Source organism: Mesoplodon densirostris, chromosome 11 (assembly GCF_025265405.1).
Source record: "Mesoplodon densirostris isolate mMesDen1 chromosome 11, mMesDen1 primary haplotype, whole genome shotgun sequence".
NCBI lineage: Eukaryota > Metazoa > Chordata > Mammalia > Artiodactyla > Ziphiidae > Mesoplodon > Mesoplodon densirostris.
This window is the reverse complement of record NC_082671.1, coordinates 81344377-81488555: the sequence shown is the minus strand read 5'-3', so window position 1 is coordinate 81488555 and position 144179 is coordinate 81344377. Positions and strand designations below refer to the sequence as shown.

The 144179-nt window shown below is 39.0% G+C and overlaps 2 protein-coding genes across 8 annotated transcripts; both read left to right on the top strand.

Annotated features, from left to right (window-relative positions):
- Window positions 1-29542: 29542 nt before the first annotated feature.
- NR1H4 (nuclear receptor subfamily 1 group H member 4) lies at window positions 29543-84913 on the top strand. Of its 5 annotated transcripts, none has more exons than XM_060112736.1 (9): window positions 29543-29621; window positions 44555-44920; window positions 64969-65109; window positions 67275-67408; window positions 68901-68999; window positions 69325-69424; window positions 74642-74788; window positions 82581-82694; window positions 84675-84913. In XM_060112736.1, the coding sequence occupies exons 1-9, from the start codon at window positions 29543-29545 to the stop codon at window positions 84911-84913; spliced, it is 1419 nt and encodes a 472-aa protein (XP_059968719.1). The 5 variants fall into 5 exon arrangements, with proteins under 5 accessions (XP_059968719.1, XP_059968717.1, XP_059968720.1 ...); XM_060112734.1 differs by having other exon boundaries at window positions 64969-65121; XM_060112733.1 differs by lacking the exon at window positions 29543-29621 and adding an exon at window positions 38960-39068.
- A 5971-nt stretch (window positions 84914-90884) lies between these two features.
- On the top strand, window positions 90885-124920 carry GAS2L3 (growth arrest specific 2 like 3). Of its 3 annotated transcripts, none has more exons than XM_060113278.1 (9): window positions 90885-91233; window positions 102244-102291; window positions 107780-107948; window positions 109339-109454; window positions 111705-111846; window positions 115928-115991; window positions 116939-117077; window positions 119592-119699; window positions 121510-124920. In XM_060113278.1, exons 2-9 carry the CDS (start codon window positions 102268-102270, stop codon window positions 122839-122841), a joined length of 2094 nt encoding a protein of 697 aa, XP_059969261.1. In that variant the 5' UTR covers window positions 90885-91233; window positions 102244-102267; the 3' UTR covers window positions 122842-124920. The 3 variants fall into 3 exon arrangements, with proteins under 3 accessions (XP_059969261.1, XP_059969262.1, XP_059969260.1); XM_060113279.1 differs by lacking the exon at window positions 90885-91233 and adding an exon at window positions 101221-101340; XM_060113277.1 differs by lacking the exons at window positions 90885-91233; window positions 102244-102291 and adding an exon at window positions 104830-104896.
- Window positions 124921-144179: the final 19259 nt, after the last annotated feature.

Genomic DNA, 144179 nt, shown 5'->3' with positions numbered 1-144179 from the left:
TTCGGGGTCCTTTGTGTTTCCATACAAATTGTGAAACTTTTTGTTCTAGTTCTGTGAAAAATGCCAGTGGTAGTTTGATAGGGATTGCATTGAATCTGTAGATTGCTTTGGGTAGTAGAGTCATTTTCACAATGTTGATTCTTCCAATCCAAGAACATGGTATATCTCACCATCTATTTGTATCATCTTTAATTTCTTTCATCAGTGTCTTATAATTTTCTGCATACAGGTCTTTTGTCTCCTTAGGTAGGTTTATTCCTAGATATTTTATTATTTTTGTTGCAATGATAAATGGGAGTGTTTTCTTAATTTCACTTTCAGATTGTTCATCATTAGTGTATAGGAATGCCAGAGATTTCTGTGTATTAATTTTGTATCCTGCTACTTTACTAAATTCATTGATTAGCTATAGTAGTTTTCTGGTAGCATCTTTAGGATTCTCTATGTAAAGTATCATGTCATCTGCAAACAGTGACAGCTTTACTTCTTCTTTTCTGATTTGGATTCCTTTTATTTCTTTTTCTTCTCTGATTTCTGTGGCTAAAACTTCCAAAACTAGGTTGAATAATAATGGTGAGAGTGGGCAACCTTGTCTTGTTCCTGATCTTAGTGGACATGGTTTCAGCTTTTCACCATTGACGACGATGTTGGCTGTGGGTTTGTCATACATGACCTTTATTATGTTGAGGATAGCTCCCTCTATGCCTACTTTCTGGAGGGTTTTTATCATAAATGGGTGTTGAATTTTGGCGAAAGCTTTCTCTGCATCTATTGAGATAATCATATGGTTTTTCTCCTTCAATTTGTTAATATGGTGTATTACGTTGATTGATTTATGTGTATTGAAGAATCCTTGCATTCCTGGAATAAATCCCGCTTTATCATGGTGGATGATCCTTTTAATCTGCTGTTGGATTCTGTTTGCTAGTATTTTGTTGAGGATTTTTGCATCTATGTTCATCAGTGATGTTGGACTGTAGTTTTCTTTCTTTGTGACATCCTTGTCTGGTTTTGGTATCAGGGTGATGGTGGCCTCGTAGAATGAGTTTGGGAGTGTTCCTCCCTCTGCTATATATTGGAAGAGTTTGAGAAGGATAGCTGTTAGCTCTTCTCTAAATGTTTGATAGAATTCGCCTGTGAAGCCATCTGGTCTTGGGCTTTTGTTTGTTGGAAGATTTTTAATCACAGTTTCAATTTCAGTGCTTGTGATTGGTCTGTTCATATTTTCTATTTCTTCCTGATTCAGTCTTGGCAGGTTGTGCATTTCTAAGAATTTGTCCATTTCTCCAGGTTGTCCATTTTATTGGCATAGAATTGTTTGTAGTAATCTCTCATGATCTTTTGTATTTCTGCAGTGTCAGTTGTTACTTCTCCTTTTTCAATTCTAATTCTATTGATTTGAGTCTTCTTCCTTTTTTTCTTCATGAGTCTGTCTAATGGTTTATCTATTTTGTTTATCTTCTCAAAGCACCAGCTTTTAGTTTTATTGATCTTTGCTATCGTTTCCTTCATTTCTTTTTCATTTATTTCCGATCTGATCTTTATGATTTCTTTCCTTCTGCTAACTTTGGGGATTTTTTGTTCTTCTTTCTCTAATTGCTTTAGGTGCAAGGTTAGGTTGTTTATTTGAGATTTTTCTTGTTTCTTGAGGTAGGATTGTATTGCTATAAACTTCCCCCTTAGAACTGCTTTTGCTGTATCCCATAGGTTTTGGGTTGTCGTGTTCTCATTGTCATTTGTTTCTAGGTATTTTTTGATTTCCCCTTTGATTTCTTCAGTGATCTCTTGGTTATTTAGTAGTGTATTGTTTAGTCTCCATGTGTTAGTATTTTTTACAGATCTTTTCCTGTAATTGATATCTAGCCTCATAGCATTGTGGTCGGAAAAGATACTTGATACAATTTCAATTTTCTTAAATTTACCGAGGCTTGATTTGTGACCCAAGATATGATCTATCCTGGAGAATGTTCCATGAGCACTTGAGAAGAATGTGTATTCTGTTGTTTTTGGATGGAATGTCCTATAAATATCAATTAAGTCCATCTTGTTTAATATATCATTTAAAGCTTGTGTTTCCTTATTTATTTTCATTTTGGATGATCTGTCCACTGGTCATAGTGGGATGTCAAAGTCCGCTACTATGAATGTGTTACTGTTGATTTCCCCTTTTATGGCTGTTAAAATTTGCCTTATGTATTGAGGTGCTCCTATGTTGGGTGCATAAATATTTACAATTTTATATCTTCTTCTTGGATCGATCCCTTGATCATCATGTAGTGTCCTTCTTTGTCTCTTGTAATAGTCTTTATTTTAAAGTCTATTTTGTCTGATATGAGAATTGCTACTCCTGCTTTCTTTTGATTTCCATTTGCATGGAATATTTTTTTCCATCCCCTCACTTTCAGTCTGTATGTATCCCTAAGTCTGAAGTGGATCTCTTGTAGACAGCATATATATGGGTCTTGTTTTTGTATCCATTCAGCCAGTCTGTGTCTTTTGGAGGGAGCATTTAATCTATTTACATTTAAGGTAATTATCGATATGTATGTTCCTATTCCCATTTGCTTAATTGTTTGGGGGTTGTTATTGTAGGTCTTTTCCTTCTCTTGTGTTTCTTGCCTAGAGCAGTTCCTTTAGCATTTGTTGTAAAGCTGGTTTGGTGGTGCTGAACTCTCTCAGCTTTTGCTTGTCTGTAAAGGTTTTAATTTCTCCATCAAATCTGAATGAGATCCTTGCTGCACAGAGTAATCTTGGTTGTAGGTTTTTCTCCTCATCACTTTAAATATGTCCTGCCACTCCCTTCTGGCTTGCAGAGTTTCTGCTGAAAGATCAGCTGTTAACCTTATGGGGATTCCCTTGTGTGGTATTTGTTGTTTTTCCCTTGCTGCTTTTATTATGTTTTCTTTTTTTTTTTTTTTTTTTTTTTTCTTTTTGCGGTATGCGGGCCTCTCACTGTTGTGGCCTCTCCCGTTGCGGAGCACAGGCTCCGGATGAGCAGGCCCAGCAGCCATGGCTCACGGGCCCAGCCGCTCCGTGGCATATGGGATCCTCCCAGACCGGGGCACGAACCCGTATCCCCTGCATCGGCAGGCAGACTCTCAACCACTGCGCCACCAGGGAGGCCCTATTATGTTTTCTTTGTATTTAATTTTTGATAGTTTGATTAATATGTGTCTTAGTGTGTTTTTTCTTGGATTTGTCCTGTATGGGACTCTCTGTGCTTCCTGGACTTAATTAAGTATTTCCTTTCCCATATTAGGGAAGTTTTCAACTATAATCTCTTCAAATATTTTCTCAGTCCCTTTCTTTTTCTCTTCTTCTTCTGGGACCCCTATAATTTGAATGTTGGTGCGTTTAATGTTGTCCCAGAGGTCTCTGAGACTGTCCTCAGTTCTTTTCATTCTTTTTTCTTTATTCTGCTCTGCAGTAGTTATTTCCACTATTTTATCTTCCAGGTCACTGATCCGTTCTTCTGCCTCAGTTATTCTGCTATTGATCCCTTCTAGAGTATTTTTTATTTCATTTATTTTGTTGTTAATTGTTGCTTGTTTCCTCTTTAGTTCTTCTAGGTCCTTGTTAAAGGTTTCTTGCATTTTCTCTATTCTACTTCCAAGATTTTGGATCATCTTTGCTATCATTATTCTGAATTCTTTTTCATGTAGGCTGCCTATTTCCTCTTCATTTGTTAGGTCTGGTGGGTTTTTATCTTGCTCCTTCATCTGCTGTGTGTTTTTCTGTCTTCTCATTTTGCTTATCTTACTGTGTTTGGGGTCTCCTTTTTGCAGGCTTCAGGTTCGTAGTTCCCGTTGTTTTTGGTGTCTGTCCCCAGTGGCTAAAGTTGGTTCAGTGGGTTGTGTAGGTTTCCTAGTGGAGAGGACTAGTGCCTGTGTTCTGGTAGATGAGGCTGGATCTTGTCTTTCTAGTGGACAGGTCCACATCTGGTGGTGTGTTTTGGGGTGTCTGTGGCCTTAGTATGATTTTCGGCAGCCTCTCTGCTAATAGGTGGGGTTGTGTTCCTGTCTTGCTAGTTGTTTGGCATAGGGTGTCCAGCACTGTAGCTTGCTCATCGTTGAGTGAAGCTTGGTGTTGGTGTTGAGATGGAGATCCCTGGGAGATTTTCGCCATTTGATATTATGTGGAGCTGGGCATTCTCTTGTGGACCAGTGTCCTGAAGTTGGTTCTCCCACATCAGAGGCACAGCACTGACCCCTGGCTGTAGCACCAAGAGACTTTCATCCACACGGCTCAGGATAAAAGTGAGAAAAAGTAGAAAGAAAGAAAGAAAGGGGATAAAATAAAATAAAGTTATTAAAATAAAAAATAAAGAATAATTATTAAGAAAAGAATATTTTTTAAGTTAAAAAAAAAAACGGATGGACAGAACCCTAGGACAAATGGTGAAAGCAAAGCTATACAGACAAAATCTCACATAGAAGCATATACATACACACTCACAAAAAGAGGAAGAGGGGAAAAAATAATATATCTTGCTCTCACACTCCACCTCCTCAATTTGGGATGATTCGTTGTCTATTCAGGTATTCCACCGATGCAGGGTACATCAAGTTGACTGTTGAGATTTAATCCGCTGCTCCTGAGGCTGCTGGGAGAAATTTCCCTTTCTCTTCTTTGTTTGCACAGCTCCCAGGGTTCAGTTTTGGATTTGGCCCCGCCTCTGCGTGTAGGTCGCCGGAGGGCGTCTGTTCTTTGCTCAGACAGGAGGGGGTTAAAGGAGCAGCTGATTCGGGGGCTCCGGCTCACTCAGGCCGGGGTGAGGGAGGGGTATGGATGCGGCATGAGCCTGCGGTGGCAGAGGCCGGCATGACGTTGCACCAGACTGAGGGCGCCGTGCATTCTCCCGGGGAAGTTGTCCCTGGATCCCGGGACCCTGGCAGTGGTGGGCTGCACAGGCTTCCGGAAGGGCAGGTGTGGATAGTGACCTGTGCTCGCACACAGGCTTCTTGGTGGTGGCAGCAGCGGCCTTAGCCTCTCATGCCCATCTCTGGGGTCCGCGCTGTTAGCCACGGCTCGTGCCCGTCTCTTGAGCTCCTTTAAGCAGCGCTCTGAATCCCCTCTCCTCACGCACCAGGAAACAAAGAGGGAAGAAAAAGTCTCTTGCCTCTTCGGCAGCTCCAGACTTTTCCCTGGACTCCCTCCCGGCCAGCTGTGGTGCACTAGCCCCCTTCAGGCTGTGTTCACGCCGCCAACTCCAGTCCTCTCCCTGTGCTCCGACCGATGCCCGAGCCTCAGCTCCCAGCCCCGCCCACCCCGGCGGGTGAGCACACAAACTTCTCGGCTTGGTGAGTGCCGGTCGGCACCGACCCTCTGTGCGGGAATCTCTCCTTTTTGCCCTCCGCATGCCTGTTGCTGCGCTCTCCTCCGAGGCCCTGAAGCTCCCCCCTCCGCCACCTGCAGTCTCCACCTGCGAAGGGGCTCCTAGTATGTGGAAACCTTTCCTCCTTCATGGCTCCCTCCTGCTGGTGCAGGTCCGTCCCTATTCTTTTGTCTCTGTTTTTTCTTTTTCCTTTGGCCCTACCTAGGTATGTGGGGAGTTTGTTGCCTTTTGGGAGGTCTGAATTCTTCTGCCAGAGTTCAGTAGGTGTTCTGTAGGAGTTGTTCCACATGTAGATGTATTTCTGATGTATCTGTGGGGAGGAAGGTGATCTCCACGTCATACTCTTCTGCCATCTTCCTCCTCCAAGAATTCCACTTTCTTATCAGGAAGACTTCATGTTGTCTGAATTAATACACTGGACCAACTATATACTGTGTGGGACTCAGTGGAAAATGAAAATATGGAGACCTTCGTTGAAAAATTAAGAATTTCAAAAGAATGACAGCAGAGTATTAAATCAAACATAGGGTCTTCTAAGTGAGGGACCCTGTGGACTGAACAGGTCACTTGCTCATCAAGCATCCCTGTGAATGGGATGCAGGAAACTACAATGGATCAGCATAGCACAGCTGACCCCCCCATCAGACTCTTGGCACCACAGATGGAAGGAACCTTGACTATCATCTGGTTGAACATCCTCATCTTCCAGGTAGGGAAACTGAGGCTTAGAGAGATTGGGTTGATAAGTTCCAAACACAGCTGGGCAGAGGCAGAGTCAGAGCTATAACCATAGACATAATGTGACTAAAATATATGGAGAAGATAGCTCCAGACTACCTGTCACACCCTGAAATTGATCATATCTCCTATCGTATGACCATGACTTAGGTTATGTGTACCTTTGAGAGTTTTATCACATTTCTATCAACATTTTTCTACCAGAGAAAGTAAATGGGATGTGTGCCCTTTCTCTTTGCCCTTGGCTTCCTTCTCCACCTAAGTATGTCCAGAATTCAAGTCCATGGGCACTGATTCAATGATCTTTTGACTGATCCCCTGCCTTTCAAACTTTCTAAACTTTGACCTTACAACTGTGTTATACTGAAATCTAGGTCGCGTCAACACACACATATATAAGCGAAACAGCTCCATTAAGCAGTACTTACCTTTCTACTTGCAAAGGAAATATTTGCTATGCCATTTAAAAATACTATTTCATTGAAAACAAACAAATGCTGGTCATGACCCCCTAAATTGATTTTGGGAACCACAGTGGGTTATATCACACAGTTCAAAAACCCTGCTTGAATGTCCATGTTGATTCTCTACTGGGAGGGGTAGGTGAGGACTGGAGGCATCTCTTAAGAAAGCTCTTCTGAAGAAAAGAATCGCCAAGGCCCCCACATGCTGGCAAAGGGGCAAGAAATAGACACATTTGGATCCTATGGGGGGATATAAATTGCCACCACCTTTCTAAAGGCAGTTTACTATAGCATCTTAGAAACGTGTTCACTCTGACCAAGTAATTCTACCTCTAGAAAACAAGGCCAAGGTCATAATCACCGATGTAGCCAAAGATTTAGCTACAAAGGATGACCAATGCAATATCATTTATAATAGAGGGAAATTAGAAACAATTAGAAGGTTCAACAGTAGGGAATTGGTCAAATGAGGGCATATCCCTATGAATTCAATAGTATACCTCCATTAAATTATTTTGTATATGTAATGAAATATTTAGTAATATCAAAATAGTTATGATACATTAAATGAGAAAAGCAGATTCAGAGCTGTGTATACCACATGATCCCATTTTCTTATGAAAAGAGAAGACTTGGGTGTATCTATTTTTCCTTAAAAGTCTGGAAGAAAATATATCACAGCTTTGATAGTGTATTCTATGAATATGTGGGTTGTAGGAATATAGGTGAATTTTATTTTCTTTAAGATTATCTATTTTTTCTGCATGACAATAACCACTTGTGTAATTAACAACACAACAACAACAAAGGACTCCTCAAAAAAATAGAGGGGCAGGGAAGATACAGAAAGCAAAGTGCATTTGATCTAGGATGAGTGGAGAAACTCATTTGAATCTTCCTAAGTAAAATATAGTAATGTTTTCTCTTATGGGTTATATATTCCACAAAACAGGTTGTAAGTATTTTCTTTTTAAAAAGTTTGAGCATTAGGACTGGCCATCCAGGTTCAGATGAAGGTTCAGCTGTATTCTTCAACATTTACAGGAGGGTTCTCTCTCCATTGTAGACCCAATGATTTCAATGAGTCACTTAGAGGCTTTTTTTTTTTCTGGGGTGCCATGTGGCATGTGGGATCTTAGTTCCCCAACCAGGGGTCAAACCCATTCCCCCTGCAGTGGAAGCACGGAGTCCTAACTACTGGACCACCAGGGAATCCCCCAGTGAGTCACTTAGAATAGCTGAATACAGAAGTGGGTGGAGTCCCTATAGGGCTTCTAGTTTCTGGAAAATTTCACATCTAATGGGGCCTGCCAGATGCTTCCCTTTGATTTTTGTACCACACATATTCATGTGACATTTCATGTTGATCTTCACAATAACCCTATGAGATAGGCATTCTTTTCTTGTTATTATTAGGGGTGGGGGAGAAAATTAATACCCAGAGACTGGCTTGCTCAAGGTCATATGGCAAGACCAGTCAAGGTCATATGGCAGGACCAGTCAGGACTCAAACCCAAGCCCCTGACACTAACACCCATTCTTTCAGCACTGCCCCTCCCTCGTTGCCCTACGTCTTGAAAATGTTTTCTGTTTCTGAAAGCACAGCTTCTTGAAGGTTGTGGTGCCTTACTAGGGAAAAACGGTTACTCAAAGCTATAGTGTAAGGACCACTGCAGACTCACTGATAGATTCAAAGTTGGGGCAGAGATTTATGCTCACAGCCAGGTCTGAGCCAGTAGGAAAAGAGGCCAGCTTGATTATCCAAGCTCTCCCTCCTTTCCTTCCTCGGTGCATTTCAGTGTCCCCCTGTGGTCACCACCCTGTGAAGTTGAGTGCCCTGGCTCTGTTCTCTGTCTCTGGTGATTACTCAGACTTCCTAGGTGGGGTTGCACCCTCACTACACCAATATCCAAAGTTCACCCATTCTACTTCCCTTTCGCTTCAGGATCTTTTACAGTCCCTGATCTGGGGTGAACTCAATCATTAAGGTTGGGGGGAGAAATTTTCAAAAAAAGGAGGAATCCTGGAGAAGATAAGGAAGCCAACATATTAACCAAGAAATAACATCTATGAACGGAGATCATTTTTTTTGGCAGAATGACTTTTCTACTATATACTCAATACCATTCCAGAGTTGGTCACTAACAATATGTTAATGACTTCCTTCATCTTTATTCTATTCAGCAATTAATTAAAATAAGCCAGTATTGAGAAGCATTTCATAGAATAAATATTTTGATCTCACTTTGCCTAGGTTGATAGTGGAACAAAATATAGAAGAAAATATAGCAGCTTTGGAGAAAACAAACTTAAATTTAAAGCCCAGCTTTCTTGCTTTGATGAGTTGTTGAATGTCTGAGTCTTACTTTCCTCATTTGAAAAATGGAGATAGTACTTGGTAGCTCCTAACTTGTAAGGACAACACGTAAGAAACCCTCATTCCCCCAATGGTGTGCTGAGTCAGCTTGCCCTGGCTCAGAGAGCCAATGGTTAATTTAAATTTTCAGGTTTTTCTGAACTGGTTGTTAAACATAGTCACCATTAAAAGTTAAATTACATAAACTTATAATTAAATACATTTTAAATCAAAGGTAATAAATACTTAAAACCCATCACATTCTAATTATTTTACTATATTTCACAACTGTCTATGCTCTCATAGCTATTCACATCTATTGTATCTGAACAGTGGAAACCCTAAGTAACAGTGCGCCTCTGTATATCTCTTCCCAAGTCTGTTTAGTGACATCACACTAATAGTTTGAAATTGGCCACAATGAGAATATTTACACCATGGATATGAGCAAAATCCACAAGTCAGTACTCCATTTACTGCTTTGGTGATTGTCTAACACAGTGTTTCTCAACCTCAGCACTATCGACATTTGGGGCACAATAATTCCTTGTTCTAGAGGGATGTGCTGTACGTTGTAGGATGTTTAGCAGCATCTCTGGTCTCTACCTACGAGATGCCACTAGCATTCCCTCCAAGTTGTGACAATCACCACTGTCTCCAGATACTGCCAGATATCCCCTGTGGGCAAGATTGCCCCCTCTTTTCCCCATTGAGAGCCACTGGTCTAAAGGGTTGGCAACCTAAGGCCGGTGCACAAAATTTGGCCTGTGGATGTTTTTGTACAGTCTGTAGGCTAAGAAGAGGTTTTAAATTTTTAAAAGGTTGAAAAATATGACAGAGACCAGATGAGGCCACAAAGCCTATAATATTTACTTTTGGCCCTTCAGAGAAAAAGTTTGCTGACCTCTGGTCTAAGTTGTGGAGATGTTAATAATACAGATTATTTACATTGTGAAGAGCACACACAAAAAACTGAAGAAATGTTCTTCCAGTATTTGAAAACTGTTAGTTAATTCAGCAAAGAAGCTGTTTATGTTTCTGATAAATGAGTGAATTTCCAACCTATGTAGTATTGGAGCTGAAAGAGGGTCCGGTTTAATGAATGCAATTTGTGTAAGACTAAGAGTTTAACGGTACATCGCATGTGTGATTTCAGGAAAATAAGTGTATTGGGAAGGAATTAGTGGAATGGAATGCAATTCCATTTGTCAAATCATGCTTGAACGGCAGCCAAAAATTGGCTACCGATACAAGAGTTCAGCAAAACTCAATGAAAGCATGCTGTGAGAATCAGTTGGCCACCTGGAATTTATAATTCACAAAATTGTATATTTTATTATTATTTGTGAAACGTGTGTTAAACATCTGCTATATCAGAAAATGTTTAAATAAGTGAGTGTATGTGTATGTGTGAGTGTGTGTGTGTGTGTGTGTGTGTATCCCCAACTCTGAGAGCTCATTGTTAAACACTTCCCAACACATCACTGCCCCTACCTGTCCTACCCCTATTTCTTCAAGTCTCCTCCATACTCTTAGTTGAGAAACATTGGCCTTCTCTTTGCTTCATGGGATCCTCTAAGCTACCTCCTGCCTCAGAGCCTTTCCTTAGCCTGAAATGCTCCCTTTTCTCCTCCTCAATACCTTTCACTCTAGATCTTTTAGATCTAGTCCAATCATGCAAATATGATTGTGTGAAATGCTCAGAGAAAACAATAGCAGCTAATGCTTATATAGCACTTCTGTGTATCAGATACTCTATATGTACCAGCACTTTGCATATATTCATTCATTTAATCCTTACAGTAACACCACAAAATGGGTAGTATTTATATTACCATTTCACAGATGAGAAAATTGAGAGATGGAAATGTTAAGTGAAAGGTCTAAGGTCACAAAGCTCATAAGTGACAGAGCTAGGATTTGAACCCAGGTGGTAGGCTCCAGAGTCCATGTCCTCGACCCATACCTTCCACTGCTGATGAAGAGAATGAGATCATAACACAGTCTCTCACCATCCAAGAAGAATTTGTCTGGGAGTCTTGCAGGAGCCTCTCGGGCAGCCCAGAGCTGCAGAGCCCAGTGAATGTCATGGCAAAGACTCTTCAAATGGGCAGGGGAGAGTTTACAAGGGCTGGGCTCCCCCTCTTCCTTGTGAGAAAGGGTGTGGGTGGAGTGCTCAGTATAGAGGGAGCCCACGGGGGTAGGGAGTCTGAGCCTGCAGGACCTATACATGCTATTTAATAAGAGAAGTAAAAAACAGCTTTCCTAACAAATTTGACCATAGGCCTTCCACTAACTTTACAATGGGGGACATTGGTGCACACACACACACACCCCAAGTGTGTGCACAGGCTTGCTACTTTGGAAAGTTATCATTTTCTCAGCTCACTCATTGATTCAATTAAAAAATAGTTATACAATACTTTGTCCATGAGAAGCGCTGTGCTAAGACCAAGGATTGATACAGAGACAAGTCTGCTACTGTGCTTGTCCTCCAGAAATTTTGTTCTTGTCAAAGAGCTAAGTAGGTAACTATAATGTACAAAGCCAGAGGAATTAAGGGACAATGAGAGAATTATAAATAAAGGATGAGGGGCGTTTGGTGGGCACCATAGGGGCAGATGAGAAACAGGGTTGGCTTCAGGGGGGACTCAGCATTTGAGATGGGTCTGTGGATATGAAAGGAAGGCTATTAATGTAAAGGGAAGAGCACATGCGAAGGCATGGAGGGAGTAGAGCTTGGCATAGGTGGGCAAGAGGTTGGGGTCTCTGAAGAGACAGGATGTGAGAAAATGCTAGATAGGTAGACTAGGGCTATCAGGGTGGAGGGGGCTCTATACGTCAGGCCATAGCATTTAGAGTATATTTTTTAGACCATGGGAATCCATTGGAGATTTTTGATTAGGAGACCGTCTACCAAGCTGCTGGATACCTAGTGTGCAGACAACCAGTATTTGTTCAATTGATAAACAATAGTGCCTAAAATTTATTCGGTGCTCGCTGTATGCCAGGCACTTTTCTAAACATGTTATGTATTTTAAACTATGCATGTAATTTTCACCACAGCATGTAAGATAGTTACACTATTCCCATCCTATAGACAAAGAAACCAAATCTCAGAGAGGCTGAGTGTCTTTCCCAAGGTTTCAACAAGGTATCTGACCAGAGCCCTACGCTTTACACTGCTGTGCAGTTTGGAAAACAGAAAAAGAAAAGGAGAGACGAGTTATGGGGCCAACCAACAGTGTTCTTTAGAAGGGAAGCTGCAGTAGGCCCAAATTAGCAGAGGAACACAGTGGGCTGGAAATAAGAGACAGTCCAAAGATAGAATCTACACGAATCTGTTATTACTTGTTATAGAAAGCCCGGGAGAGGGAAGGGTCAAGAAGGCTCAGAGTTGCTAACTTCAGTCCCTGGGAGGTGGTGGAGCTATTAAAAGCAATTAGAGAGAGGGAGGGAAGATGACAATTCAGTTTTAGATGATGTGTGCAGAAAACTGGGTACTCAGGACCCTAAAAAGTAGCCTACAGAGAAGTGTTTTAAAAGGCGAGCTTCAGGGCTCCCCTGCTTTGTCACAGTCCTTACCCAGGGGCTCTGGGAGTTCGTCCTGGGAATCTCGAGGCTGTCCCAAGGTTCCTTTCTATGTTTATATCATTTAGCAGGGGAAGGATTGTTAATGACTAATCTCTGTCCATGAGGAACAGAGCCAAGGCAGAGATGCGGCTGCTGGGTGGGAAGGCCGCCTGTGATCGGCCACAGCTCCTGCTGGAACTCCCTCCTCCTCACCCCACTGTCTCCTGGACTCGCCCCAATGCAAAATCAGATTCTGAGCATTTGTAGCAAAATCACTGGGTTTTGGAGAGGAAGACTGGACTCAGAATCCTCCCAGGACTTTGACAGTTCATCGCCAACCTAAGACAATCCGGGTGAGTATCTAATTCCTCTGGGAGTGCGGTATCCATCTCAAGGCAGCAGAGGAGAAACTGTCATTGGAAGTTTCTCTTTAGCATCAGGAAGTTTGGTCGATGAATGAATTCTAAGTTGGTAGAGTTTGATGTAAATCCTGATAATTTTTTAAAAGTAAAAGAAACTCAAAAACAAATAAGCAGATGTTAATGGGTCAAAATAAATTGAAAAATAAGTTGATTTCCTTATTGAAAAATTACTTAGGAATATCTTTTTAACACTGTGGTTGCCCAGGAGAATCACTAGTGTCCGTAAATTTCAGAAATGTCTCTGTTCTGATTCCATAGGCAATTTCACCTGTATAGCGTGCTGTGATTTATCAAATCCTGATGTGAGTTGAGAAATATTACTAATGGCAGATGACTTCAGATCTAGAACTAGGATGACATTTAAGCTATGCTTTATTGGAATGAAATTTTTTCCTAGGAGGAGAGTGGGTTTTAAAAGCTTTCTCTTTTGACTTCTACTGTAAACGTTTCTATTGTTTTCCATTTCTTATGTTAGTATCAGATGGAAATATTAAAATAAGATGGAAAATGTTAGGAAGAACTTTATTATTAAAGTTGTCCAAGGTCTGAATGTCAGATTCAGATAAGGCATCTCTTTGTTTGCTTACTGCCAAGGAAGTAGACAACTATTAGGGAAGCCTGGGTCATTTCTCTTAACTGAGTTTTATTTAGAAGGGAGGGGCTGGGGAAGGGGATGCAAATGACTCATGCTGGATTTTTTTGTCTGAGAAACTCACCTGAGCTTTAAAGAAATCGGATGATGCCACTGATGCTGCCTTAGAACCACTCAGTGGTATCGACAAGAGAGATAGAGAAAGCCAACTCTGGGTTTTTAGCTGTGATTTTATAAAGTGATAGACGTCTTGATCTCCCCCACCCTCCAAATGGTGGACCTGTGCCATTTGCACCGTGAACTTATCTGTTTTGCTGAGAATGTTGCAATATGACTGATGCAACTCCGAGTTAGCTGATAAAGTACTGGCCAGACTCTCGTCCTGAGACCCTTCGTCAGGATTTGCAGCATTGTTTTCCACCACACACCTCTGCCCTCTCCCCCAAGCTGGAGAAGGAAAATAATGTAATCCCTGTCCTTCCTCTTATTTCCACACCTCCAAAATCTGGCCATATGTTCATGGAATACTCAATAGTTGTGCTTGGAAGGAAAAGAAAAGAACTGTGTATGTGCAAGAGTGTGTACCAACATGTCACAGGCTTTGCCTAAATAGCCTGTTTCCTTCTCACAATAACCCTGAATGGACGTTCTTATACTCATTTTACAGATGAGGAAACTGAGGCTCAAAGAGAACAAGTAACCTGTCTGCGGTCACACAGTTAGGAAGTAGCAGGACCTAAATATGAGGACAGGTCTTTCTGAGTCCAAAGTCTTCTCCTTGCTACCCCAATATTGTTGGAGGCTAGGAGAACTTGAAATCTAGAATGATGGGAGAGCAGGTGAACCAGTCCACAAATGTCTCAGCTTGACAGAGGCGATTTGTTAAGACCCAGCACAATTGTGAAGATTCCCAAAAGCTCTTAGGGTATTGTCTAATAACTATACCGGGAGGAGAGGGAGTGGAGAGTTTTCAGCACTAACCCAAAGGTCAGTCTAGGAGAGCTGATTGGAGACTTCAGTTATCAGCATCTTAAAGACTTGGTGAACCCTCCCTGGTTGTTGTGATCTGCTGCTTGTATTTCCCTTTTGGTGAATTTCCTCTTTATATCCTTTGCCAGTTTCTCCCTTGGATTGTTTATCTTTTCTGCTTTTATTTATAGGACTTATTTATATATTGTTTGTACTAATTTTTGGCTGTTATTTATGTTGTAAACATTTTCTCCCAGTTTGTTTCATATATTTAGTTTTGTTTATGGTGTCTTGATTTCTGTCTTCTTGATTTTAGTGTAGTCAAATTGATTCTTTTCCTATTTGTTTCTTGTTTAATGAGTCTTTCTCAGTCTCTAAATTCATAGAGATCATAAAAGTGTTTTCCTATATTTTCTCCCAATAATTTTTTATCATTTTAAAAATCTTTGATCCACTTGAGACTTATTTTTCAAGAATGATACGAGATAGGACCCTTTAATGTTTTTCTCCCAAAGGAATAGTCATTTTTCTTGACATTGTTTCTTGAATAGGCCATCCTTCCTCCACTGATTTGAGCTGAATCCACTCACTACAGCACAGAGGACAATGTATGGTTGCTCAGAACACAGCATGTTATTTTCCTCCCATAACCATCCCCACTGCATGCCTTTTGCTTAGTCTAATGCCTACTCCTTTGAGATTAAATTCAAGAACCAGCCCTCCACCCTCAGGAAGACTTCCCTTATTCTCCTAGTCACATCCGTGCTTAACACCCACCAGTGATTCCCACTGAGAACACACCAGAACTCCTTGCCATGGTTGACAGGCCCTAAGGAGCCGCTTACTCTCATACCTCATCTCCTACGCTGCCTCTGTGCTCGCTCAGCTGCAGCCTCATTGGGCTCTGGCTGTTCCTCCCGTGCCCCAAGCCCAGACCCTTAGCGCTTACTGACCACTCTGCCTGGACTTATTTCCCCCTTGTATGGCTCACTCCTCCTTCTCCTCCACATCTCCGGTCAAATGTCCACTCTTTAGAGAGCTCTTCTAGGATCACCCTGTCTGAAAGAGTGTCCAGCCACATCACTTTATCCCTTATCTCCTTTATTTTCTTATTAGCACCCCTGGAAGTCTTATTACTTGTTTACTTGCAAATTATCCATCTCTCTCATTAGAATGTAATCCCCATGAAGACAGGATCTTTTTTTTTTCTGTCTCATCCATCCCTCTATTTCCAAGACCTAGATCAAAGCCTGATACATAGTGAAGAATTAATGCACGTTCAATGAATGAATGCCCTTGCTCGTGCTCCTGAAGGGACTTGTGCTTACCTCTATCATAGCAATCCCCATACCATTTTTTTAAAACATCTTTACTGGAGTATAATTGCTTTACATTATTGTGTTAGTTTCTGCCAAAATGAATCAGCTGTACGTATACTTATATCCCCATATCCCCTCCCTCTTGCGTCTCCCTCCCACCCTCCCTATCCCACCCTTCTAGGTGGTCAGAAAGCACCGAGTTGATCTCCCTGTGCTATGCGGCTGCTTCCCACTAACTATCTATTTTACATTTGGTAGTGTATATATGTCCATGCCAATCTCTCACTTCCCATACCATTTTAATTGGGTTGCCCTTACCTGACTTTTCTACTAAGCTTCTTGAAGGGTCATGATTTTTTTTTTGCCTTTATCTGTCCAGTACCTGACAGAGTCAATAAATGTATATTGACTGAATAAATAGGTGAGTGAATGAATTTACTTGGCATTGATATTGGAAATTGACATTGAAATGCCATTTTTTAAAGAGTAAATGTAGTATTTTTTTTTTCCGGTACGCGGGCCTCTCACCGCTGTGGCCTCTCCCGCTGCGGAGCACAGGCCCTGGACGCACAGGCTCAGCGGCCATGGCTCACGGGCCCAGCTGCTCCGCGGCACATGGGATCTTCCCGGACCGGGGCATGAACCCGCGTCCCCTGCATCGGCGGGCGGACTCAACCACTGCGCCACCAGGGAAGCCCTAAATGTAGTATTTTTAAGCAAGTGCTCTCTTTTTGAGACCCAGTAGGACAAAAGACCACATGCCATACTGTTCATTTTGGGAGATGGTATCAGTTATCTAGTACTATGTAACAAGCCACCCCAAAAGTTAATGGCTTAAAATATAATGATTTATTATTTCTTATAATTCTGTGGGTTGGCTAGGTGGCTCTTTACTGGTTTTTCCTGGGCTCATTCACATAACTGATGCCAAATGGAGGGTCAAGTAGGTCTCACTCTCATGACTGGGGCCTTGATGCTGGCTGTCAGTGGGGCTAATGGGAACGGCCCAGTCTCTTTCTCCTAGAGTACTTCATTCCTGGCTTCTTCCTGGCATGGTGGTCTCAAGACATCATTCCAAGAGGGTGAAAGCAGAAGTCACAAGGTTCTCTTAAGGTTTACCCTCGGAAGTAGCACAATTCTATTGGTCAAAGCAAGTCATCATAACAGCTCATTCGAGGGTGGGAAAATAGACTTTACTTACTTATGAGAGGGATTGCAAACTCAGCTTTTATTTTGAGATGGCATTGCTGTCACTAAAGCAATTTGCTCAAACACTTTGTGGATTTTTTATGAGTCCTTCTGGGACTCACTCCATGCCTGGAAACTTATATCCATAATTTTTGTTTGTTTGTTTGAGACAGACTTTCTACTCTGGACATGTTAAACTACTGCGAAATAATGCTGTGAGATAATGCCCCGACATTCTTAGAAGTTCTTTTACCTGGATGAGAGGGTCTCCTAGGTACCTCCTTACTTTTTGTGAGCTCTTAGCAAAGGATCTTACAGCTGCACCCATGATTTGATATTTACCATGGAGTCATTTCTGACTTTGAGACTCTTATGCCAGATGGCGAGACCAAAAATGCAAAACAGTCTTATTTTTTGACCCAGCACATCCTGAACCTTTCATATTTACTCCAAATTCTGCTTTCAAAATGAACAGCTCCTTCCATAATCCATCTCTCTCTTCATTACCTTATCATGAACAGCTAAAAATACCACCTGACACATTCACCATACTACTTGGAAATCCCCTTAATCTCAAACTGAGCCACAGAGTTACCTGGAGTTCAGTCGGAAAGAGGCTCTGCCACTCCTGAAACCAAACCAAACCAGAGAGAAACAAACAAACAAAAACCCACAGGTACGTTAGGAAATTTTGTATCTTCCAAGTTACCACATGTTGGACAGTTGTGCCAATTGTTTTGTGACTGCAAAATATGACCCATTCCTTTTCCAGCTTCCTATAGTGATTTCCTCACTGCTCTTCCAATTCTCACTATCAGTGTCCTCACTGCCCTTCCAGGCTCTGCCCACCTCCCAATCCCCAAGCCAAAGCCATATGTTTTAGTTTCCTTTTTTTTTTTTTTTAAACAGCATCCCCCTTCTAAGTGCCAATTTCTGTAGCAATTATTTATTTCTTTATAATAGCTACCACAAAGCTTAGTGAGTTAAAAGGGTAATGATTCATTAATTCTCATATTTCTGTGAGTCAGCAGATCAGTTCCTCTGCTGGTTTTGCCTGGGCTCACTCATGGGACTCTTTCTGATGGACGATCAAATGGAACAGATGGTCCAAGGTGGACTCACTCATGTCTGGAGTCTTGGTGTGGCTGTCAACTGGGACAGTTTGGGTAGCTGACTTCTCTCTCCATTAGGTTTTATATCTGGGGCATCTAGTTGTATTGATTTTTTTCCCTAAATGTGTTATTTTAATAGCTATCTCATGAATGAGTTTGAAGTTTCAAAAAAAAAAAAATGTTGCCCTGAGACTGTCATTGTAGCATGACAGTCTCAGGGCAGCATTCCTAGACTGAGAGAACAGAAGCTGCAAGGCCTCTTAAGGCCTAGCTGAGAAATCTCACAACATCACTTCCACCATTCTATTGGTCAAGGAAGTCACCAGACCAGTTCAAGGGCTGGGGAAATAGCCTTCACCTATCGATGGGTAGTGGCAAACTCTCATTGCAAAAGGGCACGTGGAATGGAAGAAGTTGTGGTGGCCGCTTTTGCAAATAACAAATAATTTATGTAAATAATAGTCATAGAATTTCAGAAGATCTAATGAATTATTTGAAAAAAGATGACAGGTCAGTCATGGAGAAAGTATAACTTTTTCCAAATTCTTGACCATTTTGACTACAGCAGATAATGGGGAAAAACTTTCCTGACTATGAAGAGGGAATGTTAAGAAGATAAAAAAACTATTCCTGGTAGTTCTCAAGGAAGAGAAATTAACAAAAGGAGATTTGGGAGGATTATTAAAACTATTTCCTGGGTGGTCAATTCACTTATAAAATGTGCAGGGCTTACTGCTTAAGAGATTTCCAACAAGAATAAATTCAGTTCACTAATTAGGGCTACATTGTGGGGAAGCAGCCTTAGTTGTCAGGTTTTTTGTGTGATTAAAAAAAAAAAAGAGTCCTTCTTCAGCTCTTATGTGCGCTGTCCTTCTACATCTCTATTTACTATTTATCCTATGGCTAAACAAGACTGATTCTAAAAATGGGTATCTAGTAAGGTATATTATTCATTCATTCATTCATTTATGTATTTAGTTATTCATTCATCCATTTATTCATTCAATCAATAAGTATTAACTCTGTATCTAATATGTACTTGGCAGTGGACTAGGAACTGGAGATCCAGAGTGAGCTCTCCTGGAGCTGATGGTCCAATGGGGAGACAGACAGCCAAATCACCAAAAAAACAAAGGGAGAGTTACAACCGGACACACACTCAAAGAGGTACCCAGTGCTATGAAAGTCTTGCTGGAGTCTTGACTGCTAGTGCTGGTCAAGAAGGCTGAGAAGCAAGGGGACTTGAGTGAGACAAATGAGTTGCCTAGGGTACAAAATGTAAGGAGCCCTTACTTTCAGGTTCATGGCCCTGGGGGCCTCTACTGCAAGTGCTTCTTTTACATCGAGTTAAAAAATAAAGGTCAGCCACTCTTTGTGCCCCATTGCATAACCTCCAGAGCACAGAAGTGCAAAAAGCTGTAGAGGTCTGTTGGGTTAAAAGCATTTTTATTGTACATCACCTGAAGGAAGTATACCTTTAAATGGAGACTTCAGAAACAGCAAAAGAAGTTTGAAAAGAAACAAAATAATGTAACAGGCAAACGCTGGAGAGTCTTACTTAATTGTGCATGCGATCAGCTAATGTTGAAATGCTTTAGACGTGACCTTGCAGAAATGCCAATTCACCCTCACTAGGCATTGGTGAGCAGTGAGTGACAGTCTCAGTGGGAGCATTGTGTGAGAAAGCATGAATTTAGAGTCAGCTGGTGGGTTTACATCCCTACTCTGCTTCTTACTAGTGGCGTGACCTTGGAAAATTTGCTTAATCTCTTTGAGCCTCAGTTTTCTCATTTATAATGTGTGTATATGAATACCTGCTTAGTTTATTATAGATTAAATGAGATAACATAGCATGAAAGCTGCCACATAGTAAGCACTCATAAAATGGTAGATCTTATTTTAATCTATCCACATAGTACGCACTCATAAAATGGTAGATATTATTTTAATCTATCTCCACAAAAAATGTAAAGTTTACTATGATAGCAGTAAAGGTCATCTAGTTCCTATAGGGTACCACCCTCAGAATAATGCAATCAAAATGACCATATTATTTGGAGGACATCACGTCTGACATGTGGTCACTACTGGCCACACGTTGTCCTTTAAATCTCTCTGCACATCAGAAAGGATCTATTTTCTTAAATCTGTATTTTTGCCCTGTAAAGAATTATTGGGTTGGCCAAAAATTTCATAACAGCGTACAGAAAACCCGAATGAACTTTTTGGCCACCCCGATACTTCAGTTTGATTGCTTCTGGGAAGACCAAATCCCTGGAAATGTGAAACTGTTTTTTCTGGCGCTCCTTTCTCTTTTCCCTTAGGAACATTCTTCCAGCCTTGGGCTGGATCCAGGGCTTCCCCTGGGCATGAAATTATGATGGCTAGCAAAAGTTTACTTTTTTCCTGCCCTATATGAATGGACTACATAGATATCCAACAAAATGTATGCTTTGCCACCAACAACTGGGTTCATCTGAGAAAAATGTCACCAAGAATGGTGACTTTGGGCGTGGAGAGTTCATAGGGTACCAGTGCAAGTAACTGGTTTTTATCTTCATCTTCTGAGAGCTGAGATTCTTCAAAATCAGAGTCAAGGCTATTTAATTGGAGCAGGGTCTTTCCAAGGTCTCTTGCAAATGGTTTGTGCTAAATCAGAGGAACTCCATACACCATGAACTCCCTGTGACACACAGTATCTAAACAAGTACAAATTGATAACCAGAGAGTAGGAGTCCAAGCTACCAGTCACTCTGTGTCTTATCACATTAAAAACAAACAGTGCTTACCACTTCTGAAATTAATCCTGGGTCTTAAGTTATGGCTTACATTACACCATAGTACAAATAAACAAAAGTAAAATAAACATTTTGTCCCTGCTTCCACCCATACTCAAGGCTTAAACTTCATATCATCAGCCTGCTTTCTCCCCTTCCTCCTCCTCTTTGTACACTGTACTCAGGTCTCTTCCTTTCCATCTCTACAGAAACCACCCTGCTATGTACCTAATCATCTCACTTCCTGAATGAGAATTTCCTGAATCTTCCTCCTCTTTCACTGCTTGCCCTCCTCATCCTGCCTTCTCGTAATAGTAATCTTCCTGAACATAGATTTCATTGTGCCACTCAAAATTTCCAACAGCACCTCACTGACCACAGTTTGAGTCCCCAGACATTTTATGGGAAGGAATTACTTCCTCTTCAAAGCCTCAAGAGAGAGTGTGTGTGTGTGTGTGTGTGTAAGAGTATGGAAGAAACAGAGAATCCCTGTAGGAGTTTGCATATCTTTATAGATGAGGAACATTTTCACATATAGAATTTCATTCAATCTTTTTTATTATGAAATATTTCCAACACGCAAAACTGAGTAATATCATTAGCTTCGTTGTAATTACCCCTAGTTTAAGGATAGCATTACAGATGCTATGGAAATTCCCTGTGTACCTGCCCAGTCATTCTGGACCACTGTTCTGAATGTGGGTTCAACACATCCATGCATGTCTCTATAGGTTAGACAGGGATCACAAGATTTTATTTTTATTTTTATTTTTATTTATTTATTTTTGGCTGTGTCGGGATTTAGTTGCTGCATGCGGGATCTAGGTTGAGGCATGCGGGATCTTTCGTTGTGGTGCGTGGGCTTCTCTCTAGTTGTGGCGCACAGGTTTTCTTTAGTTGTGGCGCACAGGCTCCAGGGTGCATGGGCTCTGTAGCTGTGGTGCGTGGGCTTAGTTGCCCCGTGGCATGTGGGATCTTAGTTCCCTGGCCAGGAACCGAACCCCCGTCCCCTGCATTGGAAGGTGGATTTTTTACCACTGGACCACCAGGGAAGTCCCACGAGCTTTTTCTATAAAGGCCACAGAGTGAACATTTTAGGCTTTGCAGACCACGTGGACTGTGTTGCAACTACCTAACTCTGCCATTGTTGAGTGAAAACAGCCATAGACAATATGTAAACAAAAGGGCAAATTTGGTCCTGGGTGGGCTGGATTTGGCCTGTGGATCATAGTTTGCTGACCCTTGCATTAGGATATCAGTAGTAATATGTAGCATTGTTTTGCATATCTTTAAATTTATATACATTTTATCAAACTGTCTGTATTATTCTGCAACCTAATTCTTTTGCTCAATATGAAGTTTCTCAGTTTATCCATATGAATACTTAGTTCATTCATTTTAAGTGCTGTATAACACTTATGAATATAATATACTTACAGCATAATGCATATATTATTTCTTTATTGTACCCAACCTCTTGTTGATTGACATTTATGATGTTTCCAGCTTTTTACTATTGGAAACAATGCAGTAAAAATTTTGTACATGTCACCCTATATATATGAACATTTATGAAGTGTTACCTTTTAATCTTTACAGCAGTCCTATTATTTAGATTTTTAAACATGCAGCTGAGGCTCAGGGTGTAGTATGGGGGCAGGGTGTTAAGTGAATAGTTGCAGGTCATATGTGAAGCTATGAAATGTCAGCACTTGTTCTCCATTCTAATGTTCCTTTTTTAAAAAAAATTTTATTGAAGTATAGTTGATTTACAATGTTGTGTTAATTTCTTCTGTACAGCAAAGTGACTCAGTTACACACACACAAACACACACACATATTCTTTTTCATATTCTTTTCCATTATGGTTTGTCACAGGATATTGAATATAGTTCCCTGTGCTGTACAGTAGGACCTTGTTGTTAACCCATTCTATATAAATAGTTTGCCTCTGCTAATCCCAAATTCCCATTCTTTCCCTCTCCTTTCTAATCTTCTCATGCCTCATTGCCTCCCCACCCCGAATTTTTTTTGGCCGTGCCATGTGACATGTGGGATCTTAGTTCCCCGATCAGGGATTGAACCTGCACCTCCTGCATTGGAAATGCAGAGTCTTAACCACTGGACCACCAGGGAAGTCCCATGCTTCATCCCCCTTGACATCTGTACTAGATCACAGCTATTATTTCTGCATATGCATAACACTGCTAGCTGCGATGGGGGGGATACAAAAGTAATGTAAGCTATGATTCCTGCCTTCTAGGAATTTACAATATAGTGGAGAAGACAACAGTTGAAGTTAAATCATTAATGACCACATGAGGAGGGGGAAGATAAATGACAGGGGATGCATCCATGGAGAAGTTGGGAAATAAATGGAAAAAAATCTACAAAATTGAGAGTTATAAAAATATATTTGAATAAATGGAGACATACCTTGCCCCTGAAAGGCAAAACTGAATGTTATAAAGATATAAATCTTCCTACCTAAATATATAGGGGTTTGGTACCATATCAAACTCCCAAAGAAACCTTTTTTTTAAAAATGTGATACAAGATGTGATAGTTTATCACAGAGAATGAGAAGGTGAGAATACCTTAGAAAATGTTGAAAAAGAATGAACAATAACAGGAAAACATGATGTTGAAACAGATGTAACTGTATGATCAATGGAAAACTAAATTCAGTCTCAATAAAAGAAAAATTATAAATCAATGGGAAAGGGGGAAAGTATTCAACAAGCAATTCTGACAAAATTCACCCTGTACTAAAAACTAAAAATAAAAAACAATAAAAGTAAGCTTTAAAAAAAATCTAATATATTTAACTATATACAATGCAAATCTTTTCAAGTAAAGATAATTAAAAGACAAATGAAAATGTTGTAGTAAATATACCAGAATGCTAATACATTCAATATACAAAGAACTCCTCTAAGTCAATTAAAAAAAAAGAACAGTTCCATAGAAAAATGGCAAAGGACATAAAAAATGGAAAGAAACTATCACATATAGACAATATAAAATTTTTTTTTCAATTTCACTCATATTCAAGGAAATGCAATTTAATACAGTGAGATAGGATTTGTCACTGGCAAATTAGAAAAGATTGTTGAAAGTGGGAGTAGGTAACGCCAATGAAGTTGTGGTGAGACAGGCACTCTTATCCACTGCTGGTGGGAGTGTAAATTGGAACAAAATTACAGAATGCCATCTGGCATTTTGTAAATGTTTTTCTGTATTGTCTGAATTTTCTGCAATGACCCTTTTATTTTAAAAATACTTTCATTTGGAAAATAAATTTTAACAAATTTTCAGGAAAACAGTGCATGAAGTTAGAGAAGGTATTTTTCTTTATCTGCTCTGATTCCAAACTTAATACTTTGTGTGTTAACACATACATGAATTCACCTGAATAGAAATGATGGCTTCCTGCTAGCTAGGCTTTTATTACTAACTCCAGAGAATTTTTAGGCTCTCTGTCTGCAGTTGCTCAAAGTTCATTATTTAATCAGAACCTTTACCTGTATTTCTAAGAAGGTGTTCTTCACCTAGTGTGTGTGCTCTGCCAGTGCTGGCTAGGGCTGTTGCCCAACAACCCTGTCTTCTGTCTGCACGCTCTTTCCTCCATACCAAACTGCTTTCTTCACTCGTGCTGTGGCGTGGGAGAGAGTGAACCACCCTATATGTAGAGAAAGTCTAATAAGCATTAATAATAATAGCTAATAATAAACTTAATCCAGAAAAATTTTTATCTAAACACTTAAAATCTTAAAGTCATTAGAAAATTTTAAAATCCAAATTTATATACAAAATTTAGTCATAGAAAAGTATGATAGAATGATCAATAATAGACATTCAACCATTAAAATGTGCTACATTAGGGTAAAATTCTGCAGTGAAGTGGAATAAAATGGGAACTCAAAAAAGGGCAGGAATGGTTAAAAATTTTTCCAAATTTTAAAGGACATTTTCTTGTATTTCTTAGAAGGATGAAAAAGGATATTAAGTTGCTGTGGTATTTAGATTTAATTGAATAGATCTGAGTAATGTAATGACATGTAAAAATGCCAATTTTTGCAATATGTCAGAAATTACATTTTTTGCAACTATTTTATTTTTCAGTGAAATACTTTTAGATGTCAACCCAAAAATGTGTTGAGGGAGCATAGTGTTTTTTAAAACTTTGTTTAGAGGGGAAACGAAAAAAATTCAAAGGCCACTAGAGTAGAGAATACCCATTGCTTATTCTGAACCTATAAAATGACTCCTTATATGAAAGGGAGGATTCAAAGGGGAAAAAAAGACTCCAGAGCTAAGATCTTCCTTAGAACTTGCAGGGAGTTATTCTCCTATTGCATTTCTTCCCCTAAACAGAGGGTGAAGAGTATTAGAGAAAGGACACAGAAGTAACCCTCATGAAAGAAATAACATAAGTGGAAACACTTGCCAAATGCTTGGGACATAGTAGGTGCTCATTTAAATCACTTACGGCAATTAAGGCTAAAGCTGCCAAACCCAGGAAGGAGCTGTTAAGAGGTAAAGAAGACCCTACTATCATGGGATGTATATAATTAAGTTAATTTATATCTCCAAGGTACTCATTACAGTTATTCATAGTTTACCTATGATGTTACTTTGTTTTGTTTTGTTTTTGAATTTCTTCTGTTATTTGTTTAAGGCAGGAATTAAACTTTTTCTGCAAAGGCTAGATGGTATATCTTGGCTTTGTGGGTCATACAGTGTGTGTTGCAACTACTCAACTCTGCCACTGAGAAAGAAGCCATAGATAGTCCAGAGACAAATGGATGTGGCTGTGGGCCAATAAAACTTTATTTATAAACACTTAAATATGAATTTCATGTAATTTTCACATGTCATGAAATATTTTTCTTCTGATTTTTTCCCAACTATTTGAAAATGTAAAACCATTCTTAGCTCACTGGCTTTACAAAACCAGGTGGCGGGCCAGCTTTGGCCTGCAGGCAATAGTGTGCCAGACTCCAGTTTAAGGTATGGGGCCCTTTATGCTAAGAGAGGGCATAGTATCAGAAGGATACACAAGAAACCAGCTATGGCGGTTGGTAAGGGAAATGCATGACAGAGCTAAAAGGAAGACTTATTTTTCAGTGTACTGTTTGAATTGCTTACCATGTGCTTGTGTTACCATTTCAAAAACGAAAGAGTTTCCTTTTTACTAAACCCCTTCAGCAATCATAAACCAACAGACCTGATTTGAGCAGACTCGGTCAACTGTCTGAGTTCTGGAGGGCTTTTTGTTATTGGCTAATCAGGGACACCCACATAGGGGATCTCCAGCCAGGGGTAATAACCCAAATGATGCAGAATTGGGAGAATTGGACTTTCATTCAGGCGAGAAACTGGTACATTTTGTCCCTTTTGCCAATAGGAGAATGAAATCCTAGTCTTGTGCCATTTCTCCAGGAAGAGCATGCCGAGTGTCAGAGAGTTTGCCAGAACTAAGCAGTAGAAACAATTAATACAGATCATTTGATTGAGCCAACGTTTCTTAGGGGCCTATTGTGTGCCAGTTACTTGAATTAAAGATGCCAAGTTTATATGAATATATAGAGGAAAATATAAGAATCCAGAATGAAAATGAGCATACATGGAAAATATTAGAGAGTTGTAATGTGCTGTGGAAGTGTGGGGGAGCTTGGTGACCAGGATGGAAAGTTAAAAAAGACAAATGTGAGAAAAAGCACAGAGGGAAACCCGAAGTAAGAGTCACAGAGCTGAAATCTCCTATTGTTTTTTAAAGACCAGAGCAAATATGTCTTAAATGACAGAGGGTAACTTTGGATTGAATATTAGGAAAAATTCCTGACTTTGCTCATTTGTGGATTCCTGGAAATTATTATTATGGGAAACTGTTGAATTTTATACTCCAAAGATAAGGGTAACTATTTAAAACAATAATTGCCTAAGTTTGGGGGAGCCTTTCAACCTACTTATTATATGATATGCAGACACATATACACAATTGTTATACATAATTCATATATATATTAAAATATACACATTGAATAGATACCTATACAATTCATATGCACATTGTGAAAGTTGAATTTCCCTAGTTCTCAGCTAGCTTATAAGTATGAATGAGGTCCCATCAATAGTGACAACTGAACTTTTACTGGCTTGTTCCTCAGGACCTCCAGTTCCCTATCAGAGGCCTCCTCCCCCTGCAGGTATTTCAGGAATGCCCTGGGGTCTCTTTATATTTTTTCATAATCAAATCTACTCTGGCCACTTCTTCCACTACTTTTTTTTTTTTTTTTTTTTTTTCCTTTTGCGGTATGCGGGCCTCTCACTGCTGTGGCCTCCCCCGTCGCGGAGCACAGGCTCCGGACGCGCAGGCTCAGCGGCCATGGCTCACGGGCCCAGCCGCTCCGCGGCATATGGGATCCTCCCAGACCGGGGCACGAACCCGCATCCCCTGCATCGGCAGGCGGACTCTCAACCACTTGCGCCACCAGGGAGGCCCCTTCCACTACTTTTTGTGTCCATGGGGGAGAGCAGTGCCCAAACAGTGGTCACGGTTCCTCTGCTGGGCACATCTCCACAGGTTATGGTGATACCTGGAGTGGTACTGCTGTTTCACAATTGCCCCAGAAAGGCCTGGAGTCCTCTTGGAATCAAAGCTCCACTGTGATACATGGCAGAGTTGTTTGAGGGTGAGGGTGGAGTTGAAATGAGCTCTCTCCCACTTGTTGCATTCTTTTGGGAGATCTATCTTACACTTCAGTACTTCCAGACTCATATTTATTTATAGCCCTTTCCCTCCTCACCTCAGGGTAGCAAGAAGGCCTCTTGAATCTCGTTTGGGTCAGTCAAACACTGTGCCACATTGAGAATTACACATTCCTCTAAGGACTGAGGCTTTACTTCGAGGTGAAGATCATGGTTCCTGGTTCCTTCTGACTTTAGGATGGGTTTTCTCCTAAAAAGCCCCTTGGCTTACTGGACAGTAGACTTTGGTAGGGCCAGGCCATTGGTTCCCAGATGGACCCAGATATGTTTGCATTCCCACAGTGGACACAGCTTGTATCATTTCACAGGAGCTGCTCTCTCTCTCATTTCTTCAACTTCTCTGGTGTATTCTAGATGTGACCTAGTATTGCCTATCTTTAAAAATTGCCCTCAAAACCACATTTTCCTCCAGCTACTTCTCTACCTCAACTCCTTTTCACACCCAGCCTCTCCCCATTAGAGCATCCTCATCTTTGCCTTCATCAACAGCTTTTAAGTTAATATGTAATCATCTATGTATTCCTGTGATTGTTTTTTAATGTCTTTATTCCTCATTAAGCTTGATGTCATAGATTTTGGATGATTTTTTTTCCTTTAACCATTTTATTTCCAAAGATCCAACACAGAGGTTAGTTCAGAGTAAGTCCTCAATAAATATTTGTTGAAAACATGAATAAATGAATGAACACAGCAAATGTAGTCTGGTGTATTACCTTACCATCAGCCAGATGTCTGCTTGAGCTGTCACTTCTGCTTGAGCTGGAACATTTTGCTGAGTGAGGGAGAAAGAAATAGAGACATGAATAGTAGGGAAGTTCTAATGAAATAAATATTTGTCCAAAAAAAACCCTGTATTCTTTTTCTGAGTAGCAAGTATAAGTAGGCATTTGTAAACGAAATGATTTCTTGGTGGAGATAGGATGAAAGGTTTAAAAAATCATCCTCAGAAAACAGCCTTGGAAAAAGGTTCTGATAGCATACATTTTCATTATTCAACTTTTCTCATTACTTTTTCAGGGAGGTAGGAGACATTGGAAGGAAGGAAGAAAGGAAGGAAGGAAGGAGGGAGGGAAGGAAGGAAAGAAAGAAGGAAGGAAGGAAGGAAAGAAGAAAACAAGACCTAGAGATATAGCTAGAAGTGAACACTGCATCTCTTGGATTTTTGGATGCATTCTGGACATCTCCTCAGGATGAAACTTCAGACATTTTGGTGAGATTTACCACATTTTTTTTACCACAATTTCTTTTACCCTAGTTAAATATATGACCAAGGTAGACCATGAGAGTGAAAATGCAAGCCCCTGAAATTTTCTCTAAAAGGCGAAATTAAAGATGATCTTGGGTGAACACTTTTTGAATTTTTTATCTGCTAATATGATGCCTACTCGACTTAAGAAAGAAGGAAGGAAGGAAGTTGTCTTGAACCACTGTTGTGTCTTTGCAAAGACCTGTTCAACTTTAGAATAAAATTTAAGATAATAAATCATCAATTCATCCCATTTTAATCAAGGCTTTTATATCTGTTTCTGTTTTTTCTACATGTAAAAGAATTAAAGACATAACTAAAATATCATCATATCTTGCCCAAATCTCCCAAGTGCTGAAACAAATGAAAACATATGGTGTTTTCCCAGATAAATTAGAGAGTATCTATTCTGAAAGCATATATCTTAGATATTTGTAAGTCCAAATGAGGTATAAAAATGGTAAATGTTGAGGAAAGATATGTACAGAAAAGCTATGATAAAATGTCTACAAAGGGAGCCATATGTGCTTTTTAAAATTAGCTTGCTCTCTCTCTCTCCCTCTCTTTCATAATCACCTCCCTACCCTCCCCAAACACTCTATGTATTTATTTACCTTTCAGGGGATTTTTTTGAAGACCACCATAACGAAGATACATTCTCAAACAGAAAAGTTTGGATGGGATCAAAAATGAATCTCATTGAACACTCCCACTTACCTGCCACAGATGAATTTTCTCTTTCTGACAATTTATTTGGTAAGTTGTCAAGTTCATTTGAATATTAGCAAAAACAAACTGCAGTTTGGACATACATAAGAAAAAAAAACCTGACTAAGTCCAACAGAGAGTCCAGAAAATTTTTTTGTTCCTTCTAAGTACTCAATAGATGTTAACTACTATGCAGGGTTAGAGGTAAATCGGACCTTGGATTCATTGAACCTAATGGTTTTTTTTTTTATAGATGAGGACTGCAAGACTCAGGGAGCTTTGTGACTTGTCCAAGGCCATGAGGCTAGATAATTAACAGAGCTGGGAGTAGAAATGCATTCCTGTTCTAGGGCTAATTCTCATATTATTATAGCCTGTACTAAATTATGAAATCAAGATTCTTATGGTTTAATATTATACCTATTAAAGTCTGAGCTTACTTAGGTTATAGCTCTGCAATAGGTTTCCTTTCCACCATTCTTCTGGTGCTGGGGGAAATATGGCACAGTGTCAGGATTAGTCATTTAAGCTGGATTGAGGACAAATTGTACTAAGTTGTTTTCAGTAGATCTGTAACTAGATGATACCATAAAATGATCTATTGCTCCACTTTATGCATTTATAAAATAACATCTCATTATAAAGAGTCTGAAGTGAGAACATCAGCAAAATGCCAGCAGGGGCAATATTTTGGGTGGGGCAGGGCAGCTCTCTGCCGCGCTTAAAATAATTCCCTTCTGCCTTATAACTCTGCTGGGAGCCTTGGATGCTCCCAGTTTTTCACTCTATATTAATATATCAACCATGATTGATGATGATAGTGAAAATGCAAACACTTGAAATTCACAAAATTCAATGTGTTAAGGCACGATCCCCTATTTGCTTGCAGAAATCCCTGGGAGACATTAATCAATAGGATAAATGATTACCTACTAGTCATTAGCATTAGTGTGCAATGGTTTATCAGGTCATTTCCAAGGAGGGGTCATTATTTTATTATCTATTTACATGTCTACCAGCCGCCATTCAGTATAAGAGTATCTAAGGACAGTGACTGTATTTCATTAATCCTAGTATGTACTTGATAAATAAGAATCAAATAATAAATAATAGAGGGAAGGAGAAAAGAGGTTTAGGGGAAAAAGAGATGTTTATCAGTAACTCTCAGAGAGATCAAAGGCAGCAGTTATTATTTTTGCAATGCTAGTTCTCAGACATACTTGCTACATCTTATTCCTTCCAGTTGGCTTCTCTTCATCCTGAGGATACAGTCAGGGGCAGTGGGACACCTACCTCCATGTCTGGACACTTGACCATTTGCTCCTGGCCTACCCTTCTATGGGTCCTTAAAAAAATCAATGTATGGACATCTTTATAATTTGTGATCTACTCATCAGAATTCATAGGATGATTAGGACTGTAGGTGCATATCACAGACTAAAGAAAATTACACTTGAGATGATTTTTTTCACATATAAACTCCATTTCCTGCTCTGAAATTTTACGACTGCATCTTAAGATCTCCAAATCTAAACTCTGGTGTCATCATTATTAAACAAATCCATTCAGCTCTAATTTGTATATACATCAAGAGCAAAGGGTAAGATCTTTCTTACAAACTAGCCCACTTTAAGCAAGCCCATCAGGTTGAAAGTTGACCTCAGTTGTCATGAGGTGAAATAGATGTAAGTAGATAGAGAAAAAATTGTGAAGGAGCTGTCAAGTTAGAAGCATCTGAAAATGATTGCTAAGGAAGCACCGTGGTCCATGCTTTCTTTCAGTGGTGCTGTTCCCTCATCCCTCCTTTGCTGGACCACATTCTTATACAGTTTCCTAACACTTCTTTTAAGGTTTCTTAGAATATATAGCACAAGATGCATAAGCTGCAATGCATAGCTGTTATTCCCAGCTGGAGCGGTTTCCTCAAATCTTCATCTGGTCCACCTCTCTTGGGAAACTAATCAGAGCCATGTGACCATTGGGACTCCTTTTCTTCTTCCCCATTAAGTTCTAGAGCCAGGTCTAAGCACTTTTTTCCCCATGCCTCTTTCCCCCAGGGGAAAACATACCTGCACTAAAGGTCCACCAAAGGGGAGGACAAAGAGTATTTTGACCCCTTTATTCCTCCTGCCCACCTTCTTTTATGTCCTGATGACACTGATGGATTCTATGGACCTCCCACCCTGAGCTTCGGGCACAGAGCCCCAGGGAAAGGACTGTGGCTCATGGATGAGCAGCCCACGGTGCCTAACTCACCACTCCTAGATCCTGAGATGTGCCCGAGAGTCAGAAGTGTTAACCCATGGACTCAATTAGCCAGAGAGCTGTACTCTTTTCCAGTGGTCTAACTGTAATCAAAAATAGCCATCATGTTGTTATAACAAGGGCAAGTGAGGTTTACTGTATTGCATATGGATGGCTATAATTTCTTCCAACCAAACATTGAACACTAACCATATGCTGGATGTTGGAATAAAGCAGGGAAGAAGACAGGAAAAGAAACAGGCAAAGCAATGAGTAAATGAAATAATATCAGGTAGTGGTAAGTGCTATGGAAACAACAAAACAGGGTGATGTCATAGTGACTGGAAGAATGAGGCTGTTCTAACTGGTGTGGTCAGGGGAGGCCTCTGGGGAGTTGACAACTGAGCGGAGAAAGACAGAGCCAAAGAGAACATTCTAGGTGGAAGAAATAGCAAATGCAAAGGCCCAAAGTCTAGAATGACTTGGAAGGGGCTTGTCTTCTCATTTTTATTTAGGCAAGTTGAAAGAGTCTAGAGAACTGGCTCTGGACCCCATATTTCCATTAATCAGCGCTGGTAAAAGGAGATTATTAGGCTGGGAATTCTAGAACCAACCTAGAATTAGCATTTGAGTCCACAAATTGCTACAGTTTTCGTGTCAGGAGGTGGTGACTTGGACCCAGTGGTACTCACCTGACATGACATGACTTTCAAGGTGGTCCTGGGCATGGTCCCCCTTCCTGCAGGTTACTCTAAAGGCCATAATTAAATCCCAAGACACTGGGATTTAATTTAAGACATGGAGAAGGTGACATAAAGATTACTCAACAAATACTGATGTGCACTCACTAATGGGCTGTGGAGACATTAATGACCTCTTGAGTGAGGCCTTTCAGCTGCTTCTAGAGAGGGCTGTGGACCCCTCACTCTCTAAAGGCTTTGCTCAAGAAGGGGAAGCAGCTCCACCCATATAATGGTTACCCTGAAAAGCAGAGTCTGAGGCAATGACTTGTGTGCAGGCAGTTTATGTGAGAGGTCATCCCAGGGAGCAGAAGCAAAGGACTGGGGTGATGAGACAGGGAAGGAGGGAAAACCAAGACGAGATGAATTATGAAGATCACTGCTGTGGGCAAGGGGAGCTTGATTCCACTGGGAGAAGCTGAAAGAAGTGTCCACTGAGGCACCGGGCATGGGGGCAGTTATTAACCGACCTCTGGCTCCCATTGGTTGAGGGTCGCCCTTGGGGGCATTAACTTCCCTGCACTTCTGGGCTGTGCTTCTGCTGCTCCCAATGGAATCAAGCCAAGTGGTCTCCTGTGGCATTGGAGAAGCTCTGGGGAGAAAGCAAAGAGATGTGCAGCAGAGTGCCAATGGAAAGTGAGTCTGAGCTTGCACGTGATTATCTGCTACAGCTGCAGCTGACATGAGAGGTGGGTCCAAGGATGTGCATCATCACCAGAGGGGCTGCCACACAGTATTAATGTGATTTCCCCCCAAAATCAATTGGAATGTTTAAAGGAAAGCTAAGATGGGTGGGGTGGTAGGTGAGGGGAAAAGGTGGAGATTTGCTCTATAGCTCTGTTTTCTTAGGCTGGCCCTTGTAGAAAAGAAGGAAAGAAACTTAGAATAGAATTACAGAGATGATGGGCTTCTCTGGTGGTGCAGTGGTTGGGAGTCCGCCTGCCGATGCAGGGGACACGGGTTCCTGCCCCAGTCCGGGAAGATCCCACATGCCGCGGAGCCGCTAGGCCCGTGAGCCATGGCCGCTGAGCCTGCGCGTCCGGAGCCTGTGCTCCGCAACGGGAGAGGCCACAGCAGTGAGAGGCCCACGTACTGCCAAAAAAAAAAAAAAAAAGAAAGAAAGAAAGAATCCCAGAGATGGGGCTGGAGTCACCTTGTGAGGTCCTTTTAACTTATTCTGCTGCCACATCCCTAACAAATCCAGATGGGAATCTAGCTCATTGGTAACTCAATCCACATGCAGAACGCAGGATGGAAGGACGTGGTGACCTAAGAGAGACAAGTCTGCTTTCCTTTGGGAGATCCTGAAAGCCGGGAAACTTGGTCAAAGATTAATTTAGTGGGTTAATAAAGGCTTCTCTGATGAATGAAGAAGGCAGGTTCTTATGCAATTAGTGCATAATAAAAGGTAATAATGACAAAGTCCACAGCTTCCCATGGTTTAACATAGTGAATAGGTAGAATGTGGCATGTTAATTAAAATCTATGTATCCTTTAAGCAAACTGTGGTTTAAGAACTAAAGAAAAAAAATCACAGAATTTTAAAGACTCAGTAAATAGAAAAGTATTCTAATAATAGCACAGAATAAGCAAGAAAAGGTACAATCTTATGTTCCCGTACCAAATGTTTCCAGTACAATGGGTCCAGTTCCTTTAGCTTGGTGATACTGGGAAACGTTCAATGAATGTGAGTGGAAATAAGCAATGAAATTGAAAGAAATAAAGTCTCAGAGGCAGCTGAGACTCTCTGAACTTCAGTTTTCTCCCCTGTAAAATGGGAATAATAATGACATTCACTTCACAGTTTGTTGGAGGATTGAATGGCTGTGTGGAAAGTGTTCTGTAAATCTCAAGGCATCATAAAGTAGTATCGCTACTCCAGGGTTTGAAATGTAGTTGTTATTATTTAAATTGTTAGAATGATAAACACCACTCTACTTATTAAAGGGAGGAAGTTCTGTTAATCTTATCATTGTTGAGTGCTAAGAATTTTCAAGGAGCCAACAAAACCCAACAATATGGAACTAAATTTCTGGGTGCTCTAAGAAAAAAACACATGTTCTATCTCACCTTGGCATTACAGCATTGCTAACAACAGCTATGGAATCCACATTTTTGTATAATTTTTATTATTGTTTCTAGTAGTCTTTCCAAAGCCCCATTCTGAATGAGGCCTAGCAAGGGGCAGGAGGGCAGATTCTATATAATCCTATTCACTCCCACTTCATTTCCTTTAGCTACTTCTCATAACGTTATGCTTTTCTCAGCTGTTGATGCTCATTTTCTCTGGGTAGCTTTATTTTTATTGGAATCTGGTTCTTGCCTATGTCTTTTGCTTAAATTAAAAGAATCTTTCAGATGGTACAGAATCAGCTGGATGTTTTAAAATACAATTAAAGGTCTTGAGCTGCAGTGTTGTGTAATATTTCTGACATTTGATTTCAAGTCTTTTCCCATCTCACTGAGTTTAACACAAGTGAATGTAGTTCTGACTTGATGGGTCAATCAAAGCCAAAAGTTTCCAGAAGGTGGAAAGATACCACTGTCTCAGACAAAATGGAAGGTTGCTTTAGCATAATTTAAATATTTTGTCATGGGCTTCCCTGGTGGCGCAGTGGTTGAGAGTCCGCCTGCCGATGCAGGGGACACGGGTTCGTGCCCCGGTCCGGGAAGATCCCACATGCCGCGGAGCAGCTGGGCCCATGAGCCATGGCTGCTGAGCCTGCGTGTCCGGAGTCTGTGCTCCGTAACGGGAGAGGCCACAGCAGTGAGAGGCCTGCAAAAAAAAAAAATAATAATAATAATATATTTTGTCACTACCATTTCTTATCCATATCTTTTCCACAGATTGAAGCAGTCTCTAAGATTTTTTACCAATTACCTGTGGCTTTGGTTTTTGATCTCCCAGGATTCTCAGATCTGGTGCTCTTGTTAGTGAGGTTAAGAAATGGGAGAAGGAAAAGAAATATCAGAAGAGCCTTTCCTTATGACAACATAAATTACTGCTTCTTTTAGATAGGGCATGCATAGTTTGGAAAATGCATGCAATGAGATGCATGTTGGCCAGCTAGTGGGCAAATCCATTGCCATCCAGAGCCTGGTTCTCAACCTTGCAGGTTAAGAAACAGGTCTCAGGGGCTCTCAGAATAACCAAAACTGAGAAAGGTTGACTATGAAAACAGACTGCAAATTTATACATTTACAGTGATAAAAAATATTTGTGATCATAACAGCTACCATTTCTTGAGTGCTTTCTATATGTCAGGCATCATGCTAAGCACATTTTACATTTGTTAGTGGACTCTCATTCAATCCCATCTCTGCCATTTACTGGTATATGATCTTAGGCAAATTCTTTAACTTTGTGCAAGTTACTTGTCTTATTTAATAGAATTCTCAGAAGAATGCCTGGCACATTGTAAGTACTCTGTAACTATTTGCCATTAATATTAATTCTCATAACAGTCCTATAAGGTAGATACCATTACTATTCCCCTTTTACTGCTGAGAAAATGGAGATTTAAAAATGTTAAAGAATCTGCTGAATTTCCATAGATAGTAAATAGACAACCAAAATATAGTCAGGACAAGGAATCGGAATTGGATGATTATGGATTCAGGTTAAGAGAACACTCCTGTTCACCTTCTCAGTGGAGAAGGTCTTTCCAGTGAGATTATTTCACTCAAAATCTGTTAGCCAAGTCTATTCTCAGGGATAGTTCTCAGAACAGCATTGCCAGCATTTGCGCTGGGACTTCCCTATTTTTTATACTAACATATCTAATGCCCCTCCTTGCTGTGACTGGCATTTTATTCACATTGCCCCAAGTACCGTCTACAACAGTGCTGTCCAATAGAACTTTCTGTGGTGATAAAAATGTTCTAGATTTCCTTTGTCTAATGCAGTAACCACTAATCACACATGGCTACTGATGCTTAAAATGGGACTAGTGTAACTGAGGAACTGATTCTAATTTTACATAATTTAAATTAACTTAAATTTAAGTAGCCATATATGGTTAGTGGCTACTGTTTCAAATAGCACAGACCTGTAGGGGAAAAATGTACCTTGGGAAAAAAAAAAAATAGCACAAAGCAGTTGGTCCTCACTGCAAAAGAAGCAAAGGGATTCAATCAGTCTTGTTATGAGAACATCCTGTGTGAATTTCACTCAGCAACAAGGGTTTCCTGGATCAGCTAAATGATCCTGCTCATTTCATTTTTAGTATTGTAGTTTCTGAGGGCAACAGACAGGCTCATCTGTTTGACCAGTGAAAACCTCAGTAGAGAATTCTTGACATATAAAATTCAGAGGTAGTTTGTCCTGGTTCTTAGCCTTTGGGTAGCTCTTCCAGCTTAGAGTCCCTCAAGGCAAGTCTAGCTCTTGGGTTGTGAGGAGCGGAGAATGAGGTCAGAAGTAAACTGAGGACTGAGAACAGCTTTGCAAAGGCTGATTCTTGGTTGAGCAATCAAAGCTGAAATACACCTAGGAACCAGCACTCTTTCCTTTTTCTTGACCATTAGGGCAAGTGTACTTCAGTTTTTCCACCACAAGGTTTTGAGTGAGAAGACCTTGGTTAAAGCCTTTGCTTCATCCCTTAATAGCTGGGTGACTTTAGACAAATCATTTAACTTCACTGAGTTGACCTTCCATGTCTGTAAAATAGGGTAAAAGATAGTGGGCATCATAAATTATACCTTCCTCAAAGGGTGCAAGTAAGGATCAGATGAGATCATGCATGTAGAACCACCTTGTAAACCCGTAAAGGCTGTAGAAATGGCTTAGCAGTGATGATCACGTTTATATAGATCACATTTGCCTTTTAAAACTGCTTTCACACTTATTATGTTATTTTATCTTCACAACGGGTTCATGAGGGGAGTGGAGCAGGAATTATGATCTCCGTTTTACCATCTGTTGATGTAGACAAATGAAGTCCGCAGAAGCTGAGAGACGGTCCTAAGGTGACACAGTGTGTCTGGTTGCATTATCCCTAAGCTCAACCCTGGACCTCCTGAGTCCTATTCTGAAGCCCTCCCTTCCAAAAAATACCCAACAGTCACAAGCTTGGTATCCACAAGTTATGCTGCAGAAATTATTCCTGCTCAGGAAGCAAGCCACCCTACAACAAGAGTCCAAGGCTAAATAATTATAATATCAGTATAATGATGATGGGTAGCCACACACTCTGCTAAGCATTTAATAAATATTATTTTATTTAATCCTCATAATAACTCTGAGGTTGTATGATTATCAGTCCCATTTTACAGATGAGGAAATTGAGGCAGAAAATGGTTCAGCTAGGGGCAGGACAGCAATAAAGCGCAGACATAGAGAATGGACTTGAGGACATGGGGAGGGGGAAGGGTAAGCTGAGATGAAGTGAGAGTGGCACGGACATATATACACTACCAGATGTAAAATAGACAGCTTGTGGGAAGCAGCCGCATAGCACAGGGAGATCAGCTTGTGCTCTGTGACCACCTAGAGGGGTGGGATAAGAAGGGTGGGAGGGAGACACAAGAGGAAGGGGTTATGCGGATATATGTATATGTATAGCTGATTCACTTTGTTATATAGCAGCAACTAACACAACAGTGTAAAGCAATTACACTCCAATAAAGATGTTAAAAAAAGAAAAGAAAATGGTTCAGGAATTTGTCCATGGTCCACAGAGCTAGTGAGTGACAAGGGAACTTACATGTATTAGTTTGCTAAGGCTGCTGTAATAAAATACCACAGACTGGGTGGCTTAAATGACAGAAATGTATTGTTTTACCATTCTGGAGGCTAGAAGTCCAAAATCAAGGTGTTAGCTGGGCGGGTTCTTTCTGAAGGCTGAGAGGGAAGGATCTGTTCCTGGCCTCTCTTCCTGGCTTGTAGATGACTTTTTCCTTGTGTATCTTCACATTGTCTTTTCTCTATGAGTTTCTGTCTCTGAAATACAAATTTCCCATTTGTATAACGACACCCGTCCTATGGGATTAGGAGGGGACACATTTCCACCCATAACACTGGATATAAACCCAAATTAGTTTACCTCACGCTGTTAAGTATTATGCTTTAATGCTTCCTGACATTACAAAATTATACCAATCTGTATCCTTTTGAGAGGAACGAATGTCAAGACGTAGAACATGGCATTTGACCCCCAAATCCACTTTTAGAGCCACTGAACAAAAATCTGTCCTCTAAAAATTCCTAAATTGGAACGTGCTCCCCAAAAATGTTATCTAAGAGACTGGTTTCCAGCTTACTAGGCAATTTGGCATCGAGGACTTTTCTCATAAACATTTACAAATATTCTGCTCGGTAATGAAGTTAATCAGTAAACCCCACAACCTCTGGCCTCTGTCACTCCTTACCTAGTCTCATTTTCAGTTGCTGTGAGTAAGCTAAGAATGGTAATGCAGTTTCTGGAGTTAGAAAATCCAGGTCAAATTAGTCCTTGTCACAGCTGCACGTCGTTGGGATTTGCCATGGAAATTATGAGCATGAAGCCTGCTAAAGGTAGGCGGAGGTTCGCAGATGCTGGCGGTGGGGCTTCTGTAACTGGACTGAGGAAACATGGGGCACTTTTGCTTGAGATTCCAGTAACTTGAGATTCCAGTAACAGATCTCTGTCAAAGATGACTCAGTCAGAACCAGAAGACTGGGATGAGAAGCTGGGGTGGTGTGATTTCTGTAGGGTTCCAGGCAGGTGTGTATCTCACTGAGTCTAAATCTAAGTGTGTTTTCCCTATAATTCTTCACTGGATAGTGTGTAAAATTAGCACCATTCTTCCAAGTTAAACAGTAGGCAGTTCTAGCATTAATGCCTTGGACACTTGAAAAAACCTTTTAAAGTACATGATTTCATACAGTGTTTTTAAAATGGCAAGTCTCAGATCCCAGTGGGTCATGATATCTATTTTGTGACTTGTGACCAGCATTAAAAATTTAGAATAGAATAGAAAAGGAATACAATAGAAATGTCAGAGTGCCCGTCAAGAGGTAAGGATAAGTGTTATTTCACGGAAATTTTGTTTCAATTATTTATACATATGTATAAGTGTATATGGGGTAATGATATAAGATTTATTTCATACTATGCATTATGATGAGAAAAATAAAAAGAGATCAAAAAACATTAATTTACTGCACTAATTTCACAGTAGATTTCTCCCAATAGTCAATGGAAAATCAGATAAGTAAAGAGTTTACCTTTAAGCCCGCTTTGTTTTCTCTGAAGTAAAATATAGATTATAATTAAAACATAAACAGTATAATATAATGTTGTCTGTTTTAATATTTTTTTCAGAATAGAATCTTACCTTTTGAATTTCCAGCTAAAAGAGAAACTCAAATCATTTTTATAATAATTACAATTTTGAACATATTTCTGGTTGTAGACTTGGCAGCATGTTATTTTGTTTAAATGTGTTGTTTAAAAATGACTGACACTGTATTTTTTTTAATAAATTTATTTATTTTGGCTGCATTGGGTCTTTGTTGCTGCATGCGGGCTTTCTCTAGTTGTGGCGGGCGGGGGCTACTCTTCCTTATGGTGCGTGGGCTTCTCATTTTCTCATTGCAGTGGTTTCTCTTGTTGCAGAGCACGGGCTCTAGGCGAGCGGGCTTCAGAAGTTGTGGCATGCAGGCTCAGTAGTTGTGGCTCGCGGGCTCTAGAGCGCCGGCTCTGTAGTTGTGGTTCACGGGCTTATTTGCTCTGCGGCATGTGGTATCTTCCCGGACCGGGGTTCGAACCTGTGTCCCTTGCATTGGCAGGTGGATTCTTAACCACTGTGCCACCAGGGAAGCCCCTGACACTGTATTTAGAGATGGAAATTAGTTGGAAGGCTGCGGAAGTAAATTTTCCATCGTTTCAATTTAATAAACATTTATTAAAGATTTACACTGTGTCAGGCTTTTTGTAAGGTGCCAGGAATGAAGGAGAAAAGGGAATGTAATATATAGTAATCTAATGTATTCCCCAGGAGTTCACAGACTAACCACAACAACAAAAATGTATTGAATGTTTATGCTTAGGCACTATGCAGTTTACATTCTTTGTCTTAGTTTATCTTTATTGCAACCTTTCATCTAGATACTATATTTTGTTTCAATTACTATATTATCCCAGCTTTTCTTTAAAAAATTTTTATTGAAGTATAGCTGATTTACAATGTTGTGTTAGTTTCTGCTGTACAGCAGTGAATCAGGTATAGGTGTGCATATAGCCCCTCTTTTTTGGATTTCCTTTCCATTTAGGTCACCACAGAGCATTGAGTAGAGTTCCCTGTGCTGTACAGTAGGTTCTCATTAGTTATCTATTTTATACATAGTAGTGTATTATATTATCCCGGCTTTATAGAGGAAGGAACAGAAGCTTAAAGAAGTTCAATGTCTTTCCCAAGTTCATACATCTAGCAAGTTGCAGGCGAACTGAGTCCAGATTTGTCTACACAGAAGTGCTCGTGACGAGTATGTCCTACCACGTCAAATGATATAGTATGAAAGAGAAGCCTGGAAACCAACAAAAATGATGGTACATGTTTCTGAGTGCTGCAGTAGAAGTGTGTACAGAGGGTAGGAGGGATTAATTCTACCTAGGAAAACTTGGACAGGCCTCACAGAGGAGGTGATGGGTTGACAAACCAGGTGGGGAGAGGCACCAACATTACAAAGGCCTGGCACCAGGAATGGCACACAACTTCATAAACCAAGTCATATCATCTGTTAAGAAACCATGGATTGGGAAATAAAGGAAGGCCGAGAAGGCAATTTTTCCATTCATGAAACATTTCAACAAACATTCATGAAACATTTACTAGAATCAATGTTGTGCCAGGGCTGAAAAACTGGATATAATCTGAACCCTTTATCGGGCTCATCAGAAACTAACTATGGGTTTATGAAGAAGTGCCATCCTTTGTACATGAAACTGATTCTCCCATTTGGGTACACAGTGGTTCTGGTCACAAACTCCTTAGAGCTGCGCTGTCAGATATGGCAGTCATTAGCCACATGTAGCTATTTAATTTTAAATTTTAATTATTTAAAGTTACATAAAATGAAAAATTCATTTCCTCATTATTACTAGCCGTGTTTCAAATGTTCAATATTCCATTTGGTTAGCGGCTACCATGTTGAAAGGTATAGAATGCTTGCATCTCAGAAATTTCCCTTTGATGGTACTCCTTTAGAGAAACTAATAAATGCTGCCAAATGACCCTCTACCCAGAAAAATGTTGCTTCCCTTTACAGGGGGTCTCAGCCTCTCCTGGAGTCCATTCAAGTGTTCGCATTTAAGAACTCTTCCCTGAACTCCCATGGAGAATTTCTGTTATAAAGAAATCCAAATTCTCCTATTTCTTGATAAACTGATTCTTAAAAAAATCACTCATAAACTGTATTAAAATAGAAATGAATTTACCTTTTCCGAAAGTGCACTCTAAAGTTGACCTACCTTTGCCCTCTCCACATCTTATGCTCTGTCAGAAAATTCTGTATTTGTTTACTTGGTTTTATCCCAGCCCTTGACATACTCCCACCCCTCCTCACCCCAAACACACAAACAAGAGAAAGTCTGGGGCCTCTTCTATCTGTTTTCTATCTGTCTTGTTCACTGTTGTGTCCTCGGAACCTAGGACAGTGTCAGGAAAATTGTAAGTGTTCAATATATTTATAAGTGAAAGTAGTATCCTATAACTTATAGCATCAAGACTGATGTGTATTAATATTTACTAATTAACTAATTAACTATCATTACAATCAAGATTTTGCTAGGTTCTTTAGGAAACAAACATGTCTTTTTATGGCACTCCACTTATCAAAACTTTTTCTCAGAAGCTGTATCTTATACTCAGAATTACCTTATGAGATAGCAAAGCTGGGTGTTAGTATCCCCATTTTACAGAAGAAACAGAAAAATGTTAGGCAGTTGTTCAAGGTCTCACAGTCAGTTCATGGAAGTTATTCTTGTCCCACCATTTTGGAGGATGTTGTCCATGCTGGGGCTTTTTATTGTAAGTTGCCTGTATATTTATTGCCTCTACTCTGTGGAAATTTGGTGGGAACACTGTGAAATACTAGAAGTGGATGTGCTTTGGGAATAGAGGCATTATTTGATAATATTGTGTACTGATCTCATATTCTTACCCTGTTTTGTGTTGTTTTCATATAGTAGAATTGATGTCTTTGTGAAAGCGTTCCATTTTAATTGAGATGATTCCAGATATTGATAACATGATTTGACTTGAGTTGGGACTCCATTGTGTCTCTTGATTGTTAAAAGATTTGTTAAAATAATGCTCAGAGATCTTGGAATTGTCTTGTGAGGAGAAAACAACTACACATTTCCTTAGATTCTACAGAATCCAGATTCTGTCTTTAATTGATTATGTGACTTCAGGCAAGTTGCTTAACTTTACTAGACCTGTAGACGGAGAGAAACTGGGGCTGGGGGTGGGGATGGGAAATTGAGTGAGGGTAAGATGGGTTGGAGGATAAAATCTAGATGAAACTAATGATTTTAACGCTTTTAGCTCTTTTCAGTTGTATTCACTCCAGACATTTTAACCATATTTAGTTATTAAATAGATCAAGATTTTGCTCATATTTTAGCTTCTGTTTTTTCTGTAATAATTCCATATTTTTATATTTTTCTATTTTGCAGTCATAAGACAAAGCCCCATTGCCAAAATTTTTGACTGTCAAATATACTGACTCAGTGCTGGTTTTATATGGATAAGTTGGGCATGAAAGAAACAAAATTGATTTTGCAGATATTGTATCCTTTATGTTCCATCAGTGATTTCCCGTATCAATGCAGAAAGCATTTTATTTTAAACAAACATTTAACATACATATTTTCCACTTTGCGTTGTAGAAAGGCCCTGAATTCTAATGCCCATAAACTGTTGGTCATACACTTATAGAGGTTTTAGACATAAAGAAGCACTATAACATCATGCAGCATGGAGTCTTCTCTTTACAGATTAGTAAAGGGAGGCCCATGAAGGGTAGGTAAGTACTATACAACTGGGTACAGACACCCAGGGACCTAGGTTTAGGAAAGACTTCCCAAGAGAAGCTAGACTTAAAGGGAAATTTAGAGATAAGTGGAGAATAGTGAGATAATGTTCTTGGAGGGGATGGCTGTTGAGGAAAGTTCCAGGCTCAGGAAGCAGCATGTGGGAAAGGTCCTGAGTCTGGAAGCAGCAAGGCATATTTAAGGAATATGGAAGTCGGAACATGGGAAATGGCTGGAAAAGAAAGAAAGGGTAAGATCACGCAGAGTCTTGCAGGCCTAGCTATAGGTTACCTGAAAGCGTAGGCATTGAAGGAACTAACAAACTCAAGTACAGAGGGAGGAAGAGGAAAGCTTTAAAGCATCACACATTTGAAATTATCGCAGAGAGGAGCAATTCAGCACATGGGCTTTGAAGTCAGACTCAAAGTCCAAATCTCAGTTACTTAGGTGTGTAGGAATAAAGTTGCCTAATTACTCTGTGCCTCTGACTACTCAATTTTAAGTGGGGATAATACAGTTACCCACTTTATAGGATTTTGTAAGACAGAAATGACAAAAGATAGCATTTGTATATATGCCTGTCCTTTATCTTTGTTTTCTGTGGATTGTTGAATGTTTTCCATGTTGAATAGTTTTTTTAACTTTCCTTTTTTTCTTTTCCTTTTAAACATTCTTGTTTGTTTTCCTTTTCTCCATGTTGAATGTTTTTTATTGGTTTGCGAAAGCTCTTTACATATGAATGATATGAGTGTTTTGTCTGTCCTCTATGTTGCAGATATCTTTCTGAGCATTTAATTTTGTCATTTAATCTGTTAATAGTTCTTTTACTGTAAAAAAGTTAATTTTATATTAAAATTTTAATGTAAATATTCAAATATTTCAATCTTTCCCTAGAGCCTGTACTCCTAACCATATGCTAAACTGCCTCTCTTATTTATAGAATGATGACATTAATTCCAGTTTTGTTATCACTTTTGTTCAGGTGTACTAACAGAACAAGCAGCAGGTCCTCTGGGACAGAATCTAGAAGTGGAACCATACTCACAATACAACAACATTCAGTTTCCCCAAGTTCAACCACAGATTTCCTCATCTTCCTATTATTCCAACCTGGGTTTCTATCCCCAGCAGCCTGAAGAGTGGTACTCTCCTGGAATATATGAACTCAGGCGAATGCCTGCTGAGACTCTCTACCAGGGGGAGACTGAGGTAGTGGAGATTCCTGTGACAAAGAAGGCCCGACTGGGTGCATCAGCAGGGAGAATAAAAGGGGATGAGCTATGTGTTGTTTGTGGAGACAGAGCATCCGGTTACCACTATAATGCACTGACCTGTGAGGGGTGCAAAGGTAAGCCTCTTTTGGTTGGCAATTTTCTCCTTATTAAAGTTTTTCTCTACTGGTTGTTGAAATCCCTCAAACTGGATTCTTCCCTTTTCCCAAATAACTTCCCATTTTCTCCTCCTCTGCTCTTACTTCTTCCTACATCTTCTCCTTCATTGGGATGTCATAGATTTCTAGGGAAAGCTTATTAGAGTATTTAGCTTGGATATAAGTAAACTTTTTCCTATTCACAACCTCACACATAGTTAGAAGGAATTTATGATTGTGGGTTTTGTTTGTTTGTGTTGTTTTTTAAAAGAAAGAGAAATTGCTGAACTCATCTCTTTTAAAATTAAGGTCAAGGAGAATAAGATTTTATTCAATAAATATTTTAATATACACTTTCATGTACTCTAGTTAATTGAGAAAGAGACAGAGGAAGAAAAACAAACAAAAGAAAACAAAAAGGAAGTAATGATAGCCTATATTCAACAAATATTTCACTTAGCAGGAAAATAGATCTGTGAGCAATTCTGTAGGGGAAATCAATGAAATTGTAATCCATTTAGGATGGATAAGGTATAACACATGAAACATGAAAATGACTCAATATAAAGCCCTATGTGATCATTCTCCCGATAAGGACACAGATTATAAGTTTGTAAAATTTCAGGGGAAAGAACATAATGGACTAGTAGGTTCATCTATTTATTTTTGCATTTGTTCTTTCAACAAATATTGATGGGATGCCTACCATGTATTAGGCACTCTGTTAGCTTCCAGGACTTTGAAAGCTGATAAAGAACTGTCCCCGGAGCAGAATCTGTTGAATGGCGAGCCAGTTTGGTGTTCTCAGATGCCAATGATTGCCATAAAAATAAACAGAGGACCCAGCCACATAAGAATGGCTCTAGGACATTTCAAACCTTTGAAAGTTCAAGTGATCAGATTGTCTAAAATTATATTAGTCAGCTCTTTAAAACTTGGTGTAATTTTATTAGATTTTTAAAAAACAAAGTAGTATTTATGCCGCAAATTTAAAAATTAAAACAGATCTATAAAGAAAATTTCAAAGATCTCGTTTATGGCCTTTAAAATACTCTTATCCTTTTTGTGGAGAGCCAAGTCCATATGGGTAAAAGTTAACCTATAAATTCTTTGAAGACATAGATTGTGTCTTCTTCAGCTCTCTTAATCCTCATAGCATCTAACACAGTGTCTGGTACGTAGTAAATGTGTAAATAAATAAAAGCATAGTAAATTTGGAATGCCATAATGAAAATCCATGCTCATTGCTTCCTAGCTAAGAAGGGGTGTAGCTTCAAATCTCCTGCTTCTAAATCTAACCCCAGAGACTCTATTATTAACCACCAAGTGATCATTCTGCTCTCTGAGCTATTTGTTCAAGGCTAATATTGACTGACTTGGTGGCCAAAGGAAGAGAATCAAGTGCTCCATTTAGATGTCAAGGTATCGGTATTATCCAAGCCAAGGGGATAAAACCTTAAAGTTAGTAACCTGGGCCAGCTCACCTCCTTACAGGCGAACGCTGGAGTGAAACCTGGTCCTCCTGAGAATTCCAGGGCGTGGCCAGTTGAGTAGAGGGAGACCAGAGTGCCATGGACAATGCTAAGAAACGGCAACCCGAAGACAGGCAGAGGATGAGAAGCCCATAAAGGATAGAAAATAGAAGTCAAAGCTAGGAAGCTACTAGGCAAGTGCAGGGTCAGGAGACCAGGGGATAGAAAACTGGTCTAAGGAGAACTGGTCCTCTGGGGAGCTCAGGGAGGAAAAGCTGGATCTGAACGTAAGTATATTTTTAAGAGCAGAGAAAGGCAGAGCTTTTTCTTTGATTTTGATTTGAGACTTTGCTCCCATGATGACAGCAGAAGGACAAGAGTGCAAGAGCAGATGAGATAGAGCCAGGCAGGTCCCATGTTCTACATCAGGGTTTGGCAATTTTTTTCTGTAAAGAGACGGATAGTAAATACTGTAGGCTTTGCACCATAGCGGCCTTGTTGCGATTACGCAACTCTGCAAACTCAGCCACGTAAGAGTGGCTTTACTTAGCCTACAAAACTAGGCAGGACAATAAAAAACAGGCAGTGGGCCGAATTTGGCCCAGGGCCTAGCTGTAATTTGCTGACCCCTGTTCTAGACCAATAACTCTCAATGGTCAGTATCAGAATTAACTGGAAACTATGCAGTGAGAGAGCACAGCACTCAGGGTATATATGCAAGAAAAATAACCTTTTTTGTATAAATGGATTTAATCCAATTTCAAGCCCTGGTGGAAACTTTATTTCATCAATTCAGGATGAATCTACTGAGTTTTTTGGGCCCTGGAGGTGGGGCTCTGGTTCTTGGTGCTGTTAACATAGTCCAGCATCTGTTGAGGGCTGTTCTCTCTGGTCTTCGCTCACCAGTGGGAAAGGTCTCTGAGGTGCTATCCTGGCATCCTGAGCACACTCCTGCTTCCCATCTGGCCCCACCTGCTTCCCTGCTGCTCAGATGCGAGGGCTCCTGATGCTCCTGCATTGTCACCTGGAATGCCTGGCTGCCCAGGGAAACCACATGGCCACGTCATCCGTTCCTGTGCCTTGTGGGATGCAGGGAACCCCAAGGGCCTCCTCTGTGCTCCAGGAAAGAGCACAAGAATCCCTCTGTTCTAGGATTTCCCAATGATGTGGAGTTCCCATAAACTTTCTGCAAACCCAATCCCAGGACTCAGTCTGAGGATTAGTGGGTGGGAGAGACAGAGTTCAGGACCTTCTCATGTACTTAACAAACTTAACTCTTTGGTTGTCTGCCTCTCCCAATTTGGGGAAATTTTGTTAGTGTCTGGGATCTTGGGGCTTAGGCTTTGGTGACTGAAAAGCCAATAATTGGCTCCTTTGTGCTTTTTAGATGTTCTCTCGAGAAAACAAATGAAAATCATTCTGGCTTAGTAAATGGGGAGGAAGTGCACAGAATAGGGTAGAGTTCAAGCCAAAGAACCAGTGCCTCTGGGCCAGGCAGGCCTAAAAGCTTGGCCAACTTCATCCCCCCCACCCACCACACCCCTTGGGTATCTACGCTTACCAGATACAAAATGAATTTCACGCCATAACTTTCCATCAGAGGGAGTATGAGCTCTGGGATTTGACAGGCATGAATTGAATCTAGGCTCTATACCTCTTGGCTGACTAAGCAAGTTCCTTAATATATTGATTAGTCAAAGTTCAACAAAGTAAAGCAGAAACCAAATTTCAAGCAGAGAAGAATCAGTACAGGAGAACTTGGAAGGGCAGAGGAACAGGTTCTATGCTGAGTCTCCAAGACGATGCTCCAAGCCACACTGCAGAACTCGTTTGCCGGGGCAGTTGTTATTCAAGAAGATGGGGGATCAGGAAGCTAACATAAGAGTTATTGACTCCAGGAAGACGGCACCTTAGTCGACCTTTAGGGATCAGGAAGTTGCCTTCACTGCAATTACTGGCTCCAGAGCCATGGTGTACCTGCTAAATCTGTACATACAGAAGATGAATACCCTGTGTCTAGTCTCTCAGTGCCCTGGAAACTAACAACTGGAAAACAAGATGCTGCCACAGCAAAACCATGATCCTGCTTGCCAGCAGAAACAACAGAAACAACAGAAGCACAGCTCTTTCTTCACTTCCACTTTTCAAATATCTTACAAGGGCATCTGTTTGGCAGAGCTTAAATTGTATCCACATTTAGCGGCAAGGGAGTCTGGGAAAGATTGTGTTCAACTGTCCTGCCTTCACAGTAGAGGACGCACGAATCCAACTAGCCAACCTCAGTTGACAGAATATGTAACTTCTCTAAGCCTCCAATCTGTGAATTAGGAATAATATCTATTTTTTACAGGGTTCTTGTGAGGATTAAATTAGATTTTTTTATGTAAAGATCCTGGTAGTTCTCTTACCTTAGGACTTCACTGCAGATCTTTCATGAATGTAATACTTTAAACACACACAGACACACTCATACATACCCACGAGAAATTTTTTTTTTTTTTGGTTGCTCTGTGTCTTAGTTGTGACAGGCAGGCTCCTAGTTGCAGCTGGCAGTTTCCTTAGTTGTGGCATGCGAACTCTTACTTGAGGCATGCATGTGGTATCTAGTTCCCTGACCAGGAATTGAACCCGTGTCCCCTGCTTTGGGAGGAAGATTCTTAACCACTGCGGCACCAGGGAAGTCCCAATTTTTTTAAACTTAAAAATAAAACAAAGATCACGGTTAAACTTCCTGATTTCACTGGTGTTATATATGTTTCTGTTAGAAATACTTTAATTTTTCTTAAGGTTTTATTTGATATAGGTATTTATGGCATCAATGAAATAAATTTTGATTTAAAAAAAAATAACAACTGCCAAACACAAGCATAATGCCAAGTGACAAATGATAACCATTTGCTCGGTACTAGATTAAATCGAGAGCTGTCCCTCCCCCTCAGTTATCAGTGTGGAGCATATGGAAATATGCTAAGGTCCGGATGAATTTTGATTCAAACCTCAAAGCTCAGCTGACAAAACTGATCTGCATCTGACTGGATATTTCAAATGGCTGCATTCCCAAATAGGTCAATGTCAATGCCACTCACAACCGTCTCCATGCCAGGAGAGAATGGTGGAACGTTTAAAAGGCATTTTATGAGCAAATGGGGGACTTTTCATCCTTTGGAACATATTTTTATATAAGATAGTGAACCAGCATTAGACTTAGTTCTGAAGTTTTAGAAAAGATTCTAGAATTATTGAAACAATTGTGACATGTAGGATAGATGTAGAGAGTTTCCAACGGGCCTTTGGTTTATGGGTTAGAGCTGAGGTGCCCTGACTTACTTAGAAACTTACTGAAATCCTATTTGATTTTGAGGTCCGATTTTATAAAATTTAATAATGATCCCAATGAACTCTATAGGTCAAATTATCTTAGAGTGTGATTCAAGGGGTGGGTATTAAACGATTTCACTGCATTGGAAGACTTTTGTTATAAAAGTCTTGGGAAGAGTAGGACTCTGAAGGCAGATAACCTAGATTCCAACCCCAGCTGATTCTCTTCCAAGTTACTTAATGTCTCTGGACTTCAGACTTCTTACCTGTAAAATGAAGATAATAATAATAAAGATGAGGAGGAGGAGGATGAGATGATGGCAATGTGATGATGATAGACAGATAGATAGCATACATCAAGTGATTATTTTGTGCAGGCTTTATAAGGAGACTTTACATGTACTAACTCATTTCATCTTCAAGAAAACCCTTTGAGGTAGATTTAAATAAGGTAATGTGTGTAAAGCGATTAACATAGTCTTTGCCAATAGGAAGACCTCAATAAATGTCTGCTATTATTACTATTATGACTGGGTTGTCATGAAGAAAAAATGAGACATTGGTGTGTTTTTTTGTTGTTCTTTTATTTTTTTTGTTTCCTTTTTTTTCACAACTCACACACATACACACTGTATTTTATTTTTACAAGAGATAAATAAACTGACTCCAAGCATTGTAAATGAACAATGATTGCAACTACCAAACACGAAACACACTCATACAATGTCATAATATTGACATTCATTCCAATAATCCTCCACTGTAACAGCTCCTTTACTTTGCAGTGAAAATTGAGTTGTATATTTTTTGCCTCTGAGTCCTTGTGAGATTTTTTTTTATTTATTCAAACAGAAAGTCACAAAAATTATAATCATCCTCATCAGTTCACTCAGTCCCATGTAATTAATTTTTTTATCTTGATCTTTTGTTAGCACTTTTATGAATTCATCAGTTTTCCATTAGAGTTCTGAAAATGCTTATTCATTCAGTTCAGCAGTATAGTCAGTTACCAGAAACCTGTAGTTGTCAGAGTCTTTTCCATGAATTCCTTGAAGATGAAACCCTTTTATAGGAATATTTTTGTGAAAGCATCAGAGTACACCCAGAACTGTCTCTAAATGACAAAAGACTTAAAAATGACCACGGTTAAAGATTTGATGAAAGTTCATAATAATGCAATTGACAAGGAAATTTAGTTATTTCTGAGATATACATTTTAAAGTAATAACTAGAATTATGACTTATAATATTATACCAGAACATATAAGATTTTTAGAAATTTCATGTAATGTCTGAAACATTTATATTAACATATTTCCATACAAATAACCCAAAGAAAGTTTAGTATTAGTTGTTTTTTTGTTTGGTTGTTTGTTTTTTTATACTGCAGGTTCTTATTAGTCATCAATTTTATACACATCAGTGTATACATGTCAATCCCAATCGCCCAATTCAGCATACCACCATCCCCACCCCACCGTGGTTTTCCTCCCTTGGTGTCCATATGTTTATTCTCTACATCTGTGTCTCAACTTCTGCCCTGCAAACCGGTTCATCTGTACCATTTTTCTAGGTTCCACATACATGCGTTAATATACGATATTTGTTTTTCTCTTTCTGACTTACTTCACTCTGTATGACAGTCACTAGATCCATCCACATCTCAACAAATGACTCAATTTCATTCCTTTTTATGGCTGAGTAATATTCCATTGTATATATGTACCACCTCTTCTTTATCCATTCATCTGTCAATGGGCATTTAGGTTGCTTCCATGACCTGGCTTATTATAAATAGTGCCGCAATGAACATGGGGTGCATGTGTCTTTTTGAATTATGGTTTTCTCAGGGTATATGCCCAGGAGTGGGATTGCTGGATCATATGGTAATTCTATTTTTAGTTTTTTAAGGAACCTCCATACTGTTCTCCATAGTGGCTGTATCAATTTACATTCCCACCAACAGTGCAAGAGGGTTCCCTTTTCTCCACACCCTCTCCAGCATTTGTTGTTTGTAGATTTTCTGCTGATGCCCATTCTAACTGGTGTGAGTGATAACTCATTGTAGTTTTGACTTGCATTTCTCTAATAATTAGTGATGTTGAGCAGCTTTTCATGTGCTTCTTGGCCATCTGTATGTCTTCTTTGGAGAAATCTCTATTTAGGTCTTCTGCCCATTTTTGGATTGTGTTGTTTGTTTCTTTACTATTGAGCTGCATGAGCTGTTTATATATTTTGGAGATTAATCCTTTGTCCGTTGATTCGTTTGTGAATAGAGACATTGTTTTTAAAACCTCCAGCTCTGTACCTGGCACACCTTGAGTGCTCATAAAACATTTGCTATTGTTGTTTTGTTGATGAATTCCTATTATTTTATCATTGTTATTGTTCTCTTCATCCAGCCCCCTTAATTTGGATCATACACTATTTTCAAAACTATCTCTCTTCCTATTAGTTAACTAATTAAGCCTCTAGCTGCTGGGAGTTTGAATTAATTAATTCAATTTTTTCCAGTAAATATTATTAAGTACCAACTATATGCCAGCCACTATTCTAAGCCTACGCGATACAGTGGTGAACAAAACAAAATTCCTGCTCTCACTTTCACCATTTTAAAGCAAAGTAGGAAAACAGTTTACATAATTGAGCTAAAATAGACAAAAAGAGAAACCAGTAAAACAAACAAACAAAAAAGATTAAAAATACAAAAGCAATAAAATGGTATCTAAAAGAACATACAGAAAAAGGAAGCAATAGAAGGGTGATTTCCAATGAATGAAAGTTGATATTTCAAATAAATATAGAGCAATGATATAAGACAAACTGAAGACAATAGAAATTAGATTTAAATAAGAAAAAATGTTTAAACTAAATATATAAGCAATATATAAATAGGAAAGTAGTGACTAGAGGCCACTAGTCAGTATAAGCCTCCAGCTCCTGGGAGTTTGCCTACCTGGGAGTTTAAACAGCTGTTAAAGGCCTGAAAAGCCCAACCCCTGCAGATGTTACCCTTGCCCTCAATCTCCCAAGGATACCCAGTAGGGGTGAGGGTGTCCACAGATTTTTGCTTTCAACTCCTTTAGACGACTTCGTCACTTGAATATTTTGTCAAAGTAATGAGTACATGTCATTCAAAAGTCAAATGGTATGGACATATATACAGTACCAAACGTAAGGTAGATAGATAGTGGGAAGCAGCCGCATAGCACAGGGAGATCAGCTGGGTGCTTTGTGACTGCCTGGAGGGGTGGGATAGGGAGGGTGGGAGGGAGGGAGATGCAAGAGGGAAGGGATGTGGGAACAGATGTATATGTATGACTGATTCACTTTGTTATAAAGCAGAAACTAAAAAAAAAAAAAATGTCAAATGGTAGAAAAGCCCCTGCCCAACCATTTCTGCCCCAAGTCCTGCTCCCCAGAGGCAACCACTGATAACCACTAGTGGTTTTGTGTTTCTGTGTTTTGCATTTTGTTTTTTGATCATTTGGATAAGCTTTATTTCTACAGAACCATCTCCCCTCCTTACAAACACAGAATTAAAGATATAGAGAAGGCATACAATTTTTAAAATAATATTCCTTTATTATGCTTTTCATATCCATGGAATTAGTAGTAATGGCTCTCTTTTAGTTCTGTTACTAGTAATTTGTGTCTTCTCTCTTTTTATTGGTTAGCCTTGTTAGATATTTTTCAATTTTATTGATCTTTTTGGAGAACCAGCTTTGGTTTCATTGATTTTCTCTTTTGTATTCCTATTTTCAATTTCATTGATCCTGCTCTAACTTTTATTATTTCTCTTCTTCAGCTTACTTTAGATTTAATTTGCTCTCTTTTCTATTTTCCTAAGGTGGAAGTTTAGATTATTGGATTTTATGTATTTCTTTTCTAATGTATTCAGTTAATGCTATGAATTTTTCCTTTGAGTACTGCTTTTGCTATATCCCACAAATTTTGATGAGTTGTATTTTCATTTTCATTTAGTTCATTTCTACATTTTTCCTTTGATAGCCACCTCTGTATTTTAGATGTACTTTATGTGTAGCATTTCAGAAACACTTTGTTACTGAAACAGGTAGGACTAAGTGTAAGACATATCATATTTCTATATTTCTGTAATCAAATTTAATCTTTCCCAGGCTCATAATCCCCCTGGCTGATGAGAAATTCCACTGGGGATATATTTGGGGATGCTCTTTTCCCCAGGAACATGCACAAATCTCAGGGGTCTTACACAGGGTAGAATATTTTGGTATTAGTTGATATGCTCCTTGTTCACCTTTGAATTGATCCCTTGAGAGTGGACAACTCAGCCACCTTTTGATATGGTTATTTTATCTCAGGGTTTCCAAGGTCATGGTTATTAGTACCTTCCTGTCCTCAGCTCAGAGCTATCCCATTAGAGATTTGTCACCTCTCTAGAAGCTCTTTATGGGTACTGGTCCAATACTCAGAGAACCTGTGAGACTCATCCCATCCTCAGGCTCTGGTGAAGTTCCCCAAACCTCTTTCCAGCTAATCTCCCTCTGCTCCCCCAACTCTAAAAGCATTGACCTCCACCTCCATCATCTTTGATATGATGCAGTATAACCGTTTCAATGAGGGGTTGAAAACAAAAGCCCTATCCTAGAGTTATCTTTATCTAGAGGTGAAGAACTTCAGCTTTTGTCTTAGCAAGTGAGCATAAAAAGATGGCTACCCTCTTGGGGTGGGATAGAAAAGCAAAAGACAACAAAACAACACCCCCAAACCCCAAAACAATAGGACCAAGTATAAATCACACATGAATCACTTGATAAATCATCCTTTACATTAAAATTCCTAAAATTGTTGAAAAAATACACATTTATGGACTCAGACAAACTGGGGAAAATAATGATTCTCAGTTATGGGCTGGACAGTTTCCACTGGAGACTCTTTATTTCATTTATCCTTATAGTGGCTCCTTGAGATAGTATTATCATCTCCTTTTTCCAAATAAAAATACCAACACTCAGAAATTCACCCAGATCTCACAGCTATGAAAGAATGCATTAGAACTGGTACTCAAATCTGCAGGACTCTTGAACTACACTTTTTCCTCTGTACCATCCTGCCCTTTATCCTGCTGTCAGTGGCTTTCCAAAGACAGTCAGCACTAAAGTACATACAAGGAAAGTCAGTGTTTTAAAAGTCAGTTCTGTTGGGAAAAACACTAACACAGAAAAAACAAACAAAGCTTAGATGATGGCAAATCCAAACCCATTGGTTGTTTGACAGAATGGTCTCCTGGTGTTTTCCACCAACATACTTTCCAAAAGCAGTCATAACTATAAATTAGTGAACAACATTCACCATGTACAAAATAAAACATCGTCTAATAACTAAGGTTATCAGTTCCTTCCACACATAGAAATGAGAAACATCTGTCATATTTTTAAAAATAAAGAACAGCATCAAATATAGAAATTTATACATTTACAGACAAGATCTTGTTTGTTCATTATCACACATTTTAACAAAATATGAATAAACATGGAAAAAATTTTAAACCTCAAATATGAAATAAAGTCAGTCTATTATACTGACTTTTAATTTTGCTCAGGCTTAGATGAACTGTGTCTATAACCATTCTGGGAAATATAGGATACACATTGTCAACTAATATAATATTTTTTTATTATAAAATGTCAGGTAAGTGTAAAGGAGAATGTAGGTTCTGGATTTTTATTTGCAAAATACAAACCATTAAACATTGGATACCTCAAATCATATAGTTAATCAGAGAGAAAAACAAGGCATCTAGATATCTTCATTTCTAATTGTGTTACATATGAGATTTAAAAGATATACTTTGAGAACCTCATTTGAAAGATGCAGGGAGAGGCTAAGAAGCAGTTATGGTTTTTTTGTTTGTTTGTTTTTAACTTCTTTATTGAAATATAATTGCTTTATAATGGTGTGTTCATTTCTGCTTTATAACAAAGTGAGTCAGTTATACATATACATATGTTCCCATATCTCCTCCCTCTTGCGTCTCCCTCCCATCCTCCCTATCCCACCCCTCTAGGTGGACACAAAGCACCGAGCTGATCTCCCTGTGCTATGCGGCTGCTTCCCACTAGCTATCTATTTTACATTTGGTAGTGTATATATGTCCGTGCCACTCTCTCACTTCGTCCCAGCCAAAGGTATGTTTTGATTGGTGATCTATTTGAAGTTTAGAAAACTGTTCACCTCAGAGGTACACCATACAATCATGTATTATTATTGAACATTTAATTTTTAACCTACTTAAGCTAATGAGATAACTGTTAATAGTGTGTAGACTCTCTCCCTTCATTCATTCAACAACTATTCATTGGGTGCCTGGTAGGTACAGGACCACTCTTGGCCTAAGTGTATAACAGTGAATAAAACAAAGTTTGACAGAAGAAAATAAAATGTGAGTTGCTGATGGTTTGGATGTGGAATGGGAGAGAAAGAGAAGATACAAAAATGACTCCAAGAATTTTGGTCCTAGCAACAGGGAGATGGGTGTGAGATCTACTGAAAGGGGAAAACTGGGGAGGAGCAGGATTGGGGATGTAAAAGGAGAAGATCCATTCTAGACAGGTTAAGGTTAAGGTGCCTGTGAGATATCCAAGCAGAGAAGATGAGTAGGTGGTTAGGTTTGTGCATCAGAGTTCATTAAAGAGACCTGGGCTAGAGATATAAATTTGAGAGGTCTCAGTATATCAATGTGTTTAAGCTACATTTAAAGCCAAAGGGGTTGATGAGATCACATAAGGATTCAATTTAGTTAGAGGACTGAGGACTTAGCCCTGGAGTGCTGGAATATTTAGAGGTTGGGAAGATGAAGATGACCTAAAAAGGAGAATGAGAAAGAGGGACCAGTGAGGAAGAAGGAGAACCAAGAGAGTGGACTCATGGAGGCCAGTGAAAGAGATTGACTCAAGAGGGGAGAAGCACATAACTGTGTCAAACACTGATGGTGGTTCAATGAAGGGAAGCACTGAGAATTGAAGCAAAGTGGAGGATCCTTTTCAGTGGCATGGTGGGGGTAGAGCCTGATCAGCATGGGTTTAAGAGAAAAGGGAGGAGATCAAGTAGAGACAGCCAATATGGACTACTCTTTCAAGAAGTCTTATCATGAAGAGGAGCAGAGAAGCAGGGCAATGGATGGAAGGGTGGGGGTCAAGGGAGAGCTTTATTTTAAGGTGGGGTTTGTTTAGAAGGGGACCAGTCCATCTTTAGTAAAAGGAAGGAAGGCAGATTATGTGGTGCAGATACAGATAGACTGATGGAGTTCATGGTGGTGCACGTGGGAATTCTCTTCTGATATGTTCGATTTTCTCAGTCAAATAAAAAGCTCAGTTGCTAGCTGAGAGTCAGAGGTGGAGAAGTGGTGTTGAGAGGTTGAGACGGAAAAGTTGTAACAAAGTCCAGGACGGGAGAGGGTGCTGACTAGGGACATGACATGATTGCCTGCAGTATGGAAACCCCACCCCAGATTTGCTGTCAGGAACACATAAAACTATTAGTATGGTTGTGTGTTTCTTCCTGGCACATTGAGGCTACTCAAGTGTAGGCCTGGAGTAGGTGAAGTGTTGGGTTTAATCAAATTCAACAGAATCAAAAGAATTAAAGGAGATAGATGTGATACATATACACAATGAAATATTACTCAGTCATTAAAAGGAACAAAATTGTGCCATTTGCAGAGACGTCAATGGACCTAGAGACTGTCATACAGAGTGAAGTAAGTCAAAAAGAGAGAAAAATATATCGTATAATATTGCTTATATGTGCAATCTAGAAAAATGATTCAGATAAACTTATTTTCAAAGCAGAAATAGAGACACAGATGTAGAGAACAAACGTATGGATACCAAGGGGGGAAGTGGGGGTGGGATGAACTGGGAGATTGGGATTGACATATATGCACTACTATATATAAAATAGATAACTAATGAGAACCTACTGTATAGCACAGGGAACTCTACTCAGTGCCCTGTGGTGACCTAAATGGGAAGGAAACCCAAAAAAGATGGGATATATGTATATGTATAGCTGATTCACTTTGCTGCACAGCAGAAACTAACACAACATTGTAAAGCAGCTATACTCCAATAAAAAGTAACAACAACAAAAAAGAATTAAAGGAGATAATTTTAAAGTTAAAAAGCAAATAAGATTGGTTGTCAGTGGGAAGGATGACTGGGTGTCCTGGGGACAAATGTGGGAAGGAGATATTTTACTCTCTATTCTTTTATATCTATTGAATTTTGATCCATAGAAAAGAATGAACTCTTCAATAAGTTATAAGACAATTTTAGATACAGGTAAGTGATGTGAAGAATGTAAAACAGAATGGAAGAAACATGGCTGGAGCACATGAAGGGTATGCTATAGATAAAGTGGTGATACTTGAGCTGACATAGAGGATGAGAGGGGTTCTGTCTTCTTTATTACTATCATCATCATTATGATTAATTACAGCTAACTACAATGCCTTTAATTCTGAGCTTGAGTGGGAGGTGATTTATTTTTTGGTTATTCAAAATCATTAGGCCAAATAATCAAACTGACCTTTTAAAAATTGTTAAAAGTTTATTTATGTTTATTTATGTTTATTTATGTTGCTAAAATGAGGTAGATTTGTTTTCTTTCCCAGTTCAGTTATGTGGTTGAGCTGATAAATAATTTTTTATCTTTGTAAGAAAGATGTTAAAAACCATTAACCTGTAGCTTGTACCAATCAACTTATCCACATGGTACCCGGCAATGTCTTACACCTTGATCCTGTACTTTCTGTTAATAGGTTAAGGCAAAAGGAGAAACAGACTCAGAGCTGCCTCCAGGGCACATGCCTGCAAAGGCAATTCCCAAATGAGTCTAGAAAGAGTAATCTCATTGAGTAGACAAGGAGATTCCTTGCCCACCTCTCTAAGGATGCTCTTTGTGTTTCTGAAGCCTGCTTTTACCCAGCAGGAGGGAGGACAAGATGTGTTGTTAGACAGAATGTTCTGGTCCGTGTCTTCTGGGCTTGGGGACTTCCTGTTCCTCCTGGGCATTTCCCTCCCTCACTGGCTCATATTCATTGTTTGAGACTGCATGCTATCCCTGGCTTAGCACAGGGGTTGGCAAACTTTTCCTGTAAAGGACCAGAGAGTCAATATTTCAGGCTTTGCAAGTATTAATGTCTCTGTCTCAGCTCTCTGACTCTGCCATTGTAGTGCAAAAGCAGATATGTAAATGAAGATCTTGGTTTTGTTTCAATAAAACTTTATTTATGGATGCTGACATTTAAATGTCATGTAATTTTTACATCTCACAAATATTCTTTTGATTTTTTGAAACCATTAAAATATGTAAAACCCACTCTCAGGTTGTGGGCCATACAGAAATATGCAGGGAGCCAAATTTGTCCTTAGGCTGTAGTTAGCCAACTCCTGGCTTAACAGGATGCTCCCTCTCAGCGCTTCAGGGCCACCTGCATCTCCTTGTATCTGAACTTGGAACTTCCCCATTGCTCCTACTCCTGCATTCTTCTGCACCTGTCTTGGGCCATGTTTCTTCATAAATTTACTCTGATATCTGTCTCTCTGAGATTCATCAACATTTTTTTTTTTTTTTTTTTGCGGTATGCGGGCCTCTCACTGTTGTGGCCTCTCCCGTTGCGGAGTACAGGCTCCGGATGCTTAGGCCCAGCGGCCATGGCTCACGGGCCCAGCCGCTCCGCGGCATATGGGATCCTCCCAGACCGGGGCACGAACCCGTATCCCCTGCATCGGCAGGCGGACTCTTAACCACTGCGCCACCAGGGAGGCCCCATCAACATTTTTGATACGCTGACAGAGTAGCATTCAAACATTTTTATAGACTATGTTTTGTTTTGTTTTGTTTTGTTTTGCGGTATGCAGGCCTCTCACTGTTGTGGCCTCTCCCGTTGCGGAGCACAGGCTCCGGACGCACAGGCTCAGCGGCCATGGCTCACGGGCCCAGCTGCTCCGCGGCACGTGGGATCCTCCCGGACTGGGGCACGAACCAGTGTCCCCTGCACTGGCAGGCGGACGCTCAACCACTGCGCCACCAGGGAAACCCAGACTATGTTATTTTAATGAAGTTTTATTTCACAGTATTTTTTTTTTTTCCAGAGGGAGGATAGAAGTTTGATGAATGCCCTTTGACTACTAAGTTGTTTGTTGATTTGCCTACTTTGGAGTGACATTAGGCAACTTCCAAAAATAATTCAAAGTCAGTTCTTTTTAAACTTATTTAAGAAAAAAAAAATTAGAAATTATAGTGATAAAAGTAAGTGTTGGAAAATCAGGTAGACATTTTTTTGTGGCTCCCTAACAGATAAAGGGGGAAAAAACCTTAAAAGCAACATTAACAAGAACTAAATAGTCAAGAATAATTTTTATCAACAGCATCTCAAAAGTTTGAGAGTTTGCTTTTTCAAAAACAACGATCTAAAACAGCTCCTGCCAGGTGATCAGGAGTCTATTATTGAGTTCTAAAAATTTCAGCAAGCAACTCAAAGAGAGGAATTGAGATCCTAAAGTCTAAGAAATTGTGTGATGGAGACCAAAGCTTACCTGGTTTAGTATTGGCAGCTGTTCTTTCTAGTTTGTGCTACTTTGCAGTTTTCTACCAGTGAGACAGAGGTGGAGCAGACATCTGGAGTGGGGAGGGAGAACAGGATGTTTCTGAAGAAGTTTTGGAGATAGGGATGAAACTGTGGAGCACTTCACATGCAAAATGGGATTTGAGGAGATTAATGTCAAAAGACAATTTTTAGGAATGTAATCTCCTAACTAGAAGGACAGCATAATATAGTGGTTAAGAGCATAGAGTATGGAACTGAGCCTATCAGCGTTCAAATCTGAGCTCTACCATTTACTATCTGTAGGACCTTGAGCAAATTACTTAATTTCTGTGTAACTCATTCTCCTTTCCTATAAGAGAGAGATAAGAATAGGTCTACCTCGGGCTTCCCTGGTGGCGCAGTGGTTGGGAGTCCGCCTGCCGATGCACGGGACGCGGGTTCATGCCCCGGTCTGGGAAGATCCCACATGCCGCGGAGCGGCTGGGCCCGTGAGCCATGGCCGCTGAGCCTGCACCTCTGGAGCCTGTGCTCCGCAACGGAAGAGGCCGCAACAGTGAGAGGCCCGCGTACCGCAAAAAAAAAAAAGAATAGGTCTACCTCATAGGATTGTTATTAGTGTTAAGTGAAACGCCATATGCCAAGTGTTTAAAAGTGCCTGCTACAAAATAAGTCCTGTAAAAGTGGGTGGTGGAGTCCTTCTTATTCTGTGGTCTGCTGAGGCAGAACTAAAAGCTGACTTTCTTTAGGCCATGTTGGATGTTAAGATAACTAATTCCTCAGTCCTATGTATTTGTTGCTGTTTAAAAAGTCAGGAGACACTCAGAGGTTTAAACATCAACCAACATTTTATTGATTTTGAAGTAATGTGTGGCCTACTGTCAGTCCCTGGAGTCCAGTATGTGCATGTGTGTCTGTGTGGGCATGTATGTATGTATGAGTTGGGAGTAGGGTATGGTATGGGTTCTATCTGTATAAAGAAGCAGAAAAGCAGGATGTCCAATATTCTGCATAACTGAGGGATCCATTTTACCATCCTATAGTTTATTCACCTGCCACCCCAGGAAGCCCCCTAGCGCTACACAGTCCCCTGAGTGCAATGCCAGCCCTGTCTATTCATCTTCAGTTACCAGGGAGCCTCTGTTCCTCAGTGAATTTCCTTTCCATTCATTTTCAAATGACTTTTCTGATATGGGCATTGTTGAATATGCACAAGATAGAGGCAGAGGTATGTGTATGGATTGATTTGCATAAATATAAATACAGTATATGTAGCCTTATTTAAATGATAGAATGATAATATTGTGTTGCCACCTCACAGTGAAAGCTAATTAATTCAGCTATTGAGATGATAACGATTCCTTTCTCAGTTAATACCAGAGCAAAAAAACCTGCAGAATTGTCCTAACACTGTTCCTTTGACTCATCCTGGAATAAGGAATTTTATTTCAGTTCATTATTGAGCTGTCAATATCTATCATGGTTTTAGAGGGAATTGTTCCTGGGAGGGGCTGAAATTAGTGGGAAGATTGACTCAAGTAAGCTAAAGTGGTCATTGAGATCAATCATTTGGTATCAGGAAAAAATTCTTTTTTCTTTTCTTTTCTTTCTTTCTTTTTTTGTCTGTAGTTTCTTTTGAATTGCATGATGTGGTGTTTGCACTCCCAATATCAACACTGATCTGAAGCACAGTCTTTTTATAGACTTTATGTGGTTGGATTTGACATTTAGGAAAATGGTAATACCATTCCTACTGAAAGTTATACCAGCTCACAAATTCAAAAGCAAGTCTATGACTTTTTTAACCTTGACATCTCTAACTTTTTCTTCAGCCTGTTTTTTTATTGAGTTAGTTATCAAGTCCTGAATGTTCCTCTGTTTCCTCCCCCCCCCACCCCCCATATAGGTCAGGCATCAGTCACCCTCTGGCCATAACAGCCTCTTGCCTCCAGTCTCTGGTCTCCCTGTCCCACCTTTCTTGACCTTGCCCCAAGGAGTCTTCCCAACATGCAGGTTAGGTTAGACCCTCCCCTGCCAAAACCCTTTAAAGGCTTCTCTCTCTCTCTACTTGATATAAAGATTCAACTTCTTTGCTTGGAGTTCAGGGGCATTTAACTATATTCTGTCCCACTGCATGCCCTCATCAAGCTCCCACTAATTCTCCCCACGCTCTACCCTCCCATCAAGATGGATTATCTACCCTTCCTTGGAATTTCCATAACTTCGTGCAGTTGCTCATTTCCCAGACTGTCCTTCCTCCCTCAAAGTCCATGTTTCAAAATCCTACTTATTCTCTGAGGTCCAGCTCAAATTCTACTTCCTTCATGAGTTCTTCTGTGATTCCCCCTACTTGGAATTAATCAGGGCCATTCCCAGCCCATATAATGCCTTTTCCTCGAGACACTAGACTTTTAGCTGATGGGAAATTGTCATATTATACTTATTTTACTAGGACAATTTTTATTGCCTTCTGCTTGGAAAATTGTCATAACAAATGTGCAAATCTCCAAGTCTATGATGGAATTGCTGTCTCCCTTTAATGTGGCACATCCTTCACAAGCATTTAGTGTGGCCATGAAATGATCACTTTTTCATCTACATTCCAATAATTTATTACTTAATTAGCTATCCTATCACTCTACATTTTTATTGTGTTGTGATTTTACTTCTTTGTCTTCCCCCTAAGTTGGAAGCTCTGAGGGACAAGGAATGTTTTCTTCATCTTGGTATCTCCCTTGCATTCTCTGATGCAGCTTTCAGATAGTAGGTATTTAAGATTAACTTATTCTACTCTCTTGTGATGCAAGGGGGGCACTTATAGCATAGTGGTTAAGAGCGTGGGCTTTGGTGCATGACTGCCTGGATCTGAATCTTTTTAGTCCAATTATTAACCATGTTATCATGGCCAAAATACTTAACCTCTCTGTACCTTTTTTTTTCATCTGTAACATGGGGACACATTATCTTCATCATAAAATTGATATGGAGATTAAATAACTAAATGCAGGTGAAGTGGTTAGAACAACAGGGAGTGGGTGCTTAGTAAATGTCAGCTATTATTCCAACAGGCTGTTAAAATAGGAAGGACACTGCTGTCTTGATTTTGGCAAAGGCATGAAGACAATAGATGCTACATTCCAAAGTGAGTTCATCTTGCAGTGGGTAGTTAAGAACTAGTTAAATACCTCGCTTACTTTGAGGGTATGAAGTGAGTAGGAGGTGGAAATTAGAGAGTGATCTTTAAAGCTTTTGGAACATGTGATTAGTGTGCTAGGAATCCCACATTCCCATTGCAAAGGGGTGGGGTGGGGTGGGGCTGTCTGCCCCTGGGGGCCACCGCTGGAAAGTATGGGACTTTTGTGAGGATTAGAAAAAGGTGTCCCCCTTCCCCAGATAAAATCTGTACACTAAGGAGGCCCTGCTTCCCCAGGCCCAATGGAAGGGTCTTCAATAGGATCACTCAAGGAGATTGACATGTATTCCCTGCAGCTGAGGGACACTGAAGATTGGCGTCTGACTTTCACCTGAGAAGTTGAAAGGGCAAGAGGGTGGGTGGCTGACTGCTCATAGGTAGGTGGGAGCAATTTTCTCTGAGTTTGTTGGAGCAGAGAAAACTAGCATGGAGTTGAGTCCATGGAGTGGAGGGACCTCAGAAGAAAGAGGATGCAGGTGAATTGCCAAATTCCAAGATGCTGAAGGAGATGCAAGCCATGGGCTAGAAGAGAGACATGTTTGCCCTCAACAAGGAACTGCAGAGGAAAGTATCCCAGTGATGGGAGGAGTTCTCAAAAGAACCCAAACCAAGGGAGAAAGAGTCAGTTTCCAAAACTTGCTACATACAAACCAGCTTCTAACAACACCAGGCAAGTAAGCTCTTTCCTGTCACTTCTTCCCCTGCCTCCCCCAGCCCAATCCTTATTCACCACTCCACCTCGACTCCGGAAGTGTCAGGAACCATGGTCATCCAGGTCTATGGGTGGAGGAGGAAGAGAAGCAGAAAGGAGGCCAGTCAGTCCCCTCCCCACCTCCAGGCAGCTGAACTGTAGCGGCTGTAGCTGTGGCTGCATCCTCTCTGGGGAGATGTTTATTTTAAAGCAAGGTTGGCATGTTTATTATTATACTAAGCTGCGTATATTAAGTACTGAATTGAAACCTCAATGCTCACTTCCGAGTCTGACCTCTGCATCCAGAACTGATCATTCAGTCAGCCTCTCTGCCTCAGCACAGCCCAGGAACACGGAATTTCACTAGTTTGGTTGTTTGCCTCTCTTTGTTCTCAACCAACGTGTAAACTGTAAGAGGGCAGTGATAACTTATTCACCCCTGTAACACCAGCACCTAGAGCTCATTAGTACATAATGGTCTCCCAGCAAAGATACACTAATGAAAGTAATCTATCTTTTAAAACAAACCAAGATTTTTCCAAAGAGAGGCTATAATTCAAATGTGTCTTTATTTTTGAGAAATAAATAATTAACCACAGCAGCCATCTGGACCGTGCAGCACAGCCAAAAGTACATTTGTCACCAATATGGTCAAGGATGGCCTGGGTGCCCCGCAGGGGTTCATGAGAAAAATGCTCTGGAATCTCTCAATCCAAGTGTGTTGTTAGGAGCCTCTTACTTCTTTCTGTGTTTCTTCCCCAGGTTTCTTCAGGAGAAGCATTACCAAAAATGCTGTGTACAAGTGTAAAAACGGGGGCAACTGTGTGATGGACATGTACATGCGAAGGAAGTGCCAGGAGTGTCGACTAAGGAAATGCAAAGAGATGGGAATGTTGGCTGAATGTATGTATACAGGTATTCGCAACAAGCAAGTAAATTCCACTAAAAATCTCTTAAGGAGGCAGATGTCAGGTAACTCACATGATTAGAGTTGTACGTCACATATTAAAGAAGAGACTTACTAAGCCGTCTAAGTTCTTGAAAAGGGTAATGAACCACTGAAATTGTAGAAACTGTCGGCTAAAGAGCATCTTATGCACCTGAAAGAAACAGCTGTGCTTTGGTGTCCATTGTTGCCCTGAATTATACGTGAAGTGAAATGGCGTTAACATACAGTCAAAATAACATGTTTTAATAAGCTACAAAGAATGACAGTCTAAATGTTTCCTCCAAATATGATTTAATATCCTTCTTATTTATTGTTTAATCAGCATAAAAATTCAGTTGTGGGGAAAATTAAGAATGTTCTATAAGGTGTAACTGCCTGTGAATTGTCTAAATAGAGTTTTAAACCTAATCATTTTATTAAGACTCCTTTTTCTCTTAGTGCGGCTTTGAACCAATTTGTATAGGTTTACACAGGAAATTAACTTCTCCGAGTTTTAATATAATTCGGTCCTTCAATCAGATAAAGAGACACTGTATTAACTGCTGGCTTTGTGAGAAACCATAATCTTCATCAAAATTCGGAATGCATGTTCGTACATAACATATTAATTTTTCATTCTGCAAATTCTACAGACCACTCAGATTCTTAGATATGTCCTATTCCTGCTCAAAACACAAATAGACAAGCGAACGTCACCAAGGGGATGATAACATTCAGAGAGGGAATGCCACATGAAATAAAAGCCTTTGGAAGGTGACTCCAGTTCTATTGTTCCCCAACTGCAGGCAACTGGGATGGACCCAAAGAAAAAACGCGTGCAGGAGGGGGGGAAAAATAGGTCAGTGTAAATAATCCAGCTCTGGATGGATGAAAATTTTATAGTGCCGGATCACAATCTCTTCTTAGCGTATATGAAACAAGAGACTGCGGTAGGGGCTGTGGCTGGAATCCAATCTTGCAGTGGAAACACTTACTTCGATCCTGGGTGGTTCATGTTCTCATCACTTAAATATGAACCTGTTCCAGCAAAGTCCTGAGGACATTTTTCATGACTCCACCTACAAGAGTCTATAATGTTATTTATGAAAACACAAACTTATCTAGTAACAGATATAAGAGCTTTTGTATGATCCTATAAAATAAATGCCCTGGACAAAGAAACTCTTGGAACTTCGTTTCATTAACATTGAGAGAATAAGGAAGTTAAATAGGAGCATGGGAGATTGTTCTTCATTATTTTAGTAGTTCTGTTTAAGTGTAAATTTATGATGATATTGTATGATTAGTCAAAAGAAAATTTCAAAGTCCCCTGGAGTTATTTTCATCTGTAACTATATTCTTAATAATTTATACAGTTCTGAAAATTAACAGGACTTTAAAATTTTTCCCTAAAGGATGTTGACATCATTTTACTCAACACATTTACATTTGTGTTTAATGTGAAATTGGATCTACTTCTTACAGTACAGTTATGTAAACATCGATGGAAAACAATATTAATCCTATGTTTTGAAACACTAGCTTTCAAGGCCCCCTAGGCCAGGAAGAGGGTGAGTGTCATTCACCTTTTTTTTTTTTTTTTTTTTTTCGGTATGCGGGCCTCTCACTGCTGTGGCCTCCCCTGTCGCGGAGCACAGGCTCCGGACGCGCAGGCTCAGCGGCCATGGCTCACGGGCCCAGCCGCTCCGCGGCATATGGGATCCTCCCAGACCGGGGCACGAACCCGTATCCCCTGCATCGGCAGGCGGACTCTCAACCACTTGCGCCACCAGGGAGGCCCCATTCACCTTTTTTATTGAATACTTTACATTTGTACAATGCTCTGGTGTTACAAATTCTTTGCAGAAAGCTCATTTTAAAAAATGACCTAATGATATTTAATCTACAGATAACTCTGTGGGTTAAATATTATTCTCATTTTACCAAGGAAGAAACTGAGGCTCACAGGAGATACATTTCTTGTTCAAGACCAAGTCTTAAAGTGTCAGTGGGGCTAGAATTAGCTCTGTGCTAAATGGCAAAGGAGACCTTTTAAGCCGACCACACCTCAGCTGCCTTGGGACCACAAACCCAACAGGACTTTCCTTGGATGGCGAAGACTCTCTGTTTATGTTTTCAGGCTTGTTAACTGACATTCAGTGTAAATCTAAAAGACTGAGGAAAAACGTGAAGCAGCACGCAGATCAGACCATTAATGAAGACAGTGAAGGACGTGACTTGCGACAAGTGACCTCGACAACTAAGTCATGCAGGGTAATGACGGGCCAGCGCGTCCACCATAGCCGGCGGCCACTGAGCTTCTAGGATGTTGTGACTTGGGCGGGGAGCTTTCACATCAGGGCCACAGCCACAAGCAGAATTTCATTTCAAGTGTGCATCAAGTGCTTTTTAGTCAAGAGAGTAGTACATGCTTCCATGTAAAAATTCAAAGGATAGCAGTTACGTAAACATGGATGAAGTAAAGTAAGTGAAAGTTCTCCATCTCCCTGATCCCATTCTCCTCCTGCTTCCCAGAGGTAACCAGTGGGAATGGTTTGGGCTTTAAAATGAGTGTCAATGACATTTTTTTCCCTGTCAGTGAGAAGGAAGGCTCAGACTCAATGTGGACTCAATAGGGGTTTGTGGATTAGTCCTTATCAAGGGGTAAAACAGGGTGAATACACATCTGTGGGTCAATAGAGAAAGGCCCTTCTCCCTGAGGTCACAAATTACTCAAGAAATCCTTTGAGTGACTCAGGACAAAATAGAGGAACAGCATCTTGGATGATTAGCCAAACATGTTGTGATAATTCACAGAACATTTGGAGGAATTTTAATTTGCCATTAGTTGAAAAACCAATAATCCATGATTGATTGTCACACCCTTCTCAATATTTATTATACTACTGACAAAGAAAATTTCATCCATGTTTAGTTTTGCAAATATGTTATTTTGTGTTCATTTCAGAAAAAAATAATTTTATGTAAAAAGTACAGTTGACCTTTGAACAACTTGGGGGTGTAGTTAGGGATGTCCACCCTCAGGCAGTCGAAAATCCACATATAATTTCACAGTCTGGCCCTCCCATAACCTCAGTTCTGCCCCTGTGAATTCAACCAACCACAGATTCTGTAGTGCCGTAGAACATGTTTAGTAAAAGAAATCTGTGTATAAGTGGACCCATGCAGTTCAAACCTTGTGTTGTTCAAGGGTCAGCTGTATTACTTTGTCATAGTGCTTCATCAATAACACTTTGGTAAAGGAAGCAACAAGTCGACACTATTATTCACACTCACCAAAAGATGCTAATCAGGGGGAAAGAGGTGTTTGTGGTCTGAATTGTCCAGATTGATGACTCACTACTTTGGGGTTGGCAACATTTCTGTAAAGGGCCAGATATTTTAGGCCTTGGCCACATGGTCTCTATGAGAACTACTCAACTCTGCTATGGTAGTAGGCCTGATAGGCTTCATATCCTGATTATTATTTATTTGCAAGAAATACATGAAAGGAATATTTTGTTATCCCTGTTTTATAGATAGGAAAATTACCCACTTGGGACAAATTTAGTGAAATGTGATGTGGCTTGCCCAAGGAACTAGAGAAAGCAATTACACATTATAACAGAGTGCATGCACAGTTTCTGCCATATTTAGGGCTTTTTTCAACAATTTCTGCTAGTGGTTTACTCCAGATGAGAGTACACATGGGAAACATGCCTTATAACCAGCTTCCCTGACACCTTTCATTTTTTTGCCAGTGTAGGAGAAAACTGAACTCACCCCAGATCAACAGAATCTTCTTCATTATATTATGGATTCATACAGCAAGCAGAGGATGCCTCAGGAAATAACAAATAAAATTGTATGTACAATATCTGAAAATACATGGGTTTAAAGTTAATATTTTCTGGAGCTTTTACTACCTTGGGGGTCAAATTTATATATGAATATGTTATTTAAAATGATTAGGGCTTATAATTTAAGTTGTACATTTAAACTTTTTGCAGCATTAAACAAAGAGTAAGGAGTCTCATACCTAGCTTGGTAATAGTAATTGTTCTCCAAGGATCTGAAAAATTTGAGCTGGGTCTTAAAAGTTATTATCTAAATATGGTTCTATAGTATAACAATATTATATTGATTTCTCCTTCTATCTACTTATCGTTTGCTTTTTTCTTAAAATTCAGTTAAAAGAAGAATTCAGTGCAGAAGAAAATTTTCTCATTTTAACTGAAATGGCTACCAGTCATGTACAGATTCTCGTAGAATTCACAAAAAAACTTCCAGGTATTTTTAAATGTAGTTACTTTTCTACTACACTGTACAATATTCTTGTGACATTGAGAGGCAGGTCTGTTCATTGTAAAAAGGGAATAATGCCACATCTGCTTTATAGCTTTTTATTTATTTACTTATTTTTTAAATTTTATTTATTTATTTATTTATTTTTGGCTGTGTTGGGTCTTCGTTACCGTGCATGGGCTTTCTCTAGCTGTGGCAGTCCTGGGCTACTCTTCTGTGTGGTTCACGGGCTTCTCATTGTGGTGGCTTCTCTTGTTGCGGAGCACGGGCTCTAGGCATGTGGGCTTCAGTAGTTGTGGTACGTGGGCTCAGTAGTTGTGGTGCACAGGTTTAGTTGCTCTGTGGCATGTGGGATCTTCCCAGGCCAGGGCTTGAACCCATTTTCCCTGCATTGGCAGGAGGATTCTTAACCACTGCACCACCAGGGAAGTCCCCCACATCTGCTTTAAATTAATGTGTCTAATTACTATAGACACGAAATATTAGAGCCAGATAGGATATTTTAAATTATAATAATTCTCCAAATTGATAGATTAAAAAATTGAGACTTTCCAAAGTTGTCATTCATCCATTTATTCATTTAATAAGCATTTTTTGAAATGTACTCTATGCTAAGTACCTAGCAATTACCATCAGGGAGAGTGATTAAAGGTTAAAATTTAAAAAAAAACCCAAAAAACCATGTATACAAAGTGCTGTTGGACAGAGAGAAAATGATTCCTAATTGTATCTGAGAAAGACAGGGAGGCTTCAGAAAGAATCATATTAGAGTGTAAAAGAAAAAATGATTTTTCCCAGTGGTATGAAAGAGAAGGGGCATTCCAAGTCGAGAGATCTGCTTGTGAAAAGGTAATGAGGCATGAACAAGAATAGGATTATTAGAAATGGAAGAGAAGATTCAGTGTAGCTATAGAATAATGTCTGTGGTGGGCTCCTTGGCTAGACATAAGGCAAGTTGGTACCAGACTGATAAGGATGCCCTGGATTGTAAGAAGTTTTTGGTGGCTTTTTTTTTTTCTTTTTGAGAGGAACATAATGAGATTTATGTTATAGATATATGGCTTTATTGTGTTTGTATAAGATGGATTTGAATGAGGAGGGACTGCAGGCGGGGAGGATCAGTTAGTATGCTACTGCACCAGTCCAGGTAGAGGGCTTGAAATAAAGCAATAGCAGTGGGAGAGAGAAGAGGAAACAAAATGAAGAGACATTCAAAGGTTGGTAGGGCTTGATGAACAAGTGTATGTATGGGATCGGGGAGAGGGACTTATCCATAGTCATTTAGATGGTGCCAGTACAGAAAGTAGAATTCAAGGTTCTTGTCTCCCAGTGCCACTCCTCCCCCATTCTTTCAGCCACATTATCATTGCTCTATAAGCCAATAGGTTTAAGTTGTTTCAGTGTTTTTAAAATATTTTAGTACATTAGAATCCATGATCTAGTAGAGTTTAATAAATATCTTGTATAGCAGCATAACACTGTAATATTAAATTACAGAAGGTGACTTCTGATGTAGGATTTTAATTAGACAGTTTAATTTGCTTTCTTTTGTCAGCATTATGCTATTATTTTATTAAATGTGTCATGGATAGACATAAGCTTATATAAAAGTCATAAGATGTGTGGAGAAAGTTCTTATTATCATTGAAACATTAATATTCTCTCATTTATTTATTAACAATGGAAGAGAAACTTAATTTGTTATATGCTAATTTGGCTGAAGACAATCATGATTAAAAAAAGATTACACAAGAGTGATAACTGTGGGGGGAGAACTGGGAAAGGGAGAATATCATGTTCTTGGTTGTTTATGGGAAAAGGTTTTTCAGTTCAAATGGTCAGTTGGTATTGAATCAGGAAATAATTGAAGGTGAAAAAGTATCTTATTCATAAGAAGATAACTTATCTGAAAGCAATGGCAATATCTTACACACTTCTTCATTTCCAGTGTCTAACCTATTTCCTGAGGGAGAGAAAGAGTACAATGAATGCATGTTTAACGAGTAAAGTAGAAGGAAAAAAATTTTAATGCAACAGGAAATAAAAGGCAAGAAAACCTTGAGAAAGAAAAAAATGTCTTTTAACAATAATTATAGAAATGACAACATTATTATATATAGTAATAATAGTGATATATAATACCAATATGAAAGGGTGTTTTGTGAAAGACCCAGCTGAGTCACTCCTTTCAGCAGTTCATTGAGCATAACCTGTGCCAGGCACTGTCCAGGGTGCTGGAGACTCAGCATGGCTCCTGCCCTCAAAGGAGCTCTTAGGTTCTCTAAGGTAGTGACTTTTTGAAGAGTCATAAAAAAAGGCTCAAGTTCTCAGAACAGGGGAAGGTTATTCATTATCAACAGGAAAAGAGATGGTCAATGCAGAGCTGCTACTTAGAGAAGATGTTCTGCTGCTCTCATTAATCAGGCATTTGTGACACTGAGGTGAAAATGAGACTAGGACTGATTTAAGTTTCTAGGTTATATTTTAGGAAGAGAAACAAAGGGGCATACCTTCTAAGAGAGCGATTCAGAATCTTGGGTAGAGGGAGACAGGGAGTATAGATTGAAAAAGCCTGTTCTTTACTCTCACGATCTGATTTTATACTTGGGGAAAAATGCAAATTATAGAAAGGGACTTAAATATTTGCTTATCAACATAGGGGTTGAATTTAGAAGATCAATGGACTTTGATAAAAAGTCCTACCAGATACTGCTGAACTGAATGAATAAGCATTTTCAGAACTCTAATGGAAAACTGATGAATTCATAAAAGTGCTAACAAAAGATCAAGATAAAAAATTAATTACATGGGACTGAGTGAACTGATGAGGATGATTATAATTTTGGTGACTTTCTGTTTGAATAAAAAAAAAAAAAGTCCCACCAGAGGCCTTTCCAAACATCCTTAAAATCATGCCTCAGAGAGCTGGACCATCTCGGAAGGCAGGCTCAGCAGGAAGGAAAAGAAGGAAATTTTCACCCCATTTTTAAAGTTTTGTATACAAAAACTCCAAATAAATTGGTACCCACTGTAAGTAATTCAGTCATGCAATTCAAACAATGCAGAAATTTATGGACCAGAAAGTTAAAGTCCCCTTCACAGCCATCCGTATCATCTTTATTATAGGCAACTATTGACAGAAGTCTGGTTTGATTTCTTTCATATATTTTGATCTATACACACATACACATACATAGATTGTTTTTAAACATGTAAGTGAGATTATATAGTACATATTTGTTTTGGGGTATCTTTTTTTCTTTAACACCTTCCCATATATGTAAATCAGCCTCATGCTTTTAACAGTTGCATAGTATTACATTGTAATAATAATAGTTAACATTATTTAAGTATTTGCTGTATGTCAAGAACTGTATAAGCATTTAATATGATTGCCTCATTAATATTTCTGCCAATCCTAAGGGGTGGGTGCTCTTATAATCCCTATTTTGGAGATGAGGAAACTGAGACACTAAGAGATTGAGTACGTTTCCCAAGACCACAAAGATAGTAAGTGTCAGAGACAGAATTTTATTCTAGGCAATCTGATTTTAGAGACCTTATTTTATACTGCCCTCCTATGGATCTACCATAATTTATTTAAGTAATCACCATTAATGGACTCTTGCTATGTCTTCAGTTCTTCAATTCATTCATTTATTCATTGAGCAAGTATTTTTGAATGCCTACCATCAAGGTAGTGACTTTTAATCCTTAGCATTGCTCTCTTCTCTGAACTCCATTGTTATTTAATGTTTTTCTAGGGCATTTAGACCCTGATGGCATTAGTTTATCTCTATTTGTGTTTTGTGTGTCTGTGTGTACATATATGCATGTAAATTTGTGTTTGTTTCCCATTCATTCATTTAGTTATTATTAACTTGCTGAATAGTCATTATTCAACAAATAATTCTTGGATACCTATTATATGTCAGGCACTTGGGATACAAAAGTGAAAAACAGGCAACGTCTCTGTCCCCAAGAAGTTTATACTCCAGGAGAAGTGACAGATAATTAACAAATAAGCAACTAAACTTATAATATCATGTCAGGCAGTAGTAAGTTGTTTTTTTTTTTTTTTTGCGGTTCGCGGGCCTCTCACTGTTGTGGCCTCTCCCGTTGCGGAGCATAGGCTCCGGACGCGCAGGCTCAGCGGCCATGGCTCACGGGCCCAGCCGCTCCGTGGCATGTGGGATCTTCCCGGACCGGGGCACGAACCTGTGTCCCCTGGATTGGCAGGCAGACTCTCAACCACTGAGCCACCAGGGAAGCCCAGTAGTAAGTTTTATGAATGAAAATAAAACAGGTAGGGACTAGTGAGTGCTGGGGAGTGCTATTTTAGGTAGGGTCACCTTGAAGCAGAGGCCTGCATACACTGAGGGAGTGGGGCATGGGGATAGCTGGGGAAGAGAATACACCCTGAGGCAAAATCAGACTTGTGTGTTCACCACAGAACCAGAGGTCTGTGTGGCTGGAGCACAATAACTGAGGAGGAGGTGATGAAGGAGAAAGTGAGGTCAGAGAGGCCGCTGGGGACTATAGCATATAAGCCTGAATAAGGACTTTGGATCTTCTGGGCAGTGTTATATTTCTTCAGGTCATCAGTTTTTCCCCATATGTCTCTGATTTTCCCTACCCCACATGCACAGCGCTGAGCTCAGAGCAGATACCTCAGCATGACCCTGATTGGTTTTTTGGCGGGCAGGGTGGAATGCTACCCATTCTTCACATTGATTAAAGACTCACGAGTTGGCCAAATATTCATTTAAACCTCTGAATACATGTAAAATGTTTTCTGGCTTGTGGATGCTTCCATTGTGCAGAGTTGACCCTCTCTGACCCTCTCTGATGTGACAAGATATGACTAAAATAATGGCTCAAAGAGAATCTACTTTATCTCCAATATTTCATCTGAATCAGCCTGTCTCTTCCATAGTATATAAGTATACATATTCAGTATGGACTTGATATCCTCTTTAGTCTGGACTTGTTAAATAAATCCTGCTCAATGAAGATAAAAGTCAGCTTCTATTCGGGGGAGTACAGTAGATACTTATTGACTCAGTTTAACTGCTCAATCTTAAAACAATTACAAAATCACTTTATGGAAAGGTTTTATCAATGGGGATGATGGTGATGATGAAATATTGTTATACAACATCCACAATTTTTGATACTGATTTGATTATCATCTTCACTCAGGGTTTCAGACATTGGACCATGAAGATCAGATTGCTTTGCTGAAAGGGTCTGCAGTTGAAGCTATGTTTCTCCGTTCAGCTGAGATTTTCAGTAAGAAACTTCCAGCTGGACATGCTGACCTATTGGAAGAGAGAATTCGAAAGAGCGGTAAGTAATTTGGCTAATGGTAAAAAGTTTGTTCCTGCAAGTAAGAATTTGTACATCCCATGAAGGCAGGCCTCTTGCCTATCTTATGCAGTTATATGCCCACTGTGACTAGAAATGGCACTAAAAATGACACTGTCTAATGCAGTTATATGCCCATTGTGACTAGCATAGAGAATGACACTAAAAAGAATAGATGAGAATCTAGTGACTTGGTTCAAAAATTCTTGTTGTAATAGCAAAATACCAAAAATACTCTTTTCACTGCATTAAGATAAAGGACCAAGGGAGAAATTTTTTAAAGATTGGAATATTAGTCTGATTTTTAAAATAGCATAAAGGAGCTGGGATTATTCAGTCTAGAAAAAGATTCATTTCTTCAAAATCTTCAGGTATGAATGACTATGTATCAAACTATTATCCATCTCGATGCAAAGCAAAATAAGAAATAATACTAATAGCAACATTTATACATAATTTATTAGGTTTCAGACACTGTTCTGAATACTTTATATGTATTAGTTCATCAAATCCTCACAAAAATCCTATAAGTTCTGGTATTATTCCCATTTTATAGATGAGAAAACTGAGACAGAGAGTGGTTAAATAACTTTTCCAGAGACAGACATGAAGCCTGACTTCAGAAGCCATATACATTAACCACTATACTCTACTGCCTCTCAAGAGATAAAAATGAAATAATGAATGAATAACACAATTTAACTTACTATGGAGGAATACAGTGACAGGGAGGGTATGGAGATGACAATGTGTGGTCTTTGTCCTCCAGGAACTCACAGACTAGTGGGGAAGGTGTACAAGCAAGTGATTCTAAATCAATGTGCAGTGTAATAGGGACTATAAGGAATGTGTATATAAAATGAAACTGAAGCATAAAGATGTGCCTGCCTTCCTGTGAATCTACTTGGTGAGTCACAAAAGGCATACAAAGTTGACAATCGAACCATGGAACTTGTCAAGAACAAGTTAAGAACTTGTCAAGCCACAAAACTCTGAGAAAGGCATTCCAAGAGATGTAGCCATTATAACATAATAATATAGAAATTGCAGGTGCAAAGATGTGGAGAAATGAGAGAGCATCTGTGTATAGGACTCACAGATACCTTGATATTGCTGGAAAATAATATTTGTGGAGCTGAAAATGTAGTGAGTACTAGATTATTAAAGATGGCAAATGCCACAAAAGTAGCTTTAGTTCTTATATAATGGGGATTCTTGGTAATATTCTGAGCAAATATGATATGACCATAGCCGTACTGTGGAAGATCTTTCTAGCAGTAATGTGAAGGAAGGTTTGGAGGAATTGAGACAAGAGGCACGTCTCTATAAAGAGACCAATGCAATAACTAGGTGAGAAAATATGAGGGTCTTGCAGGTTAAAAATATGTAGTGATCAAAAAGAAAAAACCTTGCTTGAGAACATAAGTTTCAGAACTTGTGATACTGCAAGTTTCAGAAGAGTTCAAGAATGAAGTTTTCCAGAACACAATCTGTATGAATAAAATGCATGCCTCCAGCTCATAATAAGATACTTTACCCAAACATCAACCACATATTGTGACAATAAAAACCATCCAAACTCACATGCTGCTTCGTATTTTATTATCTATAATGATGCTTCCATTTATTAATATTTACTAATTTGCTTCTCCCAGTGGATTTTCAGAACATTGCCTCTTCCCCACACCACAGAAAAACCTGACCTTGCAAGATGACCCTTCAGAATAACTTTTTATTTTTATATAAATATAACACATTCTTATTTCTACTGTACATTTAATTCCAGAATAACATAACATTTCAAAGTTACCCTGTTTAAGCCTACAGAACTCTTTAAAGAAAATCATGTGAAATTTCTTTCTTGTTCTTCAAATTCATACTCTTTTGTTTGCTTTTATCAAATCCCATCGTATATACAAAGATACTGTCTCCTGAGACACATTTACTTAGTGAGGGTTACAGGGTTTATTTATATTAATTGAGGCTTCAGAACACATATCTGATACAACCTGTGGCTGAGTTGTCTCTACATAATTCTAGTGCATCAATTTTTTTATTCCTAATGTGGTATTATGCAAAATTCATTTATAAGCTGGAATTTTTAATAAATATAGGAATAATCATACGATACCATAAAATATGATAGAACTGAAAAGGGCTTGCTAACACTGAATGAGTTTACATTTTAGCATTAAGGAAATTAGCAATAACTTCTCACAGACTTAACAGAACAACTTGTTCTATGTTCACTTCAAATACAAATAACCTCTGAAATTTATAGTATTTTTCGGCCTTTTTTGATTCCCCACAACAGACATGAGTGACATATTCAATTCAGTAAGTGTTTATCAGGATGAAAGTACACCTTGTGATTTCACAATGGTTTGCTTTTACATGCATCATCTCCTCAGTATTTCCAATGGCCCCTAAGTGAGAGCGCTCTGCTCCTATCTTATAGATGGGGAAACAGGCTTAGATAGGCTAGGTGACCTGCCCAAGGCCATACAGCTAATCAGTAGACTGCCAGGAGGTGAACACAGGTGTTCCACTCAAAGCCCAGTACTATTTCTACACATTGCACCTGTCACTCGCTAAGATATACTATTTGTCCAACTGTCAGCTGGTAGGGAATATTAAGACCCAGTAAGACATGGTTCCTGCCTTTTGGTTGAGTGAGAAAGCATAAGCAGCAGCTAGCAATTTGAAATTGCTTTTAAGCAAATGATAAAATGAATAAAGACAATGAGGTCAGAGGAAGGAGAGATGCTTATTAGAGTGATGAAGTTGTAGTAGATAGTAAAATATACTGTACATAGTACATTGGGCTTATTTTTTCTGCTCTTTAAATATATATGATTTTGCTGCTTTAACCTTGGCAACCTGCTTATTAGAGTGATGAAGTTGTAGTAGATAGTAAAATATACTGTACATAGTATATTGGGCTTATTTTTTCTGCTCTTTAAATATATATGATTTTGCTGCTTTAACCTTGGCAACTTGTGCAAAATGAAAATAAGAACTAAATTCTCTAATGAAGCCCATATAAGCTGATTATCAGTTCATAGACAGTCTTTGAAAGAAAGGTTGGAAATGTACAGAAACAAATGACAATATTTATGAGAAAGTTTAATTTAAGAATTAGAATTCTTACCAACTCTCATGTTGCTTTACTAAAGTTGTCACACAGTAATTTTGGCATGGACAAATTTGGGAGTCAAATTATAGGAAGAAACCTCTTCAAAGTAAAAGAGATTATTAAAGTAATAAAAGCGACAGTATGTCCATTGCCCCTCAGCAGTATTCCCCAAGGCTTCTGTACTTGTCCAGTTTAGGGCATTATGTATTTATTTATGTATCTGCCTTATCCATTAATCTGTAAACTGTTTGAGGACTATTCCCAGCACCATCACAGTGCCTGGCACAGATGAGGCACACAAAAATTGGTGAATTTGGGGGCTTCTCTGGTGACGCAGTGGTTGGGAGTCCGCCTGCCGATGCAGGGGACACGGGTTTGCGCCCCGGTCCGGGAGGATCCCACATGCCACGGAGTGGCTGGGCCCGTGAGCCATGGCCGCTGGGCCTGCGCGTCCGGAGCCTATGCTCCGCAATGGGAGAGGCCACAACAGTGAGAGGCCCGCGTACAGAAAAAAAAAAAAAAAAAAAAAAAAAAAATTGGTGAATTTGGTTGAGATGAATCTGAAACTTGACAGTCCAAATCCTGGCAACTCTTAAGCATCATTATCCTAAGATAAATTTTAGCCAGTAGGACTACTGGAAAGTATGTTATTTATTAAATATCTTAAATATTTTACATTGAAAGCAGTTATTTTCTGAATTGCTAATGTGATGGCAGCTTTTTACTCAAGGCCAACAGTATGGTACAAATGACTCACTGAGTGGAGGTTAGCAATTGAAACAGAGGCCAAGGTCCAATCTCTTAGCACCAAGAGAATGTGTCCATTGTCTGAATGGCATCCTTTCCCCTAGCACATCTCACAGCTATGTAACCTTCATCACTAGGAACAAACAAAACATAACATTGCCTAATTTAACAAGCATTTATTAATCTCCTACTCTGTCTCCAGCAGGACGCTAGTTACTAAGGATACAGAGAGGAATAAGAAACATCTTTATTGGTCAGGCAGTCTGCCAGGCATTGGGAATACTGCAGTTGACTCCTGCTCTCATAAACTGTATGTGGTATTTCACACTCTAATGGGAGGGAGAGATATGAATTGTGAGACGTGCAATAGAATTGAACATAGAGAAGGGAGCAACTAATTCTGCTTCACCGTGACAGGTAAAGCTCCACAGAGATAGCAAAATTTGAACTTGGCCTTGAAACATGGGTAGGGTATCCTAGCCGAACAAGGATGCCTTGTATATGTGCACTTGTGTATAATACACACACATACACACCTTGGCTTTATTTTTGTCCCCAATTAAAATAACGTAAAAGAGCATAGTGTTAATTCTATCACTTGGTTATTCTCTCAGAGAATATTTCTTATCACTGGACAATTAATTTATCAATCACAGACCTCTTTTTTTTTTTTAAGGCAAACAAGAAACAGAGGGGCAGAAACAATGGTTTTTTACAACTGAACATTTCCATGGTAGTCTTTGTGATTAAGTTAGAAAATAGCCCCCTCTTGTGACCAAAAATCAACTAACTGGACTTAAGAGTAAGTTTCAGAAAGGAGGAGTAAACAGGAAAACAGGAAAAGACTGCCCCTTCAGGATGATACTATTGTTAACATTTCTTATGTTAGAAATTGCTGGCTCATAAACACTTAAAACACCCTTTGTTTATGTTGGTGTGATTAATTCTGATTATTGACTCTAATTCCAAAGCAGGTTTATATTTTATCTATCCTGTAGGAAAATTTTTTTTAACTCTTCTATTACTTATTTTCTACATTTTCTCTATATTCACTGTTGTTCTTTACAATGTGCACAAGACAAACAGTTGTAATAAACATTTTAACCTGTTTTTTTTTTTTCCAAAAATTATCAATTGCAGTTAGATAGCTAATGGAGGTACCATCTTTGGAGGGTGAGAGAGGATTTAGAAAAACAAATAAAATAGAAAATTAGGTAGTCAAGATAATTTCATAAATATTTTCAAATCTGTTGCCTTTAATCTTATCTCCAAACCCTTATATACTATTTAAAATAATGACACAGTCGTGAATTATTATTTTAGGTAACCACAATTAATGGGTGTAATACCCAACTATTGAAGACTGCCATTTTCTGAAGATGAAAAAGAATAGCTTTATTAACAAATACAGATCTTAGCTTAGCTTTAATACTTAGAAAAATACTGAGGCAAATCACTGATCAGCCAATTTGTATTCATCCCTAGCAAACTGCAGAATGCAAAAACAAAACAAAACAAAAATGTAGCTTTGTAAACACAAAAGTACATGAGCTTAATCGAAGGTTAAGATGGAACTAATGTGTTGACCCAATTCTCCTGAATAACAACATTAATAGTTCTTTTTATGATTATTTGCTCTAACATTTATTGAGGGTTTACTATGAGCCAGGAATGGTGCTAAGAACTCTACATATATTGTCTCATATTATACTATTGATATAACTCACATTTCACAGATGAGGAAACTGAGGCTTAAAGAATTTAAGTAATGTGCCCGAGATCAAGTCATAGGTCAGCTTTTAAACTCAGGCTTACTACCTCTTAACCACTATGTTTGTTGGAAACCGGGACTAGTAGTCCCAGCCTCACATACTCCAACCCTCTGCATTTTAAGTTGTATCTAGTTTGGTCATGGGTATTCAGTTCAGTCTGTAACAGTTGGATAGAGGGCAATCTTCCACATGGTGTCATCCCCAAGTTGCTCAACAAAGACACTGTCGTTAAGAGAGCCAACTGGGGTTGATTAAACATCAAAGGAGAAGAAAGTGTGCTACTTTGACTAAAGAGAGAAAGGCCAAGGATTCTGTTTGAGAAGATTCTTTAGATTCATCTAAAGGTGAGGATTCAGGCTTTCTGATCCTGTGAAGTATAATATTAGATGATAATTATACTCTTTAGCATCTGGAATCCAACTTTATTCTGGTGTGTTTCAACTGAAGCTCTAAGGCTTTTAGGTCGGGTTTGGGATGGAATAGAGTAGTCTATTCTAGTGTGGACCAATTCTGGTAAATTCATTCTCATCTTAATTCATCCATAAGTCACAACACACCTTTTTTTTTTTTTTTTCTGTCTGCACAATTTCCCAGTCAAAGCTTTGCTGGAGTGGAGCCATGCACAGAACAGGCACCAAACTAATAGCTGTTGAATGATTGGAGGAAGTGGCACAAAGGAATCTTAAATTATGAAGAGGAGTAAGTTATAAAGGAGAAGGAAGATATTCCAAGTAGAGAGAACATGTACAAAACTGGGCAAAAAGAATTGTTTAGGGAAGTCCAAGTGCCTGAACATGGCTGGAGTGTAGGCTGTGTGATAGAAAGATAGTACCCCTTAGTCACAACTAAAAGCCAGGACCCTGGAGCCTACTAGCTTTGGTTTGAATCCTGGTTCCACTTCTCACCAGCAGTGTGTCTTTGGTCAAGTTACATAACCTCTCTGTACCTATCTCATGGGGCGTTAGAAAGATTAAATGAGTTCTAGCATAAGAAGTGCTTAGAACAGTGCCTAGTACATAATGAGTACTCAGTAAATGTGAACTCCTATTGCTATCATGTGGGTGAGTATTGGGTGGTGGGAGAGGCAGGGGACGGGTCCAGGAGTTTCCTATGTAAAAAGGAAGAACATTTATGCCAAAAGCCATGGAGAGTTTTTGAAGGTTTGTAAGAATTGGGGAGACAGGGTGTGGTTTGAATTTTAGAAAGGTGATTCTAGAATGGTTTAAAGAGGACCGCACTGAAGACAGGAAGACCAGTAAGGAGGCAATTGGAGTTATCCAGATGAAAAGAAAGAAAGACTTAAACTATGTCAACCAGATGCAGTGAAGAGGGGAGGGAGCACCAAGTGAGAGTTAGCTGGTCAAATACGCAGGACTTGACTCAATCCAGGCACTGGACTGAGTTAGAGGAAGGCTGAATCTTGGTTGTCAGGTGGCGACAATTGGATGGGTGAGGATACCAATCACTGAAAATGGGAACATCAGGAAAGGAGTGGATTTGGAGGAAGATGGGGAATTTAGTTCTATACATGGTGTCTTTGACTTTGGACACACTGAGTTTGAAGAGAAGGGCCAAGTACCATTGCCTAATAGGCAATGGATAAACAGGTTTGGTACTTCAGAGAGAGATCAGAACTCTGATAAGAATTCTAGCCAATGTATTAAGTAGAGTTTATATTTCTGGACTGAAGAACAATAATTTTTTGTTGGTTAAGATGCTGTCTTTGTCTTGATTATAGATAGTAATGTTAAAAAGATTAACTAAAGCCCATCTAGAACATGGTGAAGTTCAGAGATTCTTTTGGCAATTCGAGAACATTATCATTTATTGTTACACAGTAGTGACTAAAACAAAGGCACTGCCAAAATCAAAGACATACAAATCACTGATTAGGTTATATTTTGAGGATTTTAACTGATCTTCTTTGCAATGCCTCACCTTTGGCTGGGACATTTAATATATAGTCATTATTTAAGTGTGGCTGGGACGTTTATCAAATGTCTGCATATGGGTATAAATATTAACATGTATGTAAATATATATAATGTTGTAATTTTACACTTTTCAGTCATTCAAAAATTTTACTATGCCTCTGCAATTTTTCAACTTTCCCCCATAGGTATCTCTGATGAATATATAACACCTATGTTTAGTTTTTATAAAAGTGTTGCAGAATTGAAAATGACTCAAGAAGAGTATGCTCTGCTCACAGCAATTGTTATTCTCTCTCCAGGTAATTTCAATGTTACATTTTTATTTTTATGCCATTTGTTGGTTTTCCCCTCAAGTATAGTAGTAATATTAAGGAAAATCTTGGATAAAAAACATAAAGAGAAAGTAAAATGGCATATAATTCCACCAGTCAAATTGAACCATTGTTAACATTTCAGTGTAGTTGTTCTCAGCCTTTTTCTAAACATCATATTCATTCAGTGATTTCATTTTGAACACCTTATATGCACTAAACATGTCTCTAGACATTGTGGGATATAGCAGCAAAGAAACAGGCAGGATACAGCTACATGGAGCTTACATTCTAGTAGGGTGAGAAAGACAGTAAATAAAGAAATGAATACAAATAATTTTCAGGAGGTGGTAATACTACAAAAAATATAAAGATATGGGTATAAGGAAAGAAAGTGGCAGCAAAATGCTGTTATAATCAGTGGTCAGGGAAGGATTTTTTAAGGGGTTGAAGTTTGAGCAAGGACATAAATTATATACTTTTAACATAATAAAGAACATACTGTCTTTAAGTGTACTTTTCCCATGTCATTAAATAATTATATTGGTAAAAGTTTGTTGTAATATGTACATCATATTCTATTGTTTGATGTACAGTTACATCAAAACATGTTACCATGTTTTGATATTCAGGATGTTTCCAGATTTGTTGTTGCTGTTGTTTTAAACAACGTTGAAATGAATACCTTTGTACATAAAATTTGTCTATATTTTTGATTAATTATTTGGGAGTAAGTGATGCCATGTTCATGATTTGTAAAGCTTAATTACAATGAGAGCCTTAAACCACTTTTTTTTTTTTTTTTTTTTTTTTTTTTGCGGTACGCGGGCCTCTCACTGTTGTGGCCTCTCCCGTTGCGGAGCACAGGCTGTGGACACACAGGCTCAGCGGCCATGGTTCACGGGCCCAGCCGCTCCGCGGCATGTGGGATCTTCCCGGACCGGGGCACGAACCCGTGTCCCCTGCATCGGCAGGCGGACTCTCAACCACTGCGCCACCAGGGAAGCCCAGCCTTACACCACTTTTATACATGATATTGAGGCAGAAGCTAGGTGTTAGTTTGTTTTACCATAAGAAATTATAATTTAAAAAAGAAAAACTTTTCAGTGGTACATACTAAAGTTACACACATTTATACCCTATAAGCCAGCAATTCCAGAATATACCCACCAGAAATGATACTTATGCCCATCATAGAGTTTACCTTGAGTGCGTTCATTACCTAGTCCGACCTCGTACTGCTCCCTGCATGATGGGCCAATAAATCAAGAGATGAGGTGTTGGCACAAGGAATAGCAACTTTATTTGGAAAGCCAGCAGACTAAGAAGATGGTGGACTAGTGTCCCAAAGAACCATCTTACCCGAGTTAGAATTCAGGCTTCTTTTCTACTAAAAGGGGAGAGGGTATGGCTGGTTGCTGCAAACTTCTTGATGCTGGAATCCTTCGTTCTTGCAGCTGTCCATGTATGTGTGGTCACAATGTTCCTATAAACCTCCAACGAGATAAATGTTATTCTCTGTTCTGCAACTTTTTATCTCTATATGAATGGAAAAGTGTTATACCTTTAAAGGTCAGAACCTTGAGAATGGGATATCTTGTACATTTCAGGCTCTAGGCAACATTCTTTCACAAAAGGCACAGAGCCAGCATGACTAAGCACAAGCAACAGAACACAAGGGTTAGAGCTAAAGGAATAGATTCAGTATGGAGTCTTTCTGGTACACATTGATTGGAAGGAGAATTTAGGGAGGCCTCTGGGGGGCAGTAAAGGTCTTATAGCTTGATCTAGTTGTGATTACATGAGTCTAAATACGTGTGTGTAAAAATTCATCAATTTGAATACTTAATTTGTACATTTTAAGTGTACATTTATAACTTACACTTCAAAAACGTTAACATAACTGCAATTATGCCAAATTATTACTTTTCCACTTTTTTTGTCATTTTATTTTAAACTTCTAAACAGACAGACAATACATAAAGGACAGAGAGGCAGTAGAGAAGCTTCAGGAACCACTGCTTGATGTGCTACAAAAGTTGTGTAAGATTCATCAGCCTGAAAATCCTCAACATTTTGCCTGTCTTCTGGGTCGCCTGACTGAGTTGCGGACATTCAACCATCACCACGCAGAGATGCTTATGTCATGGAGAGTGAATGACCACAAGTTTACCCCGCTTCTCTGTGAGATCTGGGATGTGCAGTGATGGGCATTGCAGGGGCAGGGTCTAGCTCTTCATTCTCCTCATAATATAAATCCTATATATAACTTTCCTTTATTTCATTTGTACCTGGTTTTATGCAAGAATTCTCATCAATATTTATGTGGTAGTTATATAACCTCCACAATTGTAAATGTGGGGCTAGGTTGAAATACTTTCTCTACATTGTATTCTACAAGGCTTCAGGGAATCTTTCATTCAAATTGGTATGCCCTGTTTGCCTAATTAAATTAATCATTACTTCAAGTCTATCTGTTGAAATAGGGAAAATCTCATTTTGCTCTTCATCTTAGCTTACTGCATATATTTTATTAAAAGGTTGTGTTCAATTTGGGCAATAAACTGAACATAATGGCAACAGGCTTTTCTTTGGGAACAAAATTTGAAAAATATACAACTTTTTTCTTTAAATGATGAATAGCATCCTATTGAATCTGAGGGGGTAATTTCCAAAAAGGTAAACTCTTAGGACATAAATTGTGCTTTTCTCATCCCTGGAAGCCCTGGTGAATATTCATTCATTTTCCATAGCTCCCTGATCATTTCATATTCTTTGAAGTTCAAAGAGAATAGCATACAGAAAAGTTAATTATTCTCACATAAAACATTCCCTCAAGCAATCTCTTTCCTTAGTTAGGGTCTTGTGGCAGCATTTACAAATTCAGAGTACGCAGATAACTCCAGTGATGAGACATTCCATTTAGTCTCTTAAAAGTGCTCACTATTGGCTTTAGTGCATATAATTAATCATTTTTTGTTTGTTTTGTTTTTGGAAAACACTCCTTCAGCTGGGTGCACAGCTGTTGTATACTTCCCCCAAGGCAGGAATTAGTTCATTTCCTTCCTTCATTGTTATACTGTTGCATTCTTCTCCCTATTTTCCTTTGGTGAATACAATAAAACACCTATAAGTAATGGGCTTATATGTCCCTTTCTCCTGAAATCAGCCAAAATGGAGCTTGCTTAGCAAGCAAAGAGGTTTTCGTATTAAAATATTAGGGCAACTCTGAAGTCCTAAAAAAGGCTAGTCAGTAGAAAATGGAGTGAGTTGGGGCTAACATTAGCTGGATTCCATTTGCTACAACAAAAAAGACTTGAGTCCCCACTGGGTAAGATATTGTTGCTAATCTCCATAGGAGATACAAAGATGATTAAGACACAGTAACTGCCTGGAGGGGCTTACAAAGAAGAGCAAAGTGCTGTGGGCTCACCTGGGAAAATCTCAAGGAGGAGGTGGCATTTCCCCTGGGCTTGGAAGGATAGTCAGGACTCCATGGGTCAGGGTAAGAGGGGAGGGGATTCAAGGTGAAAGGGGTGGCAGGAGCAAAAGAAGGGAGAAAAGGGAGTTGTGCAGATGTTAAAAGACCACAAGTAACCTGGGCAAAAGAGGGAGGGTGCACATACCTTTGTAAGCCACAGTTTCACCACTGCAAAATGAAGATCTCAGTACCCACCAATTAAAGGGATTTAGCTGATGAATGAAGAGCAAATGGGAAATTGCAGACCCACCAGGGAAGAGGGTGGTAAGGAAAGGACATTTAAGACATAGAAGTAAATTTCTGAATGCCTGAGGAAGTAGGTCCAGTTTGGGGAACTGAGTGTAGTTTGGGGTTTCCAGGTCATAAGACATCTGTGGGGAAGGTGGTGGGAAATGAGCGGGAACAAAGGGGGCACTGTAGACAGAGCTAGGAGTTAATCCTCTAGGTCTGGATTTATGCAAGTGGTTAAGACCTTATAATAGCAAGTAATAATGCTTCTTATGTGGAAAATGAATTGTGATATAATGAGAAATATATATTTGGTCTTTGTCCCCAGTTTCTGACAGAGAGCTTCTAAATCGCTTGGCATTTCCTGAGCAATAGGAGCATCTTTCATTATTCATAACAAGACCCTTTCAACCACACCTGAGTTTATGCTAATAAGGTGACTCTTGGGAATTCCCTGGTGGTCCAGTGGTTAGGGCTCTGTGTTTCCACTGCAGGGGGCATGGGTTTGATCTCTGTTTGGGGAACTAAGATACCACATGCCACTTAGCGTGGCCACAAAAAAAAAAGTGACTCTTGGTGGGCCCCTAGATGCTTCAGGATGGGGGATGGCTGCCAGAAGAACCAACCATGTGATTAGAGGGTTAGAACTCTCAGTCCCATTCCTCAACCTCCAGAGAGGGGAGAGGAACCCAGAGATCGAGGTCAATTAGCAATGGCCGATGATTTAATCATTCATGTCTATGTAATGGAACTTCCAATTAAAAAAAAAAAACCCTAAATGATGAGATTTGGAGAGCTTCTGGGTTGGTGAACACATCAGGGTACTAGGAGGGTGATGTGCCAGAGTGTGGAAGCTCCGTGCCCTCCTCTCTATGTCCTATGTCTCTTTCATTTGACTGTTCCTGAGATGTAACCTTTATAATAAACTGGTAATGGTAAGTGAACTGCTTTCCTGAGTCCTGTGAGCCATACTAGGAAATTAACAAACCTGAAGAGAGAATCATCTGCAAATATCTTATTTCCAAATAAGGGCACATTCTGAGGTTCCAGGTGGACATGAATTTTGGAGGGAACACTATTCAACTCACTATATAGATATCATATTTTAGTATTGATCACAACTGTTATCATACAATTTTATATCATTGAATTACAGATATTTGTTAATGTAAATCAATAACATTCCTTTATAATAGAACTTAATCTTGTTTTAAATGTAGTTGGCTCTCAGATCATCTGCTTAATGAGTAGTTTAATTGTGAATGAATCAAGATCTCTATTGTCCCAAAATTTCATCCAGCAGTTCATACAAGGCACAATCCATAGATAGATAGTCAATAATGTCAAAGCATTAAAAACAACAGCAGTAACTACAAAATGCAGGACAAAACAACTAATAAACCAATCAAAAGAAAAAAAATTCTCCAACAACTACAGTAAACTTCAAGCAATAGAGAATTCTTGAAGAGCTGTGGGGAAAAAAATCATATTTCAATATTCAAAGGTTATATAAGAGACTCTTTTGTATTCGGTAGAGATGTTTAGGCCGATGAACGAATAGCCCTAATGTAATAGCTTGAAAAATTTAGATCTCCATGCATGGTGCTTTCTTAAAGAGGGCACATAATCACAATCTCAGGAAAGTCAGAACTAAAATACTTTATTATCTGACGGAAGCAAACTGGTGAGTCTTGCTTTGCATGTTACAATCATGCCAATTTCAAGTGAGAACATCTAAAACATTGCTATTAACCTAACCAATTAGAAAATGTACACATGAAAGTAGATTGCAGCTCATTAGGTGAAACCTCAATTACTAATTGCAGTGTTAAAATAAAGGTAGGTAAGATGGTGAGTGTGCTTAGGGGGCAGGGTACTAACTGGGAATTCATGTAAAAGTGAGGTTGAGGGAGCAACAAGGGGAACTTTTCTCTTTTTCACACATAAGGGAAAAGCAACAAGAATCAAAGAATCTAGAAGGGAGCTCCTTACCCAATCCCCACATTTAACCAGTGAGGAAGATGGGCTTAGAGAAGAGAAGTGATTTGCACAGATTTCCTGACTTCGGATTCACTTTCCATCACAATGTCTTGTATCTTTTAGAGGAGTTACCAAGACAAACCGAACAGACAATGAAAATAAAAAGAAAGCAACCATAAAAATACCCTGCTGCCAAAGTTTCAGCAAATGGCTTAGAGAAATATTAAGTGGTGTGTGTGTGTATTTGAATGAGAATGTGTACATACTTCAAATAGCATAGTTTCCATTTTTAATAAGTGGTATTCAAATGTTTAGTTACACAGTATGCATGTAAGAAAAAATAAAAGAAATGTTAACTACAGGCTCATCAAACAAGATCCGTGTGACACAATATACTTATTCTTAAGGTTCTGTAGAGAAGTGTACATATTTTGATATCAGGGCTCAACAAATCCAATTTAAAACCAGAACTCCGCTTGAAATTTGGCTAAATGAAATGGTATGGAAAATTGTCCTTTAGTTTTTTTTTTTTTTTAAATAATTTTTGCTGCGTTGGGTCTTTGTTGCTGTGCTGGCTTTCTCTAGTTGCGGCGAGTGGGGCCTACTCTTCATTGCGGTGCATGGGCTTCTCATTGTGGTGGCTTCTCTTGTTGCGGAGCACGGGCTCTAGGCGTGTGGGTTCAGTAGTTGCGGCACGTGGGCTTAGTGGCTCCACGGCATGTGGGATCTTCCCGGACCAGGGCTTGAACCCATGTCCCCTGCAATGGCAGGCGGATTCTTAACCACTGCACCACCAGGGAAGTCCTGCCCTTTAGTTTTAAATAGAAACACTATAAAACATAGGTTGATTTGAACAACAGGTCCTGTGAAAATGAATCTATAGCAGTCATGGGCAGCAAAGTGTTCTGGGGTAGACGTCAGTAAAAAAATGGAGCAACCACTCTTGGGCATCAGGTTCAATGACCACTTAAATGTCAACTTTTGGATGACCATCTTCACCTGCTTAACCCAGAAGGTAAGCTCTGTGAGAGCAGGACCCCAGTGCTTAGGATGGAGTCTGGTGCAGAGAAAGTGCTTAACAGTATTTGTCGAATTGACTTCTCAAATCTGTATCTTTCACAAACTAATTTAACCAGCTTCAGACCTAGCTTTCCAACCATCTTCTGAACACCTCAACCTGCACGTTCCTCTCACATTTCAAAGTGAACACAACCCCACACCAAAATGCATTATTCTTCCCCCACAGTTGTTTTCCCTGTGTTCCTTAGAGCGGCATCGCTGTCACATGATACCAAGTCCAGATAAATCAGCCTCTTGAATATCTCCAGACACCTCTTTCTCACCCTCCCTTCTGAGCTAGTTTATGTAATTATCATCTTTTAATTTTTAGAATTGCTGCCAGTCTTACTCCTTTCTTCAAAAATCCTCAAAAATGAATTCTTTTTCTTTTCCTGAAACACAAATCAATCACAATTGCCTGCAAGAAAGAATCTAAATTCCTTAGTACCTATGAGGGTTTTCATCTGTGCTTACTCCTCCAGCCTGATCTATCTCTGAATCCCTAAACTTTAATCATTCAGAACTACTATTCCCAGAACAACTGCTCTCACATCCCTGGAAGCTTGTTGTTCTCTCTGCCTAGAAAGCACTCCTTACTCCAAATTATCCTCTCTCTTGGCAGATTCTTATTCTTCCTTCAAAATTCAAGTCCTTTCAAACCTCTGACCATCACCCTCCAAGACTGTTAGGTGTTCCCTCTTTTCACAGACTTCCACTGGTTTCCACTGAGTCTTTACCACGCTTCTGGGCACTTGAAGGCAGGGGCTGTCGTCTTCACTTTTGTCTCTTCAGCGAGCAACAGTACCTCCTCATTGTTTTTGATAGGTGAATGAAGGAATAAATGCTGGGGAACATCATTCCAGGCAATTCCACTGTACAGATGGGAAACTGAGGCCCACAGAGGCAACACGATGTGACAAAATAAAACTAAGAAGAGGGGAAAGGCCTGGCCTTCCAGGCTTTCGGCACCAATTTTGCCCCCCATAATAAGCCACAATTAGTGATCACAGACCTACCTCTTGTTACATTCAAGACCAGTCTCCATACTTCAACTCTGGGAGCTAGTCCGCAGCTCTCATTGCGTTGAGGTTACGCCTTCTCCTCCCCTCCCCCAGACCCTGCTCCGGAGTTTCCTCAAGGAAAAGCCAACATCCTCTTTCCGCTTTCAGTTGTGGCCTGCAGCTACAGGATTTCTCTCCATCCCTCTCCCCACACCCCTCACAGGACTCCCATTCCTGCAGGGTGACAGTTTGTATCCGGAAACCGTAGCGCCCTCAGTACAGCCATATCGCGGGTGGATTTAGAATTGGGAGGGGCTCTTAACAGAACAGGATAAAACTCAGAGCAACTCTACCGCGCACTGTTCCGGGATGCTTGGAGAAGTTGATTCACCTCTCCTGCTAATCGGGACAAAAAGGGTTTGTTGCTGTCGCTGAGGGGCCAGATGAGAGGACGTACTCTGTGACCAAGCCATTTTCTGTGAGAAAAGGAGCTTGGCCCCCCAGAGTTGTGAGACGCCAGGCGGAGAAAGGCGAGGCGCCCCACGACCGAGAGGCGCGCGGGTCTCCTGCTCCCCGGCGGCCTGGGGGCGGGGCCTCCAGCCACGCCCCCTATCCGCCTTCTGATTGGTTCCTTCGAAACAGGCGGCGGCGAACCGCTGCGAAAGCTGGAGGCAGAGGCGGCGGCTGCGGCGGCGGTTGGGCAGGGGCGTGCAGGCCAGGCACAGATTGAGCGAGATGTTGCCCCACAGGGAGTGGTGAGCCTCCTGCGCCTGGGCGGGTGAGTACTTCCCTGTTTGCCTCCTCTTTGCTCGCGAACTCTTACTTGCCTTCTCGGGGCTGCCGCGCCTCAGCTTGCGCTTGAGGAGCCCCGAGCGCTCCGCGGAGGGGAAGCGGTGGTTCGGTTGGGGCCCCGAGCTGCGGGATCCAAGACGCTGTGCGATTGGCCCGCTGCGGGAGTCTCGTGCTCTGATTGGTCCCCGGGGCCGTCAAGGTGAAGTTATGCCTGCCTTCCCATGGCCACCCGGGTGCGGTGCGAGGGGCCACAGGTGTGCTGGGGCCGGGGACGGCAGGTGTGGGTGTGCTAGGTTAGGGGAGAGGTAGCGACCCGCTGCCGCTCTGCTTTAGACTCCAAGGAGGGATCAGAGCCTGGGGCTAGTTTAGGCTCTCAAGGGGCACCTTCATTTCCAAGCACCTAGCACATATAGGTTCACTTGATTCCTTAGTGTCTCCCTCAGGAAGAAGTGATGAAGTCACTGACCTTGGAAGGAGAGTGACACTTAGTCATTTTGCACTCTGGCACAGTTTACAGTTTCTTCCCTATTTGTTCCCTCCAGTCGTTGCAAGGCCCATGTCCCGAATAACTGGAGGCTCTGTTTGATGCTTTCCCCACCCACACGTCTCGGTTTGAAAGGCTGCGTAACGGGGAGGTTTGTAGATTGCCTTGGAAGTCGGAGGAAAGTTTTGGAGAGAGTGCTTGACCATGCAGTCATTCCTGGTTCCTAGCTAATCTTTTCGAACCACGGGATTGAGTCTTATGGATTTAGAGTGCTTTGTGGTACGTCTGGTGAAGTTGAGTCGTTATTAAGTGAAGAGATTTTTTTTTTTTTTTGCAGGCCCAGTCTAGGTCAGAGTTTGGGTTTTGCTTCATTTGTGTGGAGAGTGCTCATACCTACTCTCTCAGAAGATAAGCAGTTTGTGAACTGCTGTCTGATTACCTCATTGGGACTTAATTAGAAATTAGAATTCTCACCACCTCAGATTCCCTTTGGGAGGAGATTGGAATGGATTTGAATGAAAAAGTGGAAACTGGTGATAGTCGTCTGGTGTAGAATCCTGATACATGTTGCCTGTCTGACTCATCTCTTTCAAAAATTCATTAAAAACCCACAGATTTTGAATAGTGGGGGTCTCTTCTATTTTGATATTAATGAATTATAAGTAATATTTCTTTTAATGTAGCAGAATTTCTAAACATGGGGGCTCTGAAGTCACACTTTACTATGTGTGTGACCTTAGGCAAGTTACTTAATCTTTCTAAGCCTAATTTTCATACTGTGCAAACGAAGGTTAATAATAAATAGTTCCTACCTTATTGATGTGAAGGTCGTTGTGAAGATCAAGTGAAATAATCCATAGTACAGTGCCTGACACATGGCTTGTATTACTTCTATGCTGTTTAATTTGGATTAAAAGTTTCAAGCTATCCCCAAAGGGCAGAGAGGAGCAGAAGGTGAAGGCAGTGCCAGAGGTCATGGTAACAATCATTCGTTGATTAGGTTAGTCCATGTAAAGCACTTAAAATTATTTCTGGCACATACTAAACACTCACTACTGTTTATAACGCATTATTACCTAGAATGTGTCAGGTACTGTTCTAGGTGCTTTACTTATATTATTGTTAAACCTCTTAATAATCCTGCAGTCTCCTTGGTGTTTTCTCCATATTATAGATTAAACTGAAGCTCAGAGAAAGGAATTAAGCTACTAAGGTCCACCCAGAATTCAGTCTAGACTGTCTCCAGTGTCCAGCCTCTTTTTTTTTTTTTTTTAATCACACTACTCTTGCATTTATATTCCCAGCTATAAGCAATTTTTCTGCAGAGTTGTATGTGTGGCCCAGGTTCATTTCTGCTCTGGGTATCAGTTTATTTTGAATACTTCATTAAAAAATAGTGAGAAGTAACTTGTGATGGTAAATCGAAGTGTGTGATAAGGGAATAATGTCAACAGTATACCTGCTATTATACTAAAAAAACTAAATAAGTCCAGTGATGTTTGGATGATTGGTCAGATCAGAAGTAATGTTTCCTAATTTATATTTTCCCATTTAGTTTTTGCTCATTTACTGTACTTTTTACTAAGCAGCACTCTTTTTTTTTCTTTCCTGTCAATCTCAATTTAAGTTTGGAGATAAGAATGAAAGTTCAGTCATTTCAATAAGTTTTTTCAATCTGGCTATTGATGAGGAAAGTAAAGGATTAAGGTTAATGTGTATTGTTATGTTTTGCTTTCTTACAGTAACATGGCTGTGTATGTATGTCTATGTATGTGTGTTTTACTTTCTTCCTATTATTTGTTGCTTCCTATACTTTGATATCAGATATACCTTTACATCCTTAATGAACCATGCAGTGTACATAGAATTTGAGAGACTAGGAAACTTGAGTCTGTCAGTCTGTTGTCTCACTTTGAATTTCCCTATTTTAGTTGAAATGTAACTGCCATAGAGAAATGCCTAAGGAGTAATGTTTATAAGATGCAGGCAATAATTATAATTGTATCTCTTTAGTGTTTCTCCTTCTAAAAACCCATAAAGTTTTATCATGTTTTTACGTTGTTACAGAGTAGGTGGTTTTAACAGAATGTTACCATGTATTTCATAAGTGAATTACTAATGTACAAAGACCTAGAATGTATGAAATGTACCAGAGACATTAAATGCAGTTTTGTTTTTGCTGCTGAAAGTGTCACGGGGATTTACAGTATTAAAACCATCAGTTATATGTTAGATATTGCTGAAGTGCTGATAGAGACTTCTGCCTACTCTCACAAAACATAAACTTTTTTGTAAGAAAGTATAAGCTATGGTGAAGGACTCACTTTATATGGAATTTTAAACATTATGACTTTTGTTTTCCCTTGATGGATGACTTGTTAATATTTTTGATCCCCAAAATAAAATTTGCTCTTGGGGCTTCCCTGGTGGCGCAGTGCTTGAGAGTCCGCCTGCCGATGCAGGGGACACGGGTTCGTGCCCCGGTCCGGGAAGATCCCACATGCTGCGGAGCGGCTGGGCCCGTGAGCCATGGCCGCTGAGCCTGCGCGTCCGGAGCCTGTTCTCCGCAACGGGAGAGGCCACAACAGTGAGAGGCCCGTGTACCGCAAAAAAAAAAAAAAAAAAAAAAAAAAATGGCTCTTGAAAAAAATTATTTAACTTTGTTCAGGAGTTCTTCTTTTTCACACACACACACACACACACACACAGAGAGAGAGTTTAGAAAACACTGTGATCCCAGTAACATACTTAAATATTGTACTGCAGATTGCTTTTGGTTGCATGACATAATAGACATCTTTTCACATCAGTACATACAGCTCTTATTCTTTTTTTAATGTTGTTTTTACATTTCTTTGTTACTGTATATGTATGTTTTCCAGAGTCTTTTAGTCTATCATATATAAAGGCAAACGGATTTTAAGTTTTTAAAAAAATTTTTGTATCCCACAAAATTTTATGACAAATAATTCTGTCTAATACAAAATAAAATTATTCAGGTTGGATCTCTGCCGAACATTGCAAAAGGAAATTTTAATATAAAAAAGTAAAGACTCCCAACAAATGAAGAGCCTTTATATTTTGCAGATAACATGTGATGTTTTATTACGTAGTAAGAATCTTATTTCTTTCTCTTAAAAATCTTCATCTGCTTTGGAAGCTACCTTTACCTTAAAGGAATATACCACAGATTTATTACATTATTGTTTCATATTTCCTTTAGTAATAAATACAACACTTATTGTTTAGGAGTAATTCCAGGGCTAAATTTAGCACTGAGTTCTCCATACAAGTGGAAGAGATGGAGAAGCTTACCCCCTTACAAATCTTTTTTTTTTTTTAAGTATAGAGTACAGCAAAATAGAAGCCTATATTGCTGTACAACCTAAACAGGGGAGGAGGTTCACGGAGGCTTTTTAGAGCAGTTGAATCTGAAGGGTAGGAGTGAGTCTGAAAGAGAGGAGGAGGGGGAGCGTTCCATGTAGACGGATCACAGAGATGAGAGAGCAGCATACTCCACGGGCCAAAAGAAGTTCAACATGGCTGGAGTGTAAGGGTCAGAGGTGGCCGAGGGGGTCCTGTAAGGCTTTGATGGCTTCCTCAAGGAGTTTAGGCTTCATCCTGAAGGCACTGGAGAGCCATTAAGGGTTTTAAGCAGGGAAGTGGTAACATCCTTAGATGAGAGTTTGTGAAGGCTCACTCTGGCTGCAGTACATGAAGAACAGGTTGGAGGCATGAAAGGGTAGAGAGAGGGCGACTGGTTGGAGGCTGTTTCAGTAAACCTGGAAAAGGATGGTGGTGGCTTGAACTAAAGGAGTGGTCATGGGTATTGAAGAGAAAATGTAAAGGTAGAAACAACGAGATATGGCCACTGATTGCTCCGGCTGAGGTAGGGTAGGAGCCTGGGGCGGAGCTGTGAGAGAGGAAGGAGTCCACATGACCTGGAACTTGGTGAGTGTGGGTGCTGTTCCCTGAGACAGTAAGCGCTAGGAGCCTTTGTAAATATTTAAATGAATGAGTGAATGAATGATCTCAGATGTGCAAAGGCAGGGCCATTGTTGATGACAATAGCACACACACAGCACTCACAATGGCTTTTACCTGTAAATTTTGCATCTTTTTTTTTTTTTAAGTATACTATATACAGCTGGTGTCCTTTACTCGTTGCTTCAATGCATTGGCCTTGCTACGTCTTCTAACCATGTTTGGATACATATCGCTTTCTCTAGGTCAAATGTCTTGACCCTTTGGGAATATCTTCCTTTCTTCACTTAAGATGTGTATTAGTTTCCTATTACTGCTAGAACAAATAACCGCAAAGTTGGTTGTTTAAAACAACATAAATGTATTTTACAGTTGGGAGGTCAAAATTCTGAAATGAGCTAAAAAAAAGAAAAAGACATTAGTAGGGCTGCATCCATTTTAAGGGTTGGGGGGGGGGGGGCTAGCTCTTTTCTTCCCCTTTCCAGCCTCTAGCGGGCACCTGTGTTTCCTGGCTCCTTCCTCTCCAAGCCAGCAGCGTAGCAGCTCCAGCCTCTCTCTTTCTCTGCCTCTTGTGTCATGACATCTCTTTCACTCTCTCTGCTTCTCTTCTCACATCCCCTTCTCTGGCTGTGCCCTTTCTGCATCCCTCTTATAAGGACTCTGGTGATTTCATTGGGCTCACCAGGATAATCTCCCATCTCCTTAGGCCCTTAATTTACTCAATCGGCAAGATCCATTTTGCCCACGAAGGCAGTATATTCACAGGTTTTGGGGTTTAGTAATAGACATCTTTGGGGACCATTATGTGGTCTACCACAGTGGAATTTATTTAAAAGCCGTAATAAAAATGTACCTGTCCAGTAGGGCAACCCTATGAATTCCTGAGTAGCACATTGCTCCCAGAGTCCTTGCGCACTGGCACAGCTCTTCTGTCCCGTTCACTTGGACCCTCTGCCAAATACACCAGTTTTAGTCATTTTTTTCTTAGTGATTCCTCTGGTATATCAGGCAACTCACTTAACCTGCTGGTACCTTGACTAGTAACCACTCCACATATTTCACCTTGGACATTTTTGGTGAGAGGCAAAATTATTTATCGGGTCACATAATAAATAAAAGTGAAAAATAATACCCCAAGAAAGTCTCCTGTAAGACATGTGTCTGCTGTATGGCTATTTCCAAGCTTTGCTGTCACATTTCACCTACCTGGTTTTTCCTAGAGATGTTCACATATCTCCCACCAGAAGTGTTTCCTAAACTTTCAGCTTGAATACTTCTCTCAACACTACTTCCGACAGCAATCCAGGAACTTAAAATATACTTGGTCAAGCAATGTACAGAAACAACGAAAAAATAGTATAAAGCACTGTAAGGACAGGTAGTTGAGAGAAATGCTATGTGAATTCAAAAGCTACAGATATAGGCAGAATTAATTCAGGCCAATCAGGAAGGGCTCCTGGGAGGAGGTAAATCAGAAGAGTTGTAAACCTGGATTAGTCGAGGTGAGGACTCTATCTCCTTTGCTGACTCTTTCTCTCTTGTCTAAATGTTGGTTTTTTCCAGGACTTGTTCCTAGATCCTTGTCACTGCTTTCTCCATTTCTTTCTCGGATGATCTCATTCTTTCCAGTGGTTTTATCCCTCAAGGATTGCTGGCAATTTCTATCTCCTCCTGATCTTTCTTCTTAGCTCTAGGTTAGTATTTCCAACTGCCAACCTGACATTTCCGCTTGAATGTCTTTAAAGGCTTCTCAAATTAGACATGACCAAAACATAGCACTTTTGCCCTGTCTCTGCTGGGTTCCCCGCTTCAGTCTGTTCAGACTCCCATCATCTTCATCGCAGTAAATGCTGCCACTATCCATTTGCTCAACTGCTTAAGCCAGAAACCCAAGAATTGTTCCTGACGCTTCACTCTGCCCTTACCTCCCTCGCCTTCACCCTCCATCTCTAACCATTATCAAGTCTTGATTCTAACTCCAAAATAGATGTCAAAGCCATCCACTTTTCTCCGGTGGATACTTTGTCAGCATCCCTGCCCAGTCACCATCATTGGTCACTGAACTGCTGCAGTGGATCCCCTCCTCTTCCCCTTCCAGGCTACTCTCCATCTCACTTCCTGTGTGCTCAGTTTCCTTTGCTCTCATTGTTTCTACCCCTCTATGCTTCCCCTTCTCTCAGTGTTTCCGCTAATTCTTTTTCCCACATCTCTACCCACTTCTCCTTCTGTTTTCTTCCCCCTTTCTCTGTTAAACCCATCACTATTTCACTCCCATGTTTCTCTCTCCCCCTCAGGGAGCTCTGTTAAACTATGAAATACATTATGTCTCTCCCTTGGTTAAAACTCTTCCATGGCTTCCCACTGCAATTAGAATAAAATCTACTTTCCTCAGTATGGCGTCACGTGGTGGGACTACTGCCTGACTTTCCAACCCTATCCTAAGCCACACCTGCTCCACGCTTCAGCCATACTGGCTTCTTTCAGTTCTCGGAATGCACCAAACTCTCTCCCCTTCTGTACAGAGTCTTTGCAAAAATTATTCTCTATGCATAGAACTCTTCCCTGTCTCTCTCCCTGGCTAATTCCCACCATTCTTCAAGTTCATGTTTTTCCTCCAGCAAAACCACTTGTAAATCACTCAAAGTCTAAAAGTAGGCCCCTGCTGTCTCTCTCTGTTTTTTCTTTCACAACAATTACCATGATTTAACCTTGTGTATTCACTACATACACAAATGAATGTAGTAGCTCCATGAGAGTATCACGTCTGTTATGTTCATCACTGCGTCTGTTGCCTGCGGTGCCCAGTTTAATAAAGGGTGCGAATAAATGATTGTTTAATAAATGAAGGAGTGGACACTGCTTGGACAAACATATAGCTTGAACAGTGATAGAGCCACAGAAATGAGTGAAACCAATAGAGTGGATGGTGAGGAGACAGCCTGAATGGAGCAAAAGGCCTATGTGTGACACAATCTTAAGACTTATTCTAGCAAGAGACTTCTATGTTACAAATTCATATTTGAGTATGGATGTTGGTATTTTAAAGTTTTTATGTTCACTTACAACCGTATTTATTTTTATGTTAGTAAAAGAAGCTTTCCAAATTACATTTAATGATTTCTCAGTATTAGCTTTGTTTTCTTACCTCTTTTTAATTTGATGAATTATGTTAAATGAACTATAATTATGTCCTATCATAGTATCATCATAACAACTCATTTGTTAAGTGCTAGCTATGTGTCAGGTACTTTATTTGTATCACCTCATTTAATTTTTACAACAAGCAGACAAGGGAGGTGGTGGTATCCCATTTTACAAATGAGAACACACGAGGCTCAGAGAAGTGAACTATCCCAAGATCATCTGGAACTCAAAGCAGATGGGTCTGCTACTTTCTACTACCCCAGTGGTGCCTTTATGGTGATTTATCTTAGTATACATTAAAAAATATGAAATATGTTTGGTATGGATACAGCATTTCTATTTTTTCTTCTAGGCAATTAGGAAATATTTAACTCAAAATTTTAAAGCTGAGAAAGTTGTTTTTTATTCCCCTGAACAAATCAGGATATCTTCTTTAACTGCTTTTCTAAATGAAACATTAAAAATGATGAAATGTTTTTTTGACACACAGAAGGGCATACAGACCAGTATAATAGTACCTGTGTTCTCACTGCTTATCTTGAACTAAAATCTTACCGGTTCAGTTGAAAGGCCTCTGTGCATTCCATCCTAATCTCATCTCCTTCCCCTCCTCAGCAGTAACCACTGCGCCAACTGGGGCACTTATCATATCCCTGCAGCGTATGTGTCTTGGCAGTAATCTGTGGGCTGGGTGCTGAATGTATATGTGTTGCATTGGCAGTTAATGTTGTTATTTTTCTGAGGAAACTTACTTTATTTCTTTGCTTTTTTGCCATTCTTTTCCAAGTCGGCCCCCAATTTGTACCAGGACTGAGACATGCCACCTTGTGCTCTCCCCACCACATTTTATAATGTGAGTGAGGAATTAAAATATACTCAGTTTCAGAACCTACAGCTGTGGAACAAAGGAGCAGCTCCACGGGCTGGCATTTTTTTCCCATCATGATCTGAAGTCAAACTGGTATGAAGAGCCTTACCATAAATAATCTTGAGGACCTCATGGCTGAAACTGTTTCTAAGTGGGCTAGGCCCAAATTCTGTTTAAGTTTCAGGTGGATAAGTGCACTCTGTGCTTCTAACATTTTCTCCAGATTTAAAAAATTAAGTATAGTATTCACTTGTGATCTCTGCCTAAGCTGTTTGTCTTGTTAAAGCAGGGTTAGCAAATAGTTTGGACTTGGTCATTTGAGAGCTCTTTTTTTTTCCCAAATCCAAGGGAAAAGACTTCCTCAAGATGGCACAGAATTAAAGTAGTCTTCTCCAAAAAGACAGACAAAAAACAGAAACCAAAAAAAGCCAATAAATTGCTAATCAAGGTGCAGATCCAGAAATGAAGAGTTGCTGATTCAGTATAATTGGTTTATGTGGGAAAAAAAAAATGTAGAGACTGAGACTTTTAGGGAAAGACAGATAAGAGGAAAGCAGGTAATAAACTGAGTAAGAAGCAAGAATTGGGATTGTGATGCAGATTGGGGACTGGGCCAACTGTAGACAAGAAGCTGCTTTTGGGATTCAATGCTTGAGACAAAAATGATTTGGAAAGAGAATAGTGAATGACTAGAAAGTATGAATAACTGGCTCTTAGGATCTGGAACACAGTAAATACTCAGGAGTTAATGATGATTCACTGATACAATCTCATCAGTTTATAAAAGTTTTCCAATAAAAGCATATATTTGTGTACCTGATAGTTTTTCACATATGAAGATATATTATAACTTATCTGAGTACCATTTATTAAATAACTTCTTTTTAAAGGTAATCCAGATGGTTAATATTTTGTTGTCTTTAAGGTAGTTCTTTCTATTACGTAAGAATGATGTGGGGGAAGATATATATATATATATATATATATATATATATATATATATATATATATATATATATAAAATAGACTGCTAAAGTTCAGTGATTGAAGGTTGTGCACAAATTCTTCATTTCTTTCATAAAAGTAATTTTGTTGAATTTTCCATAAAAACTGCAACTAATAAACATTCTTGTGATAGCTTCTTTGTGACTGTGTCACTGTTCTTGATTTGCACACGCCTTATAATTCAGGCCTTCTTTTGTTTGGGGTTGGCAGTTCCAGCTGTTCAAGCTCTTGTCTGATTATGTGAGACTCCTTATTTTAATGGGAACAGCTTCTTTGCTGTATTTTTAAAAAATGGTCTTGGAAGCTTCTTACTGTGGATCTTTGTTGGGGACAAAGGATTATTTATGCTAAAGGAAAACGTATTCCCCACTGAGTTAGCTCGTGGGAAGCATAACAAACTCATTAGTAATGCTCAATTGTGCCTTTTGCTAGGGTAGAGAGAAAGAAAAATGACATCAAGGACATTCTGCTGTCCTTTGCCTTCTTGCGAAGACAATGTGATGTGTAACATCAGACTTTTCAGTTAGGTTTAGCTCCAGTTCAGCTTTGGTACTGGAAGAAATGTTCCTGAGAGGAAAGTGGGATGTGTAGTTGGCACTGTACCTGAGGTATGTTTGGTATAACTTAGGGGAGAAAGTAACTTTTCCTTGGAAATTGATAGCCTTATAAGCCATTTTCTATTTTTTCTTAGAATACTTTAATGGTGGTTTACAATAAAAAATAGACTAGTATATTATGCTGCTATAAGCAATCTAAAATCCTAGGTTTTATATAGTCTATTATTCTGAGTGTTTCAAACTCTTCACTTTCTTTCCTCTGAAAATACATTAAAGAATTGTATTAATCTAACTTAAAGTTGTGGGTTTTTTTCTTGTATGTTTCAAGAATAGTCCTTTAGAGTTCAAATTCCTTTTTTTTTTTTTTGGTCTTTAGCACCTCATGGAGAAAATAACTTATGGAAAATTATTAAGGAAAGGCATTGAGTATTGTTTCATAGTTAAAATTGATATTTTTCTTTATTACCTTGTCATCTGGTGGAAGAAGCTTATGGTTAAACTTGAGAATTTATACGAAGTTCGGATGAACTTATCTCTTTGTAAAGATCAGATGAGAGATACTTGACTTTCAGTATCAGTTGTTGTGATATTTGTATTTACGTTATATTTACAGTGTGTTTACAGGGGAAAATTCTGGGGCACTTTTAAGGTAAGCTAAGTTTTATTGTTAGTTTTATTTTACTAGTCAGATGCTTCAAGAATTACTTTGATATTAGTGCCAGAAACTACATATTAAAGTGTGTTTCAGATTTTCCTCTTTCAAATGAGGAGTACTTTTATGAAGTAAGAAACTAGGAGTATGATTGCCTTCTCCTATGGTCAAGTTATTCCAAATAGAAAAGTATTAGGTTTTCAGTCAGATAGGAGAATAAAGCAGATTCCTTGTAATTTGAGGGTTTGGGGGAGTAGGAAAGCTACCATTGTCTGCATATTAATGTTTTGTTTTATTTTCAGAGCAGCAATATCATTTCAGCATAGATGACCATGCTGCCTGCAATTCAAGTAAGTGGTTTTCTTGGGAAAATATATACTTAAGTTAATGAGATTAATATAATAAGATTACAATAGTTAACTAAAATTATCACAAAAATTTTCTATTTTACTGTTTTTTTAAGCATCAAATTTAATAACAGGAATACTATATTTTCACTTTCTAGTTCTGAAAAGACTTTAATATTAAGCTTTCATTTATACTGCATATTTGTAAGATCAAAAATATCTTAAGATTGGTGGGTTCATCGTATTTGTACTACCCTGGGAAAAGAATTGGAATAGTTTGTGATTTTCTTCTCATTACAATTTAGTATATGTTTATAGTTAAAAGAGCTTTCAATGGAAACAAATATAAATTCTTAATTTTAGATAATTGTACACATGCCTTGTGATGCCTGTAAATAATGTGGCATTAAAACTTAAAATTTAGAGTGGTTTTTTTTGTTAGTATTTTGGTGAGGGGAAGCAAGATGGAGGTAATAAGACAAACCAGAATAATCTTACATTTGAATGATTTCCAGAGTTGGTATTTATTCTTAGATCCTTTAAAAGTTTTCTTTCTTTTGACATAAATAGAACATGACTGAATTTTAACTTAAAGATAAAAATCACCTTGAAGGTCTACCTAGGAAGATGGAAGCAGCTGATAATAAAATTTGCCTTTGAAAGTGAGAATTTTAGAGTCAGTCAGATCTTGTGTCTGATTTTTGTTCTGCCACTCTGCTTGTGAGATCCTGGCAAGTTATTTTACCTCTCTGAGTCCCCGCTCCCTTGCCTCTGAGGTGAGGATAATAGCGTGTATTTTTCAGGGTAGTTGTGAGGAATCAATGAGATAACATGAGCCAAGTGCCTCCTGGAATGTGTTGTTACATAGTAGGCACTTCAGAACTTTGGTTGTATCATTGATACAACAAAATTATCCGGATGTAAAGCTGGAGATTATAACTGTGTCATGAAAGTTTTTTTTTTTAATTAAGAAAGAAGGCTTATCAAGATAGCAGTGTGTGATAGCCTAGAGAAGATAACTTATTTATAAAATGGTTAAGAACAATTCTGAATGGGATGCTGCTTTCTCCCTCCTATGCTGTGCAGCTATATCCTCCTACTCTACTAATAAAGAGTTCTTTTGTACTGTTTTCCTTTGAGGACTTGGGAGTCCATGGCAGTCTCCCAAAAGGTCTTATTCTTCCCCTTTGGGTCCTCTCTAATCCACATTGAGTATGCTCAGAACTCCTTATTTCTCAAAACTATTTTTCATCTGATTACTTCTATTCATCTCTTTTTATCCAAGCCTCAGAAATGTCATCAGTTTCATGTTGATTATATTTTCTCTATTCCTTATAAAGTGCTTTTTAATCATTGCCACATTGACCATGTTTTTCTCATTTCTCTCCTAATGGCCATTAATACTTTCTTAAATTGGTGATTTTTTTTAATAGGGTTGTCTTATAGTTCCACGAACCTGTCTCTGACCTAGATTCCACAGATCTGTCCCTATTGATTCTTCTCCAAGAGTACCCTTGACATCCCTCACAGAAGTTTTTGCTTCTCTCCCTGGTGAATGTGAGAACTTCCTCGGATTTTCACCTCTTTGCTAATAAGGCTTCGTTTTTCATAAGTGCCTTGCAGAGAGGAGACACCCAGTAGATAGCTGGTGTCTTACTCATTTAATCCATGAAGGTCTTCCTTGCCCCTTTTTTATGTCCCTGATTCTGATTAGTAAATAGACTTACAGTCTAAAAATCAATGAACTAGGTAGTTCCTAATCTCTTTTGGGTCACAGACCCTTTCCAGAATCTAACAGAAACTATGAACTCTCTCTCTGAGAAAAGGCCCATTTGTACATAGGCCTAAATTTTTGCCTAAATGTAAGTTAAGTTTATATACTGATTCGAGTTCTTCTGTAGACTGCCTATGGTTAGGAATCTCTGCAATATGACAGCTTTCAGCATGATTGAGAACAATCTTTGTGCATGCAGGTTTTGTTATTAACATCTAGCTTTTAACAACATTAATATGCTACTGACTAGCCCAGGTTTTTGTAGTTTTCTGCTTGCAATAATAGGAAAATCCAAGTACTCTTCTCCCTAATGTGGCAAGAACTTAGAATGACTTTTGTTAATTTTAGCTTCTCCATTTTCATACATGATATTTTCAAAACCACCTTCCTAGATAATGTACATCTTTCCTTGACAAACTTTTTTTTTTTTTTTTTTTTTTTTTGCGGTACGCGGGCCTCTCACTGTTGTGACCTCTCCCGTTGTGGAACAGAGGCTCCGGACACGCAGGCTGCGCAGCCCAGCCTCTCCGCGGCATGTGGGATCTTCCCGGACCGGGGCACGAACCCGTGTCCCCTGCATCGGCAGGCGGACTCTCAACCACTGCGCCACCAGGGAAGCCCCCTTGACAAACATTTGCATCTTCTCTGCCTTTTGTCAGCTCAGCCAAATGGTTAAAGGACAAATAACATTCTGTTGACTGTAAAATACCATTTATTGTAAGATGCATCTTGATTTTTATTGTAAGATGCATCTTGATTTTGATGATTTTAGAGTCATTTGCTAGTATCTGTTCCTCAAGTATTCAACTAATATTTTTGACTGCTTATCATGAGGTAGGTCTTATACTGAGTCCTGGGATTACAGAAGCATGACATGCTTATGAAGGGAAGATTTAGATATTATATCTTTGCTATACTCCCTTTGAAGTAATTCTAAGAGAATTTGGGGAAATAACATCTTGTTTTTTTCCAAAAACTTTATGGGATCCTCATGTATTTAGGAGTTCATTCCCCAATCTCTACCCTCAGTTTCTGAAATAATGCCCCTCAAATAACAATGTTTCTCTTAGTCTTTGGGTATTTTTATTAAGTTTTGCTACTCCAGCTTGCCTCTTGTGGTATATATTCATTGTCTTTCTTTGCCTGTGAGATTTTTAAAAAACGTGTTTATTTCTCATCATAGGAGATTGGAAGCAGCTCTTTTTTTCCCCCTCTATGTTTGTCTGGAATAACAGTGGTGTTGTTATGGCTTTTGATTTGGTATAGTAACACTTGCCTCAAATAAACCTCAATAAGTTTAATATATTTCAGGGGGGGAAATTATCTACATTGAAAAATCAAGAAAGAACTAGATTCACCTGGTATTACCTATACTTATGCCTCTTTTTAAAAAAACTTTTTAAAATTTTATTTTAAAGCAATCACAAACTTGCAAAGTGGTTGTTAAGTGTAGAGCAGAGATATTTGTTTGCTGAACCATTTGAGAGTAGGTTGCAAATCTAATGTCCCGTTACCTCTGGTACTTTAGTGCATTTATCTTGTGCAAGGACTCCCTCCTATACAGCCACAATGAAATCATCAGAATCAGGATATTAGCGTTGGTACGGAACTACTATCTAATACTCAGACCACATTCAAGTGTTTGTCAGTTGTCCCAATAATATACAGTTCAGAATCACCTGTTGCGTTTAGTTGTCATGCCCCTTAGTCTTTATCAGTATTTGCTTTCTTTAATGACCTTGACACTTTTGAGTATTACAGACCAATTATTTTGTAGAATGTCCCTCAATTTAGATTTGCCTGATGTTTTCTCATGACTAGATTCAGGTTGTGCATCTTGGCAGGACTATCACAGAGGGATGTTGTGTTGTCTCGTTGTATCCTGTCAGGTGCATATGATTTTGATTCATCCCGTTGTTGATCATGTTCACCTGAGTCACTTGGTTAAGTTGCTGCCTGATGAGTTTCTCTACTGTGAAATTACTCTTTTTTTCTCTTTGTAGTAGGTATTTCTGGGGAAGTACTTTGAAAGTATATGGAAATCTCATTCCTCATCAAAATTCCAGTTTATTCATTTATTTATATCTATGTGGACTCAGAGTTGTCCATTTTATTCAGTGTGTTATAATCCACTTATATCATTATTATTTTTTTTTAAATTTCTTTATTATTTATTTTTGGCTGTGTTGGGTCTTCGTTTCTGTGTGAGGGCTTTCTCTAGTTGCGGCAAGCGGGGGCCACTTTTCATCGTGATGCGCGGGCCTCTCACCGTCGCGGCCTCTCTTGTTGCGGAGCACAGGCTCCAGACGCGCAGGCTCAGTAGTTGTGGCTCACGGGCCTAGCCGCTCCGCGGCATGTGGGATCCTCCCAGACCAGGGCTCGAACCCGTGTCCCCTGCATCGGCAGGTGGACTCCCAACCACTGCGCCACCAGGGAAGCCCTATATCATTATTTTGATGCTTAAATTCTTCTTGATTTAGCCAGCAGAAGTCCCTTCGAGCTGACTTCTGTGTCCTTTTGCATGTCCCCATCGTTCTTTGAGCACTTCTTTGCTTTCTGGTAAAACTTACTCGATTCCAGCACCATAGGGTTCATTCTAGTTTTCTCTCAGTCCATGGTTGTACCTCTTTTCTTTGGCAGTGAGAAACCTGGCTCCCATTGGATAAATCCCCGTGTCTGTAACCCGTCTCCCTTTGTTGCTGCCTCCCCTCCCTGAGCTGATGCCCTTCTCAGCTCAGTTGGGCTCTGACACCCTGCACTGGGATGTTCCCCTGTTGTCCCCAGCGGTCACCCTCTTTATCCTGCTCAGGGTCTGATGCTGCACAGGGCCGTTGCCATGCGTGGATGCCCGGTCACCTCACTCAAGCTCTGACCCTCCATTTCAAGCTGCCCTCTTGTGAGAACCCCTTTATCAGTTCACTTGGGCTCTGATACCCCTTCCTGAGTTGAGATTTGATACAGTCTTTTCTCTAACTAATCTTATATTAAAAGTATATCTACTTGTATTTCAAAATTTTGCAAGTGTTGGTTTGATAGCATGTTTCTGTCAGTTTTTATTCTAAACCAGGATTGACCAGGTAGTAAACATTTTTAGCTTAGTGAGTAAGTAGGCAGAATCAAAGCTATTATGTAGGTACTTACATAACTACCATTTTAACATGTAAAAACCATGCTTAGCTTGTGGGCCATGCAAAATCAAGTGACAGACCAGATTATTTAGAATTTTTTTTTTAGATAACACTGTTATTATGATTTAAGGTTTATAAAATGCCAACTATGCATTCATTCATTTATCCATTATTCAACAAATATTGTTAGGCCCAATGCTAGATTCAACAAAGATGTATCTTACAAGGCAGGTATTATTAATTCATTTTACAGCCAAGATGCTGATACTCTGGTCAAGTAACTTGTTAAACTTATGCAGCTAACAAGTGAAAGAAAAAAATTATTTGTTGACTTTCATCCCCTCAGTTTGATGGTAGAATCCATTCATTAATTAGGGATTCACTTACATTTATCACAGAATTGAATACGGAAAGTGTCAAGTATCTAGGCTAATAGTTTGCTTCTAGTTTATTAACTTTCTGTGAGCTGCTGCAGCTCTGTATGTGTGTATATTAAATATGGTCTGTAATTCATTATTTAAATATAAATGTTAGGCATGCTGACTTTTAACAGGGTTGTACGCATTCAGTTGGTTGGTGTTTTCTCTAGGTGTGGTTTGGAGAAGACCTGCCTCTAAGTCCACGGAGTCCTCTGACCCCCAGACACGGGCCAGGTTTGGCTGATGTTTGTCAGTATGATGAGTGGATAGCTGTGAGGCACGAAGCTACCCTGTTGCCCATGCAAGAAGATCTGTCAATCTGGTTATCTGGTTTATTAGGTAAGGCTTGCAAAGATGCTCAAAATTGTAATCTCTTATTCAGTAAATGTTTATTGAGAATCTTACTCTTTGTCAAGGAATGATAGTTCCAGAGGCTGGGGATCCTCTAGTGAAGGAAATATTTGATGTCATTGTTCTCACCAAGCTTACATTCTAGTTGGGAAGATATTCTGATTCACCCTGACCCTCGGGACTTGAATAGTAAAGCAAGTTTGAGGCTTAATGGAAGAGGTCAGTAGTAAGAGCTGTGAATAATCAACATTTTAATTGTTAATGTTAAAAAATTTTTTAAGTGTATAGGTCTAATTTGGGGGTCTGTATTTTTTTGATTTTTTTTTTTTTCCTCCTTAAACTTGTGTAAGGCATGAGATTCTGGGTGGAATATATGCTGTAGTTAAAATGATTCCTGTTTCTGAGGCTTCGAGGGGCAGAGGTATATGAAACCTAGGAGGAAATGTCAGCTTGGAGAATGCACGGCATCATATTTCTTTACTCAGTTAGAGGACATGAGTGCTCTGAACTTTCTCCCTAGAAAAAAATTCTCTTTTAAATAACAGAATTTCAGGGCCTCCCTGGTGGCGCAAGTGGTTGAGAGTCCGCCTGCCGATGCAGGGGATACGGGTTCGTGCCCCGGTCTGGGAGGATCCCATATGCCGCGGAGCGGCTGGGCCCGTGAGCCATGGCCGCTGAGCCTGCGCGTCCGGAGCCTGTGCTCCGCAACGGGGGAGGCCACAACAGTGAGAGGCCCGCATACCGCAAAAAAAAAAAAAAAAAAAAATAACAGAATTTCATGTAGCATTGTAAGGTTTTCGTGAAAAGGAATATATATGTATAAAGCTCATCTATGGTCTTTGAAGAGAATTAAAAACGCACTAAACACTCACTCTTATATCAGTTTGAAGATTTGGATAATTTCTTAAAAGTTTATTATGTAATAATGCTTCCAAATAAGGGATTTTAGAGGTGAAAAGTTGGTATTTTCTGAGTGCTTGTTACATTGTTATCTTTAATTTTTAAATTGCAACAAAGACCAATTTACTTATAGAGAATCTTTCTTGTGCAAGCAGTTGTAATGTGCAGTGAATCAAAACTTAACCTTAATAGTGGATCTTGAAATATAAAACACTTTGCTGTTTTTAAATGAAATAAAGTAGATGTCATTTATTTTTTCTGTGCTTCTACACCACTGATATTTTTGTTTCAGTTGACTTTCTCTTAATTTGATATTATCTGCTGTTTTAACTGTACCTTCTAAGAGTGAATGCTCGGTGTCTGATCTAATATTTGTCTAGTGTTTCAGCTATAATCCGATTACATTTAATTAAACTTTAACCATATTGTTTGAATTTACTGTTTCTAGAAGGCTCTTAGCTTTGAAATATGTTTTTAGGTATTGAAGTTAAGGCAGAAAGGTTATTGGAAGAACTTGATAATGGAGTACTGTTATGCCAACTGATTGATGTTCTTCAAAACACGGTGAAAACATGCAACTCTGAAGAACCAGTGGTAAGAAAATGTTTGACAGTAGTGATTTAATACCTTGGTACATATGGATTTGCTTATGTACATTTCTTATCATCTCTACAAGGTTGTAAACTTCCAACGCAACTATATGTAAAATCTTGGATAATTTACTTAATCTTTTTGAGCATCTGAAAAAATATTCTCACTTGTAAAATGGAGATATTAACATTTACCTTGTAGGATATATTTTTGAGGATTCAGCAACATTAAATGAGATAATATATAGATAGTGGTTAGCTTATATAGATAATGCCTGGTGTATAGTAAATATCTAAATAGCTAGTTCTTCTTGAGAACAATAATAGTACCTTCCTTATAGGATTCCTGTGAGAGTTAAATGAAAAAAGAAAAAAGAGGTTGTGATGGTTCCTGGCACACAGTTAAGAGCTATTATCATCATCTTTTTATTCTTTATATATTGTCTTCATGGTAAATTCATAAATATTGGTTGAATGAATAATACTTTTTTTAGACTCTTTTCTACCGTTGACCCTGAAGTTGGGATTTGAGGTAGATAAGGTTTCCTCTCTTTTCATCAAATATGGGTATTTTCACTCATGGGATCTGGTGTCTGTGAGTGTGTATTCTAGATATTAACATAGTGCTGGTGGAAATATAAAGTAGTACCATCTTTCTTGGGGGATAATGGATAACATATATCACATTGAAAATAAAGCACATCCTTTGATACGTAATATAATTCTAATTCCAGGAATTTATTCTAAGAAAATAACCACAAATTCACAAAAACAACTATGCAAAAAAAATTAAGAACAACCTAAATGCTCATCAGTAGAGAAGTTGTTTAAAATTAATTATGGTACCTAAACAGAGTAGAATATTATTTATTCATTAGAAATGACTATTTTAATTTTTTTTAACCTCAAAAGATGCCTGCAACCTATCATTAAGTGTGCATGCACACATACACAAATCAGATTGCAGAATAGCCTGTTTATGTAGCATTCTGTAGGTACAGATATACTTGTATATGGAGATGTCTTACTGAAATGTGGATGAGAAGATTTCAGTTGATACTAACCATCTTTGTATTTGACTGTGTTGATTTTTTTTTCCTATATACAACTAGAAAAACTCACAAGGTTATTGTAATCCTAGAAAATAATAGCAACAGTAAGGAAACATAAGGAACTGGTAATAGTGTGGTTCTCTCCAGGGAGAGAGAGGAACTGAGGGGTAGTGGTAGGAGAAAGACTTATACTCTACTGTGCCCCTTGCATTTTAAAAAACCATATGTGTGAATTTCTTATTCAAGTAAAAATTTGAAACAAAACTGAAAACCCCTCAGCCGGGTTAAGAATGTGCCTGCCAGTGCAGGGGATGCAGGTTTGAGCCCTGGTCCGGGAAGATCCCACATGCCGCAGAGCAACTAGGCCTGTGTGCCACAACTACTGAGCCTGTGCTCTAGAGCCCGCAAGCCACAACTGCTGAGCCCACGTGCCACAAGTACTGAAGCCTGCACGCCTAGAGCCCGTGCTCCACAAGAGAAGCCACTGCAATGAGAAGCCTGCGCACCACAACGAAGAGTAGCCCCCGCTGGCCACAACTAGAGAAAGCCCGTGCACAGCAATGAAGACCCAATGCAGCCAAAAAAAGAGAGATGAATAATTTCTAAAAAAAAAAAAAAAAAAAAACCCTCAGCCTCAGCAGGATTATCTGAATACTTTTGGTCCAGGAAATAAAAAATTAGGATTCTTTAAAACTTAGCTTGTCAATTTTCAAAGAACTTTAATTAAGAATGGGCTACTACTTCCTTGTTTGAAAGTCTCCTCAAGAAACTCAGAACCGTATTTATGAATATGCAAATAAGGAAGTTAGCAAAATTGAGACTGTGTAAACCTTTAACATAGCAATAATTTTGTGTTTGTATTGAACTGTGTTTGGAGAGATATACTATAAAGATGTGCTTTGGAATTATTAGACTGTCATTTTTTATCTTAACTAAGACTCTCATGTCATTTTAAAAAGAAAAGTTAGAGTTGCGTGATCTTACTGCTAATTTTGACCTGACTGTTTTCCTAGGAATCATTTTCTAGAATATGCTTAATGAAAAGCAAAATAAAATGATTTTTGAAGATGCCTTTTTCCTCTAGTGCTATGCACTTTTTAGTTACATTCAATGCACTGAACATTTATTTAGTAATATTGAAATGGATATTTAATGAAAATATCCTTGATGCATGTTTGAAATTATTCTTTTGTCTTTTCCAGAATTTTCCAATGAGGAAAGTGCCCTGTAAGAAGGATGCTGCATCAGGTTCGTTCTTTGCTAGAGACAATACTGCGAACTTCCTTCACTGGTGCAGGCACATCGGGGTTGATGAGACTTACCTCTTTGAATCTGAAGGTTTAGGTAAGTGTTGTTGTTGTGTTTAATGTTTATTAGGATATTTTTGTATGCCTCACTTCTAATTTTTCTTTCCAAATAAGGACTCAAATGCCACATCTCATTTTACTAGAAACATTTATACTCTAAATATATGTAAACAATTGGAGAATCAGATTCCAGATCAAATGTGTGATAAAAGCTTTTCATTTATGTTTTAGATTCTATATATCTAGAATGGCCTGGACATATTTTACTTCCTAAATGAGTTGGCTATGGGAAGGTTTTGGACTGATGCTTAACTAATTAATGTTTTCATCAAGAATTACTCTATCAAGTCTAAGTTACTAGTAATTTCTCTTTAACTAGATAATTACAGAAATAACAGAAGGCCAAATGATGTATGTTCATGGTGTTTAGATTTACCTCGTAAACAGTAGCTGCCAATTTGGTTATCTAAATGGGCTAATGCTTTTTAAAAGTCATGCTCTATTGAAGAATTATTGATGTATTTTCTCATTTCATTTAAGTCAACAGAAACATCTGTGCAGTGACCAAAGTGAAAGCTATCTAAGTTTTAGACTATATATTTCCTCAAAGTATTTATGCACACACACACACACACAGAATTTATAATGTTTTGATAAGAGCAGTAGCATACCAAGGGCGGGGGTCATGGGAATAGTATTCGGCCCTGGTAGAGAGAAATATTTTGTCACTGACATTGCTTAGAATTGCCGGTTCATGGTGATAATAAAAAGCAAACCAACTTTTTAGTTGGTTTCATTATTGTTTTAGGTTATTAATATTGTAAATATTTCTATTGACCATGCACACCCTGTTGCCTGCAGACAGGTAGCTGTTCCCCACTGTTACCTGTTTAGTATGCCTCTGGATATTCTTATCCAGTGTAGAATTAAAACTAATGGATTGCTGTTTTACCCCCCAGTTTGCACCCTGTTTTAATCCAGGTGTGCTGATCATTAAGCATATTAGGTTTCTTTTTATTCATAGCATTTAAAAAAATTGAGTTATGTTCACGTAACATAAAATTTATCATTTCAAAATGTAGATTTCAGTGGTTTTTAGTATACTCACGATTTGTGCAGATATCACCACTTATTAATTCCAGAACATTTCCATCACTCCAAAAAGAAACCCCATACCTGTTAGCAGTTGGACCCAGTTACTCCCTATCTCCATCCTTTGGCAACCACCAGTCTACTTTCTTTCTCTATAGATTGGCATACTCTGGACTTTTCATATAAATAAAATCATGCAATATGTAGCTTTTGTGTCTGGCTATTTTCAGTTAGCATTATGGGTCATTTATGTTGTAGCATCTAACAGTACTTCATTCCTTTTTATGGCTGAATGATATTTCGTTGTATGGATATACCACATTTTTAAAATCTACTATCAGCTGATGGACATTTTGATTGTTTCTGTTTTGGGGTTATTATTAATAATGCTGCTATGAACATTTGTATGCAAGTTTTTGAGTGAACATATGTTTTAAATTCAGGGATATACCTAGGAGTGGAATTATTGGGTCATATGGTAATTCTGTGTTTATCTGTTTGAGGAACTACCAAACTGTTTTCACAGTGGCCACACCATTTTACATTCCCAGTAGCAATGCACAAAGGTTCCAATTTCTTCACATAGTTGTCAACACTTGTTATTGTTTTTTAAAATTACAGCTGACCCTTGAACAATCCAGGAGCTAGGGGCAGCGGTCCCCTAACCCTGCAGTCAAAAATCTGGATATAACTTTACAGTCAGCCCTTTGTATCCATGGTTCTGAATCCACAGATTCAACCAACCACAGATCTTATAGTACTATAGTATGTATTTATTGAAAAAAATCCATGTGTAAGTGGACCCACACAGTTCAAACCATGTTGTTCAAGGGTCAACTGTATAACCATCCTAGTGGGTGTGAAGTGGTATCTCATTGTGGTTTTGATTTGCATTTCCCTAACGACTAATGATGTTGAGCATCTTTACATGGGCTTATTGGCCATTTGTATATCTTTTTTACAGAAATGTCCATTCAAATCTTCTGCTCATTTTTGGGGGAGTCAATTGTCTTTTTTTTTGTAGACTTGTAAGAGTTCTTTCTTTATTCTGGATATTAGGCCCTTATTAGATATATGATTTGCAAATATGTACTTCTGGTCTTTGGGTTGCCTTTTCACTTTCTTTTCATAGTGTCCTTTGATGCATAAAAGTTTTTAATTTTGATGAAGTTCAGTTTATCTTTTCTTTGATTGCTTGTGCTTTTGGTGTCATATCTAAAAAACCATTGCCTAATCCAAGATCACACAGATTTTCACCTATTTTTCCTTCTAGGATTTTTATAGGTTTAGCTTTTACATTTTGGTCTTTAATGCATTTTGAGTTATTTTTTGTATACGGTGTGAAGAAGGAGCCTAAATTCATTCTTTTGCATGTAGATATCCAGTTGTCTTAGCACCATTTGTTGAAAAGACTTTTTTCCCCTTTGAGTTGTCTTGGCACCCTTGTTGAAAATCAATTGAACATAAACATATGAGTTTATTTCTGGACACTTTCATTCCACTGGTCTGTATGTCTATCCTTAAGCCAGTAAACACTGTCCTGATTACTGTAGTTTTCAAATTGGGTAGTATGAGTCTTCCAACTTTGTGCTTTTTAAAAGTTGTTTTGGCTATTCTATATTTCTTACAGTTCTTTATGAATTTTATCATCAGCTTGTCCATTTCTGGAAAAAAAAAAGGCTTGGAATTTTGATAGGGATTGTACTGAATTTGTAGGTTAGTTTGGAGAGTATTACAATAACAATATATGTCTTCCAATCCATGAACATAGGATGTCTTTCAATTTATTTATATCTTATTTAATTTCTTTCAACAATATTTTATAGTTTTCAGTGTACAAGTCTTAAAATTCTTTTGTTAAATTTATTCCTAAGTACTTTATTCTTCTTGAAGCTATTGTGAATGTAATCATTTCCTTAATTACATTTCAGATTGTTTATTGCTAATGTATAAAGTGCAATGACTTTTGTATATTGATCTCATATCCTGCAACTTTGCTGAACTTGCTTATTAGCTCTATTAGTTTTTTTGTAGATTCTTCAGGGTTTTCTAAACAAAGGACCATATCACTTGTAAATATAGTTTTCCTTCTTCCTTTCCAATCTAGATGGCTTTTATTTATTTTTCTTGCCCAAATGCCCTGGCTAGAACCTCAAGTACAATGTTGAATAGAAGTGGTAAGAGTGGACATCCTTCCTTTCCCTGGTCTTAGCCTCAAGGAAGACATTCAGTCCTTCACCATTAATAATGATGTTAGCTATGGGCTTTCCAGAGATGTCTATTTTCATATTTATAAAGTTCTCTTCTGTTTCTAGTTTGTTGAGTCTTTTTTTGTCATGAAAGGGTGTTTGATTGTCAAAAGCGTTTTCTGTGTCTACTGAGATAATTGTACATTTCTTTTCCTTTATTTTATCAATATGGTGAATTATATTGATTGATTTTCATACGTTGAACCAACCTTGCATTTCTGGGATAAATCTCACTTGCTGCTGGATTCAGTTTGCCAGTATTTCATTGAGAATTTTTTACATCCGTGTTCATAAAGGATATTTGTCTTTAGTTTTCTTGTGATGTCTTTTTCTGACTTTGATATCAGGGTAATATAGGCCTCATAGAATGAGTAGAGAAGTGCTCTCTCCTCTTCTATTTTTGGAAGAGTTGAAGAAGGCTGTTAACACATAGTCCTGTGCTAAAGATAGTTTAGAATAAAATTGAAGTGATAAGTTTCTTCAATAATATCTCCTGTTAAGAGATCTGAAATATTAATAATTTAATGTTACTAAGCTCTTAGTTTTTTAGACTTAAAATACTACACAGGTAAGCATCCATGGTAAATTTTAATCTTCTTGTTAACCATTTTCTTTTTAATTTCAGGAAGATGATAATATGTAGAAAAAGTAAAAGTCTTTTCTAAGTCTCCAAATAAGTAACGCTACTGTCTTTTCTTTTACTTTACTTCTTTCATGCCATAAATTTATTTGCCTATTTAATTTGCCCCCTAAAATATGTGGTCTTATTTTTCACAGTTTTGCACAAAGATCCGAGACAGGTGTATCTTTGTCTTCTTGAAATTGGTCGAATTGTGTCAAGGTATGTATTCCACAATATTTCAGAATTTCAATGTCATAAACATTTTTTAAGCTGCTTTGTTTTATCTAGAACACTTTTCTATAAATGAAAATAATTTTTGATTGGAATAAAGGTAACTTAATTTACTATTTTTTCTTTCTTTTTGTTTCTTTATTAACTTTGTTCTGTTCACGTGAGCCATGTCATGTGTCAACATCTGCTTGCTCATGTAGCTTGCCTTCATTTAGTATTAAACTGTACAAGTGGGTACTTACATTTTTCAGATCAAAAGTAGAGTAAGAGCATGCAATCTTTAAGCAGTTCAAGGCGAGGCAAGTCCTTTGGACCCAAAGAGGGTCTGACCAGAAGGCTGAAACCTGGTATCCTCCATACCTAGCTCGACCCCATCTTCACTCACGAGATGACTTGGTTTTTGGTTTTTGTTTTTTTTAACAAGCTGATTTTTAAAGGTACGTTTAGGATCCCTGATTGAATGTTGGGAGCATCCAGTAACCCAAATATATATATATGCTATGATGTAAAGATGATAATCTGAACTTGTGGCAATCTGTGGGACATTATAAAGCATTTCCAGATGTCCCAGTGAAACAACTGGTAGAAGAGAGTCATACAGACTCTATTTAAAAATAAAAGATAACCGGGCCTCCCTGGTGGCGCAGTGGTTGAGAGTCCGCCTGCCGATGCAGGGGATACGGGTTCGTGCCCCGGTCTGGGAGGATCCCATATGCCGTGGAGTGGCTGGGCCCGTGAGCCATGGCCGCTGGGCCTGCGCGTCCGGAGCCTGTGCTCCGCAACGGGAGAGGCCACAACAGTGAGAGGCCCGCATACCGCAAAAAGAAAAAAAAAAAAAAATAAAAAATAAAATAAAAGATAACCTATTGTGATATACATGGAAGTACTTGGTTCAGACTTCACTTGTTTGATGAGATCTCATGATTGGTTTTCAGCTATGGGGTTGAGCCACCAGTATTAGTAAAATTTGAGAAAGAAATTGAGCTAGAAGAGACCTTACTTAATACTTCTGGGCCTGAAGATTCCATCAGCATTCCAAAATCATGCTGTCAGCATGAAGAGCTGCACGAAGCTGTAAGTAATTGCACACTTTGTTTCAACTATGATGCATCAGAATCTCATAGTTCACCAGAAGTGTTCCTCCTTCATTTTTATTGTACTTGAAGAGGGAAAAAAAAGTAGCATGAATGAAAGTATTTACTGCAGTCTTATTTATAAGGCTGAAAAATTGGAAGCAATGTAAATACTCTCAAATTGTGTAATGGCTAGGTAAATTAGGATTTACTATTTTAGCAGAATAATCATTTTTTGTAATCATTATGAAGACTATATAGCAACAAGAAAAATGTTTATTTGTGAGAAGTATGTATCAGAACAAGGAGAATGAAAATAATTGATATTAGGGTAGTACCTTTACAGATGATTTTAATTTCTTTAGCTATTTCCTTTAATGTTAAAATGTTAATTACACAATAGCTAAAACCAGAAGAGAACATTTTTTATTCACAGCACTTACTCCTTTTAGGCTCACCAACTTATTTAGATTGTGGGTTAGTGCTGATTTGTACTGCTGAATATAAGTGGTATTTGGATATTTTAAACAAAGAAAATAAATGACCTTTCATGCCTGCAAGCTTGTTATGAAAACTAAAAGGAACACATTTCTTTAAATATATATGTGCTATATGAATATATTCAGAATCCATCTATACATATGTGACCTGCTCAGATCTTATGGTCGTGTTTAAAATTAAGGAACAATTATCTGATTCATTATTTTGAGTGCTGTTAAGAAATACACAACTGCAATTCTGTGTACCTAAGAAACCTTAATGGATAGAAAATAATGACTGAAATAATTACCTCCTTTCAAATTACTTTGTTATCTAACTTGTAAATGGTTCAAATAATTGTAAATTCTTTACCCAAGTTCAGAATGTTTTTTAGCCATCTTATGCATGTGGTATGTATGTGTGTGTATGCATGTGTGTACATATGTGCTCATATAACCAGACTGTGAACAAGATAAACTTCATTGAATGGCTTATGAAAATCAGTTCTGTTTATGATCATGTTATTTTGTTAAATGAATGATGTAGGGAGATAAATCTGGATCCTTCTGATCAGGCCTGGGTGAATCCACATGTGTCCATTCTGTGTAGATAATTAAGACACTCATAAATTTCTGTTAGTGCTCAGGTAAGTTGGGTATATCTGAAGAGACTTTCTTTAACATCATGCCTAAGTGCAATTAAGTGAATTTGTTTAGATATACTCTGTGTGACAAGTAGTTGAGAAAAATATACATGGCCTTGCTTTTTCAAAAATATAATTTTAGGAAAACAAAATGGTTTCCATAGTGGCTGATATGTGACTTTTTTTTCAAATCAAACATATCTCAGCAAATATTTTCATTTAATCAATTTATATTAATTTCCATTTTTTTTGGTAGGAGTTTATTAATTTATTTATTTTTGCTGTGTTGGGTCTTCGTTTCTGTGCGAGGGCTTTCTCTAGCTGTGGCAAGCGGGGGCCACTCTTCATTGCAGTGCGCGGGCCTCTCACTATCGCGGCCTCTCGTTGCGGAGCACAGGCTCCAGACGCGCAGGCTCAGTAGTCGTGGCTCATGGGCCCAGTCGCTCCGCGGCATGTGGGATCCTCCCAGCCCAGGGCTCGAACTCCTGTCCCCTGCATCAGCAGGCAGATTCTCAACCACTGCGCCACCAGGGAAGCCCAATTTCCATGTTTTAAATAAAGAATTCCTGAATTTTAATTTTTATTCCAGTTTTTACCATTTTTAAGATATTTACTGCAGTTAAAAATTCTGTAAGCCCCTTGAGGAGTACAGGTAGGATTTTCTCCTCAGTTCTCATCTCCTTAGCAGACTATTGAAACAAAGTGAGTGCTTTTAGAAAAATGCCTCTTGAGTTGAAATTTTTAGAATTTACCTAGTCTTGGGTGAATATTGGATTGGCCAAAAAGTTCGCTTGGGTTTTTCGTAAGATGTTATGGAAAAACCCGAATGAACTTTTTGCCCAGCCCAATAGCTATAAATGGACCTCTACCTATTTTAACAGTAACTTGGGAACAAATATGGATATTCCCCCATACATACAGTATTACTTTCACATGGTGTTAAGGGACAAGTGAAAATTCCTGGTTAAACTTTATCTAACTGGTCCATCTTTGATTTGACAGATATATTAATCCAAGTCTTAAAACAATTCAAGCTTAGTAACGAACTGTTTCCTATGACTGAATGAATGTGTTTTGAATTGACTTCACTGTGTACACATTCACAGACCTCCTCCGGTGGTCAGTGAGTACGCGACGAGCCTGATTGCACTTGGGCAGAGAGAGAGAGAGAGAGAGACTCCAGACTTCCTCACTGTTAGGTTATTAGATTAGCCAATGTCTAATCTCAATATTTGACAACAAGTAAAAGAGAAGAGATAATAAATAGTTGAACTGTCTTTAAATTTTTATCTTTGAGTTTGATTTTCCCAACTATCAAATAACCTTGCATTTTAACATTAAACAAAATAGTATTTGTCACAAGCAGTAAATCTTGTTTATTTTTAATCTTAGGTTAAACACATTGCTGAAGACCCTCCTTGTAGTTGTTCTCATCGATTTTCTATTGAGTACTTATCTGAAGGACGGTATCGACTAGGAGATAAAATACTTTTTATAAGAGTAAGTCCACTGTTTACATCCTGTTTAATCTTGTTTTGAAATTGAATTTATTGCTTGACCAACCTTCTTTTGTTCCCCTTTTACTTTTTAAAAAATTGGAATAGAGGATGTTATTAATGGAAGAATTTCACTGTATAGGAGGAAATATATGGAATATTTTCAAGAGTATATAATGTGTTTAGGTAAACACACTTAACATAGCAAACAACTAATTAAGCTAAGGCTATTTGGACATTGAATATAATTGGGGGAAAAAATCTTTGAATACCTCAGGTAACTTATTCCATTTTTTAGATTTCCTAAAGAGGAATAATTTTCTATCATCATAAGAAGAAAAAAGCAAAACCAGAACATCTAATAAGATTAAATGTCAGTAAGAAGAAAAAGAAATAGAAACATTGCAGTTGATAATAATATAGACTTTGGGTCTTAAGTATGAAGCCTTTTTTTCACTGACACAGCATCAGCATCTATATGCTGATGCTAATATGCTAATATTATGCTAATATATTAGCATATGCTAATATACATGCTTATTTTCTTCCTTTGTCCCATCTGCAATCTGCAATTGATTAATTGTCCCCTTTGCTGATAAGGAGATTGAAGTTTACCTGTTCATCATTCTGTCCACTTATAGATACAAGAGCTGTTTTATTCCCAATTTAGGAATGTAATATAAAGGTATGTAAAAAATATAATTTTACCGGGCTTCCCTGGTGGCGCAGTGCTTGAGAGTCCGCCTGCAGATGCAGGGGACATGGGTTCGTGCCCCGGTCCGGGAGGATCCCACATGCTGTGAAGCAGCTGGTCCCGTGAGCCATGGCCGCTGAGCCTGCACGTCCAGAGCCTGTGCTCTGCAACGGGAGAGGCCACAGCAGTGAGAGGGCCACGTACCGCAAAAAAAAAAAAAAAAAAAAAAAAAAATATATATATATATATATATATAATTTTACCACTTATATTTTCTTTTATTTCATATATTATCATTAGTTCCCCATACCCTGTTCAACTCATACAGAAACAGGTATATGCATTTTGTGTTTTAATTAGCTTTCTTTTTTTAAGCAGTATGATATAGTGGTAGTGCACAGAGCATGGGATTTAGAGTTAAAATTTGCAGAGCAGTCACATACAACTGTGCAGATTTGTCTGCTGAATGAATAGGGGCCTGAGTCCGTCCAGCTTGGGCTGCGCTGGCAGACCCAGGATATATCTTGTCAACACAAAAGCACCTTTTGGGTTGGGCAGCCTGGTGCATTTGAGGCCAGGCCAAGCTGTGTGGTTTGGGACAGTTTCCTTAATCTCTCAGAGCCATAATTTTCTCATCTGCAAAGAAGAACTAGTAATAAATTATATCAAAGTTTTTGAAAGATTAAATTGATATGATACATATGAAAGTAATTTGTTAAATTCTAACATACAAGTTTTGGTAGTTTTTATGTTTCTTCTGTAATTATGTTTTTCTTTAGTGTGAGACTTTTTTTCTCTCCTCCCCTCCTTCACTCTCCCTTTTCCTTTCTTCCTTCAATATTCAGTCCTTGCAGTTTTGCGTATTAGTAATTTGGATTTTTAGGACGTGTAAATATCTTCCTTACAAACTGGAGGATTCTCTGTTGTTAGTTGCATGATTCAATATGAATTAAATTTGTTACTTTAGTAATACAAGAAAGAGACTGGCAATTTATAGTGAAGCTGTTGGCAAATACACTGAATTTCATAGTCACAGACATCACAGACTATGACTGCTAATGAACCGTAACTGCACCTTACAGTTTTACAGCTTTATTTTTTACTTTCTTTTGGGGGAAAGATGCTTCATGGAAAACATGTCATGGTCCGTGTCGGTGGAGGCTGGGATACTCTTCAAGGATTTTTGCTTAAATATGACCCCTGTCGAATATTACAGTTTGCTACACTAGAACAGAAAATTCTAGCATTTCAAAAAGGAGTTTCTAATGAAAGTGTGCCTGATTCATCTGCCAGAACACCTCAGCCTCCTGAAATGAATCCTTTGTCAGCAGTTAGCATGTTTCAGAAACAAAATTCAAAACCTGGCACACCAGTTGGTATTCCAAGGAGCAAAGAGAAGCAGGTACGTCTGCCAGGTGTGTTGCCACCAGCATCTTCCCTGAAAGGAGGCAGTCTGGCCTTTGGGTCAGTCCGTTCTAAATTTCCAAATTCTCCAGCAGTGTCCTCTCATCTCAAACTCACATCTTCAAAGGGCGTAACAAAGAAACCTCAGTCTCCTTCAAACGATGCATCATCTTCATCTGCTTCTTTAAATCCAGTAGGTAAAAGCACTTTTTCACCAGCTTTATTAAGAACTGCACCTTGTGTATCTGAGTCATTGAGAAAATGTATCTCATCACCCAGTACTCCTAAGGCCAAGCTTATTCCAGCCCAGAAGTTAAGAGATGTGCCTGAGTCTACACTTTTGCCAAATAAGTGTTCTGGAAAAATTGAACCAAAGCATTTGAAACACCATCATGTGTCTTCCAGGGATTATGCAGTCTCTCACTCAGCTGCACATTTAAATTCATCATCAAAGTGTCCAAAGCCACCTAAGGCAAATCTGCACGTAAGGCCTAACCCTTCTCCTTCTTTCCAGTCTCCTGCAAAAGTGACAACATCCAGTTCTAAAACGATAACCACGGGTCTGAGAACACAGTCTCAGCCACGTGTTGGAGCTCCGCAAGCGGGGGCAATGCCAACACAGAAACTTAAGTCAGCCTTGAATTTAAACCAGCCACTTTCTGTATCCTCAGTTGCTCCTGCAAAAGCTGCAGAGAAGTCAAAAGATAATATGGTTTCAGTTGCCAAAAAGCAGCCTCAGAATAAAAGCACGTCCCAGAAGACAGGACCCAGCTCCTCTAGGTCCCCGGGCCGTACCCCGCTGTCCATTGTGAGTCTTCCCCAGTCTTCTGCCAAAGCACAACCTGAACCAAAGTCAGCACAGACTGCCACCAAGAACCAGTGCTTAGCCAAAGGTCCTCCCAAAAGTGGCAAAGCCCCGGCTGCAACCAGGAAGCCACCCTCATCTGGCAAGGAGGCAGTTAGTGGAGATAAAAAACCTTCTGCAAAGAAGAAGGAAGATGATGATCATTATTTTGTTATGACTGGAAGTAAGAAACCTAGAAAATAAACATAATGTGTCATTCTAAGAGAACAGAGGAAGGAAAGAGTGAATGTGTTAGCTGCACACCTTAAAAGTTTCTTCTATTTGTGTTTATCCAAATAGGTTCAGACATTAAGTACAATAAGATGGGGGTAGAGGTTGGGGTGAGGAGGGGACTCATCAGAATTCACACACCTGAATTCACCAGAAAGTACCCTTTTAAGGTGAACAGTGGTAAAATCACCAGGAGATTCTTATTAGTTATAGACATTTATATGATTTTCAGTCCATGACATCTTTGTTAATGTCTGCCCATTAATGGAAATGTAAAGTCAAATAACACTACTAGGTTTATAACTATAGTTGCTGTATTTTGAATATGTGTTAAATATGGAAACAGAAGTGCTAATAGAAACAGAGGTGCTCTTAATATAAGTTATTGCATTTTAGTTTAAAAGCAACGGTTTGGCACTTGTCTTACAAAAGACATCTTGTTTTGTTTCCTGATCAGGATTGCCTGATGGAACAATGCTAAGTACCAATGGCTGCTGCTGATTAGCTTACTGTTACTCTGGGTTTGGTAGAATTGCTATTATTTAAAATTTTTTTAAGCTTTCCAAATCAGAAGGAACTGATTTTTGTAACTGACTTCTATTAAACTTGGTAATATTTTGTTATCAATATTTTTGGTAAAAAAAATAAAATTAAGGTATTGAAATATAAATTGAAATTTGGAAAAAAATTTTTTCACATATTATTTATAAGAACTTATACCTTATATTTTAGATGGACATTGTGCAATGATTTAGTAGCTTTTAGCATATTAGAAATATTTTTTAATAATGTAATTTTCTGTGAGTGCAGATATCAAGTTTTACATTAAAATAATGTTTAACATCAGAATTATGTTTTAACAATCTTAAAATTAAGGTGATATTAAAGAATATTAAAGTGCTACATAAAAATTCTGTCATGTGATTACTGTTTTTCTTTAGCACAATAATACAAATTTTAATTAGAGTTTTCCAATTATGTTAATTTTCTTCAATAAAGTCATGCTGCCTTCAGTTTTCCAATGGCAAATGGACAGTATGTATGCAGCGTTTTCTGTTCTGTAGGCAGATTCTCCAAGGAACTTACCCAGATCATGTAGTGACTATATAGACTCTATCGATCTGGGATGATATTTATAAATAATATGTTTTTTAATAGATTGTGACTTTTAAAAATTGTTAATGTACTTTCAGAAGTTTTAGGGGTGTGTTTAATAACTTTACAGTATTATCAGCTATCACAGGTTATTATATTCAGTATTGAGGTCTGTGTTTCCCTATTTTAAACTAAACTGTTTTTTCTAAAGAAAAATAATGGTTCACACAAATGTGCAATCGTAGAATAAGCATCTTAAGCTGACTACTGATGTTTGTAGATTTTAGAGCAAGAAACTTTTGTATAAAACTAAGCTATCTTTTGTCTGAGAAATACAGTTAAAATCAAAGCTGTATGCAGGCTAGTTTTTGAAATAATTGATGCTTCTCTTCTTAAAAGAGACAGTCACCAAATATTTGGTTGAGTTCCACTGTTGATCTGGGCATTGAGGGAGATAATATTTACATCTTTGGAAAGTGAAGTCAGTGTTCAAGAAGTACCAGAAGCTTTACATTTTTAGTGATGAGAAATATTTAATGCATCTTTCAAAGAGGAATAATTTTACCTTTAAGAAGGAGTTTATTCCTTTGTAAGACCAAACAATTCTGTATCAGTAACTTCAGGAATAAAAGTGTCATCTGGCAGTTCCAAGAACTGGTTTTATTTTTTTGAAAAATTGTAAGTTAATTCATAAATAGCCCTATCTTCATCGGGCTACTGATGGTAGGAATTTCCATCTCCTATAGCTCTGTTATAATTTCACACTTTGATACAGTGAGAATATTCTTGAAATACACATTTTATCCAGTATTCATGATCAGGGAACTTCTCCAATTATATTCACATTGGATGAATTTTTATTTATATATAGCTTACTCTTCCAAAATAAAATTTTTTTTAAAGTAAGCAGTGGCTGAAAGATACTTTCTTCAAATATATTTTGAGATGCCCTTAAAGACCTAGTGTTTCTAATTGTTTTCACAATTTTAAAAGTACATTGTTGAAGTTAGAAAGAAATTATCATTTCTTCTTAATAGTAGTGCAAGATTTTAAGTTCCTTTTTGTTTAATATTTAGTAAAATGAATATTAAGCTTAAATTACTGACGTACCTGGAAGAAGAAATAATGTGTGCTTTCAAAAAAGAATGAAATATTTAAATTTTTCGTTTCTATAATTTGTTAACGTGACTAACATATCAAATAAATCTTCAGAGAAAAATGAAATGCTGATTACTTTTGCATTGTTTGAGCTTACAGTAGATGTTTAAGGCTTATATCTTTAAAATGCTTTGATAAATTAGATGATCTCTAACTTTCCTCTCCACACTGAGTTAATAATTCTTAATAGATAAGGGGAATTTTTTGAGAAAAGAAATTACTGTTCCTTCTGCAATATATATCTGGTACAAAAATCTGTTACTTCTTTAAAAGGCTTTAGTTACAAGTTGTCATGATACAGTCATATCCAGGTTTATGTACTGACTCCATTTGAATCCAGATTTGTGTATATTTTCTTGTGCCAGCAGTGTTTGTATCAGATTTTAACTTATATTTTCTCAAGTATTAAAGTTTAAACATATATACCAAGTCCTTAGTTTACATTTTTTTTGTGTTCTGAATACATTCTGATCACTTGGTTCATGTCAGAAATTGCATATATGAAGCATTCATAATTTGCAGATAGTTTTAATTTTATTGCTATTTAAAATGCTCTTCTGATACCTGTGGAATTTATTTCACTGCTCCTAGGAGATTATCAAGGTTTTGCCATTAATAACGGTATTTGTTCCACAAGTTGTTGTATCTGCTAGAAGTTTGTCTCAGTAAGGCTAGACTCATATTTAATAATCTCTGATGACAGAAATAATTTATAAGTTATGAAAGCAGAATTCTATAGATCACATAAGTATTGTGTTCTCAGAAGGCTACTGACAGTAGGAATTTCCAATTCCTGCAATTCTGTTTTAATTTCACACTTTGATACAGTGAGAATATTCTTGAAATATTCATTTTATCCTATATTCATGATCAGAGCAATTATAAAAAGCAGTTAATTAAATATGTATTTTCTGTGATGTTTCCAAATGAAAACAAAAACACCACTTAGACAAAATCAAAATTCTTATTATATTTTCCTAATCATTTGTGAATGTAAAAATTTTAAACAAGTTCATTTTATGAAATTTTGGGGAATATTAGGAAAATATTAAACACTTGCCAGTAAATCTGAAAATATAAAGACATATTTTATTCAATTAGCTATTTTCCTATAAATATACTGTTTTCTTGTAGAAAAACACAATATGACTCGATCTTGAAAAAATAATACATGCAAAGATTTAGCTATAAGGATGTTAGTCATAGCACATCATTAATATTGTTATGACCATAAAATAGAACACCATACAGACATTAAAAAATGATGTAGGTGTTGATTCTTTTTTTTCTTTCCTTTTTTTTTTTTAAACCTTTGGTTTATTTATCTTCATGTAGGTTACGTAACAAAGTGTATTTCAGTAGTCACTTAAAACTAAATTCCTGAATTCTCACATTGTTTAGAAATATCACAGGAATCCTTTCTGGGTTGAGCAAGACTTTTGTATCAGTTCATGAGGTACAGTGATATATTCTTGAAGTTGGCTGTGGCTATAGCCAGTTTGCATATCTGAATATGATGACACTACTTTTGATTAGTCACAGCCACTGGTGAGGATAATTGACTAATTTAAAAAATGCTCGGCAAACACCTGGGATTTATCTTAAAAGATGTATGTATGGTGATGAAGTGATTTGTTTTGAGAGATGGCAATGATAAAACAATATATAATATTTCTGAATTGTCTGTGTTCTGCCAGGCACAATACTTACTGCATGGTGTGTGAAAGGATTTTTTCCTGAGGAAATGTTGTGGTAGAGTTTGAAGAAGCCTGCAGATATGACCTGCTTATTTCTGGAGGGGAATGGACAGGAGAGGGGAAGAGGGCAGTAATAAGAGAGGCCTTGAAGTTATGGATTTCTTCCATTACATTAAATAACAGAGAGTGCTGCACTTTTACAGAAGAAAAATGTTAGGGACTTTCCAACTTACTATCCAAGTTTTTGTTTTAAAATATTTATTTTTGGGGTTTGAGAAGATACTCAGAGCATCATGTATAGACTTAGATTAGCAAGGGTCCTGCTACTGCCTTATTCAATCCTCACATTGAACAGATGAGGAAACTCAGCCCAGGGAGTTTGTTGATAGAGCATGTTAGCTACTGAAGTCACACCAACCTGTGAGCAGCAGAGTGAAGTCAAGGCAGTGGTCCCAGGGAGCTATGTGAGTTACCCTGAGTGCTGGCCCCTTCAGTGGGTCCTAAATGCATTGGGTCTAGCCCAGCAGATTCCTTGTATTACCTGTATTGATGATTATTCCAAAACAATCTACTCAACCACAAGGCACTGAAACACCAACTTACTCATTTGCTCATTTAGCAAACAATTTTTCTGAGTGTCTGTGGCAGACACTAAGCTAGATGCTAGGGATACAGTAGTAAGACTGGTCACTGCTCTCCAGGAGAGGACAGTCTTCATTCAAGTGGTTAAAAAAAAAAAAAAGTATGATGTTCTTTTTGACCGTAGCCCACTCGGTTCTTTCTGGGATAAGATACCTTGGTGAAAACTGCCTGTCTTTTCTCATACTGCTTCCGATCAGGAGCCCATAGAAAAAAGTGAAAAACTTGTATTTGTATCTGAGCCTTAAGAACAAGAGTCATTCACCACCAACTGTTTCTCAGAAAATAGAGCAGAAAGAATCAAGTCCTAAACAAGGGATGGGAAACCAAGAAATCTGAGCTTTCTCTGGATAAGCCATCAAGAAGCACACATCTCTAATACAAGGATGCTCTTCTAACTCTAGAATGTTTCCTGTGACAGTGGGGATTGACTCCCACCCTGACCCCTCCACAAGCTCCACCTTGGCCTTAACAAGTGTGCCACAGACCGAGGTGGGATCTCAAACCAGCTGCCTGTGGGAAGGCTGGTCTCCCTCCAGCCACCTCAGTCATGTTGGAGGAACACAGCTTCGAGCAGATGCTCCCTGGGATTTGACATCTCAGTGCCTCCTCCTACCGCCTCAGCAGGTGACAGGAAAACTGTCCTGTAAAATGCATTGCTATGACTCAGAACAGCACCTTCTGGGCCTTTGCAGCATCTTCCTGGCTGGCCTGTAGCCCCAAGGGACCCATAGGTGTCCTGGGAAGACCTGGTGTGTTAGGTCAGCTCTTTTGGTTGCAAGAAACAGATTCACTTCAGTTCTCTTTAGTACTGTGTTGTTTAATGGATACACAGAACCTAAAAAGGACAATAGGAATCCGGCAGCAACCCAGAAATATCTGTTTAGTGAGCCTCACAGAAATCGGAACTGGAGTCATTGAGAAACATAGGGAGCTCTAGAGATAGGTAATCTCATCTCCCTCTGCAGCCCGAGTTCCCCCCTTCACTGTGGTGTTCTGCCAGGAACATACTTTAGCCAACCTCCAACCTTCTGATCCTCTTTGTGGGTTTTCTTGCATCTTTGAAAAAACCCAGCCAACCAACCAAACAAACAAAAACTACCTGATACCATTTACCCGTTAAAAGTCTCCAGAGAGAATCTGATTGGTTTAGTTAATTACCATTGTTCTATTTGGGGCATTATTTTGCTCCAGGCCACTGCACAGGTCACTAGTCAACCAATGGTTGGCTGCCCTCCATATACCCATCCCCCTGACGAACCAGCATGGTGAACCAGATAGGTCACGTGGTCTAGAGCATGGCTACCTTGATGTAAGGAATAGCTTGGTTCACTTGTCTTAGCAGAAGCTGCAGCCAGTTTCCCTTAAAAGGCTAGGCATGACTGATTTGTCCAGTTCTCTTGGTAAAGAAGCCCAGAGTTGGGTTGAATTTGGCCTGAGCTACCTAGGGAGGTCTCTTTGCATCAAGGAGCCTTCAATTTCCAGCACTGACCTTTTCTTTCAAGGTTATTGAGGCCAATATGACCTCTGAAATCCAAATCTGCACTTTTCATGGCTGGAAATGCTCAAGTACATGGATGTTACTGAGGACAGGTATAAATAATGTTCAAATCAGCAATGTTTGTTTTATCCCTGGATCTTGGAGACTCACCAGCTTTCCCTGAATTGGCCCACTCTGGGATATTTCAAAGCCTTTTTCTTAGTGGGAGAGAGAATGTTCTAGACCCTCGCTTCCCAATTTCTAAAGAAGCCTCTCCAGCCCTTACACTACAGTGTCAAAACAATCAATTGATTTATCAATTTTTAAAAACTATCAGTGAAACCAGTGCTTGGGAATCATGTTAAAAAACAACAGATCTTTTGACTTTTTCTGTTGGTGGTTTTGGTTTTTTTTTTTTTTTTTTTTTTTTTTTTTTTTTTTTTTTCTGTACGCGGGCCTCTCACTGCTGTGGCCTCTCCCGTTGCGGAGCACAGGCTCCGGACACACAGGCTCCGCGGCCATGGCTCGCGGGCCCAGCCGCTCCGCGGCACGTGGGATCTTCCGGGATCGGGGCACGAACCCGTGTCCCCTGCATCGGCAGGCGGACTCTCAACCACTGCGCCACCAGGGAAGCCCGGTTTTGGTATTTTATAGATACTGTCTGAGATGCCCAGAATGTATTTTCTCAGCCAGAATCATTTCTAACCCTGAAATTCTGTCCCAGTATGATTTTCAATGACTCTTTGAAAGTATTCAAGGGCTTTTACCTGTGCTGAGTCTTTGATTTTTCCCTAAGAAATTCCTATTAGGTGAAATGGCACAGCTGCATAAGATAAATTAAGATTGATTTTTATTTAATAACACTAGTTTTGAAGCTGGTAGAGATGTTAAATATATTCATCAATGCCTGTTTGCCTCCTTGGAAACCAGAACTTTGCTGTTCCTTATAATTCTTCCTTGCTGTTTAAGTGATTGCAGGAAAAAAAAAAAAAACTATTAGTAGATTTCACCACCATATTTAGAGCTTATCCTAAAACCTGAAGGGGTTCTGAAATCATACTTAAATAGAGCTCACTTTGTGCCAGATGCTGTTCTAAATGCTTTATGTGTAGTAACTTATTTAATTTTTACAACTCTGTGAGGTAGACTCTATTACTATCCCCATTTTATAGATGAGAAAACTGAGGCACTGAGATGTTTCTTCCATTCCTCTGTGTGTTAAATTAGAAGGCCTGACACTTAATCATCTCAGCAAATACTTGATCATCAGCTCTTTAGCTTTCTCCAGAAGTGATTCAGTGGGCAGAGAAGTGTGCTGGTCACAAATTGCCTGTCACAAGTGTCTCCTAGTTAGGTGTGTTGGCAGTGTATCCAGTGTGTCTGATCTGTGGTATGCTGGTGTGCACAGCAGTAATACAGCCCTTGGCCTCCTCCAGAGCCAAGGCTAACCAGCTCTACCTTCTCTTACATCCAATTTCTCTCTTTTCCCCAGCCTTTCCCCCTTAATCCTACAAACATGCTCAAGTCTCTAATCACACTTTCTCTCTTCTTTGTCTCCCACATCCCCAAGTGGCCACCACATGTTGGTCAGGATGGGCTAGGCTTTGCTGCCAAAAAGAAAACACTCTTCCTGGCTTATAGAAACAAAGGTTTTACTTCTCAGTCATGCTAGATGTCCCTCAGGGACATCTAGGGCTCTGCTCATCTTAGTTGCTTGGGGACCCAGGTTGATGGAAGCTCCATCTTGACAAACACTTCAGGGATTACTGTGGCAGGGAGGAGGGGCATGAGAATGGCCAGCCCCTCCTTTTTGAAATTCCTCCCTTGGTCCTCGTGATGCGATTCTGATTTTGCTCATGATTCTCTGATCCCTCACTCCTGTGTTCTGACTTGTGTTCCCTCTCTGCCCTTTTGATGTAGCTACTCCCTAAGGACCATTTATTCCTTGGCCCTCTTCTAACAAAAAAATACTTCCCTCCTTCTCTTCCTTCCTTCTTTCCTTCCTTCCTTTTTCTTTCTTCCTTCCTTCCTCCCTCTCTCCCTTCCCTTCTCTTTCTCTTTCTCTTTCTCTTCTCTCTTTCTTTCCCCTTCCTTCCTCCTCCTTCCTTCCTTCCTTCCTTCCTTTCTTTCTTTCTTTCTCTTTCCTTCTTTCTTCCTTTCTTCTTCCCTTCCTCCCTCCCCCCTCCCTCCCTCCCTCCCACCCTTCCTTCCAGTTCTGTGTGAATGATTTCCAGATCTTTATTTTCAGCCCAGTTTCCCTGAGTCCCACTTCCACTGTCAGTAGCCATCAGCCTTCTCCCATTACTACCTCAAAACCTCTTACCTAAAAAGAAAATTTCCATCTCCACCAAATCTACTCTTCCTCCCAACTCCCCTATTTCTGTTGACATCCCTTCCTCTCCTCACATTGAATCTTTCAAATAATTTTAGAATATGTCTCAAATCCATCCCCCTCCCTGTGGTACTTCCCAAGTTCACGGCCTTCTCACCTCTCTCCTGGAAGACAATAGCCTCCCAATAGCTCTTTGACCACGCTTTCAGCCTCTCTGCATGGCTCAAGGCTGCACATTGTACAGCTCTAGGAGCATCATTCATTGTGTATTCTAGGTCAATGGCTCCCCCTGGAGTTGTGCAGTTGCCCTGCAGGCCCACACTGAGCCCACAGTAATCTGCCTACAGCTCAACTTGAATCCTGACACACCACTGCTCAAAAACCTTCCTGGGCTTCCATTCCAACCTGAATAAAGGCCAAATGCCTTGGCTCTATTCCCCCCACAGACCCCAATGGGAGTCACCCTCTCTCTTCTGTCTCCTACAGCAAATGGCATTTTCTACCCTGCTTTATAGTGATTTAAGAACAGTTTTCTTCACTTACTTTATGAGTGAGAAGGTAAATTAATTGAGGGATTAAATTAATAAAGATTATTTGTTGCTAATGGTAGAAAAACTCAAGCCAAAATGGCTTAAGTTTTAAAAGAGAATATCTTGGCTTGTATAAATGAGAATTGCAGCTGATGTGTCTTACTGCTTCAGGAATAGCAGGGTGCGGGGCTCAGCAGAGATCCTCGGGACTCCTTCCCTCTCTTTCCACCTTAGGAAGCTGAAACCACAGCAGGCCAGTCTGGCGGGAGCTACAGCCAAGGAGGAGAGGGAGCTGCTGCCAGAGATGCTGCCCACTGCACTGAGAAGAGGACAAACACTCTGGCTTCCCCCTTCTCCTGTCCTCTAGTGGCCCACTGCTGCCTTCCATTGGCTGACGCTGGAGTCTAGGAAACACAGCCTGAAGGGGAAAGGGAAGAGGTGGGTCTGAGAGCAAACAGGTGAGTCACCAGCCCAAGTACCTCACTCAAAGTCAAACAACAGTAAGTGGTGGAGTCTGTCTTGAGCCATAGCTGAAGTTCTGAATCCTGCCACTCCGGCTGCAGCCAGCACAAAAGAGTATTCCAGCCGGAGGCATCTGTGTGAGCAAAGGTAGCAAAGTCTGGAACATGTATGGAAATAGCAGAGGGTTCCTTTGGGCTACAGTGTAAGGTGCTTGCAGAGGAACAGCAGGGAATAGGATCCATACTATGTAAAATCTAAAGGCCTGGCTCAAGAATTTGGCCTTGGTTCAGGAAGCAAAAGGAAAGTTATCAAAGGAAAAGAAAGAGTTAAGGTAATTTAGTTATAGCTATAACGGTGTCAGAGAGAGGAAGGAAATGCTTGGACTCTCTTCAAACAAAATCAAGATACAAAGTGAAATAATTCTCAAGAATAAAAATTACAAACATAGGGCTTCCCTGGTGGTGCAGTGGTTGAGAGTCCGCCTGCTGATGCAGGGGACACAGGTTCGTGCCCTGGTCTGGGAAGATCCCACATGCCGCGGAGTGGCTAGGCCCATGAGCCATGGCCATTGAGCCTGCACGTCCGGAGCCTGTGCTCCGCAACGGGAGAGGCCACAGCAGTGAGAGGCCTGCGTACCGCAAAAAAAAAAAAAAAAAAAAATTACAAACATAATAAAGAGTTGCTTTTTTCCTAATTTTTGTATAGTTGCCATCTTTGATACTGATAATAGAAATTAGGAAACCAAAAGCAACAAAAACAAAAATAAACAAGTGGGACTACATCAAAGTAAAAACTGCACAGCAAAGGAAACCATTAACGAAATGAAAAGGCAACCTATTGAATGGGAGAAAATATTTGCAAATCATGTATTTGATAAGGGGTTAACAGCCAAAATATATGAAGCGCTCATACAACTCAATAGCAAAAAATGGGCAGAAGAGCTGAATAGATGTTTCTCGAAAGAAGACATGTAGATGACCAACAGACACATGAAAAGATGCTCAACATCACTAATCATCAGGGAAATGCAAATCAAGATCAAGATGAGATATCACTTCACACCTGTTAGAATGGCTATTATCAAAAAGACAAGAAATAAGTGTTGGCCATGATGTGGAGAAAAGGGAACCCTTGTACATGGTTGGTAGGAATGTAAATTGGTGTAGCCACTATGGAAAACAGTATGGAGGTTCCTCAAAAAATTAAAAATAGAGTTACCATATGATCCAGCAATTCTATTTCTGGGTATATAACTGAAAAAAATGAAAGTACTAACTTGAAAAGATATATGCACCCCAACTTTCATAGCAGCATTATTTATAATAGCCCATATATGGAAGCAACCTAAGTGCCCATCAATGGACGAATGGATAAAGAAGTGCCATATAAATACATGATTTATAATTATGGAATATTATTCAGCCATAAAATAGATGGAAATTTTGCCATTTGCAACAACGTGGATGGATCTTGAGGGCATTATGATAAGTGAAATAAGACAGAAAGACAAGTACCATCTGATCTCTCTTATATATGGAAGCTAAAAAAAAAAGTGAAAAACAAACAAAAATAACAACAAGAAAACGAGTCTCCACTCTCTTTGCAGTACCTAACAAAGTACTTAGCACCTAACAGATGCTCAATAAATATTTGTGGAAAATATGAATTTAAAAAAAGTGTGGTAATGGTAGATCAAATGCAGAGAATTTAGAAATAGATCTACACAAATACACCCAATTAATTTTTGACAAATGTGCAAAAGAAATCCAATGGAGGAGAGATAGCTTTTTAACAAGTGGATTAATTGTGGTATATTCTTAAAATTGAGTAGTACCACAGCAATAGCTACTGCTACACACAACAACATAATGAATCTTACAGTGATTGTCAAAAGTAGCCATATACAAGAGCTTAATAACAACAAATAGCAATGAACATTCATTCAGTCAAGTGAGGACCTACTATGAGCTGGGCACTGAGTCAAGGCTTTAGAGCATGTCAACATGAATAATTTGTTGGGCTCTTCGAATGTTTCCCTTTCCTTTTGAAGTTGCAGGAGAACACCCCATGTAATGACGTTTGATCTGAAAAGAGATCTGTGGTATCCAGAAAGTACACAAAATGATTGTTCACTTTGTTCTCATTTTGTGGTTTAAAATCTCAAGGTCACATGCTCTGGCTGGCTTTATTTGAAGTTAAATGGCTTGACCTCGCTTGCAAATGAATGGAATGTGCACAAAAAAAGAAATGTCTGCTAAGAAGGAAAATGTCTCTGGGTGAGGGCAGTAAACTGGGAGATTTTACATCTTTTTTTAATTTAATATTTATTTATTTATTTGGCTGCGCTGGGTCTTAGTTGTGGCACATGGGATCTTTGTTGCCGCGTGCGAGATCTTCATTGTGGCATGGGGAATCTTTAGTTATGGGATGAGACTGAGTTAGTGATTAAGCCCCTTGAGACTGCCATTTGTTTAATCACAAACTGAGGATACTTGTTATTTAATAATAAGTATATCATCATCATCTTCAACAGCACAGATACGCCAACTAAAGGTCTGGCTGTGAGCCATACAACATTAGGCATGTCACAAAGGGGACACTAAATATTATATAAACTGGGTTCCTGAAGGTGGCTAGCTTTACAAATTTTAATCAATAGGCAGTGAGTCAAAAAATATGAATCCCTAGGTGGTTGTAAAATTTAGTTCAGCTTCCCTGCCATGACCTTACACTTGCAACCTGTTCAGTCATGCATTCATTCAACATTTATTAAGTACTTTCTATCTTCCATGATTTCAACAAAGATTTATTACTGGCACATATGTGCTCAGCTTTGGGTAATGGTGAATAAAATAGATATGAGTCGACCCTAATAGAAGTACTGTTTATGCCCACGGTTTGACAGAGATCGTGCTGTCAAAAAACTCACTCTTTAGCAGGAAGACAAACTGGTAAGCAAACCTGCAGACACAATGTCATGAGTGTATGGAGGTGTTCATTGGGAATGAGTGGTAAACTCTCCATGTGTCATGGGAAGGCTTCTCTAAGAAGCTAATGCAGTAGCTGGACCTTGAAAGAAAAACAAGAGATTTCAGACATTTGAGGAAACATGTTTTTTAAAATAATTAATTATTATTATTTTTTGGCGGTACGTGGGCCTCTCGCCGCTGTGGCCTCTCCCGTTGTGGAGCACAGGCTCCGGACGCACAGGCTCAGCGGCCATGGCTCATGGGCCCAGCCGCTCCGCGGCATGTGGAATCTTCCCAGACCGGGGCACAAACCAGCGTCCTCTGCATCGGCAGGCGGACTCTTAACCACTGCGCCACCAGGGAAGCCCTCAAACAGAATTTTGTTAAAAAAAAAAAAAAAAAACACAGAATTTTATATCCCTTAGATTTCAAAGTCTTATTTTCAAAGACTTATTTTCAAAGTCTGATAATACCAAACTTTGGTAAAGATGTGGAGAAATAGCCACCCTCAAACACAGCTAATGGGGAGGAAAATTAGTCCAATCATGTTGGTGGGCAGTTTTCCAGTTATCTAGTAAAAGTGAAGATGGGTGTATAAGACAGTCCAGTAATTCTACTCCTACACAGGAAAGTTCTCAGACATGTGCTTGGAGACAGAAACAATAGTGCTAAATGGTAGCACAGTTTGAAACAAACAGCTAGAAACAACCAAAATGTCTCACCAGCAGCAGAATGGATAAATAAATTGTAGTTGTACCCCGGTGGTGGAATCTTCTGGAGCTGTGACATGAATGAACTTGAGCTATAATTATCCACATGACTCAATCTCACAAATGTTATATTGAATATTTTTAAAAAGCAAGGTGTAGAATAATAATGCATAAGGATCCTCTTTACATAAAGTTTAAACATAGAATATAATACAATATATTATTTGTGAATTGATATAAATGTAGTAAGAGTATAAAATATGCCTGTTAAGGTGACCAACCATCTCAGTTTGCCTAGAAATTTGTTCTACCACTGAAAGTTCCATATCCTGGAAAGCCTCCATTTTCAGGAGCACCAAGACAATTGGTTGCCTTACCTGAAGAAGAGAAACATCAGGCTTAGAATGGGGGTTACTTCTTCAGGTAGGGAAGGAAATGGGATTGTATAAAGCTACGCTAGGTATAATTCAGCTGAATTTGTAATGTTCTGTTTCATAAACTGGATTATGGTATGTGGGTATTTGTTATCTTATTCTCCATTTGTACATCTTAAATATTTAATAATTAAGAAACAACCCCCCCTCCCAAATCTCCTATAATGGATGCACCCCCAGCTTTCAGGACTGAAGCACTCACTCCTTCAGCTGCCTGGAGTGCTGGCAGGTTCAGCATCTTACTCTCACCTGAGTTTTGAACTTCCCCCATTCCTAACTGGCTTTGTTTGAATGGATACACTTCATTTCTGGGGGCAGCCTGCAGTCAATGACTGCTTGATACATGGGTGTAAAGGCTCATTCCTCGTTCCTCATTTCGGGACCCCTCTGAAGGGCCACCCAGGCTTCAGAGCTCCCTGCAGGGTCAGCTGAAGTGTCTGTTGTGATAGCATCACAGCCCACCTTCTTCTGCCCAGTCCTGCCTCTTCCCTTCCCTTCCAGGTGTTGACCTGAGAGCACTCCCCGGTAGACAGGATGCATGCAGATCTCCATCTCAGAGTCTTTTTTCCAGGAGAACTTGACCTGTGACACTGTCCTTCCAAGAAAAAGTGAAAGAGAGAGGGAGAGACACTGAGATCACAATTAAATTGTAAAATGACTCCCCTGCCTCTTTTTTTCTTTAGCACCTGCCTACCCCGCCTTGTATCCCAGTTAATTTTTAAATCTCAAGCCTATATGTTACACAACATTCTAGGTCTGGATGTAAAAAAGAAACAGAGAAACACTGATTATTTTTTAATGAACAACAACAAAATGATATAATTTTTCTTTCCCACAGAGGGGTTTTGTGGGTTAGAGAACATTCTAGTACCTGGTTTTGCTGTTCCCACCAAATGAGTCATTGAGAGGGATCAGGTGATTCCATCTGAGCAGAGGTGTATGACTCTGAAAAAAAATAAACAGAGGGGCTTCCCTGGTGGCGCAGTGGTTGAGAGTCCGCCTGCCGATGTAGGGGACACGGGTTTGTGCCCCGGTCCGGGAAGATGCCACATGCTGCGGAGCGACTGGGCCCGTGAGCCATGGCCGCTGAGCCTGTGCGTCCGGAGCCTGTGCTCCGCAACGGGAGAAGCCACAACAGTGAGAGGCCCGCGTACCACAAAAAATAAAAAATAAAAAAAAATAAACAGAGTCTAAAACAATACATAATGAACCACTGACTTGTGTCATGTGGATAATAAATCCTCTCAGAACAGAGAGGATGGGAAAGTCAGTGAGGTAAAGCAATGGGATCAGGTTCAGAACACTGATACAGAATAAAAATAAATGAGAAAAAGAAGGAGCATCTCAAAGCAGTCATCTTTCCACAAGCCTAGCAGATCTAGGAGAAAGGTCAGTCATTTGATCTTGGACCATAACCTAAAATCTGCCAAGACCACTCTCACCACTATCCCCTCCCAGTCCAGATCCCCATAACCTTCCAAACTCCAAGACTGCAGGGCTCCCTGCCCTAGAAAAACACACACTCACACACACACACAGCCAAAATTCCTACCATGTTTCCTAAGGCCCCTGATGTCTCGTGTCTTCCTCGCCAAGTTCCCTAATGGGAGGAGGGACGGTTTTGTACTGCTTTCTAAATTCTGCTGGCAGGAAAGGGCTCTGGAAGTCAGCTAGATTTAAATCACAGCTCCACCACTCACTAGCTAGGTGACCTTGGTCAAGTAACCACACCTCAATTTCCTCAACTATGAATTGAGAATAACCCTCCTAACGTAGGTAGGAGGACTAAGCAAGAAAACGTTTCCTAAGCATTAAGGGCAATGCTTGGAAAATCTGTGTACGGTTTAATAAATGATGGATTAGTTGAATAGTTTTAAATGTAAAAATAATGATTCTAAGAAGGTGCAGGAACAAAACACATACATATTTCAATACTATGCAAATTATTTTAAACTGACTGTGATGTAGGATTAAAATAAATCTAGTGAGGAAAGAAGGGAGGACTAAACTTCACGTTCCTACCAAACCATCTGTAGAAATGTTAAAATTAGAACATTCTTGAGACAGAATTGTCATGTACATTGAACTGAATTGTCAGGGAAAAAATGGTCAGGTTCTGTTTAATGTTACAATTCCTATGAGAGTAATTAAAATCTGAAGTTCTGTTTCTTTATTTAGAAATAATGTCTGCTTGAAAAAAGAGCTCTAATTGTCCCTATTTACACACTGGCTGCAAGAGCCCATTCTAGGCAGACAGACAACTCTGTAATTAGCCCCCTTCAAGAACAAAGCAGTGACCATCTTTCAGCTGCTTTCTGGCTTTTGAGCTTAGGAAGCAAAGGAGAGTTTTTGGCTCGCTTGCAAAATGGAATTTAAATCTGCCCCAAGCAGTCAGTTGCAAGAATGATAATTGCACAGTTTGTTACAATTGATTTACACAGGCCCCAGGAAAGAATGAAGAGCTTCTAGCTAAAATTGTCAAATGAATAATCAGTGATATGTGAAATTTTCTCTAAGACTTTAATGGCTGTTATTTAGAATAAAATGGTAATGTTGACCTATTTCTCATGCAGTGAATAAACCAGCTGATATTTTGGAATCTATATGTCTATAATCATGCTTATAGACACCACCCTTTCGAGTATCCACTATGATCTGCTTTATATTAGTATTTTGCACATTTCAGATGAACTTTCAATGAAACAAATTTCAATTAATTGAATTACGCCTTGTAAAAGAACATATGCAAAAGTTAAAATTGTCCTACTTGGACCAACAAAAACTTTTATGTGCCACCAGAATCTTCTGCAAAGAGCGTATAGACTGAATTAACCTACCCTCTCTCCCTTGCAAAACACACATATAATATACACACGCATATATACACACTCAGCTCAAAAGCAATGGAATGATTCCACTTTGGTGTGTCACATGCAAATATTTTGCTTGTTTCATTCAATCTAGAAGTCTATTATGTGAATTTAATCTAGCTACATTTATTGTGATTACTGATGTAATTTGGACTATCTCTGCTATTTTACTCTCTGCTATTTTATTTTATTAGTAGTTTTTCATAATTCTTTGCTCTTGATTACAGCCTCCATCCTTTATCTCTTTTAAGATTTTAACATAAGTAAAAATCCTTTGGGGATTGCTATATTTCTATTTCTTTGGCTAATAAACTTTTCTATTTGTTTGGTTTGTTAGTATCTTTCCTGAGTTTGGGTTACTGCATGAGTTTGTAAGCTTGTGGCCTCATCCCTCGCTCATTACTCTGGATGACTCTTCCTGTTCTACAATGACTTTTTTTTTTTTTTTTTTTTTTTTTGCGGTACGTGGGCCTCTCACTGTTGTGGCCTCTCCCGTTAAGGAGCACAGGCTCCGGACGCGCAGACTCAGTGGCCATGGCTCACGGGCCCAGTCACTCCACGGCATGTGGGATCTTCCCGGCCCGGGGCACGAACCCGTGTCCCCTGCATCAGCAGGTGGACTCTCAACCACTGCGCCACCAGGGAAGCCCCACAATAACTTTTTAAAAAATTGTGAGTATAGGTTTTTAAATTTGAGACTATATAAGCTATCATTTTAATGTATCTGGGCTGGAATGAAAAGATTCCATGTACTCTTACTTCTCTATTGTGACTGGAAACCAATTTATTTGACTTTTAAAAATCAAATATTGAAAGAAAAGATAAAGCAGAAAAATATATCAAAACATGTTTATAGAGTTAAATAGGACACTGGAGGAACCAGCAATGAAGCCCAGATCAGATTTTCAGCTTAGCAACCAAGAAGTTGCTGCTGCTACTTATGAAGATAAGGGCCTTGGAGGAGGAACAAGTTCGCCTCCGATTTCCTGCCTGTATATTAGGGAGAATCAAGCTATTGTGAGGGACCAGGTATAACAAGCCTCTTAGGAACTAGTCGTGTGCTTCACTAGACGAACCAGTTCCGAGCTCTCATCTGCAGGGGGCTCCGGGGGAAAGCAGAGGGCCCACACAGTATGGGGAATGGGATGGGGGCCTGAGGCAGAAATGTGCAGGAGGTCCCTGGGGGATTTCTTGTCACCTTAGAGTGACAGTAAGAACTGCACAGAAGGAAGGTGAAGGAACTTAGAAGCCTTTTAAGAAACATAACAGTAGCCACACGCTGCTTGAGAGCTGAGAGAAAGAAACCATCCACAAAGAGGTCAAACTCTTGACCTATGATTTTTGGTTGGGATTTTGTGTAAGTTTTTATCTGCTAATACCATAACATCATGCTTAACAGTTTTTAATGCTGCATTATTTTATGTCATCTTGTAAAAACTTTGGAGGGTAAGAAGAACAGATATTATCTCCATTTTACAGATGAGAAAGCTGAGGCTCAGGGAGATGGTCTTATTTGTTTAAGTTTTCATGGCTAGAAAATATGAAAATCAGGATTAATGCCAAATATTTTGATGTTTATTTCCTTGCTCTTCCCATTTCTTGTTATTGCCTCTCAACGTGCATCTTGTTAGTGGGGAACCCTTTTTCTCATCTCCTGATGTTTCCTTCCCATGAAGGACACTCCATCAGTTTAACTCCTGACCTCTCTCCCTTTCCTCACTCCACCCCGGGGAGGTAGTAATTTACTTGACAGGTAAATTTAGGAAGAATTCTCCCCTTATTCCTTTTGTGAAGGAGTTTGCCTGCCCAGAGAGAATATCTACTCTACTCTGCAATTCTAAGAGGTATGGGGGAGATGGGTGGTTGAGTGGGAGTCGGGAAGATTTTCTAGTTCATTTCTGCCCAGAATTTGGTACTTAAATTTGCCTAATCCAGTCAACAGGCCCATTTGGTTAATACCCTAAACTCTACCCTCCCATCTAGCTTCTATTTTGAATCACATTGGTATTTTGGCTTCTATCCTTACTCATTATTTTAGTTCTCATCTTGCTCAGAGCCTGGACAAAGAATAGGGTTACTATTTATTGGAGACCTCCCATATAGTCTGCAACACCCTAGGGAGTTTGAAAATAAGAATGAGGTATGGGAGCAAACAGTCATGACCAAATACTACAATAACCACAGGAATATTGCATAACTCAGAAAATATATTAGGGACTTGCTTGGCAGTCTATTGGTTAAGACTCCGCGCTTCCACTGCAGGGGCCATGTGTTTGATCCCTGGTCGGGGAACTAAGATCACCCTGCAGGCCATGCGGCATGGCCAAAAAAAAATTATAAAAAAAAGAAAATATATTAGACATCAACAGAAGTTAGCTAGGAGAATCCATTTAAGTATGAGTAGCAATTGATAGATGGAAATGCTGAAAATGAAACCCATTCTCTTAGGAGAAAAATCAGTGGACCAGATAACAAATTAACCTCTATTCACGGCTTAAAGTTTCTAGGAGCAGAAATAAAATCAGTGCATACCAAGTATGCAGTGGTTCAAAGAAATAGCATCAGAAATGAACACTAAGGTGAAGCATTAAGCTTATGGCAAAAATCAATTTTATAAAATAGCCTTATACATGAGCTTCTTTCCTTAAAAAGCACCTTGATAGTCACTTCTTCAGTGCAGCCTGCCTGGATTAACCTTACCCAAACAACCTTTTTTTTTAAGTGCTTACTATATACTAGACACCTTTTTATACATAAAACGTACACAAATACATGGGTAAAAGCAGAATGTGGCTCCTTACTGAAGAAAGAAGTTTAGCAAACTTCTGAGTGGGGAATGAAGATGAATTTACCATGAGAAGCCCTTCCACTTTGGACCAGGGCTGGCAAGCCTATGAAAGTGTATTTTCAGATCTTGGTTCTTGTGGATAGTGGATTCATGTGTTAAAACACCAAACACATCCCTGCTCAGGTCAGAACAGATATCACACAGCTAATCCCAGAGGGAAAGGAGAGGTTCAGTATCTCTCTGCATCTTCCCACCTCTCCTGCTTCTCTCCTGGAACTGCCAGTGTGTGTGATCCATGTGTGTGTGGTCACCTTTTGCTCACCACCTCTGAGCCTCTGACGAGGACGGTCACCTCAGGATGCTTATCTCTACGGAGTTTCTGTTGCTTTTTCACTTACTAATGAAGTAATATGAGATTAGCACTGTATGTCATTCTTGAAACCTGCATTGAAGATGGTGTGATGTGCATACAGTAGATATCTCAAAACAGAAGTGTTGTAAAGCATTTGGTACTTTTCATAGTGATTTTTTTCTTTTCTACTTTGGATTTTTGCCTGGATGCTCCTGAAATGACATATACACTCCTCTGCCAGGCTCCAAACTTCCTGCGGGCACGAATTGAGTCTTACTAATCTATGTAACCCCTCCCCAGTGTGTGCATACAGATCGTGCTCAATAAATACTCGTTAGATGAAAGACTGGTCACATTACTGAGGGAAGAAAGAATTCTAAGCCACCTTGAGATTTACTAGTTACTCTAACTTAACATCAGGCCCAGGATACTCCGCAAATGCATTCATAATGGAGAACAAAGATGTCGGGCTGTAGGGAAGAGTGGTTCTGGCAGTGGGAATTTTTTCTTGATATCTAAAAAGTTTGTGCATCAACTTTAATTATGTGCTAGTAGCCTCAAACAAAAGAAAAACACTTTAGTGCAACTAATCTAAAAATATTTTTATTTGTCAGAAATAAAATTAATTTTATTAGGATTACTAATCAGTGTTAACATGTTTTTATATTTATTGGTAAATATCACCAACTGCTTTTCAAACAACTTTTCTCGGTTTCCTACGCCACCAGAGGGATCAGAGCACACCTTCCACATCACTTCTCTCCCTTCCCCAACTCTGGGTAGTAACCTGTTTTCCCTAAAGTTTTACTCACTTAGTGAAAAATGCTAATTTGCGGTTCTTTTCCTTCTTATTTCTTTGACTACACTACTGAGGCTGAACAATTTCTCCTTTTAATGTCCTTTGCTCATTTTTATCCCCAGCAATCATAGTGGTCTTCTTGCTAATGTGCATAAATGTTATTACCTAAAGGTAAAAAATATTAACTGCTGCCTATGTCCTTGTTGTATAGATAGTTTTTCCAGTTGACCTGTCTTTTCCTTGGTTATATTTTTTATGTGAAGAAGTTTCAAAATTGTGTGCAGTAAAATCTCTCCCACTCATGACTTCTTCAATCACTCCCAAGCTTGGAAAGTTGCACTGCCCCCAGAAGTTTGATAAATTTTAATTTAATTTAATTTTACTTTAAAAAAATGGTCTGAGTTTTGTATATAAAGACTTAATCCTTTTGAAACTTACTGGGGTACATGTGTAACATAAAAATCTAAATAATTATTTTCTGCCAAATTGATAGTCACGTATCTTAGTACCATTTGTTGAATTATTCTCTCCTCTACATTATTTGGTGATGGCTTTGTGAAAAATCATTTAACTTCTTATATGTAATAGGATCTCCATCTTCTATGTTTATTCTAGTCCAATGATCTGTTGTTGAAAGATTACCACACTATTTCAAATTTTGCTTTAGAATCTTCTACCATGTAAGACTTTTTACCACCAATGACATTACTACTGTTTTTTGAAAGTTATTCTATATTTACCTTTGTTTACTGCTTCACATGAACTTTAAAATATTTTCCTTTTTTTCCCACGAAGGTGATTCTCTTGGAATTCATCTGTGAATGAATCTGCAAAGAATTGACATGCTATTTAGTTTTCCAGTATGGTATACCTTTCCATTAATCAAGTATTTTAACTCTTTAAGCAAAATTTTGTATTATCTTTAAAGAGGTCATACACATTTCTCATAGAAATTACTCCCAAGTATGTTTTTTTCTTGCGACTGCAACTGGAATC

Coding starts and splice junctions, on each gene's coding strand:
- GAS2L3 (XM_060113278.1), top strand. CDS start 102,268: ATGACCATGCTGCCTGCAATTCAA. Junction 102,292..107,779: donor CCATGCTGCCTGCAATTCAA/GTAAGTGGTTTT, acceptor TGTTTTCTCTAG/GTGTGGTTTGGAGAAGACCT. Junction 111,847..115,927: donor CTTTGAATCTGAAGGTTTAG/GTAAGTGTTGTT, acceptor TATTTTTCACAG/TTTTGCACAAAGATCCGAGA.
- NR1H4 (XM_060112732.1), top strand. CDS start 38,960: ATGGTAATGCAGTTTCTGGAGTTAGAAAATCCAGGTCAAATTAGTCCT. Junction 74,789..82,580: donor AGAGAGAATTCGAAAGAGCG/GTAAGTAATTTG, acceptor TTTCCCCCATAG/GTATCTCTGATGAATATATA. Junction 82,695..84,674: donor AATTGTTATTCTCTCTCCAG/GTAATTTCAATG, acceptor ACTTCTAAACAG/ACAGACAATACATAAAGGAC.